The following is a 143371-nucleotide window of genomic DNA, read 5'->3' as shown; positions in this document are numbered from 1 at the left end:
AAAAAAGACTGTTATATATATAACTACAATCCCAATCTACTGGATGATTTTTAGGAGACCTTGGGACAATCTCCAGCTGTGTTTGTTGCGACCAAACCAGATATTTTAAGCCAAGACATGATCTTTTCCCGACCCTAACTGTATGTTTTTTGTGCCCAGCACAGAATTGTCACAACATAAAATTGAAATTTGCAACTAAAGAGTATTAGTAACACAATTTAAGATATCATTTTGGTTTGTATCTCTGTTGCACAATATCTCAATGTAACTGCTGTTTAAATGGATAATGACTGAACAAGTGAGCATGTGTCCAGGGAAACCAAACTCCAGTTAAATCTCAGTAAAATTCAGGTGCTTCACATGAGGAGGAAAGGTGAGGTAAGGAGTGGATGAAGAGGAGATGGAGATGAGAAAGCTGCTCACCTTGAGCTGCCAAAGAGAGGAGGAGAAGAGGAGAACTATAGAAAGGAAGAGAGACATTAAAATACAGGTGGAAACCGTTATGAGGTTGGTCAAGTGCATGACCTGCCTGATGAAACAACATTCACAGATTGATTTCTGCAAATGGCCAATAACGGAATAAATCGTGGAACCTATTAAGGAGGCAGACACAGCTACGTAAATGACATAGTAATCGACCCTGAAACGAACTAGACTTACGTAGAGGAGGAAAGTGAACGGCCTCATTTCAATTTTGGTTCAGGAAGTTTCTCCACACTGACTCTGAAGAGGCAGAGAGGTCCAACGAATGGCTAAACAACTCAAACTGCGGAGAGGAAGCAGCTGCAGAAACTGATCCTTATCTCACTGTTTGCAGCAGAAGATATGGAGCTGGACCCTGGATCTATAGAGCAAGTGCTTTTGGAAAATAGAAATTCACTTTTCAGTGAACCAAAATTGAATACCAAGTTTAATACATGGATACAGGTGCTCTGAGAGTTGAGATGTTAAAGACAAATATGAGAACACAGGAACTCTCCACCCACGTGTTGTAATTTAGCCTGTAATACCGCTGATAATGAAGGTGTGGGAAGTGCTGAGAGCTCAGAGGATTTATCTAAATTTATGGCAGAGGAAATGGTAGATTAACATTTGTGGTACATGCAAAGGACGAATCCTGACGCATCTGAGGATTAAAAACATTTCTGTATACATATACAAACTGTATAGAAAAGGGAGAGGGAGAAAAATAGCATCAGAACACAGAACATGCCGGGAACAGAACAACCAGAGAAGAAAAAGGGAATGCAAAAGGAAATGTAAGGAAGCCTGAAGCCCTCATATATCCTGTGTTTGTGTTTTAGTGAGGCAGAGAAGGCCTGTTTCAGATTTCTGACTTTACAGCAGAACTGTAACTGTTTGACAAAGACATCATCTGGAGCTGTATGAGTTATAGGTAAAGGACTCCCACTCAGGAAATTAGGGTTCATATTCATACTCTCATGTATAGAGTTATAAAGTTCACTTATTATTTCTGTTTTGTTTTTTGTTTAAAAAAATTGGTTACATTTAGGGAACAAAAATACTTAGTTTGGATTAGGGAACTAAAATATGTGGCTGGGTTTAGGCAACAATAATATTTGGTTAGGTTTAGGGAACTAAAATACATAATTAGCTTTTGGGAATTAAATAGTTGGTTAGGTTTAGGCACAACATTTAACACAATATTTATTTAGGTTTAGGGAACTAGAGCACACAGTTTTAGGGAACTAAAATAATCGGCTTGGTTAAGGGAACTAAAATAATTTGTTTGGTTTCGTCATCAAATATACATGGTTAGGTATAGCCAAGCAGGTTTAGGTTTAAAAAACAAAAAACACTTGGTAAGGTTTAGGGAACAAAAATACTTGGTTAGGTTTAGGGAACTAACTAACTTGGCTAGGTTTAGCCAAGCAAAAATAGTTGATTAGATTTAAAAAACAAAAAATATTTGGTAAGGTTTAGGGAACTAAAATATTTATTTAGGTTTATGGAACTAATATACTTAGTTTTAGGGAACTAAAATAATTGCTTTGGTTTAGGGAACAAAAATATTTTGTATACATGGTTTGTATACAACAAATATACATGGTTAGGTTAAGCCAAGCAAGTTAAAGTTTAAAAAACAAAAAAAAACTTGGTTTGATTTAGGGAACAAAAATACTTGGTTTAGTTTAGGGAACAAAAAAACTTGTTTTGGTTTAGGAAACAAAAATACTTGGTTTAGTTTAGGGAACAAAAAAAAACTTGGTTATGTTTGGGGAACAAAAGAAAGCCAAACACAAATTCCTGTTATCTCTAATCTCATCAATTTTTGTTTTGTTTTGTGAGTTGAGCTATTTTATTGTAACTCAGAATAAAATAAAACAATTGTGAATCTCATGGTTTATATCCAAAGCTGGTTTCTTACAGTTTAGATTTTACAGATACAGTGAGTCGATTTTACTGATGAAACAAATGCTGCCGTCAGGATTTCATGAGCTCAAGATATATAATGAAGTTCCTTCTAGTAGTGTGACTGCTGTGCATTACTGATGAGGTTGATATTGTGTAGATAGCAAAGCTTGTTTACGTAAACCCAAAAGGCTTCAGCAATTTAAAGTGCATAACAAAAACTACATCACGTAGTCCTAATGGTGTGACTCACCGTACACCCAGGCGATGACAATGGACTCCAAACAGGCAATGATGAAAACAGTGATTCTACTGACCCCATACGTGTCAATTATATGAAAGAGGACTATCCCGCCCTGAAACATGAGCAGCAAACATGCAGGGAAATAAGTCATGGCAGGCAGGAAGAGATTTTCTGTCAGAAAGAGGTTAAGCTTTGTTTTTCTTCTTGACTACCTAAAAAATTATCTTTCCCTTATACAGCAATTTCCTGTGACATTCTCATATTTGACATAGGGCCACATTGTGAAAATAAACACTTTAATAACTGATGTACAAAGAAGGCTATATTAATATACATATACAGTATTTATAACTTAGTCTTTCTGCTGCTTACGTCAGTTAAGAGTGGCAGCCCCAGCAGAAAACAAACCACGGCAATGACCAGGACCAGTAGCTCTCTGGCGTGCGGCCTCCTCAGGAAACGTGGGAACATGTCGGTGATGGATGTGGCCAGGCTCTCCACACACACGAACTGTGAGTACAGAGCTAAAACCAATTAGCTTATTTGTAAATACGGCGTCACACTGGAAGACTTTATATGGTGACATACAATACCTGAGTGTCCAGGCCAAGGAAAAGGATCATGAGGAAGAAGACCACAGTCCAGAAGGATGAAACAGGTATCTTCAACAGAACCTCTGGAAAGCTTACAAAGACCATTTGGGTCCCTGTACAGAGCACATGAGTTCATCACATGATAGTGTGTCACAATCTTCAAGACCAGGATTTAAAGTCCTTTCATACAACTTTTCAAAACAGTACAAAACAGGTTGAGAAGTGAACTAGGAAAAGAAACAAAAACAAAAGTATAAAGAAAATATATTAAAAACATGTCACTGACTACAGAAAAGAGGCTTTCAAGTGAAAATCTTTTAACTGTATGTGAACATAAGATGCCATCTGGTGGAGGTTGTTGGTTGTTGTCACCACTGCAAGAATTAAAATAACTATCCGTTTATCAATTAATAGCTGACTGTTTTGACATTAGGTTAATACATTTGAGTAATTTTTTTGAATGCTGAATGCTGAACTGAATATATTTGGGGTTTTTGGATCACTGGTTTGAGATAAAAAGTGATGAATTTAAAGGTGACCCCTTATTTATCACTATCTTCCTGCATTTTCAATGAATTGATTCATATAAAATAAAAAATAAAAACAGTTTGCAGCAGTTTTGAGACGTTTCAGGACTGACATTTAATAGACAAACAATGAAAGCAGTCAAATGAAGGATGCAGGCGATGAAAAGGGGAGAAATTAACTCACCAGCGCCAGCAACTTCATGCAGGGGGAGGCCAAGCGAGTGAGCCATGAATCCCAGAAAAGAGAACACAACCAAACCACCAAAGATACTGGTGGCACTGTTCAGGCAGCATAGTGCCAAGCAATCCCTACAACAGACCAGAAACAAAAAAACAGAACACATGTATGTTTACTATTTATTTATTTATTTCGGCATGTTATTAGACAGTCATCATCACACATCATCTTAGTTAAAATCAGGTAGTACACATGGCCGAAAGGGAAAGCGGGAGAAGCAGATGCTTATCTAGTCCCGCCCCCGTTACCCACAGAATATTAGTGAAAATGTTATCGATATGTAAAACTGTAAATGTGATGACGCACTGACAGCGACGGGAGTGTCGGGACGCTGACCTGTAGCAGTTGTTGTTGTACTTGTTGTAGCTTCCCAGAGAGGTCAGCACTCCCTGACTTATGGCGTAGGTGTAGACCACCTGAGTCGCTGCATCAGCCCAGATCTACAGGGTGAGAGATTGACTTTTGAAACATTCGAGAGGGACATTAAAGGGACAGTTCACCCCAAAATCAAAAGTTCAAAATCAAAAGTGCATCAAATCAGAGTTATAAACTTGACAGGACGGGGGAAACTCTCAGGAGGAAGGCTTCCCAGAGAGGTCAGCACTCCTTGACACACTTACAGGGTAAGAAATTGACTTTTAAAACATTCAAGATGGACCTTAAAGGGACAGTTCACCCCAAAATCAAAGTATTCTCTACTGGTGGAGTGCTGAGTTGCAGAGTTTTGGAGACATCAGCCATAGAGATGTCTGCCCAACCTAGCACAACAGGTAATTTGGTGGTGAGCCGACATTGTTACACAACCCGCAGTAAACTTTCCATCAGCTTGTTTTCGTACAAAGCAATAAGAAATCTTTTGTCAGGTCGAAACAATTAGCCTAACTGCACAATAACAAACAGCTGTGCTTTACGCCAGAGTTAATAATGATATAATCTTAATAAAAGTGTGTTGAGATGTGCATTATACAAGCGTGCATCCTCCTGTTCATTCTGTGTCGCTGCTTTAACATGTTAGTGATCGTGCATCCTATGTGTATTTGTTTGAATTCAGGTTTGTGGGTGTAGGCGGCTTTGTTTACAGGAATGTCTGTCTGCGGGCCCTCGCTCTGACAGCATCTGGTTAACATTAGTGCCACACCACAGCGCTGTGAGCCCCCTAAAAGATAGAGCTGGCAAGGCTCCAAGGCGATGTATAGGCCCCTTACGCTGGCCCCATGGTATGTCAGACTTAACCCCAGCCTCGAGTCAGAAATGGTGGCGAAGTCTGTCTCAAAGGATCTTCTCATTTCAATGTGGACCGAGAAGAAGCAGTTGTGTCGTTACAAGCATGCGTTGTAGTAAGGCCCCCTCGGCTGCTCTGGATACAGATTCACACCATGCACACTGACACGAGGACAATAGGAGACACATTCAAGGCCCCAGATGCAGAGCAGAGCTTGATTAAGATTTCCGCTGTGGTTGAAGGGAAAGCAGACACTTGCATGCCGAAGCAAGGCTCATTAGAAACAGATCTACGTTTAAGAGCATGTGGCATTGCATAACTCCGCTCTCTGACCCATAACTGCTTTCACCTGCTTTCTACATTACTTCAAATAATTTTCTCACGGTTTTTCTCTTCTGTTCTCTTTCATGATCACACTGTAAAGATTCCCGCAATGGTTCAGAGCTGGTGTGAGTCGATATACGAGTGGCTGTCTTTTTTGGGTTCTTACAGGGTGAAGCCTCAAGGAAACAGGAAAAAGTTGGAGATGATCAGATACTTTAGTTGACATGCATGAGAAAGGAACACAGGAATCAGACAATCTGACCGACTGGAAACACAACTAACTTATTTTTTTTCATCACTGCTCGCAGGAATGTCCAGACAAACATGCACGTGCGTGCCACAGAAGAAGAGGAAGTGACTCCTTCCAAATGACAAGTATAGGGAGAGGGCAAAGGCCAAAGACAATATAATGCTGATGCTAATCACCCAGCCAGCAGTAAAAGAGGATCTGAAAGACTGCTCCCTTGCACTAACTCCATCTGGAGACACCACAGGAGGAAAGGGGAAGGTAGCTGTGCATGAGTGAAACTGACGTCAAGGGCCCTTGCTTAAATGTGGCAGACAGCATGCTCAGCTAAAAAACAGACTGTGACTGTGAAGCTGTGAATACCTACTCCGTGTGATACTGTCAGTTTACTTGCACGTCTCCCAACATGTATTATGTTTTGTTTTTACAATGACAGTGCCCGCGTTGTGTACGTAGCAAAATGTACTCGCACCCAAGGGCATGTTGGTCTTTAAAGAGGTGTTGTCAGGTGCATTGATGGTGCGTTGCTATCTTGAGGCAGCAGAAAGCGACTGTGCCCTAGACCTGCAAAGACCTGGTCTGAAGTCAGCTGCGCAGCAGTTTTTCCTGTAATTCAAAGGGTGGCTCATTTACGCTGAGACGTTTGCATAAAAACATCATGAATATATCCTTCCACCACGCACTGTAATCCCTCTGTTGGCTTCTTGAAGCTAACACTGCAGTTCTCCGCTAAGCGGTACAGCTAAAGCTAAAGTATCTAAGGGGAGCAACACGGCAACCTAGCTGATCGGCAGGGAGGAAGCGTATCAGTCCTGGTAACTCAAGCCTCAAGTCTGTATGTGTGAGCGGTTAAGGAGCACCAAAAACCAATAGGAGCGGGCCCTCATTGGACCGTGGCCTAGGGCCTCCTGAGAAGCGCCTGACCGCTGGGAAGTCCATCACACAACAAGTCTCAGGGATTAACACGCCAGTGATCACATTTATACCCTGGAGCTGAGAAGAAACAGATGCGGTCATTGTGCGAGAGCATCCAGAACTCACCCTCTGTTTGATTCTCTATTCAGTTTAGAAATGACATCATTACGCTGAGTTAATAACAGGCTACTATCTGCTGTAAGACTGTATTACAGGGCTATACACATACATGACCTACAATCAATTCAGTTTCAGTTTAAAGCAACTGATACCGACTTTTTATAAGGTGGATATATCCGCAGAATGTGTGAGAAATTCCCCATGGAGAGCAGTGTTTTTACTCATGTGTGATGATGTTACCGTGTACCCAAGGGGAAAAGCTTTCTTTGAAAAGCTTCTCAGTGGGGAAAAAAAAAGGATCTTGGTTTGCTTTTCTTGTTAAGACTCTGTCTTGGGACCGGAAACAGGAGTCAAGGCAAAGAGATAAGGAGGGAGGGGGGGGATGAGAGTAACAGGACACTGCATTCATCCTGTTAGAAGAGAGAGGAATCCAACAGAAAGACAGAAGTATTGTGAAATAAAGAGACAAATGATGCCTGGGTTGGTTTTTAGGCCAATGTTCGAAGTTTAAGACTCTTTCTGCATGTTTACTTTGGAGCGTTGTGCATCGTGTTTCAGCAGCAAACATTATGTTTAATGACGGTGAGTTCTTACTCCGACATGCGCAAGCATTTCGAAGTCAGGGTAGAGGTAAAACTTCAGTCCATCCCAGGCTCCTGGAAGAGTCACTCCACGGAAGAAGAGGATGAGCATCAACAGGTAGGGGAACGTGACAGTGAAGTACACCACCTGCACACACGTGGATGCACACAAACAGACAATTGAATGACCATAAATCAAAAATGTATAATATATATATGTATATTAATAATATTAATTATAAGGAACCTCAGAATCAATCATTCATTTTTGATTTCCCTTTATTAAACCTACAGTCCGGGTTGCAAGTTGTATAAATGTAGAAAATCAGACAAATTATTGTCATTTCACCACTTCCTGATTGATCAGCAACTGAAAAGACTGTGGATAATGATAATCCAGAGGGCTATCGGGCCATATTTCAAGGTAAAACAACATATTTGATTGCCTATTAGGTTCTGCCCGACAACAACTAACAGTTAGCTAACGTTAGCGTTCAGCCACTTCCTTGCTAACATTACTGTTTGATGGTGAACGCACATCTTGGGCACGTTTATTCAAGCCTGTAAGTGAAACGCAGTGCATGTAATCAAACGGTAACGTTAGCTTGGAAGTGGTTGAACGCTAACGTTAGCTAATGAAATATGTTGTTTTACCTTGAAATATCGCCTGATGTCCCTCCAGATTTTCACTACGCATCATCTTTTTTAATTGCTGACCAATTGGCAAGTGGTAAATTGATAACAGTTTGTCAAATCCCCAACATTTGTACAACCTCAACACAGCAGCGTAACATCATCCCATAATTCAAGCTCCCAACACTGAGTGTGATGTCAGAGAAAAACGGCCACCATGTGAATGTAGATATTTGCTTTAACGTGTCATTATGAAGTAAATGTTGATTGCACAATGTAATAGCTTTAGAATAATGACACCATCAACACCCAGATTGCTATCACCATTTTCGTCTGCTACCAGGCACGAAATCTCCCGGGAGACTGAAGCAGCCTGGCTTCATTTCAGACTAAATCAATGAATAAACTCAGGTTTTGTCCTTCGCTGTTGGTACTCGCATCTATGATTGAGGCAGATTCCCAACAACTAGTACATTCCAGGTTTTTTTTTCTGTCCTATCGCTTCAATTATCTTTTGACCCTCTAAATTTATCGTTCAACCTCTGGGAGGGGAAACCACTGCATTAAAGGACTGCATACCAATATATAGGGAATAGTACTGTATATGTATCCTATAGAGAGGAGTACTCGCCTTTCCTGTAAATCTGATTCCCTTCCAGACGCAGAAGTAACACATAATCCAGGCGATCAGGAGACACAGAGCCACATCCCAGTGTACATTACGCAGGGTCATGTCCGCCGACATTCTCAACACACGGTTACTGCGGGGGAAAAAGATCAGATACGCACTGTATATAAACACAGAACAATGGCTGAACAGATGTGCAGAGCATTTTGTTTCTTCTTTTTGAAGAAATAAACACAGCCCCTTTAAATGTGTCATCTCCACTTAATGTGTCCATGAGGATGGAAATAAATACAGCAAGCATCTGCGTCATAAAATACAGATGTTTAAATCTGCTTTAGTTTATTTTGGACTTCGGCTTCAGTTTATATAATGAAAGCTGCTGGGATAGGAGCACATATTGTTCTCATTATGCAGCTTATGTAGCTGAGCCGTTTCCCAATATCTGTTCTTACACCGGATCATGTGAAAAGCAGCAGTTTCCAAATATCTAAAATGATAAAACAGGGAGGCAAAATGCTTCTAATCAAAGTTGGCAGTGGAGTTAGGTGGTGTGATCGGTCAGCCGTGACTTCTGAGGAATGTAACTGGCTCGTTTATGGTGCTGTGTTCGGGTGGCCTCTGTCCACCTTTTGTTGGCACCAGTAACATCACGTTCACTCAGCACCCCCGAGAGTACAGATTACTTTTAAGTTATCTTGGATGCAGTCTTGGAAGAGTTATTTCCCAGGAACGCTCCACCCAAGGATGAGCACATCGGGGAGGACAATATAGCTGTCAGAGGCAATGTTTTAAGAAGGTAAGTGTGTGTGTGTGTGTGTGTGTGTGTGTGTGTGTGTGTGTGTGTGTGTGTGGGTGTGTGCGTGGTTCTCACGTAAAGAACTCCTCCGCTGGTGAATTGTGGGCAAAATAATTCCTGGAAAACAAAAATATACAGACCGTCAGACAGAAGTTTTGATTTTCTAAACGATATCACACAGGTTACTAATCAGTAATGTTTAAAGGGATGTCGCTGTTTTTTTTACTGATAATTATCACTTAAATACGTTTATCTACTTTCTCGCTGAGAGTCAGATGAGAAGGTCGATACCACTGGTTGGATCTGGTGGAGGAAACACTCCCAAACCCAACTGATACTGGACTTTTGAAGCAGATAGTGATATTGATTTTTGGGCAGCATTAAGGTACATGACCTCCGCCTACTATGACGAATAAAGAAAGAGCTAACCAACTGCTGGCTGGAGCTTCATGATTGTATCAGAGTGGTATGAAACTTCTCATCTGACTCTGAAGCAAATAAGCTTTTTTCTCAGAACTTCAAACTACTACTTTCTCATGGTGTTTTTCTATCATATGACATTTGTTTCCAACCATTACTATGCTATTAACGCCCGATTAGTCATTCAGATTTATAGTAGTTCTTTTCATCGTCCCACGGCAGCCATCAATAGTGTTTTTATAACAGCAACAGATGTCAGAACCTCCTGCTCTGAACACATAAAAGCACGGGTATGTCCCCATGTTGCTGCATCTACTAGAGCCAAGACTAACTAATTTTTCTTATGAGTCGTTCCTGCTGTGCATTTAGTGTGTCATAACATTATAAGTTGTCATAGCTGACCTGAAACAGCTTGATAATAACTTACGTGTAATTGAGGTTGTCAGAGTAGTCAGTTGTGGTGGTGATGTTGTGAAGGAATGACCAGTCCGAGTCCAAATTGGGGTCAGCGGTGGCGCTAAATGTAGTGAAACATGAATCTAAGAGGTTGAGGAAGAAAGAGAGAGGAAGAAGAGTTGGATGTTAAAATGTTCAAAATGTTAATTCCTCGTGTGCTTCCTCTTAAATCTACGAGAAAGCTGAAAGCACAATGCTAATCAAATACAGACGTGTAGAAACAAGCCAGCGGTGATTCAACACAAAGCTGATCTCACCAGTGTTCCATACGTTGTCACATGTGGTCCAGGGCAGCGGGCTTTTGAAACAGTTATACAAGTAGAAGATAACCCAGGCCAGAACCACGATGTAGTAGATGTTCGTATGCAGCACAAGCACTTGGGTTGCCATCCCCAACCCTGCGGAGAACAATGAGTTAATGTTTCATAATCGTCTGTGTTATGCAACAGTTACAGCGCATAGAGAAGAGCAACCAACAAACGGTTGGTTTAAGCTGCCAGACTCCAACACTGACATATACGAACATATGTGCCATCACCGAGGTAAGTTTAAATGTGGAGTATGTGAGAATTTTACTTCAAAACATTCAAAAATTAACTCAAAATATCAACAGAAGACGGTCAAAGAAGCTCCTCTGCTCGTTGTTTAAACGCCAACACTCCCCTGGTAGTCCGGCTAGCTGCACTGCTAACTGAGCTGACAAGCTAACAGTAGCTACAGTCATGGATGTATAAAAAGAATAGAGTTAGCAGTTACTCTGGTGATATGCCGCCCCTATTTGTTGAAAGTATGAATTTAAGGTGACTATTTCTTATGTATTGCACCTTTAAAGGAGACCTATTGTCTGCACCGGAAGCTCACCTCTCCCACAGAAAACACTGCTCCTTAAACGCCTCGTCAAAGTCCTGCATTTCATTCTGTGACTTTGTGACATCACACTGCGTCACCATGTCACACATTTGCGTAATTTAGGCCGAGCAGCTACTTTGACATGTAAGAATGAATTGAGCACAGCTGCTCTGTTGTTGTTAGTGTTGCTGGGTCAGGCGTGTGTGAGCTGACCAATCACAGCAGACTGAGCATTCAAGATGCGGCTCAACAGGAGCTGAAACAGAGCGGGTCAGTGTAACCCCTGTCTTTGTTTCTGGGCAACATTGCCTGTCTGAAATTACGATAATGAAGAAAACAAGCGTGGCAGGCGATGCACAAGGCAGCTATTGTTAGTGGAGGTGGTAAAAAATGTTGCGCCAAATTTTAAAACTAGCTTTTAAACTCAGAGAATATTGCTACAAGCCTTTTAAAAGGGTTGATGTGGCCTCTCTGTTTCGAGGGATCTGGAAGTGTCCTCAGTGGATGATATAAGAGCATGCAAACAGCTGTGGTTTTTCATAAACAATGAAAAACATGCATTTCCTGCACGTCAACTGACAAACTCTTGTGCAATTCTACAGCTGTCTGTCGGAGCCTTGTTCTCACCCTCAAACATGGGGCATATCTTCCTCCAGGCGGTCACCCCGCCCTCGCTGGTGTACTGGCCCAACGCCATCTCCAGGAAGAACACAGGCATGCCACAGAAGAAGAGGAAGAAAAAGTAAGGGATGAAGAAGGCACCTGGAAGTATGAATAGACATGAGGAAGAGTCACACAGTTGAGATGGAAGGCAAATGTTGGCAGATACACTCATATTAAAGCAGCAACAAGGAACTTTAATTCTTTTGATTCTGGCGCCTCCTGTGGACAAAAGTGGGAAGTGCACCACCACCTCGCCCTCATGATTAAAATACGATCTTTCTTTTTTTAACGCAGCTGTTTGCAGGATGTACATCAATGAAGTAAAGTATACTTGTGGCTCTGTAAGGTTGATTACTGTAATATGACAATGAAATAAAGTGTTTTAATGCCGTAGCACCAGACTACAGAGCTGCTTCTTTCCTCATGCGTTTTTTAGGAAGCTTTTGGGATTTTTCAGTTGGATTTTGGATTATTGCAAAAAACAAAAAAAAAACTGGAGTCGGCCTGTAAAGACGGACACGTGAGTTGATGAGTCTCCGTGTCCGATATGATGACGTTTCATATCCCCGACAACTTCTGCAGTCTCTTTTAGTCAGCAACCGCTATTAAGACATGTAACGTCTTTAAATACAAACATGGGGTATTTACTGATGTATTTTATGTCTTAGAACAAAACGTGAAAATATCTTCAGCGCAAAACTTTGTCAGGCTAATCTATTCCCGGGTTTAGTTAATAGTTTAGACTTTTAAATCTCATTATTATGTTTTTTATCCAGTACTTAAGGCTTTTATCTCATAATATCAATTTTCTATCTCATAATTACATTTTTTTAATCTAATCATTTTGACTTTATATCCCATAATTATTACCTTAATCTCAGAATTTTGCCTTTTAATCTCATAATGGTTTTTTTTATCCCATACTGATGACTTTAATCTCATAATATAACTTTTTTACGTCATAATTTAAAAAAAATAATAATCTTATAATTTTGACTTTTTATCTCAAATTTATTTCTGTAATCTGTGATTTTGGGGTATTTTTTTCAACACTGTTGGTAGAGAAGTGTTTCTATTACAGCTAGCAATAATCCCCCATACATCCACACTCCGCTCCCTCACCTCCTCCATTCCTGAAGCACAGATATGGAAAGCTCCAAAGATTTGAAAACCCAACTATTTGTCCTGCCACGGAGAATAGGAACTCCATTTTGTTGGCCCATTTCTTCCTCGGGTGACCCCCTTCCTCAGGAACCCCATCATCTGGCTTGGGGTCTCTATCAGGAGCCCCTCTGGCTGCGTCCTCAGTCATGGTCTCTCAGTCTGTTGTAGAAACACAAGTACATGCAGCTCATGCCAGCAGCTCTCCTCCATATGCACACATAGAGAGGAAGCTTTCGCAACTTTTAATTGGCAGTCGTCGTATTTACAGCTCCCTCTGCAGCAGATTAAAGTCAGCGGCGCTGACAAAACAACCAAACGCACGAATGCAAATGACTTCAAATAAATGATCGATGAACTGACTGAACTGAACATCAACATGATCTGAAAGCATGCAACTCACCCGTGAGCTGCTTGAAGTTGGATCCGACAGTGAAATATCTCCACTGACTGACTGAGCGAAGTTTGAAGAAAGGCTTTATCCTAAAGAGGGGTGTGTCCTGCAGGATACAACACACACACACACACACATACACTGGCTGTCCACATGAACAAAGCCTGACGACACCACGATGTTAAATACCTCATTAAAGTAAGACTAAAGAAAAAAAAAATATAGGCTATATATTCGCATTGTAAGTCATAATTATGGGCTTAAAGACTCGAAATGATGAGACAAATGTTGACTGTTTACCTCATAAGCATGACTTTTCTCTCATAATTAAAATTTCTTATGTCGTTATTACAACTTTGAATCTCATTATTTTGACTTTTATCTCGCAATGTTCACTTTAATCTTAATTTAGAGTGAGTTTAAATTTCACAATTATGACTTTAATCGGAATATTTGTACTTTTTTATCCCATACTTGTGATTTTTATCTCATACTTTCTATCTCATAATTCTATTTTTTTAAATCTAATAATTTTGACTTTTCATCCCATAATTATGACTTTAATATCATAATTGTGATTTTTTAATATTTCATTATTATGACTTCCATATCAAAATGTTGCCTTTAATCTCATTATGTTTTTTCCCCCCATACTTATGAATTTTAGCTCATAATTTAAACTTTTGATGTCATAATTACAATTTTTTAACCTGATAATTTTGACTTTTTTATCTCAAAAGTATTACTATAATCTGGGTATGTATAGTTGTATAATGTACTTTTGATACTTAAGTACATTTATTGCCAGACAATTACTGTAAAAAGTACTTATGATACTTTTATTAGACTTTTACTCAAGTACTATTTGTATGGATATTTTTATTTTTACTGTAGTGTTATTTTTTGCGTACAACACTGTGTGTAGAAAAGTACAGGAGTAAGACATTTCTCTCTGGGAAGTAGAGGATTACATTAGGTACAAAAGTATATTCAACAGTAGCTGACTGATAATATTTCTTTTATTTTACTATTTAATCCCTATAACCCGAAAAACTTGTTTGATTTGCAAGCTGAAACATGTCACACCTGAAGCTAAACCACCTTTCATCCACCTGGATTTAAATATGTATACATAATCATACCAGGCTCCTTATTCTAAAGCATTTATGTCATAACTATCTGTACTGGAGACATCTATACATATAATATACATAACGTGTGCATATTCACTGCATGGGACACCTGCCAGGACAAACTCAGGGCAACGCTGCTCCAATGACCACACAGGGACGATGACGCAGTGACGTCCCGTGCGTGACGAACCAGGAAATAAAAGTAAACAACGCACAGGAAGACGAAAATGTTATGTAGCGTTAGTCATCCACTTTCGTTTCTCTGTGGAGATTTATTGGGGACGCATGAAGGATTTATATGCCGATAAGGACAGAGAGCCAGTTAGAGACAGGCTGGAGACCGGTAAGACGCCCGTGTAGACCGAGGAGAGTCGGGTGCGGCAGCCGCTAATGATAGCTAGCTCGATATGGCCATTTCCTGTATTATTTGAATGTGTTTACAGGATGAAATGCCCTCACGACCATGGCTTAAAAACATCTCCTTGACGTTAGGTTTGTCACACGTATAAAACACCACCTTAGCTCCCTTTGACTTGATGGTATCTTCGTTTGCTATTTTTGCCTAAGTGTGTTGGCGTGTTGTCACTTATTAATTTCAGATTTAGCAATGTTAGCCATCAGATCGTCCGAGGAGGAGTCCACTGAGACTGAGGAGATGGACACCTCAGAGCCCAACTGGTGCTGGTTCTACCTGGCTGAGTGTGGAGTGTGGCACATGTTCGAGGTAGTTCACGGGACGTGGGCAACTTTACACATCACAATACACTTTACAGCAGTCCTTATACTGTATTCCCCGCCTCCTGCCCCTCCCTCAGTGGTGGCCTTGCCTCTAATTGTGTGCCATTGAGGGACAAAAGTCCATTAGTCAGTAAACTCCCCCCAGCTTAGTTGGCTCCTTGGCTGGCTTGAATAATGGCACTGAGAGGAGAACGGTTAAAGGCTATTACTGTCAATCCTATTGCATTGTTAATTTCCCTTCACCCATAAGCTTGTAAGTTAAAGGGGCACTGTGTAGTGTTGGAGAAGAAATTAAATCTCAGAAGTTTAATATTTACAATATTAATTAGGTAATAGAACAAACTCTTTACCATAACTAAACAAGCTGTTCTTGGAGGACAATGAGGTCCCCAGACCACTGTTTGAAGCTAGAAAGGTGGCAGGGGCCGCCACATATAAACAAAGTAGAACAAAATGAGATTGTGTTGTCCTTTTTAGGTCAGATTGTTTATTCAGTTTATACAATCATGAAAACAAAAAGTTTGTTTATTTAGTTTGTTTGGAAATCAGCCAAAGATCTTTCTCTTCTGATTAAAACTACACAGTGCACCTTTAGAAAATAATGGTCATCATGTTCTTGATTTATTGATCAGTTGTTTGGTCTAAATAATGTCAGAAAATTAAGATGACATCCTCAAATGTCTTGTTTTTAGTCCACAGGACAAACAGAAAACAGTAAAGAGGAGTAAAGAAACCAGAAAATATTCACATTTAAGTGTAATTTTGACTTTTTTTCACCCAAAAATTGCTCAAAACTATTAATTCAACAGTTGACCATCAATTCATCGTTGTAGCTATAAATCATTAAATAGTCAGTTAATAATTTCAGGAACTTATGATGCCAAAATGCCAAACAGATGTGAGCTTTCACTGCTTGTCGCTGACTTGTTCTCTTCTTACTTTGTTGCAAATTTTATATTTTTTGTTTTTGGACAAAACAAGAGTTTTCATGAAGTCACCATGTGCTTTAGGATGTTATGATTTTTACTGTTTTCTGATGGAACGAAACAACTAATCAAGACAAAAAAACAGATTCACTGATAATAAATAAATCATTTCTCCATGTTTTGTCTCTAAAATGTGTTAATGTAACATCTTTAAATGACGATAGCAGAGCTACAGTTAATCAGTTATCTAACTATTTGCTGTTCAACTTTCTGTCAATTGGCGGATTGATAAATCGACTAATACAGGCTAATTTATCTTTCTCAATGTCCCTGTCAGATTGATCCCAGTGCAGCCTGCTCTGTGACGAGCGCTCAGATCGAGCAGTGCTACAACAGAAACCAGCGAGGTGTCATGGAGTTCTACACGGCCAAGTACACCTACAGACTGGACTTCTCAGGTACAGTAACATTAAAGGTCCTTCATCAGACAGACAATATTCAGTAGTCAAGAACTGTGGTAAAGATTTTGAGTAAGACATTCCTGTGGCTTCTAATCTTTATTTTTTCCTCACCAGTCATGCGTCAGATAAATGTAACGACGGGGAAGCAGCGGCCAATCAAACGCTCCCTCCACTCCGCAACTGGCTTTAGGTGAGATTTGGTGACATCCTTTACACTTTTTTGTCCTCAATTGACTTGTGGAACAAAGAAAAGATGTAGGATGGAGCAGGGTGAGGTTGTGTGTGTGAAGGCCATACTTAGAAAAAAAAGGTCAGGAGTCGAGTGTCCGCTGGCGTCAAGAATCGCTGACATAAACCATAAATTCCTGCGAGCTCCACAGGGAGCTGCCTTCACTCTGACCCTTTGGTCTCTCCAAAAACCACAGGAGCAAGAGAGAAGAGGCACAGATATGTTAAAAGAAGGTTTTCTCTTTTGTAGTTCTTGTGACTTATTCTACCGTTCCTCTTCTCTTCTCACAGGTTTATATGTGATAATCTTGCCTTGCCTGTTCCCTGTCATTGGGAGAGAATCAATACAGATGAGCCCTATCAGGTGAGTTACAAAGTGCAGCTGTTCATTCATATTGTCAAAATCTCACCACAGACACGCGGGAGAGATGAAGTTTGGGAACTGTGTGGGAGTTGGATTAAGAAACACACATTCTAGTTCACACAGGTTATGTTTCCATCAATGCCTCATTTATTTAACATCATTTAAATCCACACACAACATATAAGTGTATTTAGTGGATTTTCTAATCTACTGACATGAACTTTTAAAGCCTCCAGGATTATGTTTAAAATCACAAAACAATTGCTTTGTGTGTTATTTTCTCACTATAAATGACCGTACATGTAATAAATTATATTATAATATTCCAAACTTTGAGTTCAAGGATGTCAAAAACTTTGTTCCAGTCCTCGAAAGACATAAAATAACAACTGAATCTGTTAGAATTACAATAATAAAAAATAACATTCTCATTCTTTGACATTGTAACTTACCATTTTCCCGTTTTACCCATGTGTGACTGTGCTTCTGCAGCTCATCCAGCTCGGAAGAGACACCTATGAGTTTAAAGAAGTTGCGAGACTGTACGAAAGGACAATGGATCATCCAATCAAATCCATCCAGAGGATTCAGAACTTGGACTTGTGGGAATTCTTTTGCAGGTAGACAATTGTTGTGTAGTTGAGGGGTGGACTGCACAGAAGTGCTCTCTTGTGTTAGCGGATGATCCTGCTGTTGGTTTGGAGCTTTATCTCTTTTACTGAAACGTTTTATTAATTTTGATGAAAAGTCTGTAACCACACTGAGTTTTCCTTCTTCCTTTAAAGTCAGTCATACTGTGGTTTTTAGCACACCCCTGTAGCCCTTTGTAGCTTGAAAATGCACTTTGTAAAAAAGTGATCAGTACTGTGTGTTGTGTTGTCACTGCTTGGTTCTCCCCTAAGGAAGAAAACACAGTTGCGAAAAGTCAAGCGCACATTGGATATTGAGGAGAGAATGCTGTTTCATGGCACAGGACACAGCAACATACAAGCTATATGTACATTTAACTTTGACTGGCGGCTCACAGGAAGCCATGGCGATGTCTATGGCAAAGGTAGACCCTTCTGTGTTGTGATGCAACATCATGAAACAATTCACTGCACTTTATTCGGTCTGATTTTAACATCTCATTCAACTTCCCTTCCCGCAGGGAGCTACTTCGCCCGGGATGCCAAGTACTCGAGTAAGTTCTGTCACACCACGGGGAAGCACAACACCACCCTGCAGAGACACGGACTCGCCCCGCCAATATTTGCAAGCGAGCCGCCCTACAAGACCATGTTCCTGGCCAGAGTGCTCGTCGGAGAATACACAGTCGGCCATCCGATGTACTGCAGACCACCTTCGAAGGACGCAAGCTTCACTAACTTTTACGACAGCTGCGTGGACGATATGGCCAATCCAAAGATTTATGTCATTTTCGACAGCAATCAGATTTATCCAGAGTATCTGATTGAGTTCTACTGAAGCCTGAGACAAGAAGATATGTACTTTTTTTGTTTTTTTTTTTTCGGATCTCAAACATGGAAATAATTTGGACGCAGAGACAGATGACAGGACGGAATGGAAATCTTGTTTTTCAGTCAGATCCAGTGCCTAACTGGAGCATGAGTCATCTAAAGTGCCTTTGGGGGAAACGGAAAAAGACAGTCAAGGCTTTGTGTACAGTCTCTATACTGTACAGTATATACTAAGAGGCCCTTATGGTTTGAACGTCTCTGTGGTGTAAAAAAAAAAGGATTAAAATACTGACTAGAGATCAGTATTTGTGGCGATTTTGTATTTAATGCAGAATCTGTGCTTGCTTGTTCAATATCCGTGCACAGTTGTCTCATTGCAGCCTGTAGGTTATAGGTGATGTCCCGCCATTACTCCTTTCACATCCACAGTGCCACGCATGAGCTTATTTACAAGTCATGTTGACATTATTCTCAATGACAATACCAAAAACCACAACACGTTCCCGCTCGCTCATTTTAGCGCTGTGACCTGTCAGTTAGTGACATCGAACATCTGTGTGTGCCTAGTACAATGTATTATGTAGGCATGGATTTATTTTTTTTGTTTTTATTCCAAAAAAAAAAAAAAAAAAACGCTTCTACCTCTTTTTTTAACCATGCATCGGTGCACTTTTCCCCCCTTTCCATGAAAGGTTTCGTATCCGTGTCACAGTGACACAAACTTTGATGTCGTGTTCATTTGTGGTCCTTAAGCAATATGTGTCGGTGTATCTTTTCTGTCCATTGACTTCAGTCTTTAAAAAGGACTTGACAATGACCGAAGTTGAATATTGTAGTTCAACCCAGAAGATCAGTTCCAGCATCACATATGACTTAATCTCATCCGTGTGATGTCACCACCTGCTAACATCTTTCTTTAAAGGAATAAGCAGGTTATGTTTGCACCTGGTGTAAATTTACAAAAAAAAATGAATGTAGCCAGCACATGTATAGTACTGTAATTGAAAATTAATGTAATATTGCTTTGCTGTGTGCGTTTGTTGAATACAATGTATGATTGTGTTTGTGTGTGTTGAGCAAGAACAATACTTCAAGTTTGCCACAAGGTGGTGCAACAGTACAAGAATGGATCTCAAGCAACTCTTGCATTTAGTAAATGCGGACTAGGGAAGAAACAACCCGATGTCTTTAGTCTTAACACAACAGCTGTGTGAGAGTGTAGGAGTGTATGAAGCTATATGTGTGTGTCTATAGTTTGCACATTATGTAACTAATAAACTTTTCAAAGTACACGTGGTCAGTTTTCTCTTTGAGAACAGACATCACAGAGGTGCACTGTTGAGGAGTGCAAGCCCTTTGAACATTTATTCAGTAGTGTTCATAGCAGTTGTAAATAACAGACCATCATAATGCATTTTGAACTAGTAGCAATGAGATGATATCTAAATTTAGGGTCGGTAGGTCATGACCCCCACCCAACCACCGAGACAAGCTTGAAGATATATGAATCTGCATTTTGACAGGACCAAAAAACCTTTAGGAAATTATATCAGTGCCAGCAAACAGATGAAAATTGGGCTCAAATTAGGCAGCCATTAACTCAGTCAGTAGAGTTATGTGCAGAGGCCTTGTCCAAGCTGCAGCGGCCCTGGGTTCGAGTCCAACCTGAGGCCCTTTTTATAAAAAAATAAATACATTCCAATGTAGATATCTTCAAATGTAAAATTCATGTTTTTATGTCGTAACAATGAGTAGATCTTTAATGACCCACATATCCAAACTGCAAATGGGAAACTAAAATGGGAAATTTCTGCTTGTCACAATCCTTTTTTAATGTGTGTCAGTTCAGCTTTAGATATCTGTTATTCTTCCCAGAGAAAAAGGAAGGACTAATAAACAAAAATTGCTTTACAGATATCTTAAAATAACATTTTAAGTGGAAACTAAATTGCTACGAGTCAGACACACAGATGAAATGTGAACAATGTCACATACTCTTTCACTTTTAAATGTGAGAGACAGGCGGCCTCCCTCAGAGGCGTGGCTTTGATTCATACAAGTCAGAGACACCAACATCAACCTTTATACTTACTGGAGTGAACCAGAGAGAGGAAGGTCAGGTATAAACCATATATATTTAGCTTTTGTTGTGATAAAACTTTTTTTCCCCCCATCAGGACAATGTGGCACAATGAAGAAATGGAAGACATGGACACATCAGACTACCCATGGTGTTGGTATTACCTAGCAGACTGTGGAAGGTGGCACCGATTTGAGGTAAACTGTTTTCAACGTTCACAGTCAAGCGATTACTTTAGAAAAACACACACAGAGCAAAATGTCTGAGGTAAAACTAACCTTGCGTTGCTTTCTATCCACCCTGCAGGACGACCCAGATAACCCACTCAGCAGTAAGGATATTGAAAACTACTACCACAGAAACTCAAAAGCAGTTTTAAATACATCAACAGCAAACTGTCACTGCAACATAGACTTCTCAGGTATCTGACTGCACGGTTCTTGTTCACATTATGTCCTCGTCTGCCTTTAGGGAACTTGGTTCACATGACTTTCTGTGTTCTTACACAGCAATGTTACAGACTGACATCAAGACAGGAAGGCAGAGAAGAATCCAGCGGAGCTTTAACGTTGACAGAAGGTAAAATGAGGCTTTAAAATACATAAGTATCACAAAAATGTACGTTCACGAAAGTCAATGATGTGTGAGTATTGTTTTCTGCAAAATGAAAGTGAAACTCAAGCTCAATGCAGAGTTAACTCTTTCCCGCCCACAGCTGTTCCTGCTTCAGTGCTGCTCCTGTCTTTTGGGAGAAGGTTGATCCTGCTCTTCCATATCAGGTGACAATAACAGAAATGTATTTTAAAACTATTCAGCAGTGATGTGAGCGGTTTGATATATTGAGGTTTAAAGTTCAAAATGACAGGCTGCTTTAATCCTTGGCACAAACACAGCTAAAAGGCTAAAAGTCTATTTCTCAGGGACAGTGCATATTAATGAACAATAATATGCCAGAATTAGCCAAGAGGCTATAGTTTTGGGGTTGTACAACACAAGAAAAATATTAACACATTATTTTGCATGAAAATTATAGAAAGTAACATCAATATTGACAAATAGTGAAAATTCAAAATTTGGATTCGTATTGTCTAAATTCAGCAAAACATATGTCATTACCAGCTAGCATCTTTGCTTGGGCTAGGAATAATGAGTGCAACTTGAAAAAGTAGGGTAAAAATCTTTTTTTTTATTGTGCAGTTGCTGAAAAAAATTTTCATTCAGAGACTTTGAGGAGTCACTCTGTAATTATCTTTTAGAAAACATAACTTACTACTAACTTGATTGCTGTGTTGTGAGAGGCATACACAGGAGTTAGCGAAGTAGCATGTCAGCTACTGGTACTGGTACACATTTTTTACCCAAAAAATCTCATAAAGATGTATTTTTAAAAACAAAATCAGATAATAAATAAGAGAATTCATTGCATATATTGGCCTTCATCAAGTGTTTATTTCTTTAATACATCTCACAGTTAATCCCTCTGAGTGAACTCTCCCCCGAATATAACTGTGTGGCAAGTTATGTGAAGAAGGACGGGCTGCTGGACCGACCCATCGTATCGATCAGCAGGATACAGAATCTGGACCTGTGGGAAATCTATTGCAGGTACGTATCCAGGTCTTTGAGTTCTCCTCATTCCCTTCATCAGTCGCCTTCGTTGTAATCAAACTGATCCCTGTCTTAAAGGAAAAAGAAACAGCTCCTGAGGATTCAAGGCATCAAAGAAATTGAGGAGAGGCGACTCTTTCATGGGACTGAAAACCAAAATGTCGACAGCATTTGCAAGTTTAACTTTGATTTACGGTTAGCTGGACAACATGCACACGTATACGGCAAAGGTGAGTGAAAAGATACAGCAACAACTATCTTTGCACCTAATGGTTGTAATGAAGGTTTGACTGTAGGTTTTCTTTTTTATATTTAGGAATATATTTCGCGAAACATGCAACACTTGCGAACAAATACAGCAAGCGCAGCACGGATCCGTTGCCTCTGTATGGCGGAGAAACACAAGGGGTAAACGGTGAATACAAAGTAATATTTGTGGCACGGGTGATGGTCGGAAAATCAACCGCTGGACAACAACATTTCAAAAAACCTGATGATGGAAGTCGTGAAAACAATCACTTCAGCTGTGTGGATGATATCAGCCATCCCAATATTTTTGTTATTTTTGATCCAAATCAAATATATCCAGAGTATCTGATCCAGTACAGATGACGTCAGGAGGATCTTGAGCAAAATCACCATTTCTACCTCTACTTTTCTACAGTAGCAAAACTCTTTGTGTTTTTTAGAAAACTTTTTCAAACTACATTTTTAAAAGAGGACCTAAAATCTGCACTGAATGTTTACATACATTTCAATTTGCAAAACAAAGTAATATTACAAATGAAACTAGTTTAGGTTTGGTTTATGCTGTGTAATGGATTAATGCATTATTACATATCAACCTTGTCACATTCATTTTCAATATTTATTATTTGTTATAGTTTCATAAATAAAGTTCGTGGCAGAACCAAACCAAAAGTCTTCATGTGTTTATTCCTCTTCCAGCTATTCATCATCTCGATCATGTTGTGGTTCAATGGACAGGGAGCGCTCGCAAGATAACACCGGTTATATCAGATATACCTAAATAAACTAAATAAACAAACTCTCTTTGTTTTCATGACTGAATAAAGAAACTGACTTTAAAGGACAACACAGTTTCATATTGTTTTACTGTTTATATGTGGCGGACCCTGCCACCTTTCTAGCTTCAGAGTTCTTGGGATCTTATTTTCTTCTGAGAACAGCTTGTTTATTCAGTTATGGAAAATAGTTTGTATTATTACCTCATTAATACCATACATGTTAAAATTCTGAGTTTGAATTTCTTCTCCAAAACTACATAGTGCCCCTTTAATAGTTACTATTTTAAAAGCCTGTCTGTCTGTATTCTTTGTCTGTCTTTTACTGTTTATCAAAAGAGGATGTCTACAGTCTGCAATGCTGAACCACGCCTATCATTCAAATACAAGCAAATAAGCTTGGCTGTGCAGCCGGGAAAATGAAACCTGACTGGTTGCGCTGCTCTCTGATGGTGTTAGTTTCCAACACGCCCACACCAGTGACGTCTAGAGGACAGGTGGTGTCCTTCCTACCACACCTGCACTGACATTACTGGCTGTGGGGCGTTTTCCTTACGAGAAGTGTTGCTGGAGTTTCGACCACAATCCTGCCACACAGCAACGCCAGTGAAGTAAACAATAATAGAAAGACGACTTCATACATCAGTGGTTTTTTCATATCTGACTAACCTCATTGGGTTAGCATAGGCTTTTTGTTAAGAGGTTTAGTTAGTGTAAGACAAGAATAAAAAAATGGGTTTACTGTACTTGATAGAAACCGTCAGCAGAGGTCGCCGTTGACACACGTGACATTTGAGAAGTGGAGGTTAAACTGTTGGCACGGATCAGCGCTGGCTGCTTCACATTATGTTTCTACTGGCACATTTCTGCCATCATTTCTGCACAAAACTCCTTCAGAGTGAGTCAGCAGCTCATTATTCTCTTCTCAAAAAGCCAGCAGTGCTTCTCCCAGAGTCATTATCATTAGTTACCCGAGGGTGCCAGCTGGTGGCTACATCCAGAAACTGATGGGATATACAGTACAGTAACTCAGTACATTTATATACTTACAATTTTTTGAAGTATTTGTACTTTACTTCTGTTACTTTATACTTATACTTCCACTCCACCACATCACTAGACTTATTTGATTACTTTGATAGCTTGTAATTACTTTCCAGATGGAGACAATCAGAAAAATGCTGAATATTGGATAATATAATCGGCCAGGTTGACCCATAGTTAACGGTAATTATATGTATAATTAAGATGTACTTTTGATAGTTAAGTACATTTATCTCCAGAAAATGACATTTGATACTTAAGTATGTTTAACCCTTATGAGTCCTACTAGAATACTTTTGGTTTTGCCTCCATATACCACATGAAAGACAATTTAACATGACAATATGTGGTATCTTTTGTTGCAGCACATCACCACCTACATGTCTTAATTTCATGCAACTTCATACTTGTCTGAATTATTGTATTTTTCACAAAAAAAGTGATGTTTCCACTCTCTTCTAATTGAAATAACTGTTGAAAGAGGTAAAAGTGTGCAGTATGAGTACATAAAGGCCATAAAAACACAGATTTGTGTAGCAGAACTCTGTTTAACTTTCCTCCCTGATTAATCGTCTCATGACCTCTCAGATTGATCTTGTGACCCTTTGGATGAGGTCCAAAAGTGGTTAAAACGAGCTCCACTTCAATAAGCTACCACAGTAAAATGCTACTTACACAGTCATGCGTCAGTGTTAATCACATCAGTCACAGAGGCCGTTTGAATGTATTATGAGCACTTTAACTTCTGATACTCTGGTATACTTTTCTTCTGTACTTAAATAAAGGACTGTTACTTGTAGATTATTTTTGCAATTGTTATATTGGTATTCACTGAAGGATCTGAGTCTGTGTAGTCTGTCTTCTACAACTGGTTATATATATAAAAATGAAAGATTAAAGAAACAGTTCCACATAATTATTATTCAAAATGTTGAAATTAAACCTTACATTCTCTGGATAATTAATATAAAGACTGGGGCAACAATAAGAGCCAAATAACTGGCAAATAATTGATCTTTCACCTATTTCTTGATCAACTAAATGATAATATGTATGCCCGACTTTTGAAAGAAACCACATCTAAGGCCCCTGAATTACACTTCACAGATAGTACTAGCCACGTGCTTCCATGCTTACCTTGAAGACGTAGTATCGAGCGGTGAGAGGAAATCCTTCATCTTGTCATGAGCCTGCTGAACTTCCTTCCCTATTGTGTAGTCTCGGCGGTTTACTTTAACATGTGGGCCCAGGTGTTGACCTGCTGACAGGAGTCGTGTCTGCCGGATATGGGAGAAGACCCGAACGTGCATGTAGCGACCGTGTGTGAGTAATCTTCATCCTCTGAAGGACAAAGGCGGATTTTCCTTGCTGTACTTGTTTGACTTACTGATTCACACAGAGGATCATACCGGCCTGTAGCTCCGCTGATAAGAGGCTATCAAAGTGCTTCCTCATTGGGTGCCAAGCCGGTGTGACCTGAGATAAAAGGAGGCAAGATGAAGCCAGGTGTACCAAGATATGAAAAGAAGAGTCCTGTTAGATGTTACTTTAATAATGGACAACAAGTAAACTTCATCACAATGACTTGTTTTGCCAATACTGAAATCATTTCTGGAAGATGGACAAGTCGTAGTCTCCGTAGTTTCCATCTTTCATGCTGTGTAAAGACATTTTATCAACAAATTCATATGTCAATTACTTGATAAAAACATGTAATCTTGGCGTTTACTGAGGTACACAACTGATCACTGCGGTTTATTAGTCCACTGTAATTAAAACAGATACAGACAGAAGAGGGGCCCAGGGTGTCACGGGCCCCTCCAGGAGTATGTGCCACCCTATTATTGTTACGGTTTGAGTTTTTTTCATTTCCTGTTTTAATTTGAAGTTCGGCCCTCATGTGTCATGTTTTGCTTTTCATTTCCTCCCTTTGTCTGTTTCCCTGTTCCCTGATGATTAGTAATCAGCCCGTGTTTTTAAGTCCTTGTCTTCCCCCTCTGTCTTTGTTCTGTTCGTGTCATTCGTCTCCTGTTCCTGTCTGCGTCCCTGCGTCAGTCCTCGTCCTCGTCCTCGTGCTCATCCTCGTGCTCGTCCTCGTGTTCTCAGCTCTTCGTTGGTTTTTTCCCGTTTGTGTTTTTTACCTAGCCCTAACCCTTCTGTTATTATTTCTGGATCTGCTCCTGCCTGCTTCCTCTGTTTTAATATTCCTTTTGGATTTTAGGATTTTGTATTATTTTAGTTTGGACTCTGGATTTTGAATCAGCTTGTTATTAAAACTCGCTTTTTGTTTCTACCTGCCTTTCTGTGTCTTGTGTTTGCATCCCGTTTTGTTTAAACTCTAACAATTATCCTACAGTGTGATTGGCTATATATTGGTTTTATTTCTCATGTATTACTTTATATTTTGTTATAATTTGTGTGTATATTGTAAAGCACTTTGTAACGCTGGTTTTGATAAGTGCTATACACATAAAAGTATTATTATTATCATTGTTATTTGCCAGTGAGAGGTGGGACCTTAATACAAACCAACTGTTTGAAGAGTATTCTTAAATGTGCATTGTTTTCTTTTTGCTTTTGGAGACACAATTTCTTTTTGCGGACTTGTGGACGTTTTATAATATATTTGTATGGTGTTACTGTTCTTTTAAATCTTTTAAATGTGCTTATTTTACGTCATTATTTGACCCCTGTATTGTAATGACTCAGGTGTTCATTGTTATGGTATTTTTCGAAGTTGTAAATGATCTAATTGGACGCGTGGGGATGTTGTGTTTGGCAGATGGCGCTTCAAAAATAAGGTTATTTCTATGCATAACAAACACATTCTTAATTCAGAGTCATTATTATAATCACATAACAAAATGTGTCCTCGCAGACTCACGCTGACTTCTCGTGCACAGTTAGAAAAATGTTTTGAAACTGGGGCTCGCGAGTTCCTCGGAGTCAGTAAGTGAGTCGAGTGTGATACCTCCTGAAATATTAACAGCCTGGTGTGTTGGAGTCTGGCGTGTGATTAGACCCTCTTTGATGTCGGCTTCATCACGATCATATCAACACGGTGAGTTTGTGCAGAGACCGAGTCTAATTAGTGGCTCCCTCTGAAGGCTTTCTGTGTGTGTGTCGTGTCATTTAGAGACAGAGATGAGCGTGCCACTGTTCTCCTCCGTCTCTAATATAAAACCACCTCCTTTTTAAATTATGTAACATTTCAAACACTCATAAATATATTTGGGGATTTTAATTAAAGCCGGCCCAGGAGGACGATTCATAACTGCTGCACTCACATGACACATTCCTCTCAGTGTTTATCCAATGCGACCTTCACACAGGACGGTTTGTTTAGGCCTGATGTTCTGCTCCTCTTCAACACACACTTAACATTGTTTTATGGGCTTCAGGACTTCTCCTGATTTTATGAGGATTGCTTACAAACATGATTTTGATGCATGAGATGCTCTTCCCTCGTTGCCTTAAATAAAGTTGTTACATTATTACAATTAAACTGGATTATTGATATGATTATGAAGGCTGTGAGGCTTTAAATGGCCCTTTTTGTGGGATCCATGATCCTTAATGGATTTTTATATCTATATGTGTGAATGAACAGAGAGTTAGACCTTACTGGGGTCTAATCATGTTGGGAGAAATCCTCCGATCTTTTACTTAAAGGTCCCATTTGTAAGATAAATCAATCCCAACTCGTCAAACACTGACTCTTTGGGATTGTCGGTCGATCTGACCGACAATCCCAAAGAGTCAGTGTTAGACGAGTTGGGAATAAGACTCAAAAATCAACTTTCTTACAAACTGGACCTTTAATTAAAAGTAGCAATACTGCAGTGTAGATCTACTCTGTAACAAAGTGTAAAAGTCCTGAATTTATAACTAAAATTAAGTGAAAGTATAAAACTTTTAGCATCAGAAGTAAAAGCAGGCTGCTCAGTATGCAGGATGCCCCTTTCAGAATAATAAATATTGTATTAATGGATTGTAATTATTAATGCATTCATGTGTGCGCCACTTTTAAGTTGAAGCCGGCACATTTTGGGGACTTGTGATTTTCCCTGCAGGGGTCCATAAAGTCTCACTGATGTCATATACATACTATAATTTATTTGAGGATCATATGTTGAATCATTAATATAATTCTGGAGAGTTACTAGGAGCTAAAGCTGTAGTGGAGTACAACATGTACCTCTGAGATGTTACAAATATAATAATAAGTACAAATACTTTCATACTTTTTTCAGAGCCTGTACTGTCCTGCCTTTCCTCGAGTATACCTCTACTTTTACCAGAGTATTTCTTTTACACAAGTATTTGTACTTCTACTTGAGTAGAAAGAATGTGTTTACTTTTCGACCTCTGACTGACCCCAGAAATAAGTTATTTTAAGTTGACATGCTTACAAACATTTCTGTCCGTCTGCGAATGACTTTTTTGGGCAAACATACACGTCATATATACATTATTTGTTCATACATATCCGATTTAACAAATACAACATGACATATTTTCTTATTTGCTGACACAACTATTATTTACGGTCATTTATTGGGTTTTGATAAGGCCCTAAGACAACAACATGATTGCTTTTTTGCTGTATGTGTGCTGCAGACACTTGACATTTTTCACAGCAGACACTTTGACTTGTCATAGCAGGACAAGTGCAGGTGTAATTAACGATGTTAACAATGGCTCAGTTCCCAGCAGCCACCGTTAGTGATATTAATTATACATGTGATCTCCTGTTTCTGAATGTCCTGTGTTTTCTTTTGGATGTTTTAGCACATGGATAGTAGTCCTTACGTTAGGGTATTGAGTGTGTAATGTGGCATATCACTTTGATTTTGTCACTGAGAAGGAGGTGGAGGTGTATGCTTGCGTGCAGAGACGGGATTCAAAGCCAAATATCAACTCACTGCATACTCTGCATTCACATAAATATACATGTTGGTTGGCTCACTGAATTTACATTGTTGGGAGGCGCAGGCTTTCCCAGAGGACATCACACTGCTGAGAGCAAAATCCATGTTTTTTTTTTATTATGGAAAAAAGGTTCACTTTTCTTTACAAAACACAACACATTTTCAGCTACACGTTTTCTATAATTTAACCAAACATCACAATCAGCAAAAACACCTAACGCCATTTTTAAGGAGCTCTCTCTGTGTCACAAACTCCATTCTGTGACAGGAAACACAACCTGATGTCCCTGAGCAGAGAGGAAAAAACACGTTTGAATGTAGTTGTCATGTCGCCTACTGTAGCCTATCTTGTGTGGAGAACCCAGAGAGGGTTGGGCTAATGTGACAGTGCCTGCACAGTATTGGCTTTTTCACATAAAACAAACATGTATTAATAAATTAAGTTCGATCACATGAAGTGAAACATTTGACACAAGGAACACGACACATAAGTGAGGACAGTTCTTGCTTGGCACGAGAGGCGTAGACACTCAGTACAAGCTTTGGCACCGCTGAGGAGTTTTTCTCATGATCTGTTTAGAGTCACAAGGGTTTAAAATGCACCAGGTGCAAACAATCTTCAGTGACACGGACAACAGAATGTGTTTGGCTGTGCATTACTCTATATTTTGACCTATTATGTTTCATTCGTTGGAGCAATTTACAAGACAGCACTGTATTAGAGGGGTGGTACCTGAAGATGTCTTAGCACTGGCATGCTTTTAAAGTTTTGCATTTACTGTCTTAAGAGCAAAAGTTGAAGGCGAGAGCACCCTGAGGGTAATAAATCAGGGTTTAAATTGTTTATGTTTTAGAAGAGTACTCTACTAATTTAGCATAGCACTCCTACAAAACTGTAGGACTCATGATGGACAGTCTGAAAGTAAAACAAAACCAAAATCAATGCAGCAGAACCAGACAGAACGCCTTTTACATCCTGTGTATTCTACTTTCTTGTCAAAACCTGGTGCCTACATTACCCACAATGCAACTCCACCACTAACAGTTTGGACAAGGTTTCTGGTGTGTTATGCTAGTAGCGGCTAATGTATCCTCAAACCACTAGTTCACTTCTGTCTAACTCCAAACCCACTTTTTTTGTTATTTTCAAACTTGTGGTCTTTGAATGTTTACTCAGGTGACATCACTTAAGACAGTTTATCAGCCACATTACCCACAATGCAACTAGATCACCAGCAGTTTGGACAGATAAAGCGCCACATCCCCAAATTTCCTTTTTTTCCCCCCAAACTTGAAGTCTTGAAACCCAATGGATGCTGACTCAAGTGCCGTCAGTTGAGGCAATTTATCAGCCTACATTACCCACAATGCAACTCGACCGCCAGCAGTTTGAACAGATTCTGGTGTGTTATGCTAGTGTTAGCAGCTAACGTTTCCTCAAACCACTAGTTCACTTCTTTCTAACCCCCCAACAGATGCTGACTCCAGTGACATCACTTGAGGCCATTTATCTGCAAAAATCTGGTATGTTATGCTAGTAGCGGCTAATGTAGCCTCAAGCCACTTGCTAACTTCTTCCTGACTCCAAACCCACATTTCTGTTTTCCTTTGTGAAACTTGTAGTCTTCAGTCCGAATGGATGCTGCCTCAAGTGACATCATTACCCACAATGCAACTCTACCACCAGCATTTTGGACAGAGATTCTGATGTGTTGCGCTAGTAGCAGCTAATGTGGCCTCAAACCACTAGCGCACTTCTTTCTAATGCCACGCCCCCAATTTTTTTTTCACTTTCAAACTTATAGTCTTCAGCCCCAATGGCTGTTGACTAAAGTGACATCACTTGACTCAAATGACATCACTTGAGGCAATTTATCTGCAAAGACTGTTAGCAGCAGCAGCTAATGTAGCCTCTGGCTCACTTCTTTCTAACTCTAGACCACCAAAATCATTCATATTCAAACTCGTAGACTTCAGTCCCAATGGATGCTGACTCAAGTGACATCACTTGAGGCGATTTATAAGACTAGGGTGATGTTCCCCTTTAGCACAAACCAGCTGGCGTCCTGAACAAACAAACAAAATAGTGCTGACAACTTCAAAACCCATTCTGCAGAGATGATGATCTAAATACATTAGCTACATCCTCATTCAAATTAAGTGCTTTACAACATACCCATGATATTGAAAGAATAATCATTGATTTTCCAGACCTTTGTTGTCAAGATTTTCTTTTACTTATTAGCCTTTGACTTCAGTGCATCATTAAGCATCACTTTATAAAATTTCATAATAAAAGGTCGTAGTCTCTTCAGCCACCGTACAGCACTGTTGGTGACATATCATCGAGGCTGAACACCTTTAAATCCCAAACATGCCAAGCCTCGAACTGCCTTCCACAAGCATCACAGGCCACAACTCTACAGAATCTGTCTCTCCTGTCTCGTGGCGAGAGCTTTTTCGCCTCCGGCTCTTTCACATCCTCTCGTTCTCTGGAGGACGCTACGTCAGCGTTAAAAGAAAGAGTGCAGCAGCTCTCTCGGTTCAAAGGTCGCTCCTCTGCGTCTGCCTTATCCTGAGCCCCTGCCTCTCCATGATGTTCCACAGCTTGCGCAGGTTGGACTGGGTAATGGCGTCGTCAGGTTTGAGCTGCAGCGCTCGCAGGTAATTGGCCTCTGCTTCGGGAAGCTTCCCATTCAGGTGGAGGATGGCGCCGAGGTTCATCAGAGCGGCTGGGTACTAGGAGAGGGGAAAAGACACAGTAAGGAAAAGGAGGCAGAGCGGGGCGTTGTGCCATAATTATACTTGAGTTCTGAGGTTTTAGGGTGTCGACTTACAGGACTGCCGCAACTGTGTCGACCTTGGATTCATCTATCTGGACAAACTATTTTAAACTTGCCCTTCTCAGTTCTACATTCGACACAGTTATGTGAGAGGTTTAGGCATTTTAGGAAGCTTGCCAGATTTCTCTTTTTTTATGGATGAAGGATTAAGGCGAGGGCTCTGGTGAAATTTGCTTAAGGCTAAGAAAATCAAATATGCATTAAATTAGCTCTAATAGAATCTCACAGCACAGGAGCGGGCCTGGCCGACCAAGACAAAAATATGTCCTTTAAGAGTGCCACCGTGAAAAAAATAGGTAGCAGGTTGTGTGTGGGTGTGTGTGTGAAGTATTACCCACTTAGAAAAAGGTGCGTTTTAATAAAATATCTTTTTGAAGCTGCAAAGTCAAACCATCTGGCCCCCGAGTCGTGTACCACTCGTGGAAAACTACAAAAATCCAGAAATCCATAACCAACAACCACACCCAGATCTCATCCTTAAAGTCGTCGGCACCTCATCCCCCAGACCTGGCTCTGTTCCCAGACCCACGTCCTCGCTGCATGACATATGGTTAGCAACTTGGCAACAAGTTCACAGATTTTCTCTCCCCAAACACAACTGTTCGCCTCTACTCGACGCTGATACTTCGCTTGTTTACATTCCACTTCTCAAGCAGTGTTAAAAGACTAGCGTCGGGAGTCGGGGGCTTGTTTTTCTCACCTAATGTATCAACGGAGCTGGATTATTTCAAGGAAAATGTATTAATTAGCAGCTGGTGTGCTTTGTTTTTTCTCACCTAGTGCGACGAATGAATGTAGCAGCAACATCTCAAAGCGCTGTTCTGTTTTCTGTACCGCTGAGGAGCTTTGTGAGCAGTTGAGACGTGCTAAGCTAGAAAAATGAGGGTCCCTTTGTCATTCTAAACAAACGGTGGATTTTCAAGACGCAGACTGATCTGAATCGTTAGAAACTGAGCTCTGTTTACGTGTGCTTTGTGCACGGGAAGGCAGCCAAGTCCGTCAGCAATTCCGTTTTTCCGGAAACAACTCAATTCTGAAGTCGGGTCGGCTTTGCTGCACTCAGGTGAGGAAAGGATGTAATCTCTTGACCTTAATCCAGTTGGATATACAGTATTTTTAAGATAGCATCTCCCTCTGCTCTTTTGAGATCCACCAAGCCCCATTAGCTACAGTTTCTAATCCTTAAAAGATCCCCTCCATGCTTTAAAGGAGACATATTATGCTTTTTCGATTTTTTCCCCTGCAGTTTTATATACATTCTTGTGGATGTACAAGATCTTGAAAGTTAAAAAGGTCACCCAACGGAAGCTCCCCTCTCCTACAGAAAACACTGCTCCTGAAACGCCTCGTCACTAGTCCTGCCTTTAATTGTGTGACTTTGTGACATCACGCTACATCACCAGGTCACACATTTGCATAGTTTGCGGCTAGTTTGGCACGTAAGAGTTGATTTTGCACAGCTGCTCTGTTGTTGTTAGCGGTGCTGGGTCAGGCGTGTGTGCGCTGACCAATCAGAGCAGACTGGGTATTCAGGGAGGGGGGGCTTAAAGAGACAGGAGCTAAAACTACATTTATTTTTCACTCCACTGTCTGTATAAATGTATTGTTAGTGCAAACCAGCGTCCAACAACTGCTGCTTCAAATTCAAGAACTCAACTGGGGCTGGCTGTTATTGAGAGGAAGATGCCATGGCCTAATTACTTACACAAAATATATACAGTAATTTCCAGTCACTAAACATCTTCTATTCTGCTCAGAGTACAGTGTTATACTGAGATGCACCTCTCTACGAGTGGTGTAAATAAAGCATTTCAGTCTGTGCGTGCAAACTGAAAGACTGCACTCGTACTTTTCTCTCGAGGCGCACAATCATCGCCTTTCTTGTCACGAAGAGCCGGAGCTGAATCTTTCATGACCTGAAAGCTATTGGATTAAGTTGATATTTGAGAGACTGTCATTCACTAAGCAGGGAAAATGTCAAAGACGAGAAGCGCTTTACTCGTGACAAATGACAAGAGGAGCAGTCATCGTGTCTGAATGTGCACATGAAGGGCTCCAGACTGTGAATTGTAATTACGGTGACTCTGAGGTAGCTTATTTCTGCAGAATAAAATTTATATGCATGGCTTTCCAAATTAAAATGGACAACCAGCATTCTTCTCTTCTATGGTTTTACCCAGCTTTTTAGGGGCTTAAACTGGATCTAAACAGACAGGCAGACCTTATCTAAAACGGGGCAGATGCTATGAAGCAGTGATTCCCAGCCAGTACTTGTTCCCCGTGGGGTAGATCTGCAGTTGTCTGGGGGTACGTGTAAAAATTGTAGAGCAGCTCAGCTAATTTAAAATGAACACCTGAACGCGACGTGCTGCCACTGAGAGAGAGTTTAAACAAAAAAGTTGGTATCATACGGTAGTAGCTAGGTCTGGGCGGGATGGCTTAAATAACATTGCAATATTTTCAGGTTGTGTCGTGATACACAATATATATCTCTATATTGTGAAGTAGCAGTGGCAGAGCCTGTCAACCAATCAGAGGCGGACTGGGACGGGTCTTGCCAGAAAGGCAGTGGGATCCATAATTAGCTTAAAAGCTTAAAGAAATAGGTAAATGGTTGAAATAGTAGGCTAATAAATGGCTAATATGGATAAATAGTTGAAATAAAACCCAAAAATAAAGGCTTAAAATAGTTAGCATCAAGTAACCAACACACAGTGGGCCTAGCTAACAATAAGATGTATTAGATAATTGGTTGAAAAGGTTAGCTTATTGGGGAAATACCTACAATTAGCTAGTCAGCACAAAGCAACAGGTAAACAGGAGGCTAGCGAACAGCTACATGTCGCTATCATATTAATGGTTTGCTGTAAGTCATGGCTACATGGAAATATACTTAAAACAGTTTAATGTAATAATACACAATGCTGGGAAAGGTGTAGTAATATAACACTAGTAGCTACTCCGGTGAAGGACACAAAGATGAAAGTCTCGCATTGCTGAAACAGGATATGACAGCCTTCAACTTCCTCAACCGCATCTGCTGACATCGGGAGACATTGCATCCCACAAGGCTCAGTCTGTTCAACTGCGATCGTCAAGCTGAACGTGTGAATTCAATAAGGAGACAGTAACCACCGAACTCCTCTCGCTGTGGGATTTTTGTGTTTGCATAAGCACATCGAAAGCACCGGGTTCCCAGCAACGGACAGGACACAGTTTCCACTTTTATATTCAGCTGTGTAACTGTTTGCCAGGAACAACAGCACTATAACATAATGTCAGAATGATGGGTAACACTTAGTATGTTGTAAATTGAATTTACAGTACGGGCGTGTGTGTGCATTTCCACGATAAGTGCTAACAGGCCCACCAGTCCAGGTACTCACATCTGGTCTGAGGCTGGCTGCACGCTCGTACTGCCTCTCTGCTGCCTCGTTCAGACTCGCCTGTCTGAAGAGAAAGAGCAGAAAGAAAAAGATGTGACATCACAGTTTATATGAATAACACTGCACCAATGCAAATTACTGATTATAATTGTATTCATACATTATTGCGCAGCTAATCACACTGTAATTAGTAATGCAATGAGAGTTAGTCTTTCATTAATTGTGTAAATTGCTGTAAAACTCGTCGGCTTCATTGCAAGTTAAGACAATGTTAACCTTATTAAAATGGTCGGGAATCAAACACACAGTACGTCTGTTCATTTAACCTCTCGTCTCACTCGACACTGTGAGTTGGATGAAAAGGTACATGTAAGATGGCAGCAGTGAACATTATTTATCTATCTAAGGCTCCACTGGAAGAAACTACCTGACTATACAATACTACATCGGCTGTATCGGCCAAGTAATTGTACACATACAAGGAATTTGTGCTTTCATTGAATCCACATTACTGATTATTTATCAAAATGTAAAAAATAAAGTGTTAATATTTAGTAAAAGTGACCAATCATCACAATGTCCATTCCATGGTATCTGGTCAAAAATGTTGTGATATTGTGATTTTGTTGCCCAGTTCTTGTATTCACGACGTGCTTTTGAGGAGATTTCAAAGTAAGACGGTATATTGTGCAATTGTTTCACATCTTACCTTTTTGTTCTACATTAAGATATCATATCCTTTTGGGCTATTCATCATTTTCTAATTAACAACAATAATTCATGTCATGTTTGTTCCTGCAGACAAAGATGTTTCTCGCCCAGCTAACAAACATGGATTTTTATATTAGGTAGTGTCTGAATACTGTAACGTAATAGCCGACGGATGGTACAAATCCTTCTTCGGCCCTCAGCGATGTTGAAATATTTCTCATAGAAGCTTATAACATGCTTTAGTTTCCAATAAAATCATGAAGAAAGAATGTTCTGTGTCGAGTGATTCATCTCTTTGCTGTGTAATAACTGTGATAATGCAGCAATGAGTTAAGGATGATGACTAGCTCACGCTCTCTCTCTGAAGAGAGACGAATGTTTCTCAGATGCCAGAAACACTCCACCAACCGGTCCTCCCTTACAATCGTACAGCTGGGTTTCTAAAATGGCAGCAGTTAATCTGCTCCATACATACAATTTCAAGCAAAGAGTGCATGAACCGGACTTCGCAGTGCCAAAGTTAATAAAGTCGAGGAAACCGTTCTTTCCCGACATGGCAATTAATATTTATAAGACTGTGACTGGAGTTAAATACGCCTTGAGAATACACGCAGCATTTTATCAGGGTTCTCTAGAGTTCAGACAAGACAATCATCGTCATCTCCTTATAAGCTTGGTTTTTGTTTTGTTTGGTCAACACAGAGGTCAGATAAAGACTATGAATATCTTTAGGTTGTGGACAATATAAGACACTTGAGGATGTCATGTTGGGCTTTGGGAAACAATGATCGACACTAAGGACAAAACAACTAGTTGATTATTATTAAGGAAAATCAAGAATCGAGAGTTGAAAATGAAAATAATCGTTGGTTGCAGCCCTGTCATGGTTTTGGTTTCCCATTTAAGTAGATTTTTTGTAGATTATATCCTTGTGTGTCATGTTTTACATTCCACTTCCTGTCTTTGTCTTTTTCCCGCCCTTTTTCTGTGTACACCTTGGTTTCTTCAGTTAAAGCCCCACTCCAGTGTATTTAGATATTTTTATGTTATTTCATATTTGAGTATTTTCAAACTTTCAGGCTTTTCAGACTTTTTACAGACCAAACGACGAATCAATTAACCAAGAAAATCATCAACAGATTAATCAATAATGAAAATAATCATTGGTTGCAGCCCTGTCATGATTATGGTTTGTGTCATGTTTTACCTTCCACATCCTGTCTTTGTCTTTTTCCCCACTCTCTTTCTGTGTACACCTGTGTTTCTTTAGTTAATTATTTGCTGTGTATTTAAGCCTCCTCCCATCCGTGTTCCTGCCTGTGCTCCCAGCGTTTCATTGCTTTGTACATTGTTTGTTTTTTGTATTTTTGTGCTTCATTAGCTCTTGGATTAGCTCTCGCCTGCTTCTTCTGTTTTTGTTGCCTGCCAGTTTTGTTCTATGGATTACAGCGTACTTTATTAAAGCTCTGTATTTGTTTTCCTACCTGCCTGCCTTGGTGTTTTTGATACACATAACAAGCCCTACATACTAATGTAAAAAACAACTTCTTTATTGAAGACATCATAACAAAACATTTAAAGGAAAATCTTCCATTAAACAGGATTATCAGGTCTTTATTATAATCCTGTTTTGGTCAATATTTGTAGGTAAAGAAGACAGGATGTGTAGCTCACCTTTATTATCAGCGGAGCAGCTTGAGTTTTAAATCTAGCTAATGACAGGTGGGTGTCCCATTCATTAAATCCTACTCAGACTGGATTTATGTCCCAGTCAGTCCCAGCAGAAAATAACCAGTTAGACCACAATGCAGCAGACTGATCTGTCATTTAGATTTACTCTTTCGAAAAGCAAAACGTCTGCCAAACCTAAGACTTTCAACTTCTTTTACACATCCTCTGTGGTGTTGTATTTAGATGGATGCTGGAGAGCAGTGATGACTTTTCCAGATATGTAGAGCAAAGAGAGAAGAAGGCACATCGCTCCAATATTTCCTTGAGTGGCTGGGAGAAGAGGGCATTTGCAGTCCCTTTAAGACTTATACGAACGTGCTTGCCAAACTTTGAGGGAAAATTCTCCAACGGCTTCTTTACAAGCCCTGGACGCAACCTCACTATGATGGACTGAAACTGGGTACTGCTGTTTATAAGTGTTATACATAACAGCTTTTACAACAGCTATTTCCATAGGGAGGACATTTACTATTCTATAACACCGGTATAATTTATATCTCATAGATGGATATTAAATGGCAGCGGTACAGAATAAACCCACAATTGGTAAAAGCAGCGCAGCAGCAATAGGATTTGAAAAACCTCAACACTTCTTTGGATATATATGTCCGTTTCATTTTCTGTACGGTGGGCTTTTTTCAAGCGGTGAAACTGTTGTTGCGTGTCAGCAGTTTGGCCAACCTGAGCATGTGAGCAGCGCTGAAGACCACATCAAACTCTGAGCTGTCCAGCTCTGCAGCTCTCTCCGCCATCTCCGCCGCCTCGCCGAGACGAGACTGCTCCAGGAGAAACTGACCTGGAGAGAGGGGAAGACAGAGGAAGGGCACTGTTTTATCCATGCTGGTGGTCTGTTGGTTGGTTGGTTGGTCCAGACTGGAATATCTCGACAACTATAGGATTGATTAAGATGAAAGTGTGGACAGATATTGGTGGTACCCAGAGGATGAACCCTGATGACTCTATATCATCGTTACTGTGAGCACGTCAGCATTAAATTGTACTAAACTTGCGGATTCATCCAATCAGACTGCGACTCATTTGTAAACAGCCTCTCAGAGCCAATCGAGGACTCACCTTCCTCCAGGTTGGTCCCACCTACATTAACTAATTAAGCCTTTATTGGTTGAGACCTTTGACTATAATTCAGCATTGTTATTGGGTGAAAAAAATATGATTCATTTCCTGCGATGAATCGATTATTGACTACTTTGGAAATTATTCGATGACTGCTAAAATGATCCAGTCATGAATGCCCTGCTGTGTACTTACTCAATAGTACGGCTGCACAGTATATGTATATGCGTAGCATCACGTTGTGGAAAGAAGAAGTGGTATGGAAGGCGAAGAAGCTCTGACAGATGAAAGATGGAGATCAGTGGTGAAACAAAAGAGACGAATGGAGGCAGCGAAAGAGAAGAGCACCACAGGAACTGCAACAAGGAGGCAGAAAGTGAGTCGGTGAAAGGATTGTTGTTTTGCTCAGCAATGTTCGAGAACACAGATGAGACGGAGGTATTTCATGTGTTTTCCTGTGGGAGTCTGGCCACCTGGTGCGGCACCCACAAGTGCCTGCCTCAGTGGCTATAAATGATCAGCCGCAGATGTTACTGAGTGGAGGGAGACGGGAATGTGGAGAGGCGCCGTTGAGGTGATTTTGGAAGCGCAGCCTCCAAACTTCATCACCACATCAGAATACTCAGAACTGGGTCGTACGAGGGACAGTTTGCATTAAAATGTGTTACTGTGAACAATGGCAGGAAAGGAGGCCTTGTCTTAGCCGCCACTTCCTCGCGCTCTCTCTGGTGTGTGTGTCTTTCCGTTGCGTCTTAATGTGGCCAGATATCATCACTCCTTACACACTCACACCTGGAGCTCCTCCAGTGAACCCCGGATAGCTAAAGCAGCCAGATTTGCGATAAAGGAGAAGGACCGGCCCAAATAAACATCACCTATAGCAAGAAGTTACAAGATAACATTGATAAAAAGAAAAACAGCCAGATAGGCAGAGTCGGAGAAAAGAGTGTAAGAGGAAACAGCTCGGTCCAAAGACAGCAACGCAGCCCCTCGCCAGGGACCAAACTAAACTCCAACCCAGAGATATCCAGCGCAGAGCAAAGCACCAGGAGGAATAGAGGGAGATAAGGAAGAGGAGAAAAGAGACGACGCACAATGGTGCTTTCAGCGAGCCTGGACAGATTTAATTTCCTATGAATATCCTAAAGATAGCGACACGGAGCAGCACGGAGCCGGCTCCTCCAAACCGATATGAAACGCTGCATCAACAGCAGCGCAGGCAGAGCGTGGTATCATGTTTTACTTTCTGTTGCGAACGGTAAACAGTGTACCATGATCCCGTCTCCTTACTTAGATAAACATGGCGTACATGCCTGTTTGCGTGTGTGTTTGCGCCATCTGCAAAACCTCAAACAGCTCCAACACTGCCAGCGCTGATACCGACGGTGAGCTGAATGACAGAACATTTCAAATTAGTAACTGTGGCGCAGGGATTGTTAAACATACTGCAATTATTTTAGGGGGGGATAATAAAAAATAGTAATGTATTCGGCGCTTCCAAATGATTACCATGCTGCTTCGGTTCTCTCCACAACTCTTATCAGGTTACACAAGCCATGAGCTCAGATCCAGGGTGGTTTACCACAAAAATTGTAAGAGGACCAGGAATATTTAACAGCTCCTGGTCTGAGGGTGACGCTTAAAAGACTAAACAACCTGCCTAATAATGATCCTGATGCAGCGTAATGAAGCAAAGCCTGATCATTATAATGACGCATATGGCAGAGGTTTGTATTATAGATAGACACACAAGGCAATTGAAATGTGTCTACTAGTTCCACATATCAGCATTTCAGAGCGGTCAGAGGGATCGTGCCGGTTATAGTTGGTAGAAAATGATCAAAGATTTTTTCGCTGCTCTGTCAAACGCAGAGACACGTTTCTGAAGTCAGTTTCAAACACTCCTCTTCTTACCATAGTGCATGTAGCAGTTTCCTTTCATCGGGTCTAGTTGAATAGCTCTCAGATAATACTTCTCTGCTTCCGTCTTCTGCCCCTGAAAGCAAAAGGGAAAGAAAATCATTGATCACGCCTGATATTTAAGTTATACTGTGATTGTGTTTCTGTAATAGTTTGTAATAGTATATTCATACTGAGTTTATTGCAAGGGCAGAAAAACACGTTGTTGTTGTCTTTACTGTCATCGTCATTATTCTTGTCATTATTGTTCTCGTTATTGCTGTCGTCGCTGTTACCGGCGCTGTTTTCGTCATTGTCATCGTTACCGATATCGTCGTTCTCGTTATTGTCATCATCGTCGTTATTGTCGTCATTACCATTATTGTTGGTTGTTATTTTTATTGTTACTATCATTATTAGCACTTGTAACATAAAATAACAGGAGACAATACCTTAAATGAATTACTAACAAGAAAAGAGGGAAAGAATTATTAGTATATACAATGTAAATATATAACATATATACCATATAACTGAACACAAATGTGTTCAAGACAGATTCATTATACACAGCTACAAACATCACCTGTATGTTTATGTTATTTTAGAGCGCTGACATGCATCAGTTGAAGTACGGTAACCCTGCTGTTCAGTTTCAGCAGGAAACCGAGGCTCATAAAGAAAACAGTACTCCACCTCCCATGATGCACCTTAAAAGAAAAATCTCTAAAAGGTGTACGTGCGTGCGCGTGTGGAGAAACGTATGCTTCTGTGTGCACGAAACTCGATTTCTCCACCTCTTTTGTTTCAGGCCTTCAGCACTGATTGCTTCCATATTGCCAATATACTTGCCATTCAACAATAAATGAGAGGAGTGGGCATATTATGTTTGCTTCATTAGCTTTCTCCTGTGCCCACAATCGCTCCGGACGAATGAGCGAATATCAGAGCCTGGACGGCTTATTTCACATTTTCTTTGGCTCTTTTGTCTTTACATTCAATTAAACCTTTTCCCCGGCCATCCATCAAAACTGAAAGTAGGGCGGCTCAGTCCAAAGAGGTTGAAGGAAGTCATCATTTTGCAGATTTATGAAAGGCTTCAGTCTAATAATGAAACTGCATGCAGTAATGAAGTGGGCCCTGCACCCCCCGCGCTTGTCGGGGCTATCACTGCTTGCAGTTTTAATTTTTATTAACCTTGTTGATGGACTTTGACCGTTTGACACGCCTTTCCATGTGTTTTGGACACTGCATGGATGAGGTCAATGCAACTTCCTGTGTCCACATGTGACACTAGAGAAAACTGACTGAATGACGTGTTTGGTTTAAAGATTAGGCCCTAATTAATAAAAACAACAACTATCAAAAGACAATATTATGGCATGCTTTTTAAAATGATTTATTGCTCTGGATGCACTTTTCCCTAATATCTAAATACACAATTTAAATTCATAAATCATCTTCGTGTTGACTGACCACAACTTTCTCGAAGGCACACCACACCCGTTTGAGTCCGGCAGCGAGGCTCTAATGTTACACTGGACTTATTTAAAAGATCTGACCTTGGGGAAGAATGAGACAAATTAGTGGCTTTAGGAGCTGCACTTGTATTTGCTGAGGGATGTGGATGGGTACAAGACTGTCACATACCCGTTTTATAATTGCGTCGATTGAAAAGAAGAAGAGGAGAGGGTCACTTTGAAACTTACAGGAAGTACAAGGATACATCAACTTTCAGGGAGAAGCAGCACATGTCGGGGTGAACCACGGTACAAGACTTCAGTTTGACCTCTCCTCCCTGTGTCTGTATTGTCGATTGACTCCGGCAGGACGGCCAAAAATGTAGCCGATGGAGTGATTCAATAAGGAAGGAGAGTAATTGCATTATAAGCCTGTCTACTGACCCATTGTCCAGGGTCCATCCAATCTCCTGTTCCTAAAGCCCCGTAGTAGTGGAGGGGGGCCTCTCTGTGAGGCAGGGCCCAGTGTGGCTCTGCAGCCCTGAGCCTGAGGGAGCACAGCAGATGTCCAGCCACACCGGACGACTCGCACATGAACCTGCGCTTTAGGTGTGTGTGTGTGTGTCTCTTCAAATCTTTCAACAAAAAACGGAAATGATCAGAACTACGGTTTAAAGCCTGTGAGGGTTGCAGCTGCGAGTGCGTTCGGCACTGCAGGTCGGTTGTGTCTTTACTCGGCACCCAAGGCTGAGGAAGGAAGGAGGTCTGAGGGGTTACAGAGGACACGCGGCTCAACCCCCACATCTAAACTTGACTCAGCTGTGAGCACATCTGTTGTCACACAAGTGTGTTTTTGTTTTTTTATGGGAAGGGAGAGGAGGTGGGAGGACGGGAAGTGTGGGTTTTGTCCTGCAAAAATAAAACAGAAGTTGGGCAAACTCATGGGCAGATTGAGACAACGGGCCCCTTTGGCACAGTCATGTAAAAGCCCCCTACATCTCTTTTAAAGGAGCACGACCAGATTGAAAGAGACTCTCTGTAGTAATGTTGTTGCTCGTGTTTGTTTTATGTCCCTTTTTAGTTGTTTTGTGTGTCTTTGTAGTTGTTTGTGTCTCTTTGTAGCTGTTTTCGGTGTCTTTGTAGTTGTTATGTCTCACTTTGTGATTGTTTTGTTTCTTATTGTAGTTGTTTGTGTCTCTTTGTAGTTGTTTTGTGTGTCTTTGTAGTTGCTTTGTCTCGCTTTGTGATTGTTTTGTTTATTATTGTAGTTGTTTGGTGTATCATTGTAGTTGTTTGGTGTCTCTTTGTAGTTGTTTTGTTGGTCTTTGTGGGACATTAACTTGTTTTTGTGGTAGCTTTGTGTCTCTTCCTTGTTATTTTTTTGTCTTCTTGTGGTAGATTTCTGCCTCTTTGTGTAGTGCTTTTGCCTCTTTGTAGTCATTTTGTCACTCTTTGATTGTTTTCGTTCTTTTTGTAGCTGTTTCATGTGATTGATTTTCACAATGAAATGTTAACAGTCACTTCAAATAGGGGCCCGAGGTTTCAAGGGGCCCCTGGGCCTGTGCCCAGGAGGCCTGTTCAGTAATCCGTCCATGGGCGAACTTGTGTGCCCTTCACATCTTCTAACACTCACATGAAACACACAGTGAGGGACAGAAAACACACGGATAATCTGGAACTCATCCAATCACAGAGGGTTAGCTTTCATCTACACCAGACAAACTCCCCACGTCTGTAACCTTCAGACAACACACATGAATTTATGCAGCTACTATGAAGCTGTTTCTTCCCCCCGCTATTTGGCATCGTTCCTGGATCGGGGTCAATCCAAAGTCAAAGAAAAAGGTTTCTCATCCAAAACATTTCTGTCTTAATTCTGTCTTTCACACTGTGTGTTCCTTGTTTCATCCAGCTAGTACTGCTGGAGGTCAAACACGTTCATGAATGCATCACTATTCCTCTCGCTGACGTCTGATCGGAGGGAGTTCGTTTAGCATGCACCTTGCAGAGTCAGAAGCTTACACCTCATAACAAATTATCACACTACTTCAGGCTGTGCAGGGGAATCGATAGGATGGCTTCGCCTCGCTCTGATGTCCCATAAGTCACCTCATATGCATTATTCATTTCTACATTCTGCTTCTTCAGGTGCCGTTTAATTACATTCGGCCAGGTAGTTAACCGCTGCAATCGTTACTAAGATAATGCTTCGGCTCGCCTCATGGGTCTTCATGTGAGTGAGCGTGTGTGTCTCAGTAATGGGACTTACGATGATGGACAGGAGTTTTCCATAAGTGAGGTGGGCAGGGATGTGGTCAGGCTTGGTCCTGAGGGACTCTCTGTACCAGTGGCCTGCTTCCTCCAGTCTGTTCAGCCTCATGTAGGCCTCTCCTGAAACAGGACACCGATCAGGAGTCAAGGTTAGAGACATAAGAAATCAAAAGCCTTTCACAGCACAGTGGAGGAGATGTGAGATTTACGTTTATAATTGGCACACTAGTTACTGACAGAACTCGTGTTTTGTTGCTGTGGTTTCTTCTGGCCATGTTGGCCATTTAATTACTTAAAAAATGGCTTATTGGGAAAAGTTTTGGCGTTGACACAAAGTCAGCAGCTGTCATGGTTTAAGGCTGGTGCTGTCGTAGCCTGCATGAGCACACAAACATGCGTCGAACCACCTGTTCATTCACATTCGGCAAAGCTCTCAGCTCCCCAGTCATCACAGTGTTTGGATGCCGGTACACCAATTCATTAATTCATGTTTACATTTTGGATTTTTATTATTTAGAAGGAACAGTTCATCCCATTTTTTTCTTTTGATTGTTTTGATGTGAAGATGTCTGCCTTCTCTCGGAAAAATTGAATAAGTTGTCTTTTTGTGCCCCTTTGTAGTTGTTTAGTGTGTCTCTATATGATTGTTTAATGACTCTTTGTGGTACTTTTGTGTCTCTTTGTCATATATTGAGCCTCTTCATGGTCTTTTTTTGTCCACTTCAGGTAGTTGTATGCCTCTCTTCATGTCTCTGTAGTTGTTTTGTGTCTCTTATAATAAGTTGGCACTAGATGGAACTAGATGTCACTGGTGCTCAAAGTACCAAACCTTTTTTTTTTAATGAAAATAAAAGATTTTAAATACTCCACAGCAATGTCTTTTCCCAGAAATCACGACCTGGTTACTTAGGATTATCCACAGCAGTTTTGATATGGGGACTATTTTCCTTCTACAGAACTACACCAGTCATTTTGTTATGTTTTTGATTTTGGGGTGAACTGTCCCTTTAAATCTCCCCACCCCCTGTGCATAATTAAAAAGTTAGTATTACCGTATCTCAAAAAATTCCTCCAGTCTTTTCTTTTTGTTCAAACAGGTGCCGAGCAAATAAACTGTCTCTAACTCTTATCCAAAGTGTCAGCATTCCTCACATGCAGCATAAACACGCCGATGTAGCTCAATCTCTGCAAGAACAACTGTTGTGTTTGAAACTCTATGAGATCTTGTTTGATCTGAGAACACGCTGTCAGCCCCCGGGGCAAAATGACATCAGTTTGAACAAAGAATCCCCCCGGACATTGCACTAATGCAAACACTGCCCTCCTCCGACCCCTCCCTCCACCTGACAAAACACACTTCCTATTCTCAGCGAGCTCGTCGGAGGGGGGAATTTTCCTCGCACACATCTCCCTGCAATGTCAAGCATGCCGTCAGGATGAGCTTCCAATAATGTAATTAGTGTTACAATAACAAAGAGATGGATGTGATTTATTACAGGGATTAGCTTCGATCCTCTGCGAGAGGACACACAGTCTGTGGAATCAAACAGGTGGTCCGAGTCCCCTGGAAGCTTTTTTTCTGGCAATTTGTTCGTTTCAATTTGTTGAATTCCTTCAAAGCTCAGATGAAATGGAAACAAACACGTGTAATTGATCACTAAAGCTCGAGCCAAACTCGTCCGAGGACTACACGTTTTTTACTCACAGTCATGACGCTGTTCGTCATCGATGGTGCCAATTTTTATTACACGCAGATGGTTTTCGTTACCTCATCAGATACTAATAAACATTTCAAAGTATGCATCAACGTTGCCATTCATATCAAATGCTATGCAACCTTTTGTTGCATGTCTATTCATTCTGTTTTAAATCTGTTAATTCTGCACAGATATATACATACAAACAAAGTAAAACTGTAAGGTCATTTTAGTTTAATCAATTTTTCCAGTCGTAAAAACGAAGGCAGCTTGTTAATGTAGTTTGTTTATGTAGTTTGTTTACACATGTTAAATCAATCAATGGAGATTTTTCTCCACTGATTAAAATTTCTTCCCTAAAATTACATAGTGCACCTTTAATGAATCATCTTATTTTTGGAGGGTTTATTTATTCATCTTTCAGGTGATGGCATCATATAATGACGATATTGAATATTGTATATTGTATATTATAAAAAAAAACCTTAACCAAAGCTCTGAATGTAAAAAAACAAAACTAAATGGCATTTGGTACAGTTGGATGATAATAATAATAACAATCCTAGAATTTCAGTTTCTGCTTCACGAACCACGACCGGAAGGGAAACAGGCTCCCACAATAACTCACCCATCATGTTGAAAAGGCTGTGTGGTGCAAACTGTCGGGGCATTTTCTGTACCGCTTCCTTATATATAGACAGGGCCTCCTGTAGGGGAGGGAAACAAGTTAGTCCAGCTTTGAATCAGCATAATACAGGACTTGTAATTGACGAGGGACTGGTTGAGCTTTTCGACCTACATAAAAGGATACGTAGTAAGTGGTTAAATCATAAAGTAATTTTTAAAAAGCATTGTCTGACCTCCTGCTGGCCCTGTTCGTGGAGCAGCTTCCCCAGGTTGTACAGGCAGCTGGTGACGGAGCTCTTGTGGGCGTGGGGGTCCTTCAGGTTCTCGTCGGGAATGTCGGCGCAGGTCAGGAAGGTGCGTTTGGCCTCCTCCAGGCTGCCCTGGTTCATCAGGATGATTCCTGTGTTCAAGTAGGCCGCTATGAAGAGGAGGAGGGGATATTAATTAATAAAAAATAAATAATAATTTTACATTTCCTTCCTTGTTTGTTACATTTTCTTGCAGTTAGAGCTGCTAGATTGCTTTTTTCATTTAAAGCTTTTCATTTATGATCAGTTGGAAAACTGAAATACAGATTAATTCACAGGTTTAAGTTTTTCATACATGGTTCAATTGATTATACCAGTAATCAATGCCATCAAAAGCTGTGGAAAAGGCAGTAATTCAGTATCTAAGAGTGGAGGGGATGTTGAGGCTAAACAAAGCTAGTTAAATGATAGACATCGATTTTTGGGGCCGGTGCCGATATTAGAGAGTAAAAAAAAATTCTGATATTGATATAATGGCTGATAAACACACACTTTTTGCTGTGATCCCATAAATGTGGTAGTCAAACACTTCTGACAAAGCCCCTTTTTCTTTATCGAAATCTTTAAAACAGGAGTTTTTATATCCGATAACATATACATAGATACCAATATATCTGTAATAGACCAACATCGGCTGATATATATTGGTCGGGCTCTACTTATAATATAGCCAAAAGGATTCAGGACAGAGGTCAAAGGCAGATAAAAGTACCATAAGAAAGTAAGTAAGTCGGTAAGAAATAGAAATAAATTAAGCTAAAAGGAGATTAAACTGAGGGCGAATTGAAGATAGCTTATCAAGTCTGAAAGGAAGGAGTCTGGAAACCTGTCCTCTCTCATAAAATTGTCCTTGGTACTGTAAAAGACAGCCCCTCATCTCACATGCGAGCACCCAAGTGTGAGATTGAATCTCGTCACTTCACTGTCACACTCAAGTAGCCTGAATATGACCCTTTAAATGACCACGTGGCAAAGGAACATCTAATTCAGCATTAAACTTGGACCATAATGGTGATCCAATAATGGCCCCTTAGCTCACACTTAATTAATCCATACCAAGAATCGGCCAAAAAGGAGGACGTCTAATTGCTCCAGTCATCAAGAATCAGCTATAAAAAGGAGAGTCTTTAAAAGTTGACTTACATGCCAGTGTTGGCCGGCTCCCGATGGCCAGTTTGTAATAATGGAGCGCTTCGGTAAACCGCTCATTCTCCTGCAGCAGCAAGCCACTGAAAGACACAAAGAAAGCAAAACATGTGGGACGTTTTTATAATAATGTGCGTAACAGAGTATTTGTCTTGTTATTTTTAATCTGCGAAGGTAAAGAAAAGCTTAACCAGAATGTCAAAGTGATGAGGGCACTTTGGGTAAAAGCTCGGCAATGAAAACACAAAGAAGTAGCGGCTTCTGTATCCTTTACCCCAATATACCAACACATAACCCCGATGCACCCAACCATCAATCACATTCAAGCAGCACCTCCGTTTTAAAGGGTTCAAAAAAACACATCGTTTGGTTTTCCCTTCTCCCTTCTTCTCCCTATGTTGCTTTGCCAGCTTCCTGACACCCGTAACTTGAGAGGCAGCCGAGAAGTCGAGAGAAAAACAGTGTCAGCATGAGAGCGAGGAGAGAGACATGGGTCTGCTGTGAGGTTTTGGCACCTTTGACACCTTGTGTCGCAGGGTTGGAAGTTGCTCGTTTTCTCCCACAGGCCCTGCAAAAAGCCACGACTAATCAAATCAGAAGCTCAAGCTACGAAGAGCCACGAGGGGACACGCAAAAAGTTATTTCCTCTTTGTCACACTCTTGCATCACGCTCACTAGTATCAGATCTATTTTTGTTTTAGCTTCTCGCCGTCTGTCACTCTCGCCGTCGTTCTGCCTTTCTTGTTCTGCGATCTCAAGTGATGGATGGGAGGAATCAGAACTCGTCGGTGTCAAGACTTTGCAAACAGCGGGGAAGGAGGATCTCAGATCTTTAACACTCACAGGTTATACAGCATGTCAGCCATGTTCCCTCGGTGGTGCAGAGCGTTTCTGTACGCCCTCTCTGCCTCCGCCATTTTGCCCTGGTTCTTCAGTACGTTCCCCAAGTTTCCCCAGGCTACGGGAGACAAGTGTCAGTCAAAAGTTGCACTTTCAGAAGAAGCAAAACACATTCAGAGATTGTGTTAGTGCTGTCAAGTTTCAAAAATAAACTGGCACCAGTTAGTTGAATAAACACAAAAGCCTTTGTACAGCTGTGTACATAGTTATTCTGCTTATGTTCATGTTGTGATGTGGTGTAGAATTAATTCTGTGTTGAAATTGAACTTTTTTCAAAGCAAATCTTTCATGAAAGAGCCTGAAAGTCACACTGTGGATTTCTCTGTGGGCTGAACTGTGTTGCAGCTCCCCGAGCAGAGATGTTCTGTTATTTTCAGATGATGAACAAGGCTGTGCAACAGTGTGGAGACAGCCAGCAGAGGAATAAGTCTTATGAGGTAGGGCTGGGTCTTGTTTGAGTATAGATGGTTATTAGTTCAACATGCGGTAGCTTCGTTTTTCTGTTTCCTCAGGCAATCGTAGGATATTTAAGAATGGCAAGAAAAAAAGAAAGAAAAATCATGGCTCGAGTTTGAATAGCTTTGCTCTACACAGGACGCAAACCCCAGTCTCCTGACTAAAGGTCCTGGGAGTCACCCACCAACCTACTCCCACCTCATTCACTGCATACTTAAACACTTACGTAAGTTAACTTACAAAATCATGTAATTAATTTACTTAATTAAACCAAACTATGTTCTTTTCCTAAACCTAACCAAGCAAAAGTTGAAGCTGCTGCCGTCACCGTGACTAGAAGTGACACGGCCTGATGGTAAATGCTAACATGGTGTAAAGGTAGCATAAGTAAAAACAAGGCATTAAACCTGCAAATTGACTTGGTAGTATTAGTTGTACAGCAATATCTGAAGTGTGCTAATGTTAGCTAACATTAGCCACCATTATCTACTAGCGATATAGTCAAGCTGGCTTTAGCAACAAGAATTTGAGTGTATCCGACAAAGGTTAAAGTTGATACCCATCCCTGATGAACACTGGTGCTCTTCTCTTACCTTTAGCAGGATTCACACTAATCCCAGACTTGTAGAGATTCTCCTCGTCGCTCCAGTCCCTGTTTCTCTGAACAGTTCTGAGCCCGTTCAGCAGCACTAGTCCCGTGCAGAGACACAACAGCAAGGCCTTACAGCCTTTAGTCCTCAGTCTGACGTACAAGGTTCTTGCACCGGTCGCAACCAGTAAGCAAAAGCCTATACTGGGGATGTACAGTACCCTCTCTGCTATTACAAAACCAACATAAAAGAACAGGTTAGCTGCTGGGATGAAAGGCAGTGACATGATGCCTAATGATAACAGCACTAGGTTTTCTGTGGGGGGCAGGGACGTCCGTGGAGGGCATTGGTGGAGTCCACCTGAGCCGTTCAGGGTGGTCTTTGGCGGCCCCTGGTCTGTGTTATGGTTTGTGTCAGGGGCATGGTAACCATTCCCGTTAGTGATTGATTTCCCATTAGTGATATGAGCTTTCCCATTGGTCTCCTTGGCTTTGCAGGTGGGGCTGCGAAGGCCAAACAAAGCCAGGAGGATAAATCCACCATAAAAGGCAACAGTGTGAAGGTTCCTCCAGTCGGCCAGGGACCTGACCAAGGGCACGGCGTCCATGGACCAATCGAAACTGAGCTTGTCAGGGCAGAGCAGGAGCCAGGCGTTGGCAGCGGGCAGGTGGAGGAACGTCAGCGTCCGTGTGAGAAAATGCGGCGAGTCAGCTGCAGGGTTGTCAGAGTTGGAGAAATTGGGAGGCTTATTGCCCATCCAGTAGAGGCGAGCTGACAGCAGAAACACTCCCCAGGAAGCCAGCACGCCGAGACTCAGCAAAACACTGATGTTCTTTTTCTGGAAGAGAGGAGGAAGAAAAAAAAAAAGTCATGCTAAAGGAAAACACCTAAATCAACATCTCAGTCCAGAAGAGCTTAGTCAAAGCCGCAATATTTTGTCCGTGCGCCAGAGCACATGAATTAGTTTTCATTTTTAGAGGCTATTTTAATACCTGTCAAGTTATTCAGGGTTTGGATCAGAGCTGAATCAGAGCAACCACCGTCTTGTAAACATATTTATAGTCTCTGTAGACAACAAGTTATTAAGAGGGATGGTCCAGTATTTCACGATGAGCTGTTAGGGTTTGATTTATCACAGAAATGCTATATAGAAACTAGAGAAACTATGCAAAGCAATCTCAGGAATGTTTTTGATAGCTGCCCGGGGCCGAGACCGCACTCACGTACAATTATACAGTCCTCTGTAACACTAGCACAGTTCTTAAAATTAAAATGCACCGCAGCCAGAAACAACACGGCTCTGTTTACATGATAATAGTGAAATATGACATATTCAAACTGGTGAAAGACGCACCGGGACTTGGACAGCTGCGCGCCGTAACGGGTGTCACTTTCTGTCAGCAGCAACGTGACGGCTCGAATCACGAAATAGTCATTTTTAATGGAATATGTCGTTTTCAAACTGGTGAAAGATGAATTTTCACATTTGGTTTGGCAGTAAATACTTAAATGTCAGGAAGGTTTTATCGAGGATAACAGGGGAAAACCCCAAAGAAAATGAAAGGAAAGAAAACGTAACTCTGTTAAACTTGCAGGTTGAAGACATACTGATATCAGTATGGAGAAAAATTACGCAGAAATTCGATTTTTTTAAAGAAAATATTCATATATACGCATTACAGTGACTTCTGGAGCTCTTCACCTCCACAAAACACACCACAGCACTGAGGCTAGCCAGCTAACCGTTAGCCATAATTCTGCGTATATAATTAAACCACCCTCCCCTCAGTCCTGACCTATCAGAGGTCAACTTTGAAGTAAACCTAAAGCATGAGAGGCTTTCTCCATAAGTCTTCCCTTGTTGCCTGTCAGGGTTGCAGTGAGTGTGACCGCTAATCAGCTTAGGACTCATTGTGTTGGCATGTAGATGCTGTTTACATCTCATAAGAGCATTAAATCTGCAGCATGATCGCCATTAGGGTAATCTGGCACGCAACACCTTTAAGAAGAAGTGTCACACGCCAACCTCGACTGAATGGTCCCCTTATAAAACTTGAAAAGCATGTTCAACTCTTAAAAACCAGCTGTATTGATACTTGGAAGGCCATTCGGTTAAAGAATTGGACTTCGATGCATAAATTAGATACGGGAAGTATGCGTTATGCCACGGGGCCAAAAGTATAACTCATTTCAGTTGCTTTACAATGATCTGCAATTTGAGTTACAGATACTAGGACATGACAGGGTTGTATAATCACATCCTTGACCTTTGATCACCCGCTTGTTAAATGACATTCCTCAGTGACAGCGGGGAGAAATATGGGAAGGCGTCTCCGTAAGACCGATGCCATTTCTGGTTCTGTCAGATGTTTTGATGTCAAATTTCCTCAGTACCACATTCTGTGGCGATGCTCTCTGAAATCAATTACGGCTTAAATCTGATTTAGTGATGTGTTTTTGCCAAGCTTAAGTAAATCTGATTTCATTTCTTTCATTAAAAACTGGTGAAACTGGAACGTCACACAGGCAAAGACTTACTGACAGAGACAGCGTGGCGCAGTCCGGACCCAAAAAGTGCTTGTTATTCATGTTCCTCTTTACCTTGTGGACTGAAAACGACATAACATCGTGAGTGATTATCACAGAGATGCTGCACACTTCCTTTTTTCTGAGCCCATTCGTTCTTTCCCGAGCAGCAGTGTAATATGAACTCTATTTGAACCTGTCCGGAGGGAATTAGAGCTACTGCTGCACGCTTGTACTGTAAATGCTGTTTATCCTGTGTTGTATTATTACTGAGGACAGGAGGAATTTATATATTGGCGGTCTAGTTTTGTGGTTCAGGGTTGGCCTTGATATGAATAATCACCATCAGGGCATCTATAACTCAAAGTGTTGATCCAGTGTAGCCCTACTTATGTTCTTATCTCTTAAGTGAGTTTACTATGGTAATAATTCAGACTCTCAGTATAATCCACCCTGAATGGATTGCACAATAGGCAGATAAAATATTTTTTAAAGGCTACACAAAGAACAAAGAACACGCTTTTATTTGTATCGGCCATTTTCCTCTGATATCGAACTCAGGGGGGGGGGAAGCTCAGATGTCGTACTGCTGTGATCCGGCGTGCAAGTCTTATAAACGCAGGCGATCAGACAAATTGTTGTCATTTCACTGCTTCCTGATTGATTAGCAACTGCAAAGACAACGGATAGTTTAATCAGGAGGGACGTCGGACCATATTACAAGGTAAAACTACAGGTTTGATAACCGATTAGCTTCTATCAGACAACAGCTAGCGTTAGCATTCAACCACATTCTAGCTAACGATACTGTTTTGATGGGATACGATTAGAAACACATTTTGGAGTCTAAACCTGGAAGTGAAACACACTGGATGTAATCATGCTAACATCAGCTAATGAGTCATCAAATGTTGTTTTACGTTGAAATATGGCGTAATGATTTTTACTTTGTATTGTCTTTTCAGTTGCTGGTCAATTGAGAAGCTGTAAAATGACAACTATTAGATAAATTACCAACGTTTATACTACATTCATTCAACCACATTCAAGTCTCCCACCCTGACGTTGGAGGAAAATATGCATTTAATCTGTGTTTTTACCACAGTTTGAGACACACGACCTCAGTCATACTTGAGTAAAAGTAAAGATATCGTGTTACTTAAGTAAAAGTCTTCAAAGTGTCTGATATTAAATGTACTTAAATATCAAATGTACAAGTACAATTAGGTTATATGTTGTTAAAAATGCTCTATTTTTTTCATTAGGGAACATCTTAGTAGGAATATTGTCTTTTTGGAATAAGGGCAATGCATGATTGAGCTCATCTGAGCACTTTCATGAACCATGATGGAAAACACAAGATCTCCATGTTCGGATTAGAATAAGAGGTTTAAGCATCGACTCGCCTGACCTACTGGCTCCAGTTGATTTCTCCAGATCTGAAATGGAAAAGCATTCGTTCCCCCGAAGAGTTTAGCTGAGGTAGGGAGAGTCGGCACAGCTAGTTTACAGAAAGTCACTCGTCATTAGTAAGATGGAAAAGGGCCAGGCCAAGGAGTTCAACACTTTGGAGCACTCTGAGAGGAAGTGAGGGTGGGGAAAAAAATTGGATATTGATTTGGATGCTGAAAGGTGGTACACAAAGGATGAAGGAGAGTGCCTTTTACACAAAAAGCGGGAAGGAGGGGGGTGCTTATTGATGGATGAGGCCGTATCAGCTGTCAAGGGAGGAAACTGTCTGCGAAATCCAATTCTGCTTGGTATCCGAAGATAAGCCAATTCCAGCGAGAGAGTCATTTGTGGTATTTAGGTGAATGAGCTTCATTTTACCCCTCGCTGCCTTGTCTATTTCCAAATCGTTCCTTAATTGACTGCCCGATCAATCACAAACTCACAACTCAAACTGCAAGCGTGCCGCCATGGAGGCTGGCTCTGCTTTTTAATGATGGATGATGGTGAATTCACAAAGTCAGCAACAAACAACCTGTTGGTTATTGAAGCGGGCACAAAATGGAAGGATTGCTGTTTTTTATTTCCTGTAAAAGTGGAAACCAGGACTGCTGGAGTCTGGTTTGACCTTCTCCGCCACTCTTCTGTCTTTTGTGGTCGAAAATAGATCTTCAGTCACCTCTAACAACTAAATCACTCCCAATCAACTACACCATCCAATTGCTCTAAAAACTCCTTTAACCTCTTGATTGAGCCGTTGATTTATTGATTTTCCTAACAGAAAAAATGAATATTGGCAGGGCGCTATCCTTACTAATAGAGCCCTTAATATGAGCTATTTTGTGCTAACTGCACATACGTTTTGAGCAAAAACAGTGGATAAATGCCTTAAATGAAAAATAATCATCTTACAGCAATCTTAGACAATAATCTGGACATTTCTTGAGTCTATCTCACGGTGCACGATTTGACTCCGAGGATAGCACAGGTGTAACTAATCACGTTAACAATGGTGCTGCCACATTCAAGTGTGCCAGTAAGCTAGCACGCTCAACACAAGGACAGACCTAATTAAGGCTATGAGCTACACCTGTGTTTGACAAGCCAAACTGCTGCTACCAGAAAGGTCTTTACTGTGTTTATACACATGTGTCCGTGTACGCAGGAAAGAAAAATCTGACAAATTCCACTGCAGCTGAGTTTTTCCCTCCCAACACAATGAAAAACCAGAAGAGCATACCTCCGCCAAGGCCCAAAAGTCTCCTTTATCCACATCAAATTGCACTTACTCAGTTAACAGCCAGCTAAATACACCAGATTTTTTCCCCATGCATTATTCCCTGAGAAATGAAAGGAAATGTCAAAAAACATCCTGTCTCACGATGTTAAAGTGAAAGTGAGAAAAATTCCTGGATCAGTCTCTTTATCCAGATCCGCTGCAAATGTTAATGGGTCTATTCTGGGCCGATACCCACCCACAGCCTAAGTTTCATGGAAATCTGTTCAGTGGTTTTTGTGTAATCCTGCTGACAAACCAACAAACTCTTATAGCTCTTCTCTTTTCACACCGGCTTCAATGAAAGAACTCAATTTAAGTAAAATTCAGGTATTTGTCAACCTTGCCTTGGCTAATGCTAATACAACGGAAAGACTAGCAAAATATGTATCACATTGACTTAAATCCGAACACAGTTAGCCACACTAGCTAATCCAAGAGGGTGCTTTCTCTGTTTACTTTCAGTTATACACTGAGAAAATAACTGAAATCAATATTCTCGTATCCGTGGCTAATGCTAACGTAACGTAATGTCCAGCAAAAGAATGTATCGTATTGACTTAAATGCAAAGGCAGTTAGCCACACTAGCTAATCCAAGGTGCTTCCTGTATTTACTTTCAGTCCGACACGGAGATAAACATTTAAATCAGACGTTAGTTAGAGCGCTGTGCTAACGGTCTAGGCTACAACATGGCAAATCCAAAGTTAGCATTAAAATTAGCATTCTCCATAAAAGCTCTGCGTCTGCTGTAATGAAACTGTTCACACACAATGAAGCTTGAGCTCAAATCTAAAAAAAAAACAGAGGTGATCAGTGCAAGTTAGCATGTTTTGGCTAGCTTCCATGTGAGAAAAAGGTGGGAAAATAAAGATAGCACCACCGAAAACAAAATGGCCACACGAACACCAGATGTATCACCAGCGTCTGCTTTTCCAAGGTTACCTCTGATTTAACTGTTTTCATCTTTCCTGCAGTTGAACTTAAATTCCTGGGAACTGCTTCTAGCTGTGATTGACTAGCCTTGAGATCTGTGTATCCATGGAGGACGGCTGGCGTAATCCCCCGCCAACTGTCAAACGCAACATCCCCACTCGCTCCAAGCGTTTGAACCTAACGCTCTTCCACATATCTCCTCCGCTTTGGATCCTCATTTGGAAATTCAGCATCAATTTTTGTGGCTTTCCCCTCTCCTAGTTTTTGTTCTCCCTCGGTTTATTACTCTCTCTTCCCTGAATTTGCCCCTCTCTCATTCCCTCCGCCGCTCTCTTTCCGCACATAAACATACAGTATTAAACTCCCGAGCCTTCATCTTTTAACGGTGCCATTCATTATTAGCTCTCGTTTTTATTAATCCCAGAAGTGTGTGGTCTGCCTGTTGACACTGTAGCGTGCAGAGTGTTTAAAACATGTCTGAAGAAACAGCGGGACACGGCTGACTTCATACGAGCGCTGTTTAAAGCTGCTGTGGACTGACGCAAGACAGCAGGGGATCAATCTTCCGGACTTTACTTGTTAAAGTCATTTCCAATTTAAGCGGCTCGTAACTCTTTCCCAGCAGACTGGGCCGGTCGTGTACGGGATGTTTTTCGAAAGCCCGTTGAGAAATTTTAATTAAGTTGTTTTCTTGTTTTCCTCCAAAATCTGTTTTTAGCAAAGCGTGATGCCAACCACGAGGTTTGATCAGCAGCTATTCTTTTAAAAGGTGTTTTTCAGAAAGTTGAGCGGGAGATACATCACCCCGCTTTCTCCGTGACATGTGCATGGAAAGGCGTTTCAAAGCTTTTGGACAGTCCGTGTGTTTGCTCAACACACATCCAGCGGCGCTCATATTTGATGCATTACCAGTGACATGCTAAACTGTGTTGAAAGGTACAATGAGGCATGCATCCAGTTCTTTTTCCAGCCCTCTAATGTGTTCTGGATTCTGCTGACTTGGCTCGACTCACCCAAGTCATCAGACAGCAGCAGCAGCAGCAGCAGCAGCAGCGTGGCTGGCTGGCATTGAGAGGGTTGACTTTGATAGAGTGACCTAATTACCCCACAGTTCTCTCCATGAAAGCCACGCTGCTGCCGGCACAGAGACCTGTAATGAGATGGGTCACAGGTTGAAGCCACCAAGACAGCTGATCAAAGGAAGGGCGCCGGCGGTGTTAGCCTGACATTTAAAGAGCCTCCTGTAAGAGTAATGTAGGGACACCGGCGTGAAAGGGGTTTTAATACAACATAGAAACTCTGGATGCTCTTGATGAGATGTCACACATCTGATTTAGTGTTTCTGGCCCTTAGTTACTTGAAAGACTTTCGTCAGGTGATTTTCAGCATTTAAGACAATCATGAACAGCTTAAATGCTCGCTCCGAGTACAAACATACAACAATCACTCTTACAAACAGATTCGTTCTTAATTGGGAAGTGATTTAAGGCTTCATTTACCGTCGTTACGTCAAATGTATCCAGAAAAGTCCATGCGCATATTTACAATGCCATTCATCACCCTTACCTAAATAACACATTAACTGACGGTATAAAATAAGGACGGAGCATTTCTTTCTAACTCTTCTAACTCTGCTGGTTTCAAAAAGAAGTCAGGTTGTATGTAAGCTTATGAGGAAATGACCCTACTTCTCACTTGATTTATCACCTCAGTAAACAGTTTCCTAAGGAGTTTATGGTCTCAGTCGCTGGTTTCAAATCTTCTTCAACACAGCATGATGATCAGTTTGTAAATTAAGGTTCCACCCAGAGTAAAATCAACAATAACGCAGGGACCATATAATGGCCATTTCTGGACTCAAAAAACAAGATGGCGACGGCCATAATGCCAATCTCGTGGCTTCAAAATGACATCATGGTGGATTTCATTGCTCAGAGCTGATTTTAAAGTGTCACTCAATGCAACATTGCAACAACAACAGAGATAAAAACTGGATAAATTTGAAGCTGACGCTGAAGTTCATGCTTCACCAACAGGATGCCACGTCACCCAAAAGCCTGAACTTGCATTACCCATTAAAGCGAGCTAGGTAAAGAGCACGCAGCAGAACTTGCTACAGAGGGCATCATTTCACGGCCGAATGCTTCTGCTACAAGATAATTGGCACGACATTCATCAAGCCGTCAGCTGGTTACACTGAACTTAATGTGCGTGCCTGCAGCGCTCATGGAGACAAACGAGGAGGAGGAGTCGGTAACATTTTAATTGAAGGAACGTGATCAGATCCCTCCGTTGAACTCTCAGTCTCATCTTTTCTTTGACTCCAGGTGCACACATTGAAAGTTTCAGAAAGGCGTGGAATATGGAGGATTAGGGAGGGTAAATCTCCTTTATTTTCAATTGAGGGACTGTATTTAATTTCACACCTTTATCTGAAAGGTGTAATCACGGGCGCACAAGTAAAAGCTTCAAATCCTTGCGCAACATTTGAACAAAGGCAGCCCAGCTCAAGCTCAGCGGAAAGATCCCTGACTTTTCAGATTACCAACAAGAGCTAACCGTTTCTCTTGGCCTCATTCATCAACCTGTTAATTTTAGTCACTGACAAACGGAGATTGGAAAGAACAAAGACATTACGTTCCTATGATCCCGGCATGTGAGACTCATTCTGCCTTCTCAACAGGCACCACACCTTCCTTTGTCTCCATCTATCACTTTCTCCGTCTCCCTCCGTCCTACCTTGTCCCATTTGAAATCTCATCTCGGTCTGATTAGGGAGTTAATAGGATGAGAAATGGAGTGCTGGCCGAAGCGCATCTGTCTCCTCTGCTACGCCGCGGCTGATTTGCATTTTCTCATTGCTCGTGGCTGTGGTCAGGTAATGTGATGGGGAGGATTTTTCAATCTTTCGCTTCATTGTGGAAGAAATTGAATATTTTTTGATCGAAGGGGGGAAAAAAAAACGCTGCTTTGTTTGCAACCTGCTTGCCTCAGTAGCTGAGCGAGTCCGTTCCCAAAGTGCTTTTAGGGCACGGTAGGTGAGAAAACAAAAAAAAAAAAAAACAGATAATAGAAAGGAAGTGAGAGCACAGTTTCCCTCTCCCTCGCGTATTCCCTCTTCTCCCTTTTGTGTTCCCATGCGTCCAGAGACGTCTGGCTCGTAATCGAGGAAATGATTGCCCCCGTGGCTGGCCCCGGCACATAACGAGCTCCCCGCCAAGATAACCGTGACTGGGGCAATAGAGGAGGGCATTGCCAGAGTGATAAACGAGCCAGATGTGCTGCTGGTGGCAGGAGGGAGGGGGGGACTGGCAGCTGGAGCAGACGGGCTGGCACGGGAATGCTGGCCAGGGCTATTGTGTCTGGGCAGAGAGGTGGCGGCTGCTGGTGATAGCCCAGCGCTCCTGTGTGATAAATAAACAAGGAAATGTGATTTTTCATAACGCCGTCTGACAAGCACCGAGGGTGATGAAATCTTTCGGAGCGTAAGGCAACCGACTGGAACAAGAAGTGCTCGACTTCTTTCAGGTTTCACTCCCGAAAGCTCTGTCTCTATACGGTCTTTGTTCATATAAGGGGCGGACGGAAAAGTGGGAACGCCAGATAAAACAATACGATCGTGACAAATACATGCACAGAACTCTTTTTAAAACCTCAACAAGGATCCAAAGTTGCCAGAGACGAGGTGCAGTCTGACCTTCCCATTCGGATTTTTCTCTCAAAGAATTTAAATCGACAGCGTACACAAACATCCGTTACATGACCTTCCCTCACTCTCACTCAAACAAGTCTCGACAACAGAGCTTTTTGTACAAACAACATCCAAATGAAAATGAACTGAAGTACATCTCCCCTTTTGGTGAAATGGTCGTAGTGAATTTAAGCTCTCCCTCCACAGTGTACGGTCTTGCTGTCAAAGGTAAAAACAGAAGGAGTCTGTCTAATGCGCTGCAGTGAAAAGTTGTCTCAGTGTTGTTATTGCGCATTCATGACCCTCGGCTTCAATGTTTCACTTTCCCAAAAGAAAATCAGGAGCAACAGATCGACCTGCAGTAACAACACACACTGTCGTCAACTCGAGTAACTTCCCCGTCTCCGCTCTGCTCCGAGTCTGTGAAGCACACGCAAACAGGCAGCAGAGGAGGAGAGGTAGAAACCACAACTGTAAATGACAGCAACAAGTACACAAAAATGAGGTAATCAACATAAAATATTCCGTTTTTTCTTGCTGTTTGTCTGCGTAAACGTGACTGGCACAGGATCGGATGTATCCGACACTGATCGGCCAGTCGTGGGTAAAACCGAATCCAGTCTCTGGACAATCGATCAGTGAATCTCTATCAAAAATCGGAATGGTTCTTTAATTTTGACGTATTTAGATTTGAGAACATGCCTGCTAAAGAAGGCAAAATGGCTATTTTAGATTATTTACTCTAATTTCTATAGTATCATACAGTGAATGATTTTATCTGTGATTTATACATTTTGTTGAAGTCAATGAAGGCGTGAGGACCTGATTGTGAAAGTTGCTCAAGTTGTTCTTTTTTCGTTGCATTGTTTAAAAATGTAAACATCGCACCCTAAATCCAGCTTATGTGAACTAATGGTATCCATAAAGGTCGTGTCTCTACTGTCTGCTTATGCACGGCTCCATGAAAAAGCTTGACAACGTAACACAATCCCAAGACAGCTCAACAAACACTACCAGATTTTTTTTCACCCTTTTTTAAAACCTTTTTCCATCCGCTTGATTGTTGCGATGACTTCCCATTTGTTTGAAGGAAACCTGATACAGCCTCAAAGACTAAGTGGAACAATCTGATCCAGAATATATTATACGCTCTGACAGCGTGCAAAATTAATTTTCAAAACCCTAAAAGGGTAAATAAAAAGGCCAAAACTGGATTGTAGGAGGTTCTGTCATTGTTTGTGTTGTAGTATTGCATCATATTGTTATTCTACTCTCTTCTCTTGTCTCTGGTTTGCATTTACGATTATATATTTGTCTGTTTCATCATCTGCAAACGAGTTACATCTCTTTTTTCCTGCTGCGTAGCTCCTCTAACACGATTTCGCAGCTTTAATAGATGTGTGGTTTGAATTTGAAAGACAGGTGTTGTTTTGCATCTGCTAAGCTCGAGCAATCATGGAAGCGCACACGCGCGAGTCGCTCCTGCTCCTCCTGCCGAGCCCTGCGAAAGAAAAAACATCATATTTCTTCCCCCTCTCTGATCTCTCTGGGCCTGCTCACCACAAGCCCTCTCATAACAGTCGTGGGGTTATCGCTCTGCCAGAAACGACTACCGGAGAAGCTGCCCCTCAGGTACGGTAAAGCCTCGCACACTCGTGTTTTCATTTGGACGCTGGCTGGGTAAATAAGAGAGTCACGCACACGTTTGCAATGTGGCTACAACAGAAGGTTCCAGGGGACCTTTAGTGAGGTTACACCACAAATGTTGCAACAAACAGAGGTATTTATAGATGTTTCCTGAAAAAGAAACCTCTATAAAAAGCTTCACGCACACACACACACACACACACACACTATAGAGAGCCAGTCTGCCCTTGCTCAGCACAACCCAAGGGGACTTTTTATTACGGCAGTTACGCGCTTTACGAGGACCATCATGTTGGCTAAGGAGCAGTTCCTCTAATCAAATGTAGAGTGCCTGTGAGAGGAGCTTTTCCAGTCAAGCATCAGATGAGTCACTGCGTCAAGGTTGTCGTCCTCGGATCACTTCGCCGCTTTTCATCGTTCTAACTTCAAAATGCAGGGATAGAAGTAACAGATTACTGTTAAAGTTTACTCGAGTTCACGTAACAAAGTCAGTTTTTGTGCTTGTCATGCCAGTAGTTTTAGCTCCACTTAAGCACACAGTATGTAATTTCTGCCGCTAGGTGTCTCTCGATCAAAACAAGACAAAAGACGTAAGCAGCGCGGGATCATGGGAGTTGTTTTCATTGGTAAACAACCACCATCGCAAGTGAAAATGTACCTGACGCGACTCAGGCAGAAATGTTCACAGATGAGGTATGCTACAAGATTATCGTGGTCTGACGAATCCACTATAATGATATTATCGCGATAACTAGAATTTTTTTTTAACTGCACAAATCAATCTTTTACTCTGTTTATTGTGTGTTTTGTCTCTTTTTTGGCGTGTTAGTGTTCAAAGGAATCATTTTAAGGCCACCAATAACATCTTATGTGTATTACTAACACAATTTCAATATTGAATTTTTTACTCGGGGGCAGTGAAAGCAGGCAAAAAGTCAACCATATAATCATCTTTAAATTTGATATGGTGAAACTGTGGCTAATTTACACAGCCTGCATAAAAAGTGACATCAGCATTTATTTGAAATCGTGTGTCAAGTGACTCTTTTACTTTTACTTGTACTTGAGCAAAACTTCTGTGACGAAACAGGAGTATTCAGGAGCTCGGTCGTCAGAAGACGCAGGTGTCTCATCGCTTCCTTCACTCATCTAACATCCTCGACGAATGCAGCAGGAGAGGAAAACGTTAGCATAATGAGAAGAACCTCAGGGGTTAAGAGGGTTAAATCGGAGGCTTGCGGAGGAAGTGTACTGGTGCGTACATTTTTGTATGTTTGGACAGCCGACTCGACAAGTGGACCAAGTCATTTACCAGAGTCGGATGTGTTATTGTTGTTCTGCACATGCCTTTTGCCACCTTAAATTGAAAGAAAAAAGAAAAACAACTGACCCTGAAAATAGCTTTTCCCCTGCAATTGCTCTTTCCCCCGAAACACTGACACACACACATAATGAGGCTGAGATCCTAATCTAAATTTCCTTGCATTAATGTGTATCTATCTACCGCAGCAAACCGAAGCAGCGAGGAAGTGGAAAACTTCCCCCCGTCTGCATATAGTTTCTTCCTGTTTAGCAGATGACAAATGAGAATGGCTTACTTTTCATGCAGCAACTGTGCACCAGCAAACAGCTCTCCTAATTACACTCATAATGAAAAGCAAACAGCATGCGACACACACAATTTCCACACAGTACACACACAAAACTCAATCCACCACGCAGGAACCATTAACAGCTGGCTGGATGAGCGTTTGCCTCTGAGGGAAGGAAGAGGAAACTGGATTGTGTGTGGAGACTCCGAGACAAGAGCCAGCGAACAGACCGGCCCCTTCGTTTACCTTTCCTAACAGGCTGAGAAGCGCCTGGCGAAACCGGAGTCTCTGGAACACGAAGAGGTCGTAGACGGCCGACACGGCCAGCACCGTCACCCCCTGCTCCTTCCACAGCATGCTGGCCGCTGCACACCACAGGCTGCCCAGCATCCAGCCCCAGCAGCAGGCGGCCGAGCTGCTCTGAAAGCTCCCACGAGGGTCCCTACGAAGTCCACAGTGTCTCATATAGCAGAGAAGAGACAGCAAAAAAAACAACGCCGCGCCGACGTCCGCCCTCCCGACCACGCCGGCGACCGCCTCAGTGTGAACCGGGTGAGAGGCGAAAAGAAGGCCGGCCAGCAGGCTCCACAGTCCTCCGCCGAGAAGCGTGCGACTGAAGGCGGTGAAGAGGGCGGTGACGAGGCCGTGGAGAACCAGGTTCAGCAGGTGGTAGCCCCAGGGGCGCAGGCCGTGCAGGGTGTAGTTGAGGCGGAAGGAGAGGGTGCAGAGCGGGCGGAAGGACTTGTGGCTGCCGCTGTGGGTGAGCAGGGTGCCCCAGAAGTCGTCATACAGGATGTTGGACCACGGAGTCTCAGGGAGGAGGTCCTGGTTGGTCTTGATGGCTCGGCTAGAAGGAGGAGAAGAAAGAAGAAGACATTATTTTTGATAATATAGTTTTCTTTCCTACTGGTTTTTGTTGTTGTACATTTTTTAACATCTGAACATGTTTTTTGCGTATTTGGGGGCAGCGAAAGCAAGCAGTAACTCCACTTCCTGTCTTTGTCCTTTTCCCGCTCTTTTTCCGCGTACACTTGTGTACGAAACTGTCTTTTTCCCTCACTTTGGTACTATATTTCGTTTTTGTAGTTTTTTCTACTTCATTAGTTCTCAAATTTACCCCTGACCAACGTTTCTTTGGCTCATGCCACCTGCCAGTTTTCGTCTTTGGATTACAGCTTACTTTATTAAAGCTTGCTTTTGGTTTCTTTACCTGCCTGACTTGGTGCTTTAGCATTTAGATCCTCTTCTGCCAAACTTAACAGATATGGGGGCCAACTACGGCAGCCCTAAGCAGTCATGGGTCAAACATATTATTTCCTCCATTTTACTGTGAAACGGAGTTTATGTCATTATCACTGAATTACAGGTGTTGTTTTCCTGACGTAATGAGATTGTTTTGAGAACTCGAGAAAATGATCTTGTTATCTCAGGAACACAGCTGTTGCTGCTGCATGATATGACATGAATCTTGAGAAAACAAATAGAAATGTAACTCGTTGTCACTGGACAAGTGAGGAAGTAGCACGTTCCTGCTTATTACAGCTGCTCATTTACACATCCAGCATTCATGAAGCAACATTAGCATTCAATAGCAGTCGTGTTTCTGGTAGCTGGAGATGAAATTGATGCCGAGATATTAAAATGAACCAAAAGTTGAGGGCCAGAAAACCAAAAATAATGACCTAATAGTTGCTAAAAAGGTGAACTTCACATCACTACGAGCGACGCCTTTCACATGCAAGTAGTCCTGTGATATTGTTAATATAAGAAGCAGACAAAGCCCCTTTAATCTCAGTAAAAACATATTGTGACGCTAAGTATTTTAACATGAAAATGAATAAAACATTTATTCCTAAAACACATGTTACATCTCGACACACACGTTGAGTGCAAAGCATCTCTCATGTGGAATAATAAGCGTTCCATACCGTCATAAGCGAAATTTAATCGACAAATGCAATAAGCAGGCCACAGAGTGCGTAATTAAATATACAGACGGCTGCATTGTTGCTCTCGCTCACACACGCAGCATGTACATATGTCACAGGTACCTGCGCCCACACACACACAGGCAGGTGGCTTCACACCCCCGAGGCTGCTGTGGATTCTCGTAATTAGGGGATCATTACTGGCTGCATTCGTGTACGCTCGTAGACTGCAACAAATGAGGTTCACCACAGGGATCACGAGTGATGGATGGAAATCAGAGCAGAGACGGAGAATCCCCGTGAAAATGTGTAAAAAATCTCAAACCTGATCTAAAATTAAGCCGGCACGGATATCACACAATGGCTGTCAATAACAAAAACAGCCAGATTCTTATTTTCCTGACTCTGCCGGAAGCAGGTCCCAGGGAGCACAACTACAAACCAAGAACAAAACAAAGCGAAAAGGAAACCAGTGTTTCCCCCATACATGTTTAATATTGGGGGTTCTACAAAGAGTTCACCTTCAGTACTACAATAAAAGCATGGATTTTACTCTTCACACACTTTCAAACATGTATCCTATGCTCATTCACGTACACTGTTTACCGTTGTAAACAAGGAACCTATAAAAAGAGGGAAGGGTCATTATGTCACTGAAGCTGCTTTGGAGCCAGTGGTGACGGCTGTATTGAAGTCTACCATACATATAGACGTATCTACGTCATGTGACTTCTGATGAAGAAATGCCTCCAGAACACACTTCAGAGACTATTTTCTTCTCTAAATGATTGACAGGGCTGATGAGGATAGTGTGTCCAAACAGGGGGCCGGTCCGACCAAATATCGCCGACGAGACCGCAATCACACCGCGAACAGGAGCCTGAAAAGCACCGTTTACATGTGTACGAAAGGCCAAAACAAGCTTTGTTTTAAGAAATAGCCTTGTACAGTATGTGTGGACAGGACATAAGGCTGCTTGTGGGTTCTGAAAACTACACTCAGATGTAGACAATGCCACCAGACGTATATAAAAGAGACCCATAACAGAAGAAGACCATGCACTGCAGAGGAGAACGTCAGGAGATAAGATCAGCCAGATCTGCTGCTGTGTGCGCTGACAAGCCAATTACAAGCTGAGAAGGACAGTAAGAACATGACGCCTCGTCCTCTCCTCTGATGTCAGGTCACATGTCGTGTTTGCATGTTTGCTGTATCAAAACTCGGGTTGTGTGAGAATGAATGTCACAAACTTCCAAGATTTTGATCTCACCGGCCTTAATGGCAAATCTCCTCTCTCAGGGCTCAGTTACGATTGGCGCAGTTTTCTGAGCTTGAACATGGCGCACCAGAGAAGGAAAGGGACAGCGACAGGGGGGCCAGCCGAGGACTTCCTTTGTCTGGAGATTGTAACTCAGAGCTGCGAGCATAAAGGAGAGGGAGGGAGAGAAGTGGGGAGATGGAGCTGCCAGTGTGTACCCAGCATGAGAGCGGGGAAGGTAGAAGACAAAAACACATTGGACTACGAATCCGGTGTCAAACGATAAATTGCTCGATGTGTTAATCCGAACTTCAATGTTTTTTCCTTCGAGGCCGCGGCCCTGTCATCGCGTGTAGCTGTATAGTAAATTCCTCCATTTCCCAGGATTGTTCTCCGTCAGGCGGAGGCATGTGTGCGTTTCTCAGGCCAAAGTGGAACTCAGAGCGGACCCGATGCATTACATCACTCCGCTTAAACTGTGTTTATAAAATGTTTAACAGTCCCAGTACGGTGTGGAGTATGATACGCCGGTGGGTGGATATGCGAGCAATAAACGTGCTTTAAAATATCATAATCATCAACATTGAGAGTTTTATTAACGCTGTAAATTACATGAGTGTCTTGACTACAATCTCGCGTTACTACACTGAAACAAAATAAGCAAAATGTCCACTTAAATCTGCATTTGCGTCAATGTTTTTCCACTTTCTGTCCCCCTCAGGCAATAACAGCACACTATCAAATCCAAACATGGCTGGATTCACCCTCGGCCGGCTCCCTCGCGTCCCTCGGCTCGGATCCCAATACTCTCTGGTGATAAATAATTTAAATATTCAAATCAGCGCCAACCACTCATCTCTCTCCCTGCTCCTGCCCGCCACTGGAGGATGAAAAGAATGCATTAGCCACGAGGGTTTGTGGGAAAGCACTGGGTGTGTATGTGCGCGAGGGGGGAATAAATAGATACATGCGAAGGTGTCCGTCTTTGTGTCCCCCGAGTGTGTGCACATGTGTGAGAGTGCGCGCTGACGGCTTCATTGAGGCCTGTCGCCGCTGCAGCCGTGCAGATAGAGTGGTCTCCCGTAGTGATTGCTCTTACAGAGGGGGGTCTTTTGTATTCTGTCGCCGTATGTGGGGCAGGCCGGCAAGCAGGCAGGCAGGCAGGCTGTGGGGCACTCTATTCACAATCCTCAAAGTACAGGACGGGTTCACTCTTTTCAATTTCCTTCCTTTTTTTTTTAAAGAGGGGGAGGTAAAATCGAAAGGATTTCCATCAGAGCCTGAAAAGACATTATAGGTAGGGGTGAGGATTTTTTTTTTTTTTTGGTAATAGGTTGAGGTCTTCTTTCACCTGTCCGCTGCTTTTAGTGAGGAGAAAATTGGCTGTCTTTCAGTGTTTGGGGATGTGTCTTTTCAATATGCAAATGCAGCACTCCACCACCTCCCTAACAGTGATCTCACCAGCAGCGATTTTCTTTTTTTTTTTTTTTTTCATGTGCCGCGCAGCTCACAGTAAACACTATAGGCCTCTTTAGGGAGGGAGCGGGGGAAAATACATTAAATGTGCAAAACGTATAAAGAGCTAACTGACGTTTTCCAAGTGAAAGCCGTTCCTCATTATTACACTGCATCTGTCACAAAGGAGGAGATGTGGACAAAGAAAGGAGGAGAAGTTACAGAAGGGTTTTTTTTTTCTTCTTTTCAAAGATGATTTCATGAGTTTGTGTGGGAGGGACAGAAATAATTGCTTTTTCCCAAAATTGGAGCATAATCTACTGGCAAACATTGCAACAGTTTGTTGTATTTATTGTGCAGCAACAATGAAATGATTTGGCACATCCTAATCTGTCAGGATACTCTTTTAATTAAAAATATTCGGTTTCTATGCTCAGCAAAAGAAAAGGCAATAAAATGCACAGATTTAGCACAGATGTCACCGACACATACTGTTAATTACCTCTAAAAACAGGCGTCCTTACTGAAAACTGAAAACTTTGAAAGTTTCTTTTACACAAAATGTTGTTTACATTTAGTGTTTTTCACCAGAACAGATGCATTTATCCATGTATGCATTTTCTTTTTCATAAAACATTTGCAAATCCATTTTTTTCCCTGTTGGCTAGCTTGCAGTGTGTCATGGTTTGGGCTTTTGGTTCAGTTACTTCCTGGTTTATTTTGGAAGTTTTGCTTTACACTTCCTGTCTTTGTCTTTTTCTCTGCTTTTCTTGCTATTTTCTTCATTTGCTAGTTAGTCCCTAATGTGTTTTTCCCTTGTTTTTTCTTAGTTCGTCCCGGTGTAACGATGACATTTCCTGTGAATATAATGATCAGTGTCCATGTAGAAAGATGGGACCATCATGGGTCGATGGCAGCCTAGAACAAACCAGAAACGGGCTCTTGGGTGGCTGCTAGAAGAGCGAAAGGCCCTCTAGTCACCATAGGGAAGGGTGAGGTGAGGAGTATTCAACTGGTTGCAATCTGCCACTGAATCCTACACACTGGACCTTTAAAGGCATATTCAAATCTATCTATGTATGTGTGTTTAAATTTTGGATGAACGCACTGTTTTAATAAAAATCTTTCTTGCCTCTTTACCAAATGCATAAAGCTATTTACTAAATACTGCAGCCACAGTTTGAATCACTCCTACCCTACTGATCCTCTCTGAACAACTCTCATGAGGCGGAGGGGCCTCGGAGAGATCTTTATCTCTCTCTCAGCTGAAAGCTTAAAATCCCCAGAGTCCGAACCTGCATCCTGTAAAAACAGTTTCCTCAATTGCACCTTTATGAAGTCCAGCTTACAGATTTCAGATGACGAGTTTGTGCGCACACTGCAGCACATTACTCTCCCTCCCACTCTGTTGTCTGACTGAATAAACCAACCTTTAGTTTATATGTTTCTATGAGCTCCAAACAGCAACGTTAACTGCATTGCAAAACACCACACTTGAGTCTCTTTTAAATATTTGGGCTCTGGTCCAGCCTGTCGGTCTGCAGCGTGCGCCCTGGCCTGCCCGCTCCACTCTAATAAACATCTGCAGTATAAACTGCTGCCATCGTTTAACATAATCGGGACTGAATTACAACCTTTTGTAGCAGAGTGCATCCTCCTGCTTCCTCGTGGCAGTAATGAGATGGATTAGCCAATCATCATGAAAAAAGCGCCGTTAATGGATACTGGCCTGGACGTTATTTCATAGATTTCACCACCTCTTTGTTCATTTTCCTTTATTTCTCTCTTCAATTTTCTGCCATTATGTCTCTCTTTTGAATTTCTTTAGTTAATGTCATCTTCATCGTCTAACTCCCCCAACTTGTCACCTTTACTTTCTTCCTCTCTGCTCCTTTATCGTTCACATCTTTCTACTTCTGCCTTAATAACTCCTCGGAGCTGATATGCTTCAGCACCAAGTCCTTTTCAATACCCCTTGTCTGGCCAGGATTTATTAAATTTCCATCTTCTTGCTGAGCAATCTGAGAACTAATTAAACACAGAGACAGAGAGCTGCTGCAGACAGGCCTTTTCACACAATGCTAATCTCAGGCTGGCGCTCCGCTGAAGTAAACACGCCACTGATGCTGCCGGCTTTGTGCAGGGGTAACAGGAACGCGGATGATTAAGAGTCCGTGAGAAGAAAAGGCCTCCGCGCTGAAGGGACAATACAAACCTGTATCACGGCAGCACAGGGGAAAATGTGTTGAGCTGCGTGATTACAGAGCTGCCACCTCTATAAACAAGTGAAATACGCCTGGATCGACACGTATTGGAACATTTTGTTCTTTAAAAGTTAAGAAAAGTCACAGAGGACTTCTCAAGAACAGAGTTAAAGGTGCAGCATGTGAGATGTGGCCACCTCTCAATGGTAGCTCCAGAACTATAGGGGGCAGCATAACCGCTAACTGTTGCTCACTTTGCTGTTGCTAACTTTGGCTTAGCGTCCAGCTGCCCTTAGCTAATTAGCTCAGTTAGCCGTACAGCTTAGCGGCCCCTTTAGCTGACCCCAACCTCAGATCACGGGGGCAGTCAGCACGGGTAACAGAGCTCATGGTGTGTTCATGTGCTGTCGGAATTTATCAGAAAAACAAAATCAAGCATCGGCCATCAGCTGAAACTTTGTGCTTTTCTTTAAATCTATTTAAAAAATGGCGGCTCCAGTGTATTATCAGCTTGTGTATTGTTCATTATATCCATTCTGGATTCTAATTTGGTTGGTGAGTACAGTGGATGTGAGTCAAAGTAGCAGCTAAACTGTAACCGTTGGTTTCCAAAGCACTAAATCAGTGGTGGGTGGACATGTATCACAGTTCATTCTAGGGTAGGACCATTGTTTTGGACTGCTGAGCCAGGGGTTTCATCATACTTCTGTCACAACTTTCCATTTTTGCCTACGAAAGCACAAAACAGCACCATGGGGGGGCCTTTAAACTAAATATTCTTTTGTTTTCAGCTTCTCCAATGTCAGGGTTTGATGGTTTTTTGTGTCTTATATCATTGCAAACTTAAATATTTTAGACATTTGGACAATTGTTCACACAAATCAGGACATCTGACAACTTATTGTAGACATTTTTTCGGATATTTTCTTGACTGATAATGAAAATAATTGTTTTGCAGCTCTATTATCACAGGACTGCGAAAAGATCATACAGACAAAAACATAACATAATGGAAACATAGTGGAGAAGTGTTTAAATAAGTCATTTAAAAGGTCCTATATTGTAGAAAGTGTCAAAACTGCTTGCTCAGGTTTGTGAGAGCTGACCAATCAGAGATGACTGGCCTTTTCGGGAGACAGAGGGTGAATAGAGGTGCTGCAGCAATGGAGACTATGAGAAAAATAATGTGATCTTTTTTTATATCAAAGCATCTACACATTTTCATTTCCAAAATAAAAGCATGAACCTGAAAATGAGCATTGTATGGGACCTTTAAAGCCACCTATCAGTCCCTGCGCTCTTCTGATTTATCCCTGCTAATCGTTAATAATTATGCCTCCACTGACCCTGATTAAGTTAAGAACAAATGCCCGATGATTAACTGACAATAAATCAAACAAATTGATTTTGGCATCAAGTTTCAAACAAACAATTTGCATTGGAAGACGAGGCTCTCGCCGCAACCTACGCCGGTTATTGATCTCATCTTCATTTACATTCTGCCTCACATTCAGCAGCAGTGGGATGCGGGCCAGTGTATTACAGAGAGGGGTGTGTACGAGCGAGCGGGTGGGTGTCAGGGTCCAGATCACCTTCGTGTTAATCCCATACTAACAGGATTAGAAAGTGATCATAGAGTGCACGCAGTTCCTGAGACACACACGTAGGTCGGGGGTCAACCGCTAATCTGATTTAAAGGTGCCGTGTATGTGTGCGCTCGGGGCTCCACACTCTTCGCACATGTTGAATGACACCATATGCGATCTATACGAAACAGTGTCATAATTCCATGCGGCGTTACAGTTGGCAGGAAGCGCACCGCTCGTGGCTTTGTTCCCAGCGAGCGGCGCAGCTGGTTGAGGGTAAAAAAAAATAAAAGAAATCCCATAACTTTCACCTCAATGGTCACTCCGGCGGGGGGGGAGCATTGTACCGCGCCACATGAGGCCAACTTGAACACGTGGAGACGGTGATCTGCTGGTTATAATCCCCAGAGGTGCCTACCCATCCATCACAGCGCAAGGTTTGGACGATCATGTGCGAAGCCATTACGCTGGCTGGCTGGCTGGCTGGCTGGGCCTGAGTGATTCATTCATTGGCTGATTATCAGCTGCCGTAATCCTGTCAGTATGTGGCCGCGGCGCGATGGCAGGCAAATGAGGAGATGGCGATGAAGATGAAAGAGAGAGGAAGACACTAGGGCTATGTCCTCATCAGTATTCCTTAGAGAGAGACTTTTCATATTTAAATTTAAATTTCTCCTTACTGAACGGTTGTGCTGACGACACAGACGAAACGGCTTTAATAAGAGTATTTCCTTTTTTTTTTAATCGACCTTCTGTATGTTTAGTTTGTATATCTGTAGGCTGAAGGGTCAGGAAGTGAGCATTAAGGGTGTGTTTAAACATCTTACTTCACCGACGCCACTGGCAGAACAATACCCCCCGCCAGAAGTGGCACCGCTGCTTTCCCACACTCCATCCCACGCCAAACTGGCACGAATAGGGGAGGGAGAGGGAAAATGCATAAATGTCCAGATAGCATTCATAAAACTCTGTCACGCTGCCAGTGGCCTAGTTGTGAAAGATTTATGCTCATGGAGGCTCTTCCTTTTCCTGGTGCTTAAGACGAAATTTGACATTAATTTGGCAGATTTTATGTCCAGCTCAGATGCAATTATTTCTTTCTTAGCGTCATTTGAAATGTTTGAACAGTGATAAACTGCTGCTGGATGGCGTTCAGCGTAGCCGGGCACTGATGAGGTGAAAAAATAAAGAAAAAAACTGGCATTATTTTCGCCTTTTTTATATATATATTACTGAAAATAAACCAGACACACAGGATGAAACTTACTTTGTATTCAAGGCACTAACCTACATTTTTTTCCCCCTCCCCGCTCCTCTCCTGCTCAGTTCACTGGATCTATCTTTTCATTGATTAAAAATAGCCCATCCTGCAGCTCCAAGCATTTTTCCCAAGGGTGCACAATAACCAGCCAGAAGTTTGGTGGAATGAAAAGGGCCAGATAAATGACTTATTTTAAACACTTCATGCAGAGATTAGTGCAGCAAACACAGCGCACACAGCAGCCTATTTAAGACTAACACGGACTTGTTAGCTTGTACAGTAAAGGTTCATCTTTACAGTTTATGTGTTGCTCACGGATCCATGCAGTCGATGTTTGTTTACTCTGAGATGTGCAAAAATGTGCATGAATTCGTTCTTGCTTGAGCACACTATGGGGCTTATGGAAATCAACAGTCTGTACGGTATGTGTTAAATCTTACACACATATTTGTTTACATGCCTTGAACAGAGACACATAATCTGGTAAACACGGCCTACGATGCATGTTGACAAAGAGTGGCATGCACGTAGACTTAGGGATGCGTACTGTTGACATTTCAACCAATATGTCACCGATACTGGTACCTGGAATTCTGTACTGGTACCCAACGGTACCTTTTTTTAATATAAGATATATATATATATATAAGATGCCAAATGGGGTGTAACACCAGCATTTCTGGAAAAGAGGAAGCTGTTCAAGGACCTGGAAGCAGCTGGACAGACTGTTTTTACTCTGTGCAGACCGCTAACGTTGATATGAGGATAATTGCAAACTTTGTTATGTTTCACTCACATCAATATCTGACTAACAAAGTCCAACAAAGTACCAGGGACTTTAACTATTCATGACTTTAATTGCTGTGATCAAAAGACTTCAGGATAGTTCCTCCTCATCACTGGAGTCCAGCTGTTTTAGCCTCATCATCAAGCCGACCCAACAGTCAACTCAAAACTGATTAAGATAAAGTCTCCTCTATATCCTCAGTCTCTCCGAGCAGCCAATCAGGAGAAACAGATTTCTTCCGGGGGCTCCGGGCTTCAAAGAGGCCGAAACAGCCTGAGCAAAGCGTCAGGAAGCTGGCTGTCTCTCTTTTGTCAGGCCAAGGACTTGCTTTCATGTCCCCTGTGTAGCCGGTTTCCTGATTAGCAGAAACTCCAAAATACACCAGGGTCAACCAATTGTACAAAACATGGATGTGCAACTAGAAAATATGTACTGATTGATGAATAAATAATAGTGTGCATGCTTATATGTTCATTACCTGAACATCAAAGATTGCCTCATTTGCCATCCTACGAGCTGTTTACAAGATATTAGTCTCAAAAGCATCGACAGTGAGCTCGTCTGGCAGCAAGAAGCCAAATCAATCATTAAATGGAGAGTTTTGAAGACGCCCAGTGTTGTAACTGAACCTGTAACAATCATAATGAGTCCAAATTATAATCCAGCTTCAAATAGATGTTGTAGATCCAGAAATCTGACATGATTCGAGCCTTTTTCATGTTTACCTTGTCAGGTGCAGGAAGGGTTTGTCTTGATGTTTCAACAAAGGAGAGAACGGCTCCGTCATCGGTTGACTGGTTCAAGTCTGAGCTCCAAACTGATTTTGTTTAATCCCCAACAACGACTGATCCTGACATAATACCTCATGTCAAACTGCAAAGAAAAATGTCTACACTTGTTTTGCAAGGATATATTTAACGGTAACCTAATACCTTTGGGAAATACACCTATTAGCTTTCTTTCTGAAAGGTAGATGAGAAGATAGATACCACTCTCATGCATGACCATTAAGTATGACGCTTGAAGCAGGTGCAGGGTTGCCAGGTCTGCTATTTTTGCATGAAATTGTGCTACTTTTGAAGAGTTGCCACAAACAGTTTCCTGACTGGCTAGCTAGCTAGCAACCTCTGGGAGAAATATAACGCCCAGAGAAAGCAGTTTTTTTTAGTTAACTTAATTTAATTTAATTTAATTAACCATTTTAATTCAGCAAATACACAACCTAATAACACATGGATGTATTGTGTCTAAAAATACTATCAGTAAATACAAAGGCCAGTTAGACATGTATTTACTTTAAGGATACGCAACATTATACATTTTCAGTTGAAATAAGATATGGCATTAACTACAGGGATATGATAATAACATCACATTAATGTTTTCCTGGCAGGGATGAAGAGGGGAAAGTGAAGGGGAAAGCAAAAAAAGCTTATTTGGAAAGGGCATATTTTTAATTTCCAGGATTGGTTTTATTAGCCGCTGGGCTGGTTCGGGCTGGTTTTGTTTGGCCATTGGGCTGGTTATGTCACACAGACCTGGCAACCCTGGCCAGGTGGTGATTAGCTTAGCTTAAAAAGGCTGGAAGCAAACAGCTACTGTAGCTCCGTCCAAAGTTCACACAACAGCTCTAAAACCATACCAGTTAACATGTTAAATCCTATTTATTTAATCCGAACACAAACACAAAAGTAAACACAGAAAGGATGTTAGCTTATTGCCAAGAAATGCTTTCCCACTGCTACCTGTCTTTATGCTAATCTAAGCTAACGGAGTCCACTGTATGTTGCATCTTACACAGGCGTTTTTCTTAACATTTCTTGTGGTTAAAAAAATGATGAACCCAGTCACTGGGACTGCGACTCCTTCATCTATTTTTCAGCAGATTGATCGCCGAGTCTTTATCTCCATCTAAGCGATTGATTGATCACTTCCCATTAGCTGGCCGCACAAAATAGAGGTGATCTGACAACAAGCGCCAGCACCACTGCCACCTCAGCTAAAAACGGAGGCCGAGCCCACCGCCGCCGCGCCCCCTGAGTGATGGTGTCAATAAAAGACTGTGATGAATCCTCTGTCTCACCGGGGAGGAAAGGCTACGGGAAATCAATGGCTAATAAAACTAATGCTTTACCCTCCCGCAGGGTTTTAAACGTGGCGGAGGCTGTAAAGGAAAAGACTGGGTGGGGATTTGAGGAGGTCAAAACTCTTGTCTCAAAACAGCTGTGGAATTAATTGAGTTTTCTGCAGTGTGATGAACATGACAGCGGTGGATGTGCAAGAAGTCTTTGTGGCTGCTCGTTAAAGCATGTTTTCGCAAGTTTCCGAGCGGACCTGCCACACAGAGGCAGTGCTATTAATAAAACGAACTGTGTGAATGCAATCAAACAGAAAAACACTTGAGACTGAGGTTTGAGGAGTTTACAGTCCAGCTCAACAGCAAATTACAATTTCACACCTCCATGAACGCCCCGAAGACCACCAGGAACTTTCTGTCTCGTTTCTCCCTCGCGCTTCGAGATAGGAGCTCTTAAAGTGAAATTCCTTGGTATTTTAAAAAACACCCAATAAATATGCCACATGCCTACAGTATGGTACTGTGCCCAACAGCGTGCACAGTGAGAAAATGTATTTAAATTAGCCAATGTCCAGGAGCAGTGCACGCTGAGAGTTTTATAGGGCTTCTAAAAATTCTTGGCTTTCCCACACATCCAGCTCTTATCAGTGAAACAGTGGCCAACTTTCACACCCTCCATCCAACCAGAAAACCACCTCCAGCATGTGCGAGGAAAACAAACGAGCGGCCAATCAGTCCGTCCAAGTTCTGCATCCAGCGCGAGTCTCGACAGTTGATTACAGCGTCTGACAGCAGACGGGGTAATTAGGGGTGGCCTCCCCGAGTCGCCTGCATCCACAGTGATAAATGCGATGCTTGATTAAAAAACGGACTAAGTGCTGTTCTCTGACTTAGCCAAACAATGCATAAATCACGGCTGTGTGCAGGCGGAGGGGGATACTATTTAAAATGCCAGACAGATGTTGCTGTGTCCAGGCTCGCTGCGACAGACACAACATTGTCGCTTCTGCAGGAATTTGAGCAGAATCCATTTTTTTATTTGCTGCTTGCCAATTTTACTATCTCAATTATAACACATGGAAATGAGCAGCAGGGCTGTGACTTTATTCAAAACTCCAAATATTATTTGAATGAGGGGGGAAAAATGTCATTTTATGATGTCATATTTTAGGATTGGGGTATGTTGGTTGTGTTACTTTGTTGGATTCTTGAAAAAGTGACCAAAGAGCCGTCATTTTCCTGCCCAAATATTCTGCCGAGGTAACCATGGTTACAACTCCATCCCCCAGTTGAATGACTGTCTCACTATCACCGGCATGTGATCATGTATTTTTTTTTTCCAGCACCAGGTACTCCTTTTTCCCTTTTTCCCTCGACTCTTTAATTCACTGAACCTTCTGCTTCTACAATCAATTCCGCTGGCCTACTTCCAGCAAAGCTGCGGGGTGTTGGCACAGTGACCTATAAAAAACGTGCACCTCCCCGTCACCTGAACTCATCATTATGGCAGCCCCCACTTCCTTCCACATGTGAATCCAAATTCGACTCGAACACCGGGGACAAAAACGTTGCCTGGCAATCGATTTGTCCGCACGGGGGACAGATGAATGTTGATGGGTCGTGAAGAGTCACGGCTCTGAACCGCCAATGTTCTCTGCTCACTTCTCACCTTAGTTCAGCTGTATAATTTGAATGCACTCATGCAGAGCACCAGGTGTGGACACGCTGCATCGACAATACCCACCAGTACCCTCTCCAGGGTGCTGCAGCCCAGTAAATTCACTGGAATCAACAGCATGGCGGACCTTGGCAAGCCGGGTGGACCGTCCCTTGCCAAGGAAAAAAGTTTCTTTTCACTAGTCTGCACCAAAAAATTATGTAGCAGACCGTGAAAACCACTGAAACTTGAAGTACTGAACTTGTTCTGCTGTAAAGTCGCTCATAGGAAAGAGAGAGGATATGATGAGTCCATAGTTTGTGGTACAGGTCTGGAAACCGAACTTCGGAGTTCCTTTAAGAAACCGGATCATTTTTGATCTGCTGCGGAGATTATAATGAGGACAACTTTAATTGCTGATGACAAATCACAGAGCCAGTTGAGGATCTGAGTGCTGCAGCGCTGCCAAGGGAGCAGCTGGAGAAACAAAGCAGCATTCTGTTTCTGCTCAAAAGCCTTCTGTCTCTGATTAAACAAAAAAAAACACTTTAATGCTCCATCAGAATTAGTTTGTAATCTGATCATAAAATTAAAAAATAAATAAAATGCAGCTAGTTTAGGAATGTCGAGGATTTGTGCCTTTTCTGTTGTATGTAAAGGGTGGGCGAGCGTCGTACAGGAAACAAAACACCCCGCAGAGTCACACTCCGGCTTCTTCCTGCTTTGACAGCTTTCGCCGGTCAGACTCGCATGCAGCATTTGTAATGGCCAAGCATGCTGCACTAACCGACCGTACAGCACTGTATCCAATCCCGAATAGGCCTTCCTTTCTTCTGCCGTGACCAGTTGTCACATTCCAGCATTAGGGAGAGAGAAACGGCAGCTATAGAGGGCTACCGCCGGGGCCAACCCAAACCAAATCTGTCTTCCTTTCAAGGATCTGCGCTAATTATCTAAGATCTTTTCAAATTCTGATCTGTGATCTGTTGAACACGGCTGGTACAACGAAACCATTCGCCTCAACTCGACTCTCAATGAAGTCATCACTAAAGTGCAAACCCCATCCATTTGACCCTTAACGTATAGGACAAGGCAAAAGTTGTCTAAAGTGGTTCAGAGGTACTTTAAACCGGAGCCACATTTCCATTCAGCCGTGAAACACCTGAGCAATACGACTTCTATCAACGGCCTTTGAATTATGACACCAACGGACTTCAGTGCAATACTAAAAATATGTCAGATGTATTTCCCTGCAGGAGGTTTAATATAATCCAAGTTTGTCAAACTATCAGCAGGGGTTCCAAAATATATGGCCCTCTTTAAAATGCTGCAGGAAACTCCATTATGAAACCATAAAACGCATCGTATAACATCATAAAAGTACCATATTCCCTTCTGAGATGGACTGCAGGGACAAGCAGACATGATGTCATGCCTCAACGTCATGACATTTGAATGGAAGACTGGGTTACAAGTGAGTGTAGCCAAGTTGTTCTTTTTGTTATTCAATATATACACATAAATCACAGCGAGAGACAGCACTGATGGAAAGAAACAGATCACTTCCCCCTCATTTCCACTGTGAAAAAAAGCAAAACAAAGGACTGATACGAGTCTGTACGCTTAAAGGAGAAGTTCAACAGCCAGTTAGCGTAGCTTAGCATAGACTGGCTATGTCTGAGGGTCACAAAATCCACCCACAAGAACATCCAAAGCTCACTTGAAAAGAAAAAATGAATCAAAGCAGATATAGCATGTTAATAAGTGAGCTTTAGCAATGTCGGCAGACATACTTTGTTACTTTCTGACAGAGCCTGGCTCACCGTTTCCCCCCGTTTACATTCTAAGCTAACTTAAATTAGGTACGCTAATTTGGCTAGAATTAGAAAGCATATATTTTCACCTTTGGACAGAGCTAGGCTAGCCGTTTCCCCGCTTCCAGTCTTGGTGCTAAGCTAACGTAGCAGGCCACTGGTGGTAGCTTCATATTTACCGTACAGACATGAGAGTGGTGTCAATCTTCTCATCCAGCTCTCGGCAAGAAAGTGAATAAATGCATATATCCTAAAACCTTTCCTGAAACATATCTACAGCTGCCAAACAAAAACAGTTGATGCCCTCCATAAAATAGCAAAAGTGCCATTTTTACTTTTTGCAAACTAGAACTCACATGTTAGTTAGTGAGCTTCAGAGGTGCTGGTGGGCATATTTTGTTACCTTTGGACAGAAACAAGCTAGCTCCTTCCATGTTTCTAGCCTTTGTGCTAAGCTAACTTAGCTAGCTACTGGTAGTAGCTTCATATTTATGGTAAAAGACATGAGTGGTATCAATTTTCTCATCTTGCTCTCTACGAAAAGAAAATAAGCGTAAAATATCCAAAACTTTTCCTGTAAAATGCTATGCTAAAGATAGCATGCGTTCCATACGTCTGTGTGTATCAAGGAGAAAAGAAAAATTACACCAGGATAGGTTCATTTTACCGCTTAGACACATTTTTTTCTTGTCTACATGAAGGATGTCACATGGTATGTTTCTTGTGTTGATAACACTCAGTGAGAAGTTGCTGCTGGTCATAGCAGGGGGAAACAAGAGAGGCTGCGGTGTGTGGATTAAACTGTCGTTGTCAGCCACCTCTGTAATGGATTGGCTGGACGTGGTATCACGGTAATGAGTCAGCCTTGGGGGAAAACGTCTGTGTGGATTTTCTGATGTAGCGCACAGTGCGGTGGAAGAGCCGGCACCGTCGCACTCTGTAGTGACCTCTAATCTGTCGGCTGTCCATGTCTACAGAGCGCAGATACCAATCTACAACAGGACAGCGTCTCTGGAAGTTCAAATACACATGAAAAAGAATGATTAATTGCCTCGGATACTGGATTTCTTTCCGGCAGGGGGCAACCAATCAAAGTATTGACAGAGTCCGAGCTCCCCGCGGCATGTCTCTTATCAAAATGAAAGTGCAAATGCATCACAGAGCTCGTATAAACCATCAAAAAGCAAAACATGCATAATTCAGTGACCTTCGGTACAGTCCACCAGATAAAAAGATGAAAATAGTAAATTGAAGGCGTGAACTGTGAAGGAGATAAAACTGTGGTGTGGTAGATTTCCACCAAAACGCATCAAAAATTAATGGGACTGTTGTCACAGCTCATCCTGAAAGCACAGTAACAATACAGCCTTTCCCATATCCATTGATCCATGAATATCAACAAAATTACATCCTGCAGAGAGATAAATACGGTGGCTGGTTTATCTCGAGCCGACTGAGGCGGGAAAACAGCCGCTATCTAATGCAGATTTCTCCCATTTATCAAGGCTCACTTCCTCTGTGGCTTGCTGACAGTCAGAACTGCCATGTTTACGTAACCGGCGATTCACCTTTTCTCCAGCAAAGCTCAGAGTACCTGAAATACCAGCCACTGATCCCATCATGGGCCTAACTCCGCAGAAATGGAGCAGCTCAGTCAGCCTCCGTGAGATGGGTGAGCGGACGATTGAGCAATGCTTAAAAGGGCAGTCCATCAAGATGGGGAAATTGGTTTAAATGTTTCCCGACCCTGTGTAGAAAATTAAGGAGGATAGTTAACTTGAAGGATGATGTGTTTTATGGCTCTAAACACGGGATAATTACCTTCCAGTCGAGCCAAGAGAGAGCGAGTTGGTGTTTCGATTGGGCTGGAAGTGATGTACCACAAAACCAAAAGCTGCAGCTATATGGTGAAGCAGGAAATTACAATTTCAAATCCAACTGCAGATTCTCTCTTTTTTTAAACAAATCTACATTTTTTTCCCACCACAGTTGCCAATTCCTTCTATTTATATATATAATCATCACTATCATCTCTTCTCACTCCTCTAAATAGCTTTCCATTGTGCCACAATGAGGGAACCTCTAAACAACACAGCTGCACTGGGACCTCCACACTTCCTCTATCTGCGTTATCAAGTGTGGTTCTCCCGCTTTTAGAGCTTATCAGGAGGAAACAGGAAAAGGAGAAAGGCTATCTCCCTCCGCAGTGTAAATCATGTAAATGGGGATGAAAAATGAACACACTTGATTCCTTCTAAACATTTAGAAACTCTGGACAGAAACGAGAGTTGAAACTTTATAAATGTTTTTATACATGTAGATATTAAGATAGGGTCGTGAATTCAAAGATAATTTACTAAATCAAGACGCAAGATCAATGTCATACTGTTGTCTCAGGGACGAAACAAAATGTCTTTGGGATGAGCTGAGCTCCAGGACAAATTTGTACGTATCTATCGCTTAGCAAACGACAATGCTACATTGTGGAAAACCAAATCTGTGTTGAATTCAGCAGGAGGAGAGGTATTTGTTAGCAGCCCGTGGACAGCAGTGTCCAATGTATTAGGCTAACAAAGCTAACAGCTACAGAGCTAATAGCTTAGTAAACATTTACTACAATACTTCAGCTGAGTATAGTTTGGAGGCAAAAGCACTTTGAATGCTAACACTTTCAACTAACAACTTAAGATGATAAATATCAAAGTAAAGAAACAACAAAAAATTTTGATTTTGGACTGATGGGTTTCAGCACAAGAACTACAAAAAATATGACGCGTTACAATCAAAAGGATGCAGTTAAGTCATTATTAAAATTGTCTTTTTCCCCTGATAATGCAACATTGTGAACAACAAGTCCATGTTGAAATCAGCAGGAGGGAAGCTAGTCGTTAGCAGCTGGTGGACAGCAATGTCCTGCGCTGTGTTTGACGGATGTAGCTAATAGCTTCCAGCTAATGGAGCAAAATAAATACACTGAAGTTCTTCAGCTGAGCATAGATGGGAAGTAAAAGTACTTTGAATGCTAATAATATAAACTAACAACTATAGATGATAAAGTAAAGACTGCTTTTTGATTTCGGTATGGTTGTGGAAAAAGTTTCTCTGCAGCCATGATATCCCCCTCCAGGTTCTATTTCCACAATTTTTCATCAGAAAGTCTCTGATGTCTTGCTACAAAGACATGGAAGGCAAACAAACCCCAACTGTAGCACACTTGAGCGACAAAGCTTCAAGTATAATCACTTCACTCCTCCTACATCACAACACCAAACACTATAACTGCGCCCCTGAGTAAAGGTTGCAAAGGCTGTCATCTGATCTCTCCTGAACCTTAAATCTCCCAAAGCCCTCACACCAAGTCTCTCAATCTCCCCCTCTCAGGTTTTTATGAGGTGAGAAGCACAAACCGATTTACCCCCCCTACACATCAGGTAATCTACAGCTGGCCCGGTTCTGACCCAGAAAGACTTGGTATATTTTACAAGAGTTAGCTGGAGTAGCCATGCGTGAAGAAGGAAAGGAGTGTGCGCAGTGCTCAGCCAGGGTTCAGTGCCAGGGTTGCCCAGCTAATGAATCCCTATTGGTTTTGTGAAGCGCCTGGCACTTATATTATAATTAAGGCACAGCACAGTGTCAGAACGCCACGCTGAGATGAGCGGGAGTTTCATCGCTGCTTGCACGGCACAGCGATTTTCACCTCGTCTTTTTACAGGTATTTGTCAAACAAATTGCTTGTTTTGCGATATATAAACATTTATTCCTCGCTTGATCTTCAGGAGCTTTTTCTCCAAACTCAGCTAAGGCTCGGGGCTTGGGGAAAAAGATGTTATTGCTTCAGGTGACGATAGCAGCAGGCAGTTTAAAGATGTTAGTGCGGCTCGCTTCAACCGGCTGGTATGTGTGCACTTTATTTGCATACCAAAGTTCAAAGAATCCCAAAGGCTGCAGCTTACATTGAGGTCTTCATTTGCGAATCTTTTGAATATGGTAAGTACTGGCAAGATTAAAGGACCTATTGAGTATTTTGGGATGATATTTTTATTTGCTTTTATGAGAAGGTGGATATTATTGCAATGTCTGTAGGGTTAAAAATAAAACTACAGCCACAGGCCTGTGAGTTTAGCTTTGCATAAAAGGAGGAAACAGGAAGAATCGGCTGGCTTTGCTCTGGCTGAAGGTCACAAAATTTGCCTAGCAGCCGATATAAAGCTAACAAATTAGCATAATATACTGTGTGTTGATTTGTTTAAGCCATACAAAAACCAAGGAGTCATAGCAACAGGTTGCAGTTTCAGATTTAGCTCCTTTTTTTCCCCGCCTATTTTAGCATCAAGACTGACAGAAGCAAGAAACGGCTAAATTAGCTCTGCAACCACTGCTTGCTAGCCATCTTGCAGTGACAACAACATTAAAGCACTTCACTATGCCAGGCTGCTTGTCTCTGGGAATGCTAAGCTAGCTTTCCCTCTGCTTCCAGTCTTTATGCTAAGCTAGGCTAATAATCACCCCCTGGTTCTGACTCCATTTAGTTAGGAATCCAACATGAAAGTGGCAGCGGTTTTCTTATCTACCCCGAGCTATTAAGAGTTTCCCAAAATGTCAAAGTAGCCATTTTCTCAAAGTTCAACTTATGTCAGCATCGTTCGCCCGCCTGCATGCACCGCTCCACGATCGCACAACCAACATGCATGAAACCAGAGCCTGCTGAGCCTTCAGCTGAGCCCACTGAACTCAGTGCTCTGTCAGACTCAATCATATCCCTTGGCTCAGAGGAGGGGTCTGTTTTTTGGGATACAGCCTCTCATTTTGATGGGGGAAACTGTCAAAATGGTCCAAAAAGTAGGTCAAATAACAACAACCTGCCCAAAAAACGTTTTAACTGTGCAATTAAAAAAACAGTAGCCCGATTAGGTGGAGAACCTCCCATTGGCGCCGTCGTTCTGATCTACTGACAGCTGTCAGCGCGCATGAGAAACACAAACACAACCTCCACATGCACAAACAGACCTCTTCAGGTTCTGAGGAAAGTCAGAGCTCACTTCAGAGTGCCTCCACACTCAGAACTGCTACAAGCTGTAGTGAAATGTGAGCGCTTTGTCAAGTGCAGCAGAAAAAAAAACACGTTTGATTTTCTGTTCTGACAGCTGTTCTGGGCTCCAGACGAAAAAAAACCCCTCCACAGCCACTGGAAGATGATACTCAACGGCTATTGATTACAAAAGGTAGAGAGGGTAACTGCCCGCAATTCGTGTGATCCTCAAGCTTGGGTTCGGTTTTGTATTACGCCACAACTGCTGTAAGTTGTTTCGGAGTCCACCTCGTGGTTTAAAGAGGGAAAGTGGATGCCAGCTTCTAAGTGTAATCCAACGCCACAAAAAGGAGCTTTGCTTACAAAGTGAGTTTAGTGCGCCGAGGGAGAAATTCAACCCCGAGCTGCTGAACACAGTTGTGAGAGGTCTCCGTAAGGGAAGAGCGAGATGGACACGCATGTGGTCAGCCAGATAAGAAACTTGTGAGATGTTTTCACCCCTTTATCTTTGGTTTGAGGTTGTCATCCCTCCAAAATCTAGCACGGGTGTTACTTGACGAATGCACAGCTTTGGCATGTGTATATTAAAGGGCGCTGGCGAACTTGTGAGCCCTGTTGTCCGTGGATACCAGTGTTTTGGGATCCACATATGGTGTGTTTACAGGGAGGGTCGTGGGACTGAGGTTTGGCGGTCATGTCTTGGCAGACGGGCGGGTCGACTGCGGCCTGTGAAGCATAAGGGCCGGCCAAGGGTTAGCAGATGCAGCCTCGACCAGCATCGTGCATCGCATGGACCCTAATGGGACTAAAGGACGGACATCCTAAAAATAAACAAACCTATTTCTTATCCGTGTCTTATGAGAAGTGGTTGCAGAGATGGGGATGGTATGAAGCACCATAGCTATTGAGCCCGTCATGTCGGCCTGCTACAGACAGAGAACAGAGGAATCAACCAAAGCTGAAACAAACAGTTGCTCATGATATTAGTTTTAGGACAATCACACATCATGTTTTGTCTACATTGTGTCTGAATTAATATTACAAGGCTGCAATATCAAATAATCCGGTGATTATTTTCTCTGTGACTATTTTAGTACATGAAAAGTCCAGAAATAGTGAATTCTTCAAATAAGGTCCAGACAGATAATGGATTTTTTTATTTTTTTTTTATATTACTTTCCCTCAAATGTGTGTGTTATCAAAGATAAGGATAAGACAAAGATAGGTACGTAATGGCAGCAGGATATTTTACAGTTCAACGATAAACATTTTCTGACTTACATTCTGTAAAACTGTTCTAGTATACAATAAATATAATGTATTGGTTTCTACTTCATATAATTATTATTATCAAAATTGTTGAATACATTTTCTGTCAATCGACTTATCGGTTTAATCAACACTTCAGCCCGATTACATTACGATGCCCTCTGTGTCTGTCATACTTTACCTTCCAGACTCTGCCTCCCTAAAACTAGATTTATATTTATGTATGTTGTGACTGAATTAATCTGAATCTTAAACTTGCATTACAGAACTTAAAATATACAATCGCTGATAGGTGTTTTACCTTACCACCAGGACATGAGACGGCTCAAAGCGGGGTACACTGAGATCAAGGTTTCTAAGTCAAACTGGGATTCTTGCTGTGATTTTTTGCTTTGGACATCAGCCAGGATGCTACTGGTAGCCATGTCACTAACAGTTATACCACAAGGAGAGAGGGAAAGTTGAAAGGTTGTCTATTTCTGCTTTATCTACACAAAAAACATTACAAGTAGCCAGCCCCAGATGACACTGATGGGAGGCGAGGCGAGAGCCACATTCACACCTTGAGTAGCCAATTATTTTAACCTGCAGATCACAAAATCTGGGGTTTAAATTTTCTTTGTTGTGGAGTAGCAGCAGCTAAGGTTTCTGGCAAGTGCTGTGGTGGTCTGACTGCTTCAAGACACACTGAAGTTTACTGTAGTAGGTGTTACAAAAGATGCCTCAAACCAGTCGAAAGCTCAAGGAAGATGTCAAACAGCAAGGACAGAGAAGTGAGAGGAAACCTCAACCCAAGTTCACGTTGGCTTAGCGCTGCACGTGAAGGAGATTTTGTTTATTATGACAATACCCCTCACAAAATGTTTCTGATTATAAAAACCTGCCTTGTGCGTGCCTCAGTACCCTTTCATTATGAAGAGCAAGCCGTGCAAGCTCCTCCGTTTGCCAGAAGACTGTTTTCCCTGCCCCGTTAAGGATTGTAAAAGCTGGAGCACATCCCGGCGCAACAAGATGGGCTTTTACAGTTCATCCTCCGTCTTCAGCACATCTACCGCCGTTTCTTTCCTTAAACATCGAACTGGACACCGCTATGAACCCGAAGAGAGAGTCTAATTCACCCCATTCAACATATTGAGTGGGTTTAAGCCTCCATTTGTGGCTTTAGAGCAGTTTCAAAGCCACAACATCTGCAGAGTTGACCACTAAGTGCTTTCGTGAATGAAATCTGCAAGTAATCAAAATGGGACTCTTTGCTGCTGCCTTCCTATTGTTTGACTGATGGTCCCCGGCCCTCCACCACTAAAATCTAAGGAGGCCGCGGACTGCAAAAACAAGACATCAATACCAAAAACTCTTTTCATGGTCAATAAGTAAAAGAACATGTTTAAACACACCGGGGTGGTGCATGAGATGGCGAAATCTTTTTTTTTCACCACCAAACCACATTTTTATGAGGTTTGCCTGTTCCTCCCTGAAAACACATAATCCCTTATGTACGCAAATCTAGCTAAAAGCCTCTTGCCTCGTCTCAAATTACTATTCATAAACACTTTCTTCACGAGCTTAGCTCACCGCATTGTTCGCTTTAATTCTCTTCGTGTCTGTAGGCAGCGTTAGTCATTTTCTAAAAAGCTCACAATGAATATTCATCCTGACAGACACGACACGTGTTTTCACCTCGGCTGTGTTGCTTACACCTCAGCCGAGGAGATTTCGCTCACTCATTTCATTAGCCTACATCTTCCCTCAATATTTATCCGCTCCGGGCACATACTGCAACTTAAACAGCCTCAACACAACTAGGGCACATGTTTTAGATAATTACCCCACTGGAGGCTCAGATATTCCTGGCATCGTTTACTACAGTGGGCTGAAACCCATCACCAGCGAGCCTTGGGAGTGCCAAACCATAAGAGATAACGATTATGAGCGGTTATCAAAAAACAGGGATGATTCAGAGATGACATGGCTCCTTCTGATGGAACACAATTCATCAAATGCGCCCGCTCAGTGTTATAAACCTTATGTGACCCGCACCATTAGGTTTGGACTCATGAGAAACATGAAAGCGTATCTTTAGTTCACGAGGCTGAACCAAGGATGTTACATTAAAACCTGGATACAGCGTTGGAGTTTGTTGTTAGTGATGTAACTGCCTTCTCAGTGGGTAACAAGCAACAACAAATTGATCAGACACACTGGTCATGGTACAATAAGTTAGTAGTCAATAGCAAAGAAACCCAGAAACATCCATCCGCTTCTCCTTTACAGGTTCACGAGGGGAGCTGGAGCCGATCCCAGCCGACATTGGGCAAGCGGCAGGGTGAACCCTGGACAAGTCGCCAGTTCATCACAGGGCTGACGTTTAGGGACAAACAACCATTCACGCTCACGGGCAATTTAGAGTGACCGAGTGACTTGACTTGCATGTCTCTTGGATCGTGGGAGGAAGCCACAGCACCCGGCCCTGCCCCGGCTTCCTGTGAGGCAACAGCGCCAACCGCTGCGCCGCCATGCTGCCCCCCGAAACCAGAAAAGTGGCCTCCTCCTGCTTGAAACTGAATTTACTGCTTCTCTTATCTCAGTTGATACAAGCGCATGAACATTCCTGACCCAACAATGCTTCTTATTAACCGAGCGCACCTCCACACGCTTGCTTTACGTGGAGATTCATACATGCAACGACTCGCAGTAACGTGAGGAACAAACGAAAGGAAGCTCAGTTTGTTCCATGTTTTTGTTTAAGGCTCTTTGGAGGTTTTCACAGAGGTATTGTTCAAATTTATAGGTGATCCCGGGGGCTTAAACAATGTGCGCGGCATTAACATACATAAAGGTGGCGCTATGGTTTGAACTGCGATGAAAGGGCACTTCTTAAAGACAATTCCCATATTGATGCATTTATTGGTCGACCTCAGAAACCGAGCTAGAAAAGTAACAGATGTTGCAGCGAACAGGCTCTGTGGTCTCCTTTCTTCTCGGGCGTCACTGCTCTGTGTCACCTCCGTGTAATCTGTGCGGTCTATCTAATTGTTTTCAGTTCGAATGGTTCGGATATTTCAATTACAGAATGAAGCTGAAGTTGTGACGGGAATGTGCCATGCAGTGAAATCCAAACCGAGCCCCTCGCTCGGAGATGAAATTGTTTTGCTCTTGAAACAAAGAGGGAAGATGTTTTTCGCATCAAACCCCAGAGGGACCATAATGCATTTCTGAGTTTGCCGCGGCGTCTGTGACGTGATTGGGGTCACAGATGTGTTGGGATGCATGACTCTGAATGCTGAAAGCCACTTAGGATGCATTTCATTTCGCCTTGACGCCTCTTTTATCTCCTGTCCTCACTTTAGTCTCGGTGTCTACAGACTAACGTCCTCGTCTTCTCGCTTAAGATATCCATTACCGGGTCCATTTGTCAGAACCTGTTGTTTAAACGTCCTCATCATGTGGAGCCTCATTTGTTAAGCTGTCAAAGCCTCGATGATGAGCGTTCAAAGGCGAGTTCAGAGGTGACGGCGAATTCATTTCCAATCAAACTCTCAAGCGATCAGTCTAACAGCCTGTACAAACACGAGCATATCAGCACTGTGAATCCTTCTGGCTTAACCCAAGAAAAAGCCTGACCGTAAACCAACAGATCACGTCTTCATTTTTTCCCCCCAGATCAAAAATGGCCTGGCTCAAGTCCTCTCCCAGCTCCTGTAAAACTTAGTCATTTCACACGCAGAGGCTTTTCATTGGGATTACCATTGGCCAAGAGAGCGCTTGGCTGGGCCCTGAGCAGTGCCCAGGAAAAACACTTGACATGATTGGAAAAGCAGAGAGCGGCCAGAACATCCCCACAACTTCAAGTGCCTCGACATGGGAGAACTATCAGCCTCGCCATCTCGTCTTCCACGTCAGGAACCGCATGTGACATCCATCCACAATTTGATTATAGGGTGAAAGGTCGGATAAGATCGTCCCAGCCTCGAAAAAAACAAATTTGTCTACATGCAAGACAATCTTTTTCAGACATCTCCAGACCAGAAGGATCACTTCAACTCTCCTGCCCTCTCTTGCTCGTAACTCTCTCCTAATTCCCGAGGGAAGAGACCGAGAGCGCGCGACTCTTGACCCCGGGAGACGACGCCGTTTGATAAACGACCGGAGAAGGTCAGACCTCTGATTGGTATTCAACCTCCTCCATCTGAGGGCGCTGAGCCAAAACGCCAGCCCGTGTCCCCCCAGAGTGCAAATTACCATGGTGACTTTGATAGATACACGGCGTCGGCGGATACTGAACTTTCACCGAGGGGATGGAGTGCGAGCGTAGGCCGGAGCGGGCAGGGCAGCGCCGCGGGTAATATGTCACCGAAGGCCTTTTTTTTCCCTGACAACCTCGCGGTGTCACAGTCGCACGCAGAGACGAGGCTGATGGATGAAGAGCGGCTGGGATAGAACTGGAGACGCAGGCACACGGAGCTCATTTCTACCGCCGCTCTGTGTTTCTCCGCTACCTTCACCTCCACACACACTCCGTCTTGCTCTGACAGAGGGGTCACTGATGGTGCTGAAAAGTAAAGTGGGGGGATCTTTGACCTTTAAGGGGTGTCTGGAGATGCATACCAGACAGCAACCAGCGACTGAGGGAGGCCGGTCCGGTCGTTCTTTTTAATCCCCAGGAGAAATCTACCACATACCGAGCATATCAGCAGTGTTCACCCTTGATAATGAGAAGACTAATTATCAGCAAGTTTGACAGGACTGTTGCAGGAGCCAAAATCCTGTTTGCACATGCAGCGTTCAGAGTGAAGGAAGAACTACCTGTTCCAGTTGGAGCAGCTGTGGTGCAACTGCTGAACATTTACACGAAGGGTGATCACTCTCACGAGCACAGATGTACGGCAGGCTAACGCACCTTCAAGGCGATGTGACAGCATGTTTTTCTTTCTTGTGGATGCGAAACCAGACTTTAGTCGTCAGCTATTAAATTAATCACAAACTTTTTTTGATAATCGTCAAAAATTCTCCGATTCCAGTTTATTAATGTGAATATTTTCTGGTTTCTTTACTCCTCTGTGACTGTAAATCTTCGGGTTGTGGACAAAACAACATTTTTCACCAATTTCTGGCATTTATAGACCGAACAACTCATCGATTAATCAATAAACAATCAACAGATCGATCAACAATGACGATAATCATTAGTTGCAGCCCTAGATGAAAGTGTGGAATATTTAAGAAGAAGAGAAAGGTCAAATATTTGAGGAAAAAGTCAGAGAATAAACATTTTGTGAAAGAAAAATGTCATTTTAAAGGGGCACTATGTGGTTTAGGAGAAGAAATTCAAACCCAGAATTTTAATATTTACAATATTAATGAGGTTATAATACAAACTCTTAACCATAACTGAATAAACAAGCTGTTCTCAGGAGGAAAGTAAGGTCCCCAGAGCACTGTTTGAAGCTAGACAGGTGGCAGGGTCCGCAGCCTGGTATGGTTTCCTCTTTTGTCCCCTCGATATTGATCTTACTGGTGTATATTCGCAGGAGCAGAGCTGCAACGATCAGTCCGTTAATCGCTTAGTCGAACGAAATAATGAATCGGCAAATCTTATTATGGATTAATCGTTTCAGTCATTTTTCGAGGAAACGTGTCAAACATCAGCTCGGTCCGGATTCTTAAATGTGAGGACTCGCTGCTTTTCTTCGTCTTTGAGTTTTGGACTGTTGGTCCGACTAAAGAAGGAATCTGAAGATGTTATTTGGGGCTCAGGGGAACAGCGATGAGACTTTTTCACTATCTTTCTGACATCTTATGGACTTAGAGACGAGACAGACTGATTTGTTTTATGCCTAAACAAACAAACTTGATTGAATAAACTGAATAAACAAACTGACCTTAAAGGACAACACAATTTCATGCCATTTTACTTTGTTTATATGTGGCGGACCCTGCCACCCTCCTAGCTTCACACAGTGCTCTGAGGACCTTATTTTCCCTGAGAACAGCTTGTTTATTCAGTTATGCGAAAAACAAATATTTCTGAATTTGCATTATTTAATTGTTTGAATTTAATTTCCAAAACTACATAGTGCCCCTTTAAATCAGCAGAATAATCACTAATTCACAGAATCTCTATCTGCAGCCCTGCACTGTATTATATTACTGTTCACAAGTTTAAAGTCTTGTGTCTCCTCCACCTCCACCTCTCACCACAGTCCATCAGGGGCTGCACAGACTCTCTCACGCAGCATGACGGTGTTGACATGTTTGTTCAGCTGTTTGCAAAATGAAACTGCTCGGGTCAAATGAGCTTTAATTCCCCCCGGGGTGCGGGGCATTGTTAGATAAAACAAAACAAAAAAAATAGGCGTGAGTGCTGCTTCATCCACACAAAAGAGCATCTGAGCCACTTCATGCGCTCAGCGGGCTGCTCTCACTCCACAACGTGTTGAACTTCACCTCTTGGAGCTGATGGACATGGGACCATGTGAAGATATCAGCCCAAGTTAGAAGAGCCCACCATCTATTATTACATGGTTTCACTACACTCCCCTTCCTCCTGCCCTGTCTTTGACTACAGCTGGAGAATAAGCAGTGATTTATGACGGGCTGCGGACAAAAAGCACATGCGGGGAAGGCGCGGAGGTAACGAGAGGAGATGACAAGCGGAGGGGGGGGGGGGGGAAGCAGCGGATGGTGCTGGGGATGGTTGATGGCGAAACCTACCTGTCATCGTAGCAGAAATCTGCGTCCAGCGTGTTCAGATAGAGACCCACAGCCACGGCGGTGCACACCAGCTCCGTGATCATCTCTCAAAGGCAAAGTGGGAGAGGAGCCGGGATAGAAATGACTGGAATCAGGTCCCCCCCACCTCCTCCCCTCACACCACAAACACCACCACCGTCCACACAACCACCACCGGCTCTGTCAAAGTCTCTGTGTTATTGTGCTCTCAAATCAGCCGCTCGCCAGCGCAGCTCTCCAGGGTTCATCTCCCGTGGCATGCAAAGTGTGTCAAAGTTTGCCATGTTCCCTTCTAACCCATTGTGTTGAGCGACGGGTCGGGGCTGCGAGGAGGCGAAGCTACCGCCGGGTCCGGCTCGGAGCTGTGCGCATTTCTGTGCTGCGGCGTCCTCGGTGTGCGCATCTCTCCGCCTTGGCACTGGAGAGAGCAGAGCGGGGAGACGCATGTGGTTTTTCCACCCAGGCCGCGCATGCGCACTGGGCTCCGCGCTGGAGGACAAGGAGGTGGAGAGTGGTGGAGATGAGTAAATGTGTTTTTATGCATTAGTGATGGAGTAGAATGAGAAGCAGGCTGCACAGGCAGGCGAAGAGATATTCATATTTATATTTATATGTATATTTATATTAATATATGTATATATTTATATTTATAAACGTTTTCAATGTTGATTTAACACCTCGAGTACAATCAGTGTCTGTTTTACTCATAAATAATGTAATTAATGTACATTTGTGGTATTTTATCTTAACAGAAATTACTTTTAATTTTAAAGTAAAGCCTAAAAATCTGTTTTAACCTCAGTTGAAATAATTAAATATTTAAAAATATGGACTATTCAGTACAAACACACAGTAAAAATGTTTAAAACACAGTTAAAACATATTCCGTAGAGGAAAAATGCCAGTAAACACACTGCATTTAACCAATAATCAATAATCTTTAAAACAAAAGTAATACCTTAGATTTAATGTTAAAGTGTTAAAATGAACAATGAAAGTCTTCCTTTGCCTCCCACTCTGAATGCTTTTTTTTTTTTTAAGAATATAAGAAATTATAAGAATAATTTAAAAAAAAAAGATATCCAGAAGAAGATGTACAATATGCAAAGCCGGACTAATGTTTGATTCTTTGTGCCGATGCCATGATATCGATACATTGCCTGATATGCGCAATCTGTTTTGCAATTATCCCTCAAATTAAGTCAAACACTTGTGCACATAGATATGTAATGGGGGTAGGATATTTTACAGTACAATACACTGAGAGTTTAATAATGAAAAGCATCTTTTTCTGTCTCATAAAAAGTAATACTGGCACATATCAGGCAACATATACGCCAAGACTGTGGTGTCCTGCTAAACACCTAACATGGGGCTGCTGCTGTTAGTATCATACCTTCCCATTCTATCCCTGAATTACAAAATATTGATTAATTTGCTTTACACCAACCCCCCGCTGTCTCTATAGAGAGGCTACACTGGGAGAGGTGTGATTGATGAACTGGTGTACCTCACCCTATGGTGAGGATGCATATGGGCGTCAGTTTTTGAAGCCTGGTCCTGCTGACTACCAGCTGGACCAACGCCTGTCTCTCAGTCGGGGGCTCCGAGCGAAGAAATCCAGAAAAACAGATGGTTGGAGAAGGATGTATAGAGCGTAAGGGTGTCATCTGATGACGGGTGAGACGGAGTCATTCGTAACAGTGGCATCCGGTGACCCTGACGCTGAACAAGACTTGACCTTGTCCTCACAGAACCTGCTGGACTGTTTAGAGAGGCGGACGGCTGTGTTTTTGTACCTGAGACTGATGTTGTAGAGCTTCCTCTTCTGCAGCATTCATCAGTGTCGAGATGAGAGTGTGTGTTTGGATTGGGAGTCGCTCGGTCCTTTCAATGCAACCTCACAAATATGACCTTCTCGTTGTTTTTGTCAGATTAGGAGATCGCCATCACAACATACACTTGTACTCACATGCAAACACAAAGCCTTCGAGACACACATGGCGTCCTCGCTCTGCCCCGTGGGGACAAGGGCTGCTCTGTCTCGCAGTCGTCACAAGTGATTAAGGGATTAGCTAAGGAAAAGAAGGGGGAATATTCCTGTAGAGAGTGTGTAAACAGGCCCCAGGGCAAAATAAACACATTACAGGAGGAAAAAGTGTTTACTGCCTCTGACTGATTACCTGCTCCGTCCTCACCGTGGCGGAGCATAGTGAATATACGGCTCGCTTCTTTACGTGTAAACAAGCAATAGACCTAAATAAAAACACCACTTCTTGGTTTAGGTCTGAAAGGGCAGCTGAGGGCTCTGGGAAACGGATGGCGAGGAGTCATTCGACATGCGTGCAATGTTTGCTCTTTTTTCCCCTGCATTTCAAAAATAAAGTCTAAATATTTGTCGTTTTTGATGAATGTATTTTTCTTCCTTCGTTTCCTATTTGGTTTTGTCTGTTTTAGGAAGTGACAATCATTTATAGAGCTTGTAATTTAAACTGCATGGAGGCACTCATTAAAAACACATTTTGTTCTGCTCATTGACAAATGTTTGCATATTTTTCTTCTCCTCTTCCTGCTCTTACAGAAAAAACCCATTCCATTTCACACATGCTAAAACGCATGTGGTCAGATGTGAACACATGCACATGTGAAATTCAACATGTGACATCATGTTAAAATCACATGTGAAATATGTGTAACATTTGCCTTGCACAAATTAAACATGTACTTTGCACATGGGAAATGTGGTTTTGTAACATTTTACCTATGGGATTAGAGGGGAAACCTATGAAATTACATGTGAAACTGATGAAATTACATGTGAAACCTATGGGATAACATGTGAAACCCATGGGATTACATGTGAAACCTATGAAATTACATGTGAAACCGATGAAATTACATGTGAAACCTATGGGATTACATGTGAAACCTATGGGATTACATGTGAAAATGATGAAATTACACGTGAAATCTATGGGATAACATATGAAACCTATAAAATTGCATGTGAAACCCATGGAATAACATGTGAAACCTATGGGATAACATGTGAAACCAATGAAATTACATGTGAAACTTTTGAAATTACATGTGAAACCTATGGGATAACATGTGAAACCCATGGGATTACATGTGAAACCAATGGGATAACATGTGAAACCCATGGGATTACATGTGAAACCAATGGGATAACATGTGAAACCTATGGGATAACATGTGAAACCGATGAAATTACATGTGAAACCTATGGAATAACATGTGAAACCTATGGGATTACATGTGAAACCTATGGGATTACATGTGAAACCAATGGGATAACATGTGAAACTGATGAAATAACATGTGAAACCGATGAAATTACATGTGAAACCTATGGAATAACATGTGAAACCTATGGGATTACAGATGAAACCTATGGGATTGCATGCGAAACCAATGGGATAACACGTGAAACCGATGAAATAACATGTGAAACTGATTAAATTACATGTGAAACCTATGGGATTACAGATGAAACCAATGGGATAACATGTGAAACCCATGGGATTACATGTGAAACCGATGAAATTACATGTGAAACCTATGGAATAACATGTAAAACCAATGGGATAACATGTGAAACTGATGAAATAACATGTGAAACTGATTAAATTACATGTGAAACCTATGGGATTACAGATGAAACCTATGGGATTGCATGCGAAACCTATGGGATTACATGTGAAAATGATGAAATTACACGTGAAATCTATGGGATAACATATGAAACCTATAAAATTGCATGTGAAACCCATGGAATAACATGTGAAACCTATGGGATAACATGTGAAACCAATGAAATTACATGTGAAACTTTTGAAATTACATGTGAAACCTATGGGATAACATGTGAAACCCATGGGATTACATGTGAAACCAATGGGATAACATGTGAAACCCATGGGATTACATGTGAAACCAATGGGATAACATGTGAAACCTATGGGATAACATGTGAAACCGATGAAATTACATGTGAAACCTATGGAATAACATGTGAAACCTATGGGATTACATGTGAAACCTATGGGATTACATGTGAAACCAATGGGATAACATGTGAAACTGATGAAATAACATGTGAAACCGATGAAATTACATGTGAAACCTATGGAATAACATGTGAAACCTATGGGATTACAGATGAAACCTATGGGATTGCATGCGAAACCAATGGGATAACACGTGAAACCGATGAAATAACATGTGAAACTGATTAAATTACATGTGAAACCTATGGGATTACAGATGAAACCAATGGGATAACATGTGAAACCCATGGGATTACATGTGAAACCGATGAAATTACATGTGAAACCTATGGAATAACATGTAAAACCAATGGGATAACATGTGAAACTGATGAAATAACATGTGAAACTGATTAAATTACATGTGAAACCTATGGGATTACAGATGAAACCTATGGGATTGCATGCGAAACCAATGGGATAACACGTGAAACCGATGAAATAACATGTGAAACTGATTAAATTACATGTGAAACCTATGGGATTACAGATGAAACCAATGGGATAACATGTGAAACCCATGGGATTACATGTGAAACCAATGGGATAACATGTGAAACCTATGGGATAACATGTGAAACCGATGAAATTACATGTGAAACCTATGGAATAACATGTGAAACCAATGGGATAACATGTGAAACTGATGAAATAACATGTGAAACTGATTAAATTACATGTGAAACCTATGGGATTACAGATGAAACCAATGGGATAACATGTGAAACCCATGGGATTACATGTGAAACCAATGGGATAACATGTGAAACCTATGGGATAACATGTGAAACCGATGAAATTACATGTGAAACCTATGGAATAACATGTGAAACCTATGGGATTACATGTGAAACCTATGGGATTACATGTGAAACCAATGGATAACATGTGAAACTGATGAAATAACATGTGAAACTGATTAAATTACATGTGAAACCTATGGGATTGCATGCGAAACCAATGGGATAACACGTGAAACCGATGAAATAACATGTGAAACTGATTAAATTACATGTGAAACCTATGGGATTACAGATGAAACCAATGGGATAACATGTGAAACCCATGGGATTACATGTGAAACCAATGGGATAACATGTGAAACCTATGGGATAACATGTGAAACCGATGAAATTACATGTGAAACCTATGGAATAACATGTGAAACCAATGGGATAACATGTGAAACTGATGAAATAACATGTGAAACTGATTAAATTACATGTGAAACCTATGGGATTACAGATGAAACCAATGGGATAACATGTGAAACCCATGGGATTACATGTGAAACCAATGGGATAACATGTGAAACCTATGGGATAACATGTGAAACCGATGAAATTACATGTGAAACCTATGGAATAACATGTGAAACCTATGGGATTACATGTGAAACCTATGGGATTACATGTGAAACCAATGGATAACATGTGAAACTGATGAAATAACATGTGAAACTGATTAAATTACATGTGAAACCTATGGGATTGCATGCGAAACCAATGGGATAACACGTGAAACCGATGAAATAACATGTGAAACTGATTAAATTACATGTGAAACCTATGGGATTACAGATGAAATCTTTGGGATTACATGTGAAACCTATGGGATAACATGTGAAACCCATTGGATAACATGTGAAACCTATGGGATAACATGTGAAACCTATGGGATTGCATGTGAAGCCTATGGGATTACATGTGAAACCTATAGGATTGTAATTTCTTATGTTTTGGGGTTATTTGAGTTCACATATCCAATTCAAGAGTCAAAACTGACCAACAGGACAATCCTTCCCAACAAAGTCAACTTCCACTGATGCTGTTATTGGGAGATTTCCGCTCCCCTTTAAGCCACACAAGGCGACTAATGGTAATTTCCCTGTGCTAAATACTCCGGAACCACTGCTTCATCACCCCAGCAGATAAACATCATACAGGAAACAGATAATCACAGCTGGAGGGACCGGGCCTGGGCGCTGCCCTCACAGAAATAACTCTCATGGTATTAATATCAACAGTGAAGCCCAGCGACTTTAAAAAAAAAAAAAAGGTATCACACATCAGATCAAATCCACCCTGGTTTGTGGAACATCCACCCCCTTATTCTGCTCAGGAAGATCAGAAATATAACTCTGCCCAGAACAAAACTGGTGTTGATTGTTAGGGTTTGGCACTAGATTCTGATGTTCAGTTGATGAGTGTTTGTTATTTTAAGTATACTGTTAAACACTAATGATGTGCCGCAGAATGGCTTGAATAGTATTTAAAAGGGTCAGCGGGTTGTTCCAGAAAAAGAAAGGAAAACACAGATTGTGCAAATAAAATGAAACTGAAAGAGATTACCATAACCATAAAGAGCAGCAGCTCAGGATAACCTTTACTATTATCATTACCGTGTACAATAAATTTGATGAGCTTTAGAGTGTGAAGCTGCTGGAATAAAAAAAGGGAGGGAAGCTAAACCTGTTAAATTACCTCAGAGGCTCTTCTAGCGATGCTTCCTGAGTGCAGCGCTACCGTAAAATAAATCCAATTTATTCAACTGAACCTCAGGGAAGTCTTTAAAACCCACCGACAGTAAAAGACAGTACAAATACTCAGGGTTTTATTCTACATGACAGGAAAAACTTTTCCTTCTGTCACATCCATTAAACATTGCAGTTTGTGAAAACATGATGTAAGCACAATGAAATCACAGCCCACAGATTCAGGATGAAAACACGCCATTAAAGGTGCAATATGTAAGACATTTTGTTGAAAACATTCAAAAATTAACTAATTGATTAGAATTTTTTGACGTTATGACATCGATGTATTGTGTTAAAGTTAAAGGTAGCATGCTAACTAACACCAACACTCCCCTGGTGCTCCGAACTCCCAGTCCAGACCGCTAGTTGTGTGGCTAACCGTGCTAACTAGCTAATGACATCTAACAGTTAGCAGCAGTGTGTAGGTACTCTGGTGGTATCCTGCTTTTAAAGGTGCACTATGCAACATTTTTACAGGCCTATAAACAAACAGAGACAGAGCTCTTGATACATAGATGTACTTTAAAGACATCTGTTTACTTTTGTTGCAGATCTAGAAGTCGTGTAGTTCAAGAATACTGGACTTATAACCCAAATTGTTGCTGAAAAAGTGACTCAATGCACCTTTAAATTTAATTAACTAGTGCAGTGCCTGTTCAAAACATGGCACAGATGATCTGTTTACAGATCCAGTTGTCAGCCTCCTGCTGCCAACAGTGGCAAACATTCTAGCCCTTGAGGCTAACATTAGCTAACATACTACTGTTGACAGAAACTTAAAAACTCACCTCCAGTTCGCTCTAAATACAAGAAAACCCACGTTGACCGCGTCTTCCCACTCATCCAGACTTGTTGTTGCACCACGCTAATCTCTACTTTGTTTATGTCTGCTTCCCCATGAGATCACATGAGAGGGATAACGTGTGGGCCCAGCACCACCGAAGCCACATTTATTCAGACTTTATCTATATCTAACAAATTGCACCAAATTCGACCCTCTGTGCCTGCACTGCACTTCCTTGGGTTGTTGCGACCCGCCAAGTGTGAAGCAGATCGGATGAACGGTTCTCAAGATATGCAAATAACAAACAGGCCGACAGATATTTTTTATTTAGATATACAAACAAAGCAGTTTGATGTTTGAATCATGTAACACCATATTAAAACAGGAGGATAAAGCAATTAAATCAGAGGTCGAAGCTTTTTACAACTGTAGTACAACTTTTTAGAAGCCGTACAAAACAGTGTTTCTAGTTTTCTCTGACTGTTTTCGTTGACTTGGCAGATGTTTTCGATCGATCTAATTCGAAAATTAATCTGGATAACATTGCAAAAGAATGGGCAAGATAAACGGAAAATATGAATCAGAGGGACAAGCCTTGGAAGTATGCGATGACTTTGTTTCATGTCGAAAAACAGCATCTGTCCGTAAACCTCGAGTGTTCCTTGAGTGTAACAATGTTTGAAGCTCGGACTCAAACATTTACGCGGCTTGACGTGCCGGTTTACACATCTTCAAAAACATCCCTGACAGGTGTGAAATGCATTTTTGTCCATGTGGCTCTTCAGAGGATAGATCTGCAATGACTTGAAGCGATAACAGCGATTTTAATCTAAAAACAAGCAGTGTGTGCCCGGCTCGACGTCCAGCCAAATCCCCTCTTTCTCACAAGCAGGGCATCTGGCAGGGAAATGCACACCGCTCCTCACTGGAGGGGCACGATGATGCCAGCCAGGACCTCTTCCTGGCACCCTTCTCTCTGATGGCGGCCTGCCCAGGCCAGAAAATGAAAAAAAAACCCAGTTTGAGCTGGGGACAGTCAAAACAGGACAACATGATGATTATGCTCAGATGGAAGACATTATGATTGGGTGTGCTCTCACTCCCTTTCCTCGTTCTTAAGTTGTGTGGAGGCTTGATAAAAGCCTGCCACTTCCCTTCCAACTTTCGCCCATTGGTACTCTAGGGTTCATTAATTAAAAGCCAGTCTCCCCATTCACAAAAACACAACATTCACCAGCTGCGAACTAATTACGTAGAAGTTATCGGATGAAGTGTACAATCTGGAAATGTCCCTTTCCTGTCCCTGGAGTCGGAGGAGCCATGAGATGATTTTTCACATCAAGGAGCAGGAAATTGATTCATATCCCAACACCACCGTGAGAAACTGCGATCACAGAGGGTTTAAGTGTTTGACACACTCCCCTCTCTTCCTCATCACTTCCTCACATTCCTACCTTGCAATAAAAAGTCAGCTTAAGGTGGAATTGCATGAAACTATTTCTGTCCCCCCGGCCTTCATCACATCCTTTTCCTCGCGTGTTTGTTTGCGTGTGCATCGTTGGAAGGAGACAAGTCTTTTATCATGTCATTTTCCTCGTCTTCCATGTGGGCACATGAAAGAAACTGTGCCAGGGTGTGTTTGTATACACATAGACGCGCGCAAAACATGCGTGCAAGCATCAAGGACGGGACAGGTCGACAGGACGTGACTCAGGCGGACCACATCAAAAACTCTGATCCCAAAACAAGCCTCGTTCACATCTTGAATTGCTTGCATTCGTGTCAGTCCGGTTTGGCCAGAGCGGGCTCGTCGGTGCTGGATCCAAACACGGTGCAGACGCAGCAGAGAGCCTCCCCCAGCTGTCTTTACCAAGGTTAAAAATAAAGGTTTCGACAGACCTGAGGATGGACCGCAGATGTGCAGGCTGCAGCTACAGTGACAAATGACTGAATCGGAGGAAGACAGATAGGAGGAGTACTGCGCAGTGGGAGACTACATCATATTGACTTCATTTCATTTTTTATTTTATTAAAGATATTCTCCATGATTTTGTAAAAGAGATGTTCTAACTCCCACAGGGTTTTAATCAACTCTGCTCACATGCACAGCTGCCGTGACTATTTCTGACTCAGTGGTGGGTATTGTGAGACAGAATCACATGAATATGATTGGATTAATGTTCATCATGAGATAGATAACTCAGGCCAGTGGCTTCCAGACTATTTTTGTCACTACTTGTCATGTTGTAGTCAAACTGACATTTTAATTGATTTCAAACTGGGTGTTTAACAATGGACATTTCAACCTTTGTCCACTACTTTTGGACAACTATTTCAACCGCGTAGCTTATTTCATTACCTGTAGCTGACGATCTGGACAATTTTAAGCCATAGCTTTAAGGGTGCAATATTTAAGAACTGAAATTTAAAAACAAAAACAAAAATTAACTAAAATAATCAACAGAAGAAATAACAGTTTTTACATGCCAACGTCCCTCGCTAGCCTGAAAACCTCCTTCTAGCAGCCGAAAGCTCCTACGCTAGCATTGTGAAGAACACCAACGCTCTCCCTGTGCTAAACAAAGCTCCCTGTCCTTACTGCTAGCTGCACCGCTAACTGAGCTAAGTAGCTAACTGCAGCTACAGGTAGCTAACTCTAAAGCTATTTGTTTGGAGTATGATTTCAAAAGATGGTCAATTCTTACATATTGCACCTTTTAGCTAACAATTTAATCTGTTTATCCTAAACGTTTAGCTATCTAGCCTATTTCAACAATTTATCTATTGCTGTTAGCTAACTACCTCATGTAGATGCTGGCTGATGCTGGACATTTCAACCATTTATTCATTGCTTTTAGCTAACTTTTTCAACCACTGATCCTTTAGCTAACCATTTCACCAATTTACACATTAGCCATCTTTTAGCTAACTATTAAAATTGTTTATTGCTTAGCTAACTACTTCAACCTTTTATGTTTCTTTTCGCCAACTACTTTATCTGGATGCTGGACAATGGTGGACATTTGATCCATTTATCCATTACTTTTAGCTAACGATATCTACTGTTAATGCTTTACTTTAAGCTAACTTTTAAATTGTTTATTGCTTCTAGCTAACTACTTTATCCATTTATCTGTTACTTTTAGCTATTTCAACCATGGATCAGTTCACAGTGGGTCAATTGCTGACTTAATATGTGGATATATTTTCTTAATCGATCACAATTTCCATTTTTCCAACTTTGTTGATCTGGATGGAAGTCACATCTCCTTATAGAAGACAATGACAAAGAGTGAAAAGAGTGAATTTCTAGTCTCAAAATGTCTCAAAGTATCTGAGTTAATTATAAAAACATGTCACATTTCAAATAGAATATTTTAGGTTGTAAATTAAGTTAACAACAATCCCACTGTAAAATACTTTGTTGTTTTTGTTTCCCTTAGCTCTTGTGTCTGCTTTCTATCAACTGAAGTTCCCACAACCATAATTCATGTTTGTACTCAAGACTTTAACATTTGTAAGCAAACATGTAAGAAGAGCATGATTTATTAAATGACCAAGGACAGAGCAAAACAAAAGTAAAGATTAAAACAGTGTCAAGGGCGCCTCTTGCCCCTCTGTCTATTCCCTTACTTCCTGTGGTTTGGGAGCCTAGAAATGGGGTTTCCAGACCTGTCAACAGAGGGGATCCAAGCCTCTCGAAATCCCACAATGCCCCTGGCTCCCTGAACGGCCCTTAAAAACAAGTGTTTTCTCAAGAGTCGCTAAGCATAAAGACAAAAGGCTGAGACGGACACAATCTGGATCGATCAAACAGGCCTGACAGTTTTTCCAGGTGTCTTGAGCGTGAGTTTGTCAAGATGAGCACAAGGTGGAGGCAAAAAATATTTATTTTCCATAAAAAAAACAGTAAAATACATAAAACAAAACAAGATGTTACTTAAAGCGACTCAGAGGCCGCAAGAATAAATTACGAAATTTAGATTAAATCATACATATAATGAAAGCAAGCAGGAGAATACATACATAATACAATCGCTCCTCCAGTATGATTGCTGCTATAATCACGACCGGCGTATTATAATCATGTGCATATGTATAATCATGTCCCGTCTTCATTACTCTTCAGTCCCACGACAGCGTAACATCTTGGTGACAGCAGGGGATCAAAGAGTTGCACGAGTGCTGAGAATGATAAATCTTCCTGCAGGACACACAAGACACACACCCAGAAAACAATAAGACACAAAAGAGCTGAACAAAAAACACATGGACACAAAAAAATCTGGATTCTCCTCCCAGTTCGGCTGCGTGACCCCCTGGCATCTTCTGCCGTATGATGTAGATTTCTCTATTGAATCCCCAGGAGAAGAAACATCTGTATAAATATTGTGTCAGGTGGACTCTTCTTCATGTCTACAACAAGTTTGTCTTCTTTGACGGCTCGCTGTTTTGTTACAGGTCATTTTGAAAGATTGAGTCTTCAGCCACACTAGCGGCTTTATAAGGCTGTGCTTTTGCTGTGTCCAGACCACGTCGGCAGAACGGGAAGAACAGGAGACCCTCCCATAATTCTGACTTTGGACTGACATTAATCCATTATCTAACTGGAATAGCCTATGAGCTACTTTTGCTGAATTACATATTTGGACGAGTTCATTAACAAGTGAAACCAGATACAAACAGTGTGAAGCTGCTTGAGAATGAGCTGGATTGATTACATTTGAGTTAAATTTAAATTTTTTTCAGATCTATGGATATTTGCAGCCATATTGTCACCAGTTTGTTGGCACCTGTGTAGTTTCTTTCCACTCGACTCGAAAATACAATGCACAGGCTGTTGTGAGCAGTTTCTCCACCTCGTTTTCTCATAAATACCATCTGATCAACATATTGCGAATGCGGCATTAGGACCCAGACATCAAGAATTTGCTGTGACAAAGGCCGAATGCTGCATCGCCACACCTCGTTTGTGTCTCCAAAGCCAAAAAACGGCACTTGAACACACCGCAGTTGGCCAATAGCCAACTAGCTTGTACATTATAACTCTCCTTACCATGGGGTAGTGGTGATCTGTAGTTGTCATTCAAAAGTTATGATTAAGCAGAGTTGGTTTTCCCATCACTCTGGTAAACGTTGCCACTTTTAATCAAGAAAAGGAAACTGTGCTAAATGGGTAAAATCAAGGGAGACTCAATAGGCTCTCGCTTTCTTTTGTCTGTTTTTCTTCCCATGTACTGATTTGCTTCGCTGAACAGCCAATCAAAGTGATTTCTCTTATCAATGGGCTCCATCGCCGACTCAACATGCTCAGTTGACTGAAAAGCCGCCAAGGCTTTTCAGTCAACTGAGCATGTTGAGCCGACGACTGAAAAGTAGTTGACTGAAAAGCCGCCAACAAGGGCCGAGCACTGCCAACAAAAACTACACCCATGGACGTTCACCGACGGACATTCACTGCGTCAGGGCCCTTAGGGTGATGCTGGCACGCTAACATGCTAATGCTTACTGGCGATATAATATTTACCACGTCTTATTTACAGGTTAGTTGAGCGTGTTAGCGTGCAATCATTTCCTAATCAGCACTGAAATACAGCTGATGCTGATGGGAATGTTGTGAATTAGCATGCAATTGGCCACGAACCAAACTAAACTCTCGACTTGATGATGGCACTTCATGACGAGATGTTCCTCTGGGAACCATGAATGTCTGTACAAAATTTCATGATAAAGCTGACAGGAGTTCAAAAACAGAAATGTCGACCTAGACACAAAGTCAGGTGACCACAAAAGTCAGTTGGATTCATCCTCTGGGGACCATGATCACTGTCAAAAACATCATAAGGCCTTTCAGGAGTTGCTGAGACATTATACTTGAAACCACAAATGTCCTCCTCTTGGTAGTTCTGGGTGAAAAGTCACAAATGTCAACCGTATAGTGGCGCTACATGAACAGTCAGGGGATCACAAGAGTCAGGAGGGTTCATCCTCTCAAAAATTTTGCTGCAATGCATCTAATAGTCGTTGAGATATTTCAGTTTGCACATTGTGTTTCTTTGACCCTGCGGCAGACCTCACGTCCACACAGAGACATGGTGAATGTACACATTGCTTAATAAGTGCATCACTGTTTTGGCAGACATCGCCGACTCGAGGACCTGAAGTAAATCAACAGTATGTTCCCGGTAATCACAGCTCGTGCTCAGAATGAAACGACCTGATCTGGCGTGTTTAAATCGTCTTTAAGGGCTGAACTTCAGCACACTTATCATCATGTGGATCATATTCACATCCATCCATCACCTCCTCCTTCTCCTCCGCCGCTCCTCCTCCAGGGAGATCTCTCAGAGCTCACCAGCGCTCTCGACGTTACGTGGTTTGATTACACGATCCTATTAAGGAAGTCCATCTGACACATGCGATCAGGACTTCAAAGCCTTTCGCCTTGTACATATGTCATCGCTATGACTCAGGCTACAGATTAGCATGTTGTGTTTGGCCGCAGAAGCATTACACGTTAAATTGCGGGGCTGGCTTTAATTTAGCCGACACCTATATTATTGTCAGTGGTCTGAATCCAAAGGTTTCCAGGTTTTGCTTTCATCATGTGGGGAAGCACATTTCAAACCCCAATCAATGAGCTGTACGAGCAAATTATGAGGACGAGTGGAGCTGAAGGAGGAGGAGAAGTGAAGCCTGTGTGTCGCACGGCTGCTGGTTTAAATCACTGCGAGTTAGGACAGCACTCGCTTCAACGTCAGGACAGTTTTCATGATTTATTTGTGTTTTTTATTTTCTAGTTTGTTCAATTTCAATTTATTTTAAGAGTTTGAGAGAATAAAACTTATAAACAATTGTGAAGTTTTTTTCAGCCTCAGAAATGTAAATATTTGCTGGTTTTCTGCAGTGATGTGTTTTTTTTTTGTTTGTTTTTAAGGTTTCAACCATTTGCAGACATTTTATAGACCAATTTAAATTTTAATAGTGAAAATTAACTGTAGATTAATTGATACTTATGACTTATCATTAGTTGCAGCTCTAAAATAGATTAACATCCTCCAAATACACATAATAAACAACATTTTATCAAACGCATTTGTATCAAGTTGTGGACAAGAAAATGTCAATTTGAGTCAAGTTTTTAACAAAGTCCAGATTTAGACATTTTCCAAGCCAATTCGTGCGGCCCAAAGACCAATGGCGCCCCTTAGAAACCTTTTGTGCGTCCCCTGAACGTGTACACCAAGAGATTATATGTCAAAGAAACCCTATCAACTACAGTCAAGGACAACAAGGAGATGAAGAGGGAGAAAAAATTCCCAGACTCCCTTAAAAAATCTCTCAATTTCATGGGCTGTTAAGTTCAGAGAGACTTTATAAACTTTGTGAAGCGCCGTTTCTGACAAATTCTTAATTATTTGGGCCTTCCTGTAAATTCGGCACACGTTATAGCCTTGTTTCAGTGGTTCCTGCATCCATGCATCCATCCTACAAAACTGTGGAGCCCTGCAGAAGGTCTTGCCGGCGTAGATGCTGTTTTGAAGTCCATATGCTTTTCATCATATACAATCAAAAGCTAACAACTACAGTGGGTGGTCAGCCTCTTCTTGGCTTTATGTCTATTTTGTATTTTACACTTCCACCTGACTTTTTGAGCAGGAGAGGTTTTACTTTTGCAGTAACGATTGATGAGTGTGAAATGATTTTTACCTGTTCTTTCAGGTAGCAGAGGCGATCGAGGAGGATCAGACCTTCGATGCACGGAGCCAGGGCCACCTTCAGCTACGCAAAGAAGACGACATGAGAGAGGAAACATCTATTTGAGATTATTGAGACTTCACTGCTGCACTAAAAAAACCCACTATGACTAGTGTATTCCCAGTAGCTGGTGGTTGATCCCCAAAACCCCATTTTACTGCTTTATGTCACGACGCAAAACTTGTATGTCGGTTGACACATCGATTAGTGGCCTCAGCTGAAACCAGAGGCTGGTTTTTCTTCTCATTCCTGTCTTACTTCCCCGCAGAATACAATGATCTCACTTAATGGTCTGCAATTTATTGGCATTAGACGTCTCGTTTTACTGGAATGAAAATGTTTTCTACAAAGTTGAGTTTTAACAGGTTTGTAATGGTTGGAAGTAGAGGATTAGGATTTACGGTTTCTTTCTCAATACAAGTAAAAGTAAAATATGTACATATTTACATGTAAGCACATACTGTATACTATTGTACGATTTGATATTCAGTATTTTTCTGCAATCAGAATCATTGTTTTCGTAATCCGACTGCAAATTTATTCATTTAAAAAGAGCTTCTTTACAATATTTGCCTCCAAAATGTAGTGCAGGAAGTTTAAAGTAGCAGGAAATACTCAAGTAACAGTACGCTGGACGCTGTACAGGCTCGGAAGATGGACTCACCATATTAAAAGCGTGCATCTCGTCCATCCGCAGCCTGTATGTGTCGTGGTAATCCTGGATGTCGCTGTCAGAAAGCTGAGGAGGAAGAGAGGAAGCTGTCATGTATGAAGGATCTGAATATGATTACAAGCGGCGAAAAGTAAGCGACATACATCATCTTTACATACACAGAGCTCAACATCCAGGTGCCTGGCAACATCCTAAACTAACGTGAGCGACTATCTCAAGCACCTGTATGGTTTACTAGCCTGACACGAGGTGGAATATTTCAATAAACACCAACGAGGACACATTTTCCCTCCGGTGCTGCCAAAACATGAGCGTTTCTCCTACGCTGCTGTAAACTTTCCACAGTTTGTCCCTGGAAGGTGTTCTGCATTATTCTGGTTCCCGACCTGCGATTCATCCAGTTCCAGTCTGCGCAGGGCTCGGCGAACGTAGTCCACGAATGATTTAGCCTTGGAGTAGACGTTCCCAACTCGCTTTTCACTGCGGAGCAAACACACACACACATAAAACATCGGTCATGTCTCTCTGCTCGACTGGAATATACGGCGTTCACTCCTTCGGTCTCGTGTCGTGTCTCCCGATTTTTTTTTGTTTTTGTTTCAAATCTCGCCTTAGCAACCAGAAGCAAACACTTCTAAAAAAGGAGTAAACGGTGATGAATAGGTGCTGCTGAGAGAGAAGTAATGGATGTTCGATCCTGATCTGATGTGAGTCAGTACAACTGAAGGTCACGGAGCAGGAGGGGGACCAGGGAGCGATCAGTGACTTTGATCGTGTCTGCACCGAGCACATCTGATAAGGGCTGATTAAGACCTGCAGTGTTTCCCTTCTTATAAATCAGCTTATTCAGAGAGAAACGAGTAAAAACCGTCGTCCTGTAAAGATTTGGAAATGCCTGCAAATTCCCAGTCATCAGGAATGCAAAGTAACAGCCGCAAATGACCCCGCGAACCACCTACATTTTATGGGTGTGAACCAGCAGGTTTTGACTTTAAGGAGCCAGCGGTTACTCATGTTTGGAAAGTCAAGCACAACAAACTGAACCGAGGCCAAACAGAAGTCTATTCTGCCTTTTCCTCATGTTCTGCACAGTACTGTACGAGCAGAGAAGGATCGAGTCCAGTATCGGCAGGAATCGTGTCACATTTCTGCATTAAAATGTAGAAAGGAGTAGATCTGCGGCTGATGTGTTGTTGGGTCGTGCACTCACATTATCCCAAATCTTTAGATGGATGTTCCCGGAGAAATATGAAATTGTATTCAAGTTAACATTGCGGCAATAATGGTTGTTTAACAATGAAGACGACAGTTCCCGTGGTCCCACTATTGTTTTGATTGTGAGACCCCTAGTGGCAGACGTTAGACACTGTGCATTTAAAGGAGCAACTAACATTTTTGTTCATTATTTTTGGTTTATTTTAAGTGCCTATCTCTGTACGTATTTATCATGCAAATGGCTTCACTTATCATGCAACAGGTCCTGTTTTTTCATTGTATTATTATTATTATTATTATTATTATTATTATTATTAATATTTGGTCTGCTGATTGCTTGTTTTGACTGGCTTAAAACCCCAAAGATCTTCTATTTAGCACCACAAACACATTTTAGAAGCGAGAAACCAGCTAATTTTACAAAATATAACAAAAAACGACTCAATTATCAATGTCGTCTCAGATCAACATTTTCTTTCCATTGACTATGGCTAAGCGAAACAATCTTGATACAGGATTGTGGAAAAATGTGTGGCTATAGACCAGTGTGCCCTAAAAGTGGGCCACGGCGTCCTGCAGGTGGGCTGTGAGAGGTCATTTACAATAAACACATAATAAAAACATTTTTTTTAAAGTTTTAATGTTTAATTCAGCAGTTAAGTTTGAAATGACCGATGCAGAACAGATTAAAGTGTCTGCGAGTATGTCCTCACTTGGTGACGTGCATGATGGGAAATACATCAAATGAGCTACAAGGCAAGCTAACGTGTATCGCTTGTTTATGCAGATAAAACATGTTTGAGAGTTAAATGTTTGCATCATGTTTCTATTATTCTATATCTTATATTAATAAACTATAATCAAAGGTTTCTTCAGGCTTCAATCACTATCAGGATTATAAAATTAGTGTACATCCTGATAAATATTGATTGATTGACGTCTGTTCGCCAGATTTGGTTCAGTCGTAACCGTAAGGAACCAGAAACAAAAACGCTTTCTGGTTCAGAGAAAACCGAACAGTGAGTGAGTTACTTTCTGTGGACGCTGCGAAACAACGCACAATCACAGGAACAAAACGACAGAAAATATTTAACCTGCCACACACGTAACTTCTCACATCAAAGTGGAGCCAGATGCAAACTGCTGCGTGTTACCTTTTAAAGCAGCTGTAGTGATCCCTCAGAATAACGTGCAGGACCGCCCGGTAAAACAGAGACTCCATCTGAATCTGCGAGAGAAAAAAGGTCAAACACAACTTGATTCAACACGACGCAAAAAAACACTGCAAACGCAACATAAAAACTTTTGTTATTCCCTTGCGACTGCGAGCGGTCGATGAATATTTCCGACACTTTCCAAGCACTGATGCAACACTAGCGAGCAATCAAGCCGGCCCCGGTTCCAACGAGCAATCAATCTTACCGTGATTGCATTAATATTTATAAACATTCCCTATTAATGGCTGCTGGTATTGTGTGTCAGCGTCGGCCCGGAGCCCGCCAGCTCTACATTTCGAATAAATACGCTGCAGTCAATCAGGGACTTACAACAATAGCAGAATTAATGGGCTGATTGTTTGAAGGCATGAGGAGAGATCTATGGAGAAGATAAAACAGACCTGAGTGATTGTGATTACGAATATTTGTGGAAGTGTTTTGACAAAGGCTGTTTGGAGAAGACGTTCAAATCCCATTCTCGTGCGATGACGACCGCACATTCGCGGTATTGATTTACCATTAGTATGCATGCTTTTACTCACCCCTTGGCCGAGCGAGACTCTCTCAAGTGCCTGCGTCATTCGAGAAGACAAAATAAAAGTTAATAGCAAATACAGTCGGTTCGTCACAGATGCTTAGAAGACGTCTGGTGACAACATGTGTGCGTAGGAAAGTGGCTGCTGTGCACATTTTTTCGTGGCCTCGCTCAGACTCACCAAGCACGCAGACATCCTGGCGTTTCTGCCGCAGAACCAGGACTGGTCGCGGAGGTACTGACTCAGAGGGAAACCACACACGCCGCGCCGCACACACTCTGCGAGGGGAACACACAGGGATCATATGGGTGAGCGCCACAGCTGCAATCAGTGGGCATGAATTTTAAGGCATTTGCCGGGGAGACTTCAAGGTAGCAGGAGTGGGGAACATTTTAATTTTGATTTATGACGACAGAGAGCGGCTTCTTTTCTGTGTGACTGTCTGAGATTGTCTAAAGTGGATTTAAAACAGTTACTAGCTTTTATGAGTGTTCAATGTCTGCTTAAATGTTTGACATTTTGGGAAAAACACTTGCAATAAGCAGAGATTCACACACACACACACACACACACACACACACACACACACTCACTCACACACACACACACACACTCCCATTGGGAGGGCACTGAGTGTGGCTACTTGACAGCCTGCCATCCTTTTCATGTCATTCCTACAAAGGGTCAGTGACTGAGGCCAAAGGCGCGGTGAATCCAGAGGGGATACGGTCGAAAGCAGCCGTAACAACATGCGCCGCTGCCGCCTCAACACGCTAACATGTTAGCAGTCGGGTTAGCTCTGTTCTGTCCGGCCGGCGGCCTGCTGACAGAGGTCCCTCGGAGGTTACCGACGCGGACACGAGAGCTGTTTAGAGTAGCGAGCCTCGCGACGGCCGCAGAGTTCACATCTGAAGTGGCCACATACATTCAGGAAGACAAATATTTCTGATGGTACACTTGTTACTACTTGGTGAGGAGACGTGATGTACAGGGCTGAGAGCAGATGTTGTTGTTGCAAGTAAACAACATGAGACGGGACCCCTCGTTCCACACGAGGCACTGAAACGTGGATTTAAATGAGCTGATTACGTAAATGCATATCTGCCTTCTACAGTATAATAACGCTTTTCAGCTCTTCAGCTCCTTTTTGGGGTGAGGTAGGCCACCACAGGAGCTGGCCTGCATCCCAGACTGCACTGTAAGGCCAACAGAGGATGGAGTGTGTGTGTGTGTGTGTGTGTGTGTGCCTTTGTTCACTTCTTTAAAAAGATCAAGTTGGAGAAACAAGGAGTGTTTTCAATCAGCTGTCGTGATATCATTTTCCGCTCTTGGCCGCAGCTCCGGCTGGGCCCCGATGACGCAGGGGGGTCGAAGGTCGCGCTGTTAACAAGAGATGACGCGATTCTGTATCGACTGCAGCGAGGGCCCTCGACTTACGGATGCGCAGACAGCACGAGGACACATGTAGACGATTTCATACCTCGTAAAAACCGAGCCGTGAAAGGAGCGTGAAACGAGGATGATATCAGCGTCTTCACCAGGGTTTCAGCACCTGAAGTAACCTCCATCAGCGGCACAGAGATCTCTCACTGAATAACTAAATAACAGCCCGTTAACCAAGATTAAATACCGCACGCTGGTTGCAAAATCAATCACTTCTAAATTGATTCCCCACTAAATTAAAAGGTCAGAAAAAAAATCTCATTTTCAGCAGCCTTAAACAGCCATCCTAAATCCATAAATCCACTCTAATGGCTCCAGCAGCGGATTTCTGGGCTCAACTCAATCTCCAGAAGGGTGACTTGGCAGAGTTTCTCCAGACTCTCAGCGGAACATTTGACTTGTTTACTATAAGTAGGGAAGACGGTGATGTGGGTTCGGAGTGATGGAGCGAGCCCTGCAGGTGTTTGAGGTGGGATTATGGGATGTGAGGGAAGGAAAGAGGCAGAAGTAGAGATAAAGAGCGAGACAGGAAACCGTATGTTCCCCAAAAAACGGGTGGCGTGTGTGTGTGTGTGTGTGTGTGTGTGTGTGTGGTTACCCTGTCCGGCAGGGTCAAACTCCTCAGACAGCAGGTGATAGCAGCAGCCCACGCTGCAGACAGCCGCCAGCTCCGCTTTAGCCACAAACATCCTCAGGGTGCTGGGAGCCAAGTCGCCACACGTGTGCAGGCCGACCACGATGGCGTCCTGGAATTTGGCAGAAAGCATGCAAGGAGAGAACAGAACAAAAAGGACGGGAGGGGAAGAGGAGAGGGTGGAGATCGATGGTAAAATTTATTGATGATGACGCGCTGGCACCGCAGCAACATGCCGCGCTTGATGCAAACTCCAGCTGCTGTGACGGACTTGTAATTTTAGGAGCTGCAGTGGGAATTCGCTACTATGCTGCGGCGGCCTCCTATCAGCGCCGCCGAGCTCACAGTAAATCTGTTCTCAACATTTTTCGACTCCAGGTTCTCTCACCTCCAGCTCGTTGATGAGCTCCCGCAGCTCCGTTTCCGCAGTAACGTAAGAGGTGAGGGGTGAGAACACGGCGCTGGCGCCGTCGGTCCTGTTCTGAGCTTTCCTCTCCAGGTTCTCCCTCTTCCTCCTCTCCCTCTCCTCGGCAGTCAGTTGGCTCGGGGGAACTCTGGGGGATGTAGTCTGTATCGCGTCCACGGAGAGGGCGCTGAGGAAGAGTTCGTCTGTTTCTGGCTCCGAGTCTTTTTCCGCTGCGAGGTTGACATCTGACAAGCCGATTAACGCCTCCTCCTGCGACACACCCACCCTACCGCTGTATAAAACATCATCGTCTCCATTAATTCCGGGCTTTATTTCAACTGACTCCTCCTGAGGTGAATGCATGGACTCCCCCTGTGCTCTCACTGCCTTGCTGTGTTTCTGGTACACCCTGGAGAACTTCTTCAGCTTCCTGTTTCTCTCCTGGGCGCCAAGGGTGTTGGTGCTGGACGAGTCGATGCCGTAGACCCGGAGGCCGTACTGCAGAGACAGGAAGGAGCTCAGGTAGCCCTTCCCTGAGCCCACGTCTATCACCTGAGTGAGATAAGATTGTGGTAAAAATCTAATCCAAGATTAAGATAAAATTGAAGGTATTGACTGCAGCTTTACTCGACCTGCTTGACTCCACAGCGCTCGGCCAGACAGGCCACCACCACAGACATGGACTGGACCTCGTGAGATTTCTTAGAGTTCATAAACTCATCTGGCTCCAGCTCAGCATCTGTGTTAGAATAAAAAGAAATTAAAAGCTGGAGACTTTTGAAGGTCTCAGCATGAAACCATCTATTCTTCCCTACCTGTGTCGTCCTTGTTCTCCCTGAGAGCCTGCAGCAGCTCCTCCCTGCTCATACAGACTCCAAGGCCAGGCAGAGAGTGGGCCTTGGCCGCCTGCAGCAGTTCACGTGTGTCGAACAGCCGGTTTGTGTCATGGCAAAACCCAAATGTGGTCTCGGATGGCTCTGTTTAGGGGAGACAGAGGCAGAAATAATAGTAGAGTTGCACAAAACACACTAAATTTCAGCAGATTTTAGAGATAGGATTGAAGAAACACACAAACAAATATCCAGATCCGGTTTCCCGCTGCCAAACTGCCAGGAAGGAGGGGAATGCAGTATTTTTTGTGGTGCTTTCACTGAGAAATTTGATTTAAAAAATTCAATAGCGAGATGGATAACCCTTTTCATCGAGGCTACTTTCTATTAAAGGAATAGTCCTCGTGAAATCTGCGTGCTTAAGGTTCTTAAAATAAAATGAAAACAACTTATCGGCACGGCTGGTTTGCAAGATTTTGGTCTCTGTTTGTCCATTCGGTGACACGTTTTTGAGCCATGCAGTAAAAAATATCTGACTATGGTAATAATAATAAAAAAACAGTAATAATAATGTAAAATCAGTGTTTGCAAAGTGCAGAAAAGCCAAGAAAAGGCAGAAAATTAAGCAAGATAAGAAAATTATGAAAATAAGAAAATTAATGTGGTCTTTAATCTTCTTGCAGGTGTTATAATGCAGTAATAAATGTTGGTAATCCATTTATAGACGCTTGTTAATATATTGATTTTTGCAGATGCTCTGCAGCTTCTTTCCTGGAAGGTAAGTGTTCATACCAACCTGGCAACCCAAAGGCTGTTCTAACTAACAGCTTTAACACATCTACAAAAGCAATTAGTGAGTTATTTATTAGCCAGGATAAAGCTGGCTGTTACAACTTCTCATGTCAACCCAGGATGCAGTAGCAGAAAGTGGCACCAACACTGCTTTTACCCAAACTCTCATGTTTATCTCATGTGTGTTTACCTCTTCTCTCTTTGTGCTCTGGCGCCCTCTGCTGGTCGCTGCAGGAGCTCACCGTTGACAGGACCTCCTGAGGCGACACGGCCATGAACCGCTTCCACACGTCGTGGGTGTAAAACTCCACCGTGTGAGCATTGGCGATGCTGAGAGTTACAGACAGAAACCGCTTGACTTCATCTATCCGTCGTTGTATTTCTGTGAGGCTGTATGAGGAGGACGTCATGTTTAAAAGCTGTCTAAAGAGGACCTGAGTGAAGCATGTAAGAAGACGTCCAGCTGCTGCTGTACGCTTAAGGCATTAGCAATCGAGCGAACTGCTCGATGAGTTCACATATCTTCTGACTTTTTTAAAGATCAAATACACGTCAGCATACGTTGAGTTGAAGGCATTTAGGGTGTACCAAAATAACACTTATTTGAACAAGCTGTGGGCCCATTATGAAGATTAATTAAATCGATATCCCTACCTGGTTTGTCATTAACACGATTCCCTTAATAGAAACTATGTAAATGTATTTAATTCAAGCCGTTTGTTCAGTTATTAAGAACCATGTTGGTGTGTACAGTTGTCCACAATGGTATGACTGTAAAAAATGCCTACGTATCCAATGAACCGCCTCAGAAATTACAATTAAATGTATATTTTCCGCGTTTGAATGCTCTGTGGTCGATTGTCATGGCTTGTATACGTCATCACGCCGCGTCCGTAAGGAGATGGCACGCAGGCTGAAGTGAATCCCGCATGAGTGTTGTAAACATTCCGCTTTTACCGATAAGATTTCGCACAAATGGCACCGACAGATCAAAAAATGAAGAGTAAGAAGTTTACGGCGAAAGAAGGCAACTGGAAAAAGTCTAAAACTAACGTACAGGGTGTCAATAAGAAGAGGAAATGGGTCCCCGAGCACAAAGTATTCGAAGGAAATCTTAAAGAAGGTAAGTTTTTGCTAAACACAACTAATAGCTTGGCTGTTCAAGTAGTAAAGGAGCCGTAGATAGGTACTTGATGCGATTTTGGTTCGTTCGTTCAGCTGTATTGAGATATAATGTAAATATAGTAGTATAATTTTCTCTCTAGATAAACATCATGCCAAACTCAATTAAGAAATCTTTCAATTTAAGATGCTATTTCTACGTGACGCCAATTGATTCAAGATAAAATTATTTTTTCATGGATTTTACTAAATATCTGAGCCTTCTAATGAATTCGGCATACAGGTCCACCAAGTAGATGCCAACTATTTAATTTCATGCCATGTCTTTGTTTTCTCTCTTAAGGCCAAGGATTTGCTTTTAAGAGGAAGGAAAAAGTCAAACATGAGTACAACAAGCTGCTGCGGAAGGAGAGGAAGAAGAACCCAGTGTCCAAATCACTCTACAAGGAGGAGTACCCAGAACACCTCAAGCATCTGTACATGGCCGAGGCAGAGAAGCTGAAGAACGAGGCCTGGACCCACAGAATGAACAGGAGTAAACTGAGGATGAAAGGGAAGGAGAGGGGAGAAGAAGGAGGGGAAGATGATGATGCAGCTGCACACCAGAGTGAAGCTGCTGATCCAGCTCCAGAGGTGACTGGTGGATCTGAGCTGACGGATTCTGTCACGGAGAACCCGGAAGTAACATCAGCCACAGAGAAAGAAAGGTGAGAAAAAGTCTGGACTTTGGCAGCTTTAAAACATGATTCTCAAAACAAACACACAAAAAGCTGTCCATCATGAGTCTGACAACAATAACTGATTCATTAATTTTTTAGATTATATTATAGCTGTTTATTATTTTGATACTAGAGTGTGGTTAGGGTATCCAGTTTTTAAGATTGGGAAACACAGAGTAATATTGCCTTTATAATCGTCTCTTCCAGTCTTCCAATGAGCAACCGGATGAGGAAGAAACTGCTGAAGAAGACGTCGTATCAGAGGACAAAAGAGGAATTTGAGACAATCAAAGAGAAACGGAAAAAAAAGAAAGAGGTGACTGTTTATTTCTTTATTGTCAACAGTTACACACAAGAAATTTAAAAAACATTTTGTTTAACTTCATCTTTTTCGTGTTTAATCCCAGGAGTTCCTGAAGAGCAAGCAGCAGAGAGAAGAAGCCATTGAGAAGTACAAACAGAAAAAGGTGGAGACGTTTCAGATGCTCAGCAAAAAGACGAAGAAAGGACAGCCCAACCTGAACCTCCAGATGGAGTATTTGCTTCAGAAGATCCAGGGAACCGGGAAATGACACCCGAGTCAGAAAAGAGTGGACTTATTTGACTGTTTTTTTTAAAACACAGAGGACGATCAGGACTACAAAAGATACTCTTTTCTGTGGTGTCTTTTATTTTATTCTTTTCCCCAGTATTTTGTCCATGAAAATATAAAAATGTGCCCCATTTTAAATCTTGCACCACAAGATGGCATTGTAGGATATGAAGAGACTGGAAGAATGCTCATGTAAGACATTTTCTGATCAATAAATGTAAGAGTTTCCTTCAAAGTGCTGCTTCTTTCAAAGACCCAGTTACTACAGTCGCAGCCTAATTGCCCTGTAACAAGAGAGTCATTCATTAATCGCTAATTTGACAACGGTGAAGTAGTTATGGTTTCATTAACCCTTCAGATAACCTAATATCTGTTTCAACTATCATAATGCAGAGCAGCCATTTTAAAACCCCTGTGAGCAACAGATTAACATTCAAGATGTTAAGTGGTGGTCTTGTGGCCGCTGTCGTCACAGTTACAGGCAATGTAAACCTGTCGCATACATGTAGCCCACATAAAGAGAGTTCACCCTGCCGCCCTCTCTCTGTGTGTGTATGTGTGTGTGAGCAGCGTTGCAAAGCCTCAGGCCGCTTCCTCATGACATCACATGGTTGCAGAATGACTTCTCCAGCATTTCATCTGAGCGAGGCGAGACTTCCTAAACAGAGAGCGCGGTCACTGCTCTGTTGATACTTGGAGCGGAAAAAGGCTTCATTCAGTGTGTTGAGCCTGTCACTTGTGAGAAAGGTAAGAGGGTTCCTTCTGCTTCTTGTTTATGTAAAGGGGTGATTTGTAGTTCAACGCAAAGTACGTTAAAGCTGTGTTTTGCTTTAAAGAAAGACTCCAAAGCTTTTTTTACGCTTTGGTATTTAGAAGAGTAACAGTTTTTGACAGTTACGTTAAACTGCTAGTGAGAGGCCTGTGGAAAGAGGGAGTGTATTGAAGGATACTAAAAGCAGTGTCATGTATTTAATGTCCAATTTAATGTCCAGTTTATTTAACATCTTTCTTAGAAAATAAAACAACTTCCCCATCCCACTAAGAGGCTACTCGCTGTATCTTGGCTTCAAAATCAAACCTCTTCCTCTCATGTTCCTTTTTTTAAATCTACTTTCTGTCAAGACAAACGTCAGCCCAGCTCTCAATTGTGCAAACAAAACGGTATTTCAAATCTTTATTTGGGTCATGAAGTTTTTCCTGAAAGCAAGAAACGGGCTGCTGGAGCACAGAGGGGGACAGGTTACAGCCCCTGCAGTCTTGCAGGCATTACGCCGTCATGTGTTCTGTATGGCTGGGTATTAAGATAATCCTTTACAGTGTGTTTACATACCTTTTGTGAGTTGGCTTAATAGGAAAGGGAAGTACTGTAACAGTGTAACAAGTGTGGCACTGTTGCAATAAGCGCTGGTGAAACATTTTCTTAAAAAATAAAAAAAAAATCACACCCTATCGATGCCTTTTTCACAGGAGCTTGCCCTTAGTTTTGAGTGAAGTCAAGCCACAAAGCTATCAGCCATCTCATCATCTGATGCTGCTTCCTGTCTATGTCGTCATGGCGACTACAAGTGCCCCAGAGCACTGGATACGAGGCCAGTGAGGAGGCCTGATGTCTGATTCCACCCCTGACTGCCGTTGAAGTACATGCTACAGACCGTGCTGCTTGAGAAGAGTCCTAGACATGGAGGAGCAGGGCAGGGTGAATGGCCTCCAACTGAGTGCAGGGCAGAGGGGCTCGGACTGGGGACGGATCACCCTGTTGGACAAGACCAAGGAGTTCTTCAGGACCTGCGACGTGGAGGGCAAAGGCTTCATCACCCGCACAGATATGAGGGTTAGAGAAGAAGGCTGTGTGTGTGTGTTGTTAAAATGTGTGTATTAGATTGAAGTGGGATGGAGCGGCTGCGTCTAAGAGCACATTTGTACAGTCTGCACGCTGTAAACTGTCCAGTTTATCAGGAGAGATATTGATGGCCTGATTTTAAAGCTGCAACTCAGGATTATTTTCTTAAAGAATAATCTATAAAATATTAAAAGATTTGTGGTAAATACCAATCACGTGTTCTTGGAGGTCAAAGTAGTGTTTTAAAAATGCTTTTAATGTCGGAACAACAATTAACTAGCATATAAGACCATACAAAGTAGAAATATTCACCTTTAAGAGTCTGGAACCTACAATTGTTTCCCTAATTAGTTATCAAAATTGTTCCCAATTATTGGGAATGATCCTTTTTGCATCACAATTTTAATTTTTGCAGAAAAAAACTATTGAAAATTTGTGATGATGTGACTTGTTGATGTACAAAAACAAACATCGGGAGAACAACATTTGTAGGCCAGGGCGTCTCTGCAGACCTACAGTACTTCACTATAATGTTGTTTTGTCATACCTTTATCAGAAAATTGCAGCTCCTTTGATTTGGACACTTCATTTCAATCAATTGTGCAGTCCTATGCTGAAGTTTAGTCATTAGTAGATATTATCTACTTGCCCATTTTGGAGCTTCACAACAAAACAGCATCGCAGCATTCTCCTAAACAACTGATGTAGATGGGGACTGAAAATGCAAAAAAAACAAAAACATAACATGCCTCCATACTGTTTGCTGGCTGATAAAGTCGTCTGAATCCCCAAATTGATTTGAAAACATGTTATTAGCAGCCTATTGCAATCTTCACTGTGGCTGCTAAGCTAAAAGCCTTAGGAGGATTGTGTTGCCAGGATAGCTAGTTAGCATGCTAACCAGCTAGCCCCCCCCCCTCCTCCTGGCGGTCCAAAGCTCCTGTCCTCGCTGTGTAAACAACACCAGCACCTCCCTGGTGTTCTGAGCTCACAGTCCAGATTGCTAGCTGCATTGCTAAATGAGCTAACTTGCTGACGTCAGCTACAAGTTAGCTGCAGTTAATGGTTACCATGGTGATATACTACCCCCATTTGTTTGGAGGATGAATTTGACCGATTCTCACATATTGCACCTTTAACCATTTTAGAGCAAGTCCCCATCTGCTTCGGTTGTTTAGGAGAACGCTGCAACACTGTTTAGCTGCGAAGCTCCCAGAAATGTTTCGTGGACTACAAAACCTCACCTCTCTCTCCATCAGTACGGGGCTGACTATATAATGACTGAATTTTTATTTTTAGCTGAACTTTTCCTTTAATGAGTTTAAGAGAGGTTTGTTTGTCCTCCACAGTCTCATTATTCAGTGTTTCAGTCTGTCCTTTTAAATGCATGCACGCTCTGTGAATGCATTAAGCCTCCACTAGGAAGAAGAATGGGTGAAGAGGATACGCTTTTACCTGCGCTGTGATTCAGCATCATGCGGGGCTGCAACGGCAGTGAATGGCGAGCAGGAAACGCTTGCTTCTGATATATATATTTATATATTTTGCGCGTGTGTTATATCACTGTTAAAGAAGCACTTCACCCACTCAACACGCTCAAACAGCCAGTGAAGTGGCAGAGTGGCACCATTGATGGAAATGCTAGAGTGTAATGCAGGTTCAGCTCACACACACACACACACACACACAAACACTCATTATTTCACTTGCTTTAATGAAGGACGAGGGCAGGAACAAAACACACGAGCCTCTTCAAAGCGCTAACATTGTCCGAGCTGTGTTGTCAGTTAATTAGGACAGGGCCCTTGTGAGCGCTGGGCCTTTTGTTGCTGTTGTTTGTGTTGAGGGTTTCCAAGAAAAGCTTTGTACAGTGACACATAGAGCAGCCTCGTTGTTCCAGTGTTTGCTCTGCACTTTAGGTACAACAACACAGAGCCTGATATGAAAGATTTAACAGAAATATATGTACATTTATTTAGAGCTTATGTATTAATATCCTAGTTTATTATTCATGTCATACGGTACTGCAGTGTGACAGTATTTTCAGCTTGTAATTACATATAACAGTGACATGAAGAAGCTTATGTTTGAAATTAGTGTCGTCTTCATATGTATTGTAACATAATGTACTTTTAATGTACCGTTGTATATGTCAAATAATATATTCTCTATATATCGACAAATTAACGTACCAACTAGTTCCGTTGTGAGTATATTTTTTAAACAAATACCATATATTTTCTCAAAATACAAACATATTATCTAGAAATATATGCAAAATATATTTTATGAAATAATATATTATATCATATAATATATTCTCTATATGTTGACGAATGAATATACCAATTCTTGTCATTTTTTAAATGTATTTAGTAAAAATATACCATATTATGTCCTGAAAATACACATATGATCAAGTGATATATACAAAATATATTTTATTTTATTTTATATTATATAAAATAATATATTCTGTATATGTTGACAAATGACTATACCAATTATTGCCATTTTTAATGTTTTGTTAAAAAATACCATATATTTTTTTTAAAATATACATATAATCTAATAATACATACAAAATATATTAATTCAAACAATATATTATGTCAAATAATAATAAAGTAATATATTCTTCATGTATCGACAAACCAATTATTGCTGTTTAAATACCATACATTTTCTGAAAATATACATATTATCTAGTTATACATCCAAAATATATTTAAAATAATTGTTTTTTTTAATAATGTCAGTATTTAATGTATTTATCAAAATATATTCTTGAAGCAAAATTACAATATCCAGTATGTTGTCATGTATGGTTGAATATATGTGAAATATTTCCATATATAAAAATTTATTTTTAACTACATGACATTTGTCAGTATATGTTAATAGATGCTTGCTCTGTAAGGCTCCATGTGTTTAGTTGTAGTGTCACTAAATTGCTTGTAATCTAACTCTTACCACATCCATAGTAAACTGTACTATGTGTCTAATTGATGGTAATTCTTGTTCAGTTCAGTGTAACCGCATTGAAATGTCGTGTGTGTTTATGTTTTCATGGCAGAGGCTCCACAGAGAGCTGCCTCTGTCTGCGGAGGAGCTGGAGGACGTGTTTGACTCTCTGGATACAGCCGGCAGTGGTTACCTCACACTGGAGGCATTCTCCTCTGGATTCAGTAGGTGTCCTGCTGTTAGTTTGGTTCGTAAAGCTGCGTTTGAACATCTTTCTGTCAATCAAACGTCGAGTAAATGACGACAACGAACAACAAGTAACGGTTGACTTGAACTCAGATGATCACTTTCATGGATGCCATTTGTTTTGTGTTGTAGGCTGAAGGGGTAATTCTGGTATTTTTTACTTCTGATTCTCTTTTCACATATTTTGGGGTCATTTTGCTTGATTTTGTCACTGACAGGCTCCGACTGGTTTTCAACATTATGGTATTTTATTTTCGCGGGTTAGTTCAGATCCACACCAACCCTTTAAAACACCAAAGTCACAAAATAATACAGACAAACTAACTGAACAAGGCAGCGGTACACCGGCATCTCCCTTACTCTGCAAAGTAAAATTACTGTTTTTGTCAAAGGAGTCTGGTGGCTTTGAGACAGCACATTGTCTAGTGCATATCACTCTCCTGTTTATTCAGTTTCCCCTTATAAGTCTCTCTGCATAAGTGCTAAACAAGAAAGATGACAGCATCATATCTTTTGAAACTTGAACACCAAGCTAAACTAACGATGCTTCTGAGGATCTAAAACATGCTATGTGGTTTCACCTCAGGTCAGTTCCTGCACGGCCGGAGGATCTCTGTGGCTGATGACCAAAATCAGGCTCCCGGTCCTGTGTTTAGAGCCAAGGAAGCTCTTTATCAGAGCCAATGGGAGGCCAAGCTGTCAGGAGTTGATGAGGAGGAGGAGAAGCACTTCTGTATGCTGCTGGACAGCCTGGGGGCCAGTAATGTGTTTGAGGAGTGAGTGTAATCACTGCAAATCCTTGTGTTTTATGTATTGTTGGGGCTTTCTGCACATGAGAATCTGTTGTTTGACTGCCATAATCCATACTTGACATGTGGTTTAATGTTACTCATCTTCCTCTCTCCAGTGCAGGCGAGGTGCGCAGTCTCTGGGCCCAGCTCAGGCGAGATGAGCCTCACCTCCTGTCCAATTTTGAGGAGTTCCTGGCCAGGGTCACCTCCCAGATCAAGGAGGCCCACCAGGAGAAGAAGGAGATGGAGAGCGCCCTCCAGAGGTAGTGCACATACTCACACGGCTAAGGCTGTTTTACAAGCAAGAAACACCTCGTATCCATTGCTTTATAACGTATTTTAGTGGCATTTTATCCAGTGAAGCTCTTCTTTGCCTTGGCGGGCGATGAAACGGAAATTAAAACAAAGGGACAAGGCGAAGCTGGAAGCGAGGGAATGAAGAGAGGAGGAATACATTAACATATGGTACGCAGGCTGGAGAATCAAACTGAAAGCGCAGGGATTAAAAGGAACGTGGTGCTGCAGCCGTGAGAGTGGATCCTGGGTTAAAAAGGCCACAATTCTCAATTGGTTCCCACACTTAAAGCGTTTAAGTACTTTCCGTACCACATGAAGCAAATGTTCTGCTGTCTAATTGGCTGCCTAAAGACTCAGCGACATAACGCCGGGTTTATGTGCGTGTGTTTACATTACTGCGCCACGCCGGGCCCGCAGCCCGAGAGCGTTTGCATGGATTTACCTGTAAGTCTCTATAGAACAACCCCTTTATCCGTGTCAAATGACCACTAATCTGAAGTCTGCTGTTGTGGAACTCCATTAATATTCTGCATGATGGGGACATGAAAAGCAGTAAGTAATATATAGTATAATATGTGTTGATCGGTATAGTTTTACTCCCATGATACGCAGAGAAACATGTTTGAAGATGACGGCAAATTGCAGTTTAAATCAGTGTGATTTAGTGTGTGTGGTAGTTTTCTCATGGCACTGCATGGTACTGTGCAACAGCTTGTTATTCCTCTAGACTTTACTAATTGGCTGTTGGGGTCTTAACAATTGTCAGAGGGAATGTAAATACCACTCAGTATTCTTTTGAAAGTGAAGTCAGCTGCTGTGTGTGTGTGTGTTTTGAGTATTTACATGTTATTGCAGATACAGAGGGAGCAACGCAATCTTAAGCTCAACCTAGACAACAATGCCGTTCTGTTCCTGGATCATCGATTCACAACGAGCCCTGATAACTGTGGTATGTCTGATATCTGGTAACGTCCCTCTTTTGCAGGAAAGCTGCGACACACGACAGCGAGATCCGTAATTTATACGAAGAGATGGAGGCGCAGATCAATAACGAGAAAGACAGGCTGCTGCTGAAGGTACGGGAGCTCGACACGAACAAAGCCGAACAAAGCGGCACCTCTTTGAGCGACAGAATAACGTCAGAGATGTCATTTCCTCTTCTTTACAAAATGTTGTCTGTGGTTTCTCCCCCTCCACTCAAAAACCTGCTTATTGTCACTTCAGTTGGATGTTTGATTTTCGCTCTGCAGTGTAAAAGTGAATATATTGTGTTGAGATGTGACTACGGTAGAAGTGAAAGTCTTTAAGGAGACATGTTATGCTCATTTTTAGGGTCATAATTCTATTTTAGGTTACTACTAGAGTAGGTTTATATGCTTTAGTTCTCAAAAACACATCATTTTGCAGCTCTGTATTCCCCCGCTGTTTTAGCTCCTGTCTCTTTAAGGCCCCTCCCTCCCAAATACCCAGTCTCCCCTGATTGGTCAGCTCACACACGCCTGACCCAGCACCGCTAACAACAACAGAGCAGCTGTGCTAAATTGATTCTCACGTGCCAAACTAGCCGCGAGGCACAGATTACGCAAATGTGTGACATGGTGATGTAGCGTGGAGTCACAGAATTAAAGGCGGGACTACTGACAAGGCGTTGCAGGAGCAGTGTTTTCTGTGGGAGAGAGGAGCTTCTGTTGGCGCAGACTTTTTTTTATCTTTTAAGATCTTTTACATGCACGTAACCCTAAATAAAACGCTTAAGGAAAGGAAAAAACGAAAAAGCATAATAGGTCTCCTTTAAATTGTCTCATATTAAATGTACTTACATATCTTAAAACATGTCCGGAGGGGATCTTTGTTCCTGCTCGTCAACCCTCTGACCTTTAACCTTTTCCTCAGGACTCTGAGCGTCTTCAGCTGCGCAGCCACGACTTGGAGCACCAGCTGTCTTCGAAGGAGAAAGAGCTGGACCATCTTTTCCAGAAGCAGAAAAGAGTGAGTATAATGATGTAACGCATCGACGTGAACCGAGATGGATAACGCGCAGTTCATGCTGAGCCTCGTTTCCTCTATAAGTGCACTCACCCAGCATCAGTGCATTTCTCTCCAGTTAGAGTTCCAGTGCCGCGAGCTGAACAGCGAGAAGCAGGAGAGCTACGTGGAGAACGTCAAGCTGAAGATGACCAACGACGAGCTGTCCCGGGCGCTGGAGAGCACCAGCCAGGAGCTGTCGCTGGCCCAGGACCAGCTGGCCATGCTGCAGGAGCAGGCCGCCCGGCTGCACCAGGAGAAAGAGATGTAGGCACCTATTGAAGCGAGGAGGTTTTCTACGACTACAGACGCACACGCTCACTTTGTGTTCTTGTTTTTAGGGAAATGTACAGAGTGACTGAGGGACTGCAGAGAGAGAAGCAGAGTCTCATGAAGCAGCTCGATCTCCTCAGGTACGATAAGAACATCCCCTGAGAACAAATCAAATCAGGGTAGGAATGAAGCTTTTTGGCTTCTGGTTCAGTCCTAATTGGCAAACCTCACAAATCTGGTTGCAGACTGAGAGAGTCGGTGCTTCTCATGCTTCAGTGCCTCCCTTTCAACCATCTTTTTTTCCTTAATTCCCCTTTTCGATCTTTCCAGAGAGATGAACAAACATTTAAAAGACGAGCGCGACATATGCTGCGGTGTAGTGAGTATACGTTTGATCTAACTGCACTGCAGCTGCATCTGTCATTGACAAAACACCTCTCTAACACAAACATATATCCCCTTTTGTTTAAATAAGCCACGGACCTCGCTCAGGAAGAAGCAGAAGCAGAGAGCGGGCCTCGCCAACTTGTTCGATGACACCAGCCAGCCGGCGAAAAGGTGATTCATTTATTTTCTCAGCTCTCTTTAACACAAATCATCTCTGTCAGAGCGTGACAAGGAATTTCAGCCTCGGCGTGATGTGAAAATCATGTTTCAGAGGAGGAAAAACAGAGGATATCTGATTCTATTCACTGACAAAAATCAACTGAATTAACACTTTAGTTTTTAGACCAAAATCAGAAACATTTGAGCGCTTTTGGCCTCCAGATTTTCATCTCAGTCAAGTGGATTGATCCAGTATATCCTCTGTTTCTCCTCTGTTTTTCAAAGAGCCCCACTGTTGGTGGACGGGTCCTACCAGTCTTTGGAGGCTTTGCCTATAGAGCACCTTCAAATCGTGTTTGTTGCTTCCTCCTCCTGCAGTGAGGATGACACCCCAACCGCCCCGTCCTCCTCAGCCACCACCGTCAGCGCCCCTTCATGTCAGCAACGCCCTGCTGCAAAGAAAAACTTGGCAAACGGTTACGCAAGTCCTGCTCCACCCAAAGTGTACGATGTGAGAGCAAAGACTAAAAGATCGCCCACCAAGACGTCCGCTGCGAAAAGGGTGACGGGGAAAGACAGAGCGAGAGCGGAGAAAGCGGAAATCGAGAAGAAGACGGGGGTGGAAGAGGAGGTCCTGGACGGCCCTCCGGACGGGTGGCCCCTCCGCCGAGTCATCTCCATCGAGGAGGACCACCTGCCCCACCTGCTCCTAGGAGGGCCGCAACTTCTGCTGCATCAGCTCAGCGAGGAGGAGGACGAGGTGGAAGAAGAGGAGGAAGAGGAAGTTCAGAGTGACAGCGAAGCAAGTGTTGTCATGGCTGCCACGCCACCTTCTAGTCGGGCTGTAGTCCCTGTGTTGGGAGAAGCTTATATGGCGAGGAAATCCCGCTTTAGGATGTCTCCAAGAAGGCAGCCTGTCGGGAAGGAGACCCAGCAAGTATGTCCACAATACGTTTCGATCTTAAAGTTCAACCACCAGTTTCACACATTAAAGGGGCACTATGTGGTTTTGGAGAAGAAAGTCAAACTACTCACACTACATTACCCACAGTGCAACAGAGTGACATCACTGGAGGAAATTTATCAGATTACATGCAGCTTCCTCTGGAGCCACAAAAAGGCTTTATACTACTTTTTCCACATATGCAGTAGTCCTCCCCAAGACCTGTAAACACACTGGAATCTGTAAAACTGGTGAAGTTATCCTTGAATGAAAACATGTTATAAAATGAGCCAGATAAATGAACTTTTTCCTGTTTTATCATCTCAGGAGCCAAACGAAGGCGCACTGTTCGCCCCGGACCGTCTGTTTAAAGTGGTCCTGGTCGGCAACTCGAGCGTAGGCAAGACGTCCCTGCTCCGCTCCTTCTGTGAGGGCCGCTTCCACCCCTCCACAATCGCTACTGTGGGTGAGAATAAAAACACTGTCATGATGTTATATTGCAATGTACAAAAGCCGATCCGAACCCGAGTGGCACGCGTGTGTGCATATGTGTGTTTGTGGATGCTAACACAGAAGATCGGCGGGGCGACTTAGCATCACATGAAAGGGCTTGTGAAGTCACACTGCCTGTCTGAGAGCCCTGGCACACATTGTACTGCAGATTATGTCACTTCTGATGAATTTTTCTCCTCGCTTTCATCTTTCCACAACCCCTCACCAAAGCCTTGTTATCTCCACTTTGTTCCCCCATTTTTACTCTTAAATGAGTTTGTATCACAACTCACTAGTGGTGCCCCCGACTGGCCACGTTTGGCTTTGTTGCTCTGTGAAAACACAGTGGATTAAAGCTTAGTAAGAGCAGTGCAGCCACATTCTCCTACTATGAAATTATTAATACGCCCTGATTATACTGTGTTGATCTTGTTCAGGTATTGACTACAGTGTGAAGACACTAACCCTGGACAACATGCAGGTCGCAATGCAGCTCTGGGACACGGCAGGTCAAGAGAGGTGAGTTTCTAGTTATTTTATAGACATTGAAAAAAAGCAAAAAAAGGATATTTAACCTAAAACATAACTTGGTTTTGCAAGTTTGCTGAGATAATAAAGTCATAATACACTTATATTCAATAAATGTAATATTGATATTTGTATTATTTGTTTACCATCATTTCTGAGTATGAAAAATGTAATATAACACAGCTCACTGTGGATCGACTGATTATCCATCTAGTCGATTATAAGATCTGATTTTCAGCATTTTTCTGATATAAATCTGATTTAAAAAGGCACTACTTTGGCTCTGATGCAACATGCAATCTGAAAAGTAACTAGTAACTGAAGTTATTAAATAAATGTAGTGAGAAGTACATTAAGAAACAGTAAAAAGTACAATGTTTGCCCCAAAATGTAGTAGAGTGGAAGTGTAAAGTAGCAGAAAATGTAAACGCTCAATTAAAGTACAAGTACCTTGAATTTGTACTTAAGTGATGTACTTGAGTAAATGTACTTAGTTACTTTTCATCAGTGACAATATAATAAAGCGTTCAACCAGAACACCCTGTTTTCTTTCCTCTAAGGGTTGTAATAACTGATAAAAATAAAAACAATTGTCAGAACATAAATATCTCACCTTTGCGACCCCAGTGGTGACAGTCAAACTCTGTCGTTGCCGCAGGTTTCGCAGCATAACCAAGCAGTTCTTCCGTAAGGCAGACGGCGTGGTGCTGATGTACGACGTCACCGTGGAGGAGAGCTTCAGGGCTGTGATACCCTGGCTCACCAACGTCCAGGTCTGACCTTTGACCCAGGAAGTCCTCTGCGACTCTTTATTTTCTTAGACTTGCGACAATATAGCCTTTCATATGTCAAACGTTTTGACTTGTGAAAAAAGGCTGAACTAAATCATTGCACTACTGTTTTCCAGGAAGCAGCAGGAGAAGGGATCCCCATCCTCCTCTTGGGCAACAAAATGGACATGGATGATGAAAGACAGGTGTCATTCAAAGAGGCTGAGCAACTGGCTTATGTAAGTTTCATTCAAAGCTTGTTCATTTCATTTTATGTGCAATGATTTTGATAATCAATAATTGAGTCATTTTTAAAGAAAAAAAAACACAATTCTCTGATTTCAGCTTATAAATGTGAACATCTTCTGGTTTCTTTACACCTCTATGACAATAAACTGAATATGTCTTGGTTGAGCACAAATCATCTCACCTCATCTTGGGCTTTGGAAAACATTGATCCATATTTTTCAACATTTTCTGACATTTTATTGACCACACAACTAATTAATAATCAACAGATAATCGTCATTGAAAGTAATCAGAAGTCGCTGCCCTTCTTGTTGACATCCTTTCAATATCCTGTGTAGGAAAACAAAGTGATGTTCTCCGAGGTCAGCGCCTACACTGCCAAGAATGTGACCGAGTCCCTGACACACCTGGCCAGGTAAGATCAAGGCTGTGAATCCAAGAAGTGTGTCAAATATCTATGGTAATAATAAAGGGAATGCACACTGCCCACTCATCATCGGATGCAGAGCAGATGGCCTTTTTGTACTTACTTGAACTTTAAATTAATCTGATTGGCTCGTGCTCTGTTCTCTGTCTTCACTCAGGGTGCTAATGGAGCAGGAGGACACAGTGAGAGACACAACAGTCGTCCTCACTGCTCAGCCTGTGAGGAGGAAAGCCTGCTGCAAGTGAAGTGTAAACTCAATTTACTGAGTTCTTCTTGGACGCTGGATTTGTGTTTTTAAGTCGACACTGAAATCACGATCATGGAAACTGTGTGGTTTTGTTTTGGCCCAGAAACGCACGAAATGTCGACATGGACATGAAACCTGCTGTCAAGCTTAAATGATGAGAAATAAACTGCATCATTTCCTGTAAATAATGTTACCTGATCACAGTAGCTTTAAAATAGAAACTGTATTCTAATTACTTTCACTCAAGATAAAAATCAGACATATACTGTAGCTTTTTCATGACTGAATGTTAGCTTTCACGTCTTAATTTCTCTGTGTTTGTCTGGGATAGTTTATGTTAATGTAGTTATATTTTATGTTAAGGTTATAACTGAAATAAATTATTTCGAATTCATTTAAATAGCCGTATAAATGAAAGTCACGTGAGAAAAATCAGACTTGATTCTTTGACATTTTATTCATCGTGTTCATCTTTTTACTTATTCTTCGTTTGTCTGATCTCCAAAAACAAAGTGGTACACGTCATATTGCATCTGTGTTTGTTACTTCTCTGAGGCATTGCTCTGTTTTTACTCTGGCACCAAAGTACAGTTCCTCTGAATTATCTTCAATTAAAGAAATTAATTAATTACAGTTCACATCTCTCTGAAATCAATGAAGCAACAAACTCCTACATGCAAATAATAAATAATGAAATCAAACACAATTGATTACTGTACCCTCTATACACAGCGCATAATAAATCTGAACAAATGAGTAAAGGAAAAACAGATGATGACTTTGCTGTAACCCTCCCGACATCAGCCAGATCAATACCTTTCAATTAGCTGCACCAACAATATAAAGACTCATAAATGCTTTTCATTTTATACTCAACTATACAACACTTCCAGAGAACAGTGAGAGAGAAAAAAAAAAAATCAAGTTCGTTTAGGATGTTACATTCAACGATGTGCCCGAGTGGATCAAGTTGGTGCAGGTGGTGGCACTATTGCTGATAGATACTTGCCTATTCTGATGACATCACTTTAGGTGCTGGCAATGACAACATCCGATCGGACGCGTCTGGTCGCCCTCGCCGGCCAACTGGAATGCCTGTTGGAGAGCCCGCCCCTCCTCTCCAAGTGGGTCCCGAAAGGGCTGAGGGTAGTCGGTTGGTTGTTGGTGGGTCTAACGCATTTTATAGTCGTGGGAAATGGCCGCCTCACATAGCTGTCCTTTGAAGTCTAGCTCCATGGTGAACTCCAGATCACGCTACAAAAGATTAAAAGCGGTTTGTATGAAAGTAGCCAAACAAAAAACGTGTTATAAAAGGTACTGAAATGCAGTGGTGGTATTTAATTATGTACATTTACCTTCATTTTACACTGAAATACAAAATTGTAGTATTTCTACCCCACACATTGTACTTTATTCCTCACCTGTAAGTGCAAGTTACTTAAAAAATAAAGATGTTACTTAAAAGACATATGATAAAAGCTTATATATTAAACTATGAAGATACATTAGAGTGGAAAAATGGTCTTTAGCTGCATGCTCTGCTATGGTATTAGCTGCAATGCTAACAATGCTAGCAGCACTTTGCTACATTTCAGAGGCTCAAACAGTGTTTATATAACAAACCTGGTAGCTGTGCAGATAGTTTGAGATGCAGCTCTGGAAATGCAGAAACACGAGCAGGCTGATACGTTTTCAGCTCACCGTGCACAGAAGATGTTTGTCCACATTAATGTGAATACGCTCTTACAACAAGTCTTTGCTGGTTGCATGGCAACTGATTGCTGCCAATAAACAGTCAGACACATAAACAAGATTTAACAGTATCTAATTGGTGAGGGTTAGATTTTGTTTTTCGACAATTTTTCTATCTTTAGACAGCGCCAGCCTAATTACCCCGTTTCCTGTCATTGTGCTAAGCTGAGCTAATCGGCTGCTGGCAGTAGCCATATAATTGACGGACAGATATGAGATTGGTACGCCAGGAAAGTTAATAAGCATATTTTCCCGAAATGTCAAACTTTTCCAGCACTGTTAAAATCTAAAATAGTGAACTTTTGTGCCTCTTTCTGACGAGTCTTACCACGTTCTTCTCATTGGGCCTCACAGCAATACTGCCGAAGATCTCTTCTCCCTTCTTGACAGTTAAGTAGTCCTCCAAGTAAAACACTGTCTGCTTCCAGTGTGTGCTGGCAGCATCTGGAGCTGAAGTAGAGGAGAAGTGGAAGAAAGAAACATGATAGAGTGAACAGAAGGAAGGTAAGGTGTAAAATTATGAAAATTACAAAATGGGCTCTCAGCTCTCTCAGGCGAATAAATTGAGCAGCAAAGTGGCTGAAACTCACTCACCCAGAGAAATACAGAAGCTGATAGGAGAGAACTCCTTCAGTGATGCTGAGCCTCAGGCCCAACAGACTCGGCCAAACATAGAACCTCCTCTACACAACATTATGTAAGCGCTGGATGCATGAATGTATTAACATAAGCTTACATAACAGCTAAGCTACCCTCTTTATTATAGGCATCCTCGACGCCACGATATCAGAAGCGCTCGGTGATTCCAGCGGCTCGTGTAGCGCCAGCAGAGTGTAGCCAAGAGCAGAGATGCTGAAGTGCGAAATAGATTTCACTGCTCTGTACTCTGTATCTCAAAGAAATATGGGATACTTGCCGGGTTTTTCACTGTAGGGGAAGTGGAGTGTGAACACTTTTCTTAGTTCTTACATTTTAACGATGTCTTCTGTGGAAACCAAAGCTTAAAGATTTGGTTAACTCAAACTCTCATTCACCTCCAGTGTAAATGACCTAAATCAGCTGTTGTTTTTCACGTGGTGTTATTTAAAAGTTTGCCGCTTTTATTTTGAAAGGCAGCAAAACAAAAAGAGAGCGAAAGTGTACAAAATACTCGTCATATACATCATATTTTTGTTTTGTTTAGCTCCTGGCTGATGAGGGCACAAGGTTTGTCAGCGCTTTTTTCATAATTTTTGTAATATAGTTACATTTTGTTTTCGTGGTTGTGTTTTTTTTTAATTTACGACAAAGCGAAAACAAAACAGAAATGATTTAAGAGGTGATGTATTTACACAATATTATCCTATTATTTATGCAATATTGATATTTCAATTTTAATATCAAGCTTCCTTCACTTTCACTGTATTAGGGTGGAGGCGGAAATCTCAAAATGTAGGCCGATAAAACCAATTGTGTGGCTGGAGACCACTAGGGGGACGTAACGCACCAGTGGAGAAGCCAGTCTTCTTGTGACACTTGGTGAACTCGATGTTGAAGTAGGTGACCAGGGCGTGGACGTAATCGTTGCGCTGGATCTGCAGACAGAAGGCTGAGGTGAAGGACAGGTCCTCTGGCTTCACAGTGTAGATGTCCACTTCCTGGAAAAAAACAAATTAATATTTTCAAGAGACATCAGCGCCTCTCAATTCTTGAAATGTCCCGTGTGATGAAACACACCACATGCACAAGCACAGACACACACAACAAGGTGTCACCCCCACTTGCCACCTCTCACACACATGCGCTACATGTGTGTGTCAATCCGTCTTGATTATTCACCATGATGATTGTGCATGTGTGTGTGTGTGTGTGTGTGTGTGTGTGTGTGTGTGTGTGTGTGTGTGAAAGCCCACAGGTTGAATCACGGCTGGCAAACGAAGCCTGCTCACAGTACACATGCTGTGTGGGTGTCCTCCCTCAAGTCTACAAGGGAGGGAGGCTATGTGTGTCTGTGTGTGTGTGTCTGTGTGTGTGTGTGTGTGTGTGTGTGTGTGTGTGTGTGTGTTCCTCGTGTCTATATCAAGCACCGCCTTTTGAATATGGCCACAAATTCAAGTATCACATTTTGTTACCTGGCAGGCATCGCTGCGGGTCCGAAAATAGGAGAGGAGCAGGTGTGTGTCTGCTTTGCATGTAGAAGACGTTGTATTTAAGATGGTATGTGTGTGTCTGTTTGTGTGTGTGTGTGTGTGTGTGTGTGTGTGTGTGTGTGGGAGGAGGGGGGGATTTTACACTGCAACCTGTTCATCTTGCCCGGCCTATAGGGCTACGGATTGCTCGGCCATGTGGCGTCAGCATGACAGATTGTGATTTAACACCTCTGTCCTTTCCAGTGATACAAGGCCGGTATCATATACAGCAAAGTGTGGGAGGGGAGAGAGAAAAAAGTCCCTGGGAGTGATTTTGTAATTTTAGCGTGTGAGGAATGAGTGGCAGTTTGAATTAAGATGGGGGGAAAGGGTGAATAAGCCCTGAATACATTCATGTGAAAGAGATACAGAAGGTGAGAATTAATCTTCAGACCAGCATGTCACTAACTACCAACCACCCTCCAACCTGACACATAAATCACTTTCTTGAGCACAAAAGGAGGGTTAGTGCAAGTGATGGAGAGCCGGTTGACTCAATGCCTTCTCTCGCGTGACATTTTGCCATCGCGCGGAGGGAAAGACCTCCGTATTCGCTCAGACAAGTGAGGCCTGACATTGTCTAAATCAGAGAATGTGACAGAAGATGATGGGTAAGAAGAAGAAGCGAGAGGGGAAGGAGTGAGAATTGGGACTGCGAAATGATACGAGACAAAAAAGACGCAAAGGGGAATGAAGATACTGGATGCTCAAAGTAGAAAAAAAGCAGGGTAGGAAGGGGAGAGAAGTAACAGTGAAAGGGTAAAAGCGATGAAATGAAAGGTGGAGGTGAGGGGAACAAAGAGAGAAGCTATGCCTCCCTGAAAGCCCTTATCCTCTGTTCATTTGTGAGATGAAAGACGAGCCTCTGTTGTTTCTTCAAGCATGAAAACTATTACAGGTATCCAGAAAATAGTCTGAGCCCACGATAGCCGTCTCTGACTTTATTTTAGGAATTCACACAGCAGACAACACACAGATTTTTTCAAAACAACAAGGCATGAAGGGCAAATGCTTAAGGTGTGTTCGTACGCCTTCATCGCACCACATCACACACACTAACCTTTAGGAGGCAGGCGTTAGTCACCACCTGCTTGGGATCTACCACATCCACCAGAGGCTCTTTGATGGCCACATTGCGAATGCAGCTCATGTCGAAGCCGTACACGTTTTCCCACCCTGCGCACACACACACCACATAAATTTGAAGTGGAGCACCCACATGGAAACACGTGCATCACAGTATGTGTTTTGTGGATTTTTACTTTCTGAATGTTCATTCTCTGTTCTCTCTGCTCCTGCCAAGCTGTCAGCATGACCAAACACAAAAAAAACACAGGTAGAAGAGAAAGTAAAACAAGCCGCTTAACCCTGCCAGGAAAAGAGTCCCGTGCTCACGCTCTTTCTGTCTATCCAGCCCCTCATGTGGAGAAAGACAAGCCCTCCTGGAAATAGACTCCGGCCTCCTCCACCACCTCCGCCATGTCTGGCAGGCTTTTTTTTTATATTACAATTTGGACTGAAAACACACAGAGCAGGCTTTTCCTCCCCCATTCCCTCTGTCCCTCCACTCCACCTATCTTTGTCAGGGGGCCAAACACTAAGCCTGAACGACGAGAAGGTGGAATATGCCACCGACGCAACGAGAAACTAAAAATACGAGCGCGAGGGTTCGGGTTGACTGAGTTCCTTTGGGATTTATGTGAAAGTATGTATGTAATAGAACAGAGAGGCCCACCTGTGCAGTATAAGGAAACTCAGTAGGAGTTATTAACCCAGATTCGGTGTCTAAGTATGAGTGTGAAAGGCACCTTTAATATAGCTGCTTTGATCTGGATCACAATGTTAAGCTCAGCACTCCTACTGTTATAGCTATTTGAACAGAACTAGAGGAGAGAGTGTGCTGTAGGATAAAGGCACCACACTGGTCTAAATACTTTTGGTTGCCTTCTACCTTCTAATAAGGCATATTTGGTTAATTAAAATATCCCTTAACGTTGATGAATCTTTTAGCTAAAGTTTTCATAAAGTTTACCTTATTACAAAGTCGAACCACACTGTTTTAAACTTAACTTGAATTTAATTTTGCTTTATCTGCAAAGTGCCCATTAATTATGCACTGCACAGCTGAGAGGGAGACAGAGAGAGATAGATGAAAGCAATGACTTGGCATAAACGTGAGAGAAAAACTTAACAAATGTGCCATAATTACTCACAATGAATCTTGAAGTCCTTGTACTGCCTGTCTTCAATGGCCACCACGTAGAGAGCTGCTCTGTCAGGGAACATCAGGCCTCCTGGTTTCTGAATGGAAGAGAAGCCTCAGGAATCATTGCACGCACGCACAAAGGCCATCCATCACTTTTATTATTCGCACACCTGGCACGTAATATAAGATCTCATGTGCCGAGTCTGAAGCCTGCAGGCTGCTACTGAGGTGAGAAACCAAATCATTCACGTATGACCTCAACATCTGAGCAACAGCAGACGCATGCAGCAAAAAGCGTACAGTAAATCCTCTACTTCATCACTGTCTGCTGTGTTTATGTGTCAAAGCCTTATTTGTACAGCTAGCAACACACACACACACACACACACACACACACTCTCCAGCAGCTCTGTCATACCAGCCACTTGTCCCTGGCGAAGATGACGGTGTTGAGCATGGACTCGTAGAAGAGGCAATAGCCCATCCACTCTGAGATGATAATGTCCACCTTCTCCACAGGCAGCTCCACCTCCTCCACCTTGCCCTTGAAGATGGTAATGACTGCAGCAGGGAGAGAGCCACAAAAACAGCAGGCGACAAATTACTACACGGCATCTTCATCATCTTCATTAATGCAAATCGGGAGAATGGCTCTATTCTCAGATGACATTGTTTTTTTTTAATGCCTCGGTGTAAATTAGTCGAGCTTAATTACTGTGCTCATGGCACGCCGCTGTGTTTTATGCATCAATTTGGGTCGTATTGTTTTATGTTTTCTATTCTGGCCTCTTTGACCGATGATTCAGAGATACGAGGAGGGAAATACAGCAAAGTAATACAGATGCAATACAAGTGGGAGTTCAGAATTGTCATGTCTGTTAATTAGATAATAATACTCAAAAATAAACCGTTTGTTTTTATCTGTAATTGTGGAAAGAAAATAAGTGTAAGTAATGCTTTTGTTTTGAAAACATGTTTTTGATGGTTTTTACATTCATTCTTTTTAAAACTTGTCTTCAAGAGCGAGAACTGAGGCCTCTTAGCTTGTATTGGCTTTGCCTGGTACGATGGAGTATTAGGGCCATACTGAGGGAAGAAAACATCTGAAATTTCGAGAATATAGTCGTAATATCACGGAAATAATGTCATAATTTATTTTTTAATTATGAGAATAAAAGATATAAAACATCAAGAAAAGGAATCGTATGAAAATAAAGTCATAATTTAAAAGAAAAATACATTATATTATGAAAAAAGTCTAGGATAATAGGAAAATATATTACCAGCAACCTACAAAACAGGGGAGAGTGCAATGTCCACTAATTACTTTAAGGGTAACTCCACCAATTTTACACATTAAAGTGTGTCTACAGCTCTGGAATAAGCTGCATATAATCTGATAAATTGCCTTTAATGAGGTCACTCAGTGGCTACATTGCATTGTGGGTAATGTAGGCGCCAGTTTTTGAACTAGCTTAAAAAAAGAAAAAATGTGTGATGTGCTCATAAGGTTTGTAGATGAAGTTGATGACATAAAACATTAAATATATTATCTTTGTAATGTTTTCAACTGAGTTTAGGTCAAGAAGGAACCACTACTGTTTTAATAACAGCCTACACATTTAAGTGTTACTTTAACACGTGGGTGTTAATTCTCGTATGCCTTACCATCAGTATCAAAAGCATGAAATGTAAATATAACCATATATGTCAGCCCTCCATCTTCAAAGTTCAGGGTGGCATTTCACAATCAGCACCACTGAGAGGAATTCTGATTGATGGCAGAGATTATGGTTATTTGACATCTGAGGCGAGCTGCCAGTTAACCATCAGAGCTGTGACTAATATCGCCGGGTGTGACGGTAATGATGGAAATATGCTGATTTCTCACGCTCCTTCTTATCCAGATGTCATCGCACAGTTCTGCACTCAGACAGATGGATATAAGATATATAGTAGTTAGGGAAAAGAAAAACACTTGGACTTACCGTTGTGTAGGTGATTCGACTTGATGATCTTCTCTGAATATTCGGAGATACTTGAACATTCAATCTGTTGACACAAGGACAAAAAAAATGACACTTCTTGAAACATTATCTTTGTAATTCATAAAAACATATTTTATATATTCCTTAGCTAGAAAAAACATTTCCTCCTTAGTGAAGTGCAGCGGTGTTAGCTACCATCATCCCTCCCCGTGCACTGTAGGTTAACCTTTGGGGCGATATCGGAAGGACAAATTTAATCAAACCCCTGCTAATCCATCTAAACGTAATGTCCCTGATCGCTCCTCTCAGACCTTGTGCAGCATAAAAACTAATAGATCATTTCGCCCTCCGATCCATAAGTGTAATACAGTATATGAATCATACATAACTGCGGGAGACACTGCTGGTAATGTATAACCTGTGACTTACAGCTGTGCTCAAAGGGGACCAAAGTGCCTCTTATTTCCTCTGTGTGTAAGACTGTCTGAGAGAGAGATTACCAATTTCTTGACTGAACACAAGATGCTGCTTTTAGAGAGGCAGGCTACGTGCGTGCATGGATGAGAGATGATGTGCGGCGGAGCCAGATATGATATTAATTTGGACACTGAACGGGTGCGCTGCTTTTTTCTCTCTTCTGTCTCATGAAGATTTAAACAGAAGCAGAGGCTGCCGGACGATTATAATGAAGAATTTAAAGTGCGGAGTGGTCGAAGGGTGTATCTGTCTGACTCACCCCATACACGTGTTTGGCGCCGGCGTTGGCAGCGAACATCGAGAGGATCCCCGTGCCGCTCCCGACATCCAGGACGATTTTATCTTTGAACACGTGCTTGTTGTGGTACATGGCGTTCCGGTAGGTCAGCGTCCGCACCTCGTCTTTCAGCATCTCCTGTTCGATTTAGAGATAAAACTTGAGGTATTTTTTTCTTGAATGACATCCAAACCACTATAGATCCTATACTGAACTGGTATAGACGACCTGGAGAATAGTGTGAATTATAACAAAGCTCAAAGGAAAACATAATACACATAATGATACATAATGAACACACAAATGTGTATGCATTATGCTAAAAGCAGACAGCCGCACACGTCCTTCCGCCTGTGCATACATCATTTTTTCATGTATAATGAGGTAGATGAGGCAGTATTTAGGCCAGGAGCCGTTGTGACAGTGGCGAAGCTCCTTGAAATAGACAGGAGTACAACACAAAGCCTTTGGGGACAACCTGATATCCATCTCCCTGAGCCCATTCACACACCCCACTTTCAAGAAAGAAAGACTTTGCTTTTCACTCCTCTAATCAGGACACTCTCTTTGTCTGCAAGGCGACAAAAACCTGACCCACATGCTAAATATGGACATTTAAAAAGGTCTATATGTCCTCAAACTTTTTCCAACACAGATCGAGGTCATTAGCTGGGGTATAGCTCGGCGTTCTTGTTTAGTAGCTCACTGTAGATGACTGTAAAAGGCAGAGACGGATTCTGTTCATTTATGGAGCACTGTGCATGGACTATTACCACGCGTCTGGTGTCTTTTGTGCCAGTTGGTAATGGAAAAGCCTGCTCTTTTGTCAGATAGGAGACACTCTCCACCAATGCTGATAAGTCAGTACCTCTCTCCACAACATATCATTTTTTAACCCTAAAGATCCCCCCCACACATTTATTAAAGCACAAAAAAAAACTTTCATGTGTGTCTGACATGTTTTTTGCAGAAAAAAGTAGAATTAAGACATTGAAATCTTTTAAATGACACCTCCCTCATTAAAAATCCAGATTACATGAATCTGCGAATAGTACATTCACAGTTTATGTAAACTGGAGTCTTCAAGTTTCAATATAACAACAGTGTGTGCTCAACATTGGACCAGGATTGGCTTCCAAACGATTTGTGATGTCATAAATCACGCTCGTAGGCCCGCCTCTTAAAACACGATATTTATTGAGCACGACATATTTTCCACTTTTCGCAGTGAGTGTGAAAACAACCCTCTGGTGTCAAACTCTACACATTCATAATTCAACACAGTGAAGCTTAAACATTTAAAAATACTGAAGAAGAAAAACAGATTTTTTGACTGGAAGTTGAGTAGTTTGACAGTTGCCTCTGATGCTAATATTTGGAGTTGCTTTTAATTTTGCGGGAAGCACATGTTGAATTTTGACATTTGACTAAAATGCTAGAGGTCGCAGCTTTGAACTTTAAGCTCCCGAGTTTGTTTTTTAAAAGGATGTTATCATGTTTTTGATGGTTGTTGGTTCCATACTTTGTTAAAAGCGCAAGAGAACTGAGGATCCGTCTGAGCTTGTATTGACTTTGCCTGCTACGACAGAGTATTGGGGCCACAGTGAGGGAAGAACAAATCCGAAATTCCGTGAAAATAGTGGTAATATACTGAACTTCACAAGGTTCTCTATGGTCCTCATCTTAACTGATCTTCTGATTTTACTCCTCTAACATCACACACATAAACAACTTTATTCTCCAAGCCTTTTCCCTCACTGTGGCCCTCGTACTCCGTTGTAGCCTGGACCTTTGCTTTGTTGTTTTTCGTTGTTTGGGCTTAAACTCGGCGTCTGTACTGCTACAGCACAATTGATTTTCAGATTTGGAATCAAGTGTCTGCATGCAACAGTTTCTTAATTATGGATAAAATATCATCTATGCCAGAAAGAAAAGTTGGATCCCGACCAAAACCGAAGCCTATCCGCCAATAACAATCTGTTGGTGTTAAATCGGTTGTTGACATATCCTGCTGACAGAAATTCAGACTAACAGGGTTGAAACTCCTTGGCGAGTTCAGGTGCATCGGGAAGCGCGTGGTGTGATTCTTTCACCCTGCCTACCTCGTGGATGCCGAAGTGAGCATAAGAGTCGAAGTAGTAGTCCCGTGATGTCATTTCCTCCGGGCTGATGAACTTGGCAATCTTGCCTCGACCGGGACAGGTGGCCAGGGCCGCTACATGAGGCGTGTGGGGGATGCAGGGCACATGGTGGGTAGTAGGCACTGGTTTAGGCAGTGGGGAGGGCTGGGCCGACTGAGAGAGGGGGGACGTGACAGGCTGCTGCCGCTGTTGAGGAGGAAAGAGACAGAAGAGGCGGAGAGTTGTGTCAGGATTTGCAAATTACAGACAACAATGAATCAAATGGGGTTTGAGGGATGGCAGTGACAGACTTCCAGGTGTCATTTTGAGCACTGGGACTGCAATATCACAGCACAAGCACCAGATGTAGCCTATATAGTGTCTAGAGCTGATTGCAACACCAGTGGACCTGCTGCATGAGCAAACCGAAGGGGGAAGAAAGCAGTTATAAAATATAAATATACAGTCTATGTCATTACACAGAGAGGAGACTCAGAGAAGAGCCGGCAAAAAGATGCAGGTTCCGTTTCAGCACCAAGGACAGCGGACACAGCCACGTTCAACATGCATCCACAGCGGATCATTTAACCTCTAACTGCAAAATAATCTGCGTGCATTATCACCGTTATTGCAAAGTACAGCGGGTCTACCTATCAGCCTAACATCTGCAGGACACTGGGAGATGCACTTCCCCTTTGCATGCACGCCATCACAGTGCAACAGCGATCCCAAACGTGGCTGGAATGACGATAAGAGAATGAAAAAATGTAGCCTACATGTTAACGTGCAAGTCAAATGTGTTGTCACGGTTAAAATAAGCACAGTGAGAGTGTCCCTGTCCCGCTGCTATATGGGGTGCAGGACACCACAAGGTCCCCTACCTCCGAGCTGTCCGCCTCCGCCATCTTCCGCCGTAGCAGCAAACAACGCGACGAATGCCTCAGTCCCATGAGAGCCGGCGAGATTTAGGCTACAACTCTTTGAAGTGTGCCCGAGGATTGTGAAAGCTTCACAGAAACGTGTCAGAAATAACACAAAGCCACCGAATATATGGCTGGCACACATGTACAAATGAAAGTCATGAGAACAGACGCGTGGAGAGGCACCGTTTCGACCAATTTAAATCCATTCCCCGAGAAAAAGACACAGGAAAAAGTTGTTAAATGGATTTGCGCGAGGTGAAAAGCGTGCAGTAATCCATACTGTGGGTGTGATACAGGTGTTTTCAGAGGGGAGGGTTCGTGCTGCGGCTAAAAGGTTGCGGGTTTGATACCGACGGGAGTGTCCATCAACACCCGGGCGACCCGTCCAGGGAAGACACCTGCTCGCTCATTCTTTTAAAAATCTCCATAAAAAAAGGTGTCACCCAGGAAAAAGAGAAAAAAAAGGCACCAAGTTGAGAAGCAAAATTGGAAGAAAAAAAAAACCTTCCGCTCTTCTACCTTTACTCTCGTGCCTTCGTGTGCGCCGCGGGAAAAGTCCTCCGCGTAATCCCGGAGAGAGAGAAAGTTAAAAGGGGGTCCAAACTGCGTGAACGTGCGCCGACGTTACACACCAGCCCCCGCCGGGTGACATGAGACGAATCGTGACAGAAAAAAAAAAAATGTTGTACTAACAGCCACAGGAAAAAGGATATCTCTCAGATACCTCCTCACGCCAGACTTTACCACAGAGGCAGCAAACCAGCTCTCTGACAACCAGGCTCCTCAGCCGCCCGCTTATATAACATGTTTGACAGCCTGCTCCGCGATAGTATCATTATTCATC

At 42.1% G+C, this 143371-nt stretch overlaps 8 protein-coding genes across 11 annotated transcripts in view; 4 read left to right on the top strand and 4 right to left on the bottom strand.

The window, feature by feature from the left end:
• LOC311252725 (sodium- and chloride-dependent GABA transporter 2-like) overlaps positions 1-13475 on the bottom strand; it is a 16010-nt gene extending 2535 nt beyond the window's left edge. The window contains exons 1-13 of the mRNA XM_084346207.1: positions 13394-13475; positions 12952-13152; positions 11794-11928; positions 10575-10715; positions 10289-10400; positions 9517-9558; positions 8649-8778; positions 7398-7532; positions 4312-4415; positions 3922-4046; positions 3211-3323; positions 2990-3127; positions 2627-2729 (exon numbers count right to left, since the gene is read on the bottom strand). Coding sequence (XP_084202333.1) covers positions 2627-2729; positions 2990-3127; positions 3211-3323; positions 3922-4046; positions 4312-4415; positions 7398-7532; positions 8649-8778; positions 9517-9558; positions 10289-10400; positions 10575-10715; positions 11794-11928; positions 12952-13141 — 1468 coding nt within the window. The 5' untranslated portion in view covers positions 13142-13152; positions 13394-13475. The remainder of the gene's footprint in view (positions 1-2626; positions 2730-2989; positions 3128-3210; positions 3324-3921; positions 4047-4311; positions 4416-7397; positions 7533-8648; positions 8779-9516; positions 9559-10288; positions 10401-10574; positions 10716-11793; positions 11929-12951; positions 13153-13393) is intronic.
• Positions 13476-14689: 1214 nt separating this feature from the next.
• Positions 14690-19986, top strand: LOC311252818 (protein mono-ADP-ribosyltransferase PARP11-like). 2 transcript variants are annotated; one of them, XM_084346359.1, is made up of 9 exons: positions 14690-14860; positions 14961-15009; positions 15117-15241; positions 16519-16639; positions 16757-16832; positions 17162-17234; positions 17727-17854; positions 18141-18288; positions 18385-19986. In XM_084346359.1, exons 1-9 carry the CDS (start codon positions 14816-14818, stop codon positions 18685-18687), a joined length of 1068 nt encoding a protein of 355 aa, XP_084202485.1. In that variant the 5' UTR covers positions 14690-14815; the 3' UTR covers positions 18688-19986. The 2 variants fall into 2 exon arrangements, with proteins under 2 accessions (XP_084202485.1, XP_084202484.1); XM_084346358.1 differs by having other exon boundaries at positions 18137-18288.
• Positions 19987-20820: 834 nt separating this feature from the next.
• parp11 (poly(ADP-ribose) polymerase family member 11) lies at positions 20821-23269 on the top strand. The gene is made up of 7 exons (XM_084345688.1): positions 20821-20971; positions 21081-21195; positions 21284-21353; positions 21490-21553; positions 22246-22379; positions 22461-22612; positions 22699-23269. The coding sequence occupies exons 1-7, from the start codon at positions 20876-20878 to the stop codon at positions 22992-22994; spliced, it is 927 nt and encodes a 308-aa protein (XP_084201814.1). The 5' UTR covers positions 20821-20875; the 3' UTR covers positions 22995-23269.
• A 7398-nt stretch (positions 23270-30667) lies between these two features.
• On the bottom strand, positions 30668-93057 carry tmtc2a (transmembrane O-mannosyltransferase targeting cadherins 2a). The gene is made up of 12 exons (XM_084346465.1): positions 92634-93057; positions 63844-64444; positions 50485-51319; positions 49379-49493; positions 48533-48618; positions 47315-47499; positions 47083-47161; positions 44756-44877; positions 41042-41123; positions 38735-38849; positions 35612-35675; positions 30668-32121 (listed from the first exon to the last, which is right to left on the bottom strand). Exons 1-12 carry the CDS (start codon positions 92714-92716, stop codon positions 31927-31929), a joined length of 2562 nt encoding a protein of 853 aa, XP_084202591.1. The 5' UTR covers positions 92717-93057; the 3' UTR covers positions 30668-31926.
• A 10856-nt stretch (positions 93058-103913) lies between these two features.
• Positions 103914-116022, bottom strand: mettl25 (methyltransferase like 25). Its single transcript, XM_084345673.1, has 12 exons — positions 115736-116022; positions 114739-114900; positions 114556-114662; positions 113906-114475; positions 113482-113629; positions 111621-111718; positions 111447-111476; positions 110842-110915; positions 108859-108952; positions 108464-108538; positions 107752-107823; positions 103914-104245 (listed from the first exon to the last, which is right to left on the bottom strand). The coding sequence occupies exons 1-12, from the start codon at positions 115953-115955 to the stop codon at positions 104144-104146; spliced, it is 1752 nt and encodes a 583-aa protein (XP_084201799.1). The 5' UTR covers positions 115956-116022; the 3' UTR covers positions 103914-104143.
• Positions 116023-116432: 410 nt separating this feature from the next.
• ccdc59 (coiled-coil domain containing 59) lies at positions 116433-118213 on the top strand. Its single transcript, XM_084345588.1, has 4 exons — positions 116433-116668; positions 117011-117374; positions 117594-117702; positions 117794-118213. The coding sequence occupies exons 1-4, from the start codon at positions 116521-116523 to the stop codon at positions 117956-117958; spliced, it is 786 nt and encodes a 261-aa protein (XP_084201714.1). The 5' UTR covers positions 116433-116520; the 3' UTR covers positions 117959-118213.
• A 1331-nt stretch (positions 118214-119544) lies between these two features.
• Positions 119545-131249, top strand: cracr2ab (calcium release activated channel regulator 2Ab). Of its 3 annotated transcripts, none has more exons than XM_084346396.1 (17): positions 119545-119809; positions 122895-123006; positions 123615-123804; positions 123936-124082; positions 125102-125192; positions 126010-126105; positions 126221-126408; positions 126483-126554; positions 126745-126793; positions 126890-126972; positions 127339-127897; positions 128231-128369; positions 128833-128914; positions 129582-129696; positions 129831-129932; positions 130281-130357; positions 130527-131249. In XM_084346396.1, exons 1-17 carry the CDS (start codon positions 119657-119659, stop codon positions 130612-130614), a joined length of 2343 nt encoding a protein of 780 aa, XP_084202522.1. In that variant the 5' UTR covers positions 119545-119656; the 3' UTR covers positions 130615-131249. The 3 variants fall into 3 exon arrangements, 2 of the variants coding, with proteins under 2 accessions (XP_084202522.1, XP_084202521.1); XM_084346395.1 differs by having other exon boundaries at positions 127246-127897; XR_014621584.1 differs by lacking the exons at positions 129831-129932; positions 130281-130357; positions 130527-131249 and having other exon boundaries at positions 127246-127897; positions 128231-128365; positions 129582-129659.
• On the bottom strand, positions 131049-142911 carry prmt8b (protein arginine methyltransferase 8b). The gene is made up of 10 exons (XM_084346397.1): positions 142486-142911; positions 141587-141811; positions 139467-139622; positions 138731-138794; positions 137161-137303; positions 136750-136837; positions 135597-135712; positions 133855-134005; positions 132697-132818; positions 131049-131870 (listed from the first exon to the last, which is right to left on the bottom strand). Exons 1-10 carry the CDS (start codon positions 142552-142554, stop codon positions 131787-131789), a joined length of 1218 nt encoding a protein of 405 aa, XP_084202523.1. The 5' UTR covers positions 142555-142911; the 3' UTR covers positions 131049-131786.
• Between the last annotated feature and the right edge of the window lie 460 nt (positions 142912-143371).

This window comes from Pagrus pagrus, assembly GCF_965226575.1.
Source record: "Pagrus pagrus genome assembly, chromosome: 23".
In the NCBI taxonomy this organism is placed as follows: Eukaryota; Metazoa; Chordata; class Actinopteri; order Spariformes; family Sparidae; genus Pagrus; species Pagrus pagrus.
Note: the sequence above shows the minus strand (reverse complement) of the source record. Positions and strands in the feature narration are given on the sequence as shown.

Coding starts and splice junctions, on each gene's coding strand:
- mettl25 (XM_084345673.1), bottom strand. CDS start 115,955: ATGACGTCCTCCTCATACAGCCTCACAGAAATACAACGACGGATAGAT. Junction 114,663..114,738: donor GGAGAACAAGGACGACACAG/GTAGGGAAGAAT, acceptor ATTCTAACACAG/ATGCTGAGCTGGAGCCAGAT. Junction 108,539..108,858: donor TGGAACTGGATGAATCGCAG/GTCGGGAACCAG, acceptor CTTCCTCCTCAG/CTTTCTGACAGCGACATCCA.
- LOC311252818 (XM_084346358.1), top strand. CDS start 14,816: ATGCCGATAAGGACAGAGAGCCAGTTAGAGACAGGCTGGAGACCG. Junction 16,833..17,161: donor CACTCCGCAACTGGCTTTAG/GTGAGATTTGGT, acceptor CTCTTCTCACAG/GTTTATATGTGATAATCTTG. Junction 17,855..18,136: donor TTGTGGGAATTCTTTTGCAG/GTAGACAATTGT, acceptor TTCTCCCCTAAG/GAAGAAAACACAGTTGCGAA.
- tmtc2a (XM_084346465.1), bottom strand. CDS start 92,716: ATGATCACGGAGCTGGTGTGCACCGCCGTGGCTGTGGGTCTCTATCTG. Junction 38,850..41,041: donor AAACTGCTACATGCACTATG/GTAAGAAGAGGA, acceptor CCCTCTCTCCAG/GTCAGTTTCTCCTGGAGCAG. Junction 35,676..38,734: donor AGCGCTGCTCACATGCTCAG/GTTGGCCAAACT, acceptor CTTTCTCTTCAG/ACAGGCGAGTCTGAACGAGG.
- parp11 (XM_084345688.1), top strand. CDS start 20,876: ATGTGGCACAATGAAGAAATGGAAGACATGGACACATCAGACTACCCA. Junction 21,554..22,245: donor ATCCTGCTCTTCCATATCAG/GTGACAATAACA, acceptor TACATCTCACAG/TTAATCCCTCTGAGTGAACT. Junction 22,613..22,698: donor TGCACACGTATACGGCAAAG/GTGAGTGAAAAG, acceptor TTTTATATTTAG/GAATATATTTCGCGAAACAT.
- ccdc59 (XM_084345588.1), top strand. CDS start 116,521: ATGGCACCGACAGATCAAAAAATGAAGAGTAAGAAGTTTACGGCGAAA. Junction 116,669..117,010: donor CGAAGGAAATCTTAAAGAAG/GTAAGTTTTTGC, acceptor TTCTCTCTTAAG/GCCAAGGATTTGCTTTTAAG. Junction 117,375..117,593: donor TCAGCCACAGAGAAAGAAAG/GTGAGAAAAAGT, acceptor CGTCTCTTCCAG/TCTTCCAATGAGCAACCGGA.
- prmt8b (XM_084346397.1), bottom strand. CDS start 142,554: ATGGGACTGAGGCATTCGTCGCGTTGTTTGCTGCTACGGCGGAAGATG. Junction 136,838..137,160: donor TCGCCAGGGACAAGTGGCTG/GTATGACAGAGC, acceptor TCTTCCATTCAG/AAACCAGGAGGCCTGATGTT. Junction 134,006..135,596: donor CTAACGCCTGCCTCCTAAAG/GTTAGTGTGTGT, acceptor GTTTTTTTCCAG/GAAGTGGACATCTACACTGT.
- cracr2ab (XM_084346395.1), top strand. CDS start 119,657: ATGGAGGAGCAGGGCAGGGTGAATGGCCTCCAACTGAGTGCAGGGCAG. Junction 126,555..126,744: donor AAGCAGCTCGATCTCCTCAG/GTACGATAAGAA, acceptor CGATCTTTCCAG/AGAGATGAACAAACATTTAA. Junction 129,697..129,830: donor CCTGGCTCACCAACGTCCAG/GTCTGACCTTTG, acceptor ACTGTTTTCCAG/GAAGCAGCAGGAGAAGGGAT.